The sequence below is a fragment of the Chroicocephalus ridibundus genome, chromosome 4 (assembly GCF_963924245.1).
Source record: "Chroicocephalus ridibundus chromosome 4, bChrRid1.1, whole genome shotgun sequence".
NCBI classification, from domain to species: domain Eukaryota; kingdom Metazoa; phylum Chordata; class Aves; order Charadriiformes; family Laridae; genus Chroicocephalus; species Chroicocephalus ridibundus.
In genome coordinates, this window is record NC_086287.1 from 27717364 (window position 1) to 27856103 (window position 138740).

The 138740-nt window shown below is 46.0% G+C and overlaps 2 protein-coding genes across 4 annotated transcripts; one reads left to right on the forward strand and one right to left on the reverse strand.

Moving 5' to 3' along the window:
* Nucleotides 1-26368: 26368 nt before the first annotated feature.
* Nucleotides 26369-112934, reverse strand: ADCK1 (aarF domain containing kinase 1). Of its 3 annotated transcripts, XM_063333658.1 has the most exons (13): nt 112824-112934; nt 111722-111844; nt 108044-108246; nt 103719-103856; nt 99189-99272; nt 75269-75472; nt 51698-51856; nt 47816-47974; nt 44428-44544; nt 33143-33292; nt 32697-32894; nt 28819-29012; nt 26369-27354 (listed from the first exon to the last, which is right to left on the reverse strand). In XM_063333658.1, the coding sequence occupies exons 4-13, from the start codon at nt 103842-103844 to the stop codon at nt 27183-27185; spliced, it is 1563 nt and encodes a 520-aa protein (XP_063189728.1). In that variant the 5' UTR covers nt 103845-103856; nt 108044-108246; nt 111722-111844; nt 112824-112934; the 3' UTR covers nt 26369-27182. The 3 variants fall into 3 exon arrangements, with proteins under 3 accessions (XP_063189728.1, XP_063189729.1, XP_063189730.1); XM_063333659.1 differs by lacking the exons at nt 108044-108246; nt 111722-111844; nt 112824-112934 and adding an exon at nt 106781-106881; XM_063333660.1 differs by lacking the exons at nt 108044-108246; nt 111722-111844; nt 112824-112934 and adding an exon at nt 105786-106508.
* A 4370-nt stretch (nt 112935-117304) lies between these two features.
* SNW1 (SNW domain containing 1) lies at nt 117305-135089 on the forward strand. The gene is made up of 14 exons (XM_063331331.1): nt 117305-117409; nt 118384-118537; nt 121009-121170; nt 126260-126355; nt 126481-126587; nt 127425-127529; nt 127622-127691; nt 128371-128436; nt 129722-129838; nt 130190-130331; nt 132024-132120; nt 132940-133057; nt 134084-134247; nt 134329-135089. Exons 1-14 carry the CDS (start codon nt 117396-117398, stop codon nt 134531-134533), a joined length of 1617 nt encoding a protein of 538 aa, XP_063187401.1. The 5' UTR covers nt 117305-117395; the 3' UTR covers nt 134534-135089.
* Nucleotides 135090-138740: the final 3651 nt, after the last annotated feature.

The following is a 138740-nucleotide window of genomic DNA, read 5'->3' on the forward strand; positions in this document are numbered from 1 at the left end:
AGGCTCAATTGCTCACACCCACACCCAGCTCACACTTCCCTAGCATGCTGGGGAAGCCTGTTCTTCTGAAAGCACTTCTAGAAGTTCCTTCTACGTTCAGGTAGCTCCAAAAAGGGCAACACTTCACACTTTTCAAATACCATTTCCCAGCCTTGCCTTAAGGGCTCTGGCTAAAGCAAACAATGTGCCAACAACAGAAACATCTGGGGGAAAAAAAGTATAAATCGTAAGGGAGCAGTTCTGTGGTATCCATGGCCAGATGCTCTCCTCTTTATAACAGAGCACCTGTTTTCTACTTTGCAAGTACTCTCCATTTCTAATAGTATAAGCCACAAGAAAACTAAATCCATTTTAGCACCTGATCTATTGTAGCAGCAAACAGGCATCCCAATTCTGCTGGCACTATTATATGCTCCAGTAGCACCCATGACTTACAGGATATTTACTGGACTTAAAGTCAATTTAAGAAGCAGCAGGATAACATTTTTGCATGTAATTTGATGACATTTTGATGACTCACACCATTTTGTCACAAATTTGCATCAGCCGTTATTTTTCTAATTATTTCTAAAAGTGTGCTATGAGTTTTTCAAGCATCTAATTAGGGAATCGTTGCCCTGAAAAGCTCCAGTTTGAGCCCCTTGATCATAGACACATACATGAAGGCTTGACTTCAGCATCAAGGCTTCAGATATAAAAACAGACAAGGGACAGGCACGAAGGGGACAAACCCCAGGATGACTAAGGGAGCGTTCCACGTGTTGGTTGTTATGATTTATTATTTTTCTTCCCTTGCTCCTGAACTTTCCATCCAGCTCTCACCCACTCACAACATGGTGCAGCGACAGGTGAGTCTTTCCTGAGAAAGAGCTGAGAAACTGAAAACCTTAACTTTAAAATGAACGAGTCCCTTCAGTCACACTAACACTGCCCAGTGTGATGTTGGAATACAGCTGGGAATTAATGGGTCAGAACAAAAGATTTTCCCCAAACCGGAAAAAATTATGGATTGCTGTTGAATTGCTTCATTTCTTTCCTAAGTACATGAAGCAGAGTTATCATCAATAAAATTTCAAGGAAAAAAAAAAAGGCAAAAAAAAAAAAAAAGCTGAGACTTTCTATATTTAGTAGCTTCTGCATTTTGGCACATTTGCTTGCTAAAAATACCTAAATGCACTTATTGGTGGGGGGGGGAATCAGCATTTCTGCTTTTTGCCATCCAATTATCCCAGCAACAAGAGAGGCAGACAGTTGCAATTTGAGATTCCCTGACAGTTGTCTGCTGAATGTACAGCATTGAAACGCCTGTGTTCACGGAAGAAGGCGAGAAACCCAATCCAGCAGGCTGGCCCTGGGGCTAACAGGTAGCCGAGGTGCTCGGCAGCAAACCCAGGTGTGCCAATGCTCAGCCCGGAGAGCCCGTGGCTGAGAGGTGGTGCCCACATCTCCCTCGGGCACGGCAGAGGGGGCAGGGCCACAGGCCACCAAAGCCAGCAGCAGGGCATGCACAGGGAGGGAGGGCATGCCTGGAGCAAGGTGCCTGCCCGGACTCTCAGACCAGGACAGTTCTGAGCAACCGGGATGCACAACCTGATCCCCATTCCTGGATTAGGATGTAATTTATTTCTGCAGGGAATATGGGATTATGCCTACTGTTTCTTCTAAGCACTGACCCTACATGGTGTCTGTTAGATGGCCCAGTGGCCAGCACAGGTGGGGTTGGTTGCCACAACCAGTCCCTTTTCTGGCTGCACCTCTGAAGAAAGCTGCTGGTGCTGCTGCAGGATTGTGCTACCCACGTGCGTTATTAGGGAGTGCATCCTGGCTCATCCACATTACATTTTTGGACCAGGACCTACAGACAAGTTCCCTTGAATCAGTTCTTAGGTTCAACCTTCTTTGCATGCAACTGGTCACGTCAACAGGGCTTCCTGGAACTCAGCCTTCCCTTCAGTATAAATAATATAATTAGTAACTACCTCCAAACATGAAGTGGATTTTATGAGTATACTGAAGCTGCTGAGAGCTGTTGGTTTAAAGTGCCGAGCATATCCTTTCAACACGACAGGCCCCTGAACCTAAAGTAGAAGTTATTCTTAAAAGAAGCGTAACAGCCGGTATGGATTTGCAAGAGCAGCTCTAGTCACAGTGATCTAGTTTCCTTTTCCAACGGAGTAACAGGGCTTGGGAGGCAGCGAGTGCTATGTCTCGACTCTAGCGAAGCTTTTGACATTTTGACATGTGACTCACGATATTCAAGAAAAGTTTGTCTAGGTGAACCTGCTGTGGGGTAATAACATTTGGTTAGAAAAACATTTATTGAAAACAGTTATCATTATTTCATTGCCAGATGAAAGATGTATTGAGTGGATCCTACAGGTGTTCGTTGGAGGGTCCAGCACTAGTCAGTGTTTCCATTAATGACTTGGATAATGGAATAAAGAGTATACTTATTAAATCTGCAGATGACATCAAGCTGGGAGGGACTGAATACGCCAGAGGACAGAAATAGAATACAAGACAATCACAGCAAATTGGACAAATGATCTGAGAACACAAGATGAAATTCAACCAGGACATATTCATATAATTAGACTTAAGCAGGAATAATCAACTTCATAAATACAGAAAAAGGAACAGCAGGCAAGGGGGCAATTCTGCAGAAAGGGGTCTGGAAGTTAATGTACATCACAAGCTGAAAAGCAGTAAAAAACATGTCTCACCACCACAAGACAATCAAGTATCATATTGCAACACTAAGGTTAGTCTGATAGACCTGTGATGTAGGTTTTTCCCTGGAGGATTATGTCCAGTGTTGGGTGTCCTGCTCTGAGAGGCCAATCGGAGAGAGCCCAGGAGAGGAAGAGGGGAATGGTCGAACATTTAGAATCTGTGTCCGACAAGAGCATAGAGGACAGAGGCTGTCTAGATAAAGAAAGGATGACTGGGGGAGGACACTGCAACGGTTTTCAAATACCTGAACAGCTGCTACAAGGAAAAGAATAATCTGTTTTCTATGCCCATGATGAATAAGAGGCAATAAGTTTAACTTCAGCATGGAAGATTTGGGTTAATCTGTTAAGAATAGGGAAACACTGGAATAGATTGCCCAGAGCTCAGTCAAAATATCATCAAGGGCAAAGAAGGTGCAGCTGAACATGCCTGGGGCAAGGAGATGGAATAGATGATCTCTCAAAGTCCCTTCCAATCCTATTTCTTATAGCTTTTTTGATCAGTAGTAGCAAGTTTAAAGAGGGAACTCTCCATTCCCCCTCCCTTGTATCAGATATTTTTCACAATGAAAAGGGAGAGTTTTGAAGTTTTTACAGGGCAGCAAAACACAGGCGCACACCAGTCCTTACCCAGCTTCAGCAAATCTATTTTCTAAATACGCCAGACACACGTTTAGGTAGTCTCAACCCTATATGGAACAGAGCTTGAGACATTAATCTTTCATCAAAAAACCCACAGTCCTCTTCTAACAAGCCTGCATAACCGTTCCTCGGGGTGACTGCAGAGCCACAGAGCCCTGCGGCTCGCTGCACTTGCCTTCCTCGCTCAGTAACCCCGGCTAAGAAAAGCATTTACATCCCAGGCTCACTGGTCTGTGCAGTCCCAAAAATAAAGAGGTTTTGGGAGTTTGATGTTTTTGTTTTAATGTTTCCCAGTGGAAACTTCTCATACGTTAAATCTTACGCACTCACGCAATAAACTAAGGTCATGTCTAAAAAGATTATAAAACCCTAAAACCAGTATCAGTCTCAAACTCTGAGCATAGGACCAACAGCAACTAATGTTTGCAAAACCTGTGTTTGAAATAAACCCCTATCTCTTTATGAGAAGAGGAGAAGCACTTCTGACCAGAGCCAGAGCTGTTGCAGAACCCGTTGCATGGGCAGACTCCAGGTGTCCTGCTGGAGGGCAGAGGACACCCTTGGAAATGAGGAGGGACTACATGCTGGGAACACAGTGCCCTGCAGCTCTCCTAAGGTGAACAGGACATGGGTTATGGATGTCTATACTACCAAGAGAAGAAAAAGTGACCACAGGACTATGATTAGCAGAAGCAGGGCAGACAAAGACATATTCCTTACTTCTTAAGCGATCATAAAACTTTCCTGGTGTTAAGATGATCAGGAGTGCATGAAACACCCCCTACCATGCCATAGATGTGTGTCCATATGGACACATGGCAACTCTCTCCAAATTGAGAAGGTCATGCTTCTTATTCGGTCTGCCAGTGATGAGGATAATTAATACCATTTCTTAGATCGACCATAAAGTCCCAGACCAGCACCTAGCAAAGTCAATGAGTAACGTATTTTGATGCTAAAGAGATTTTGAGAGAAACTGTCAGCTGGCCCCAGTTGTCCCAGCTCGTCCTGCGAGGCCTCAGCTGCTGCCAGGTTTTCTTCCCAGCACTCGGGCTCTGTCTGCCTGCCAAGAGGCTGGTCCTGCCAACGCTGAGCACCCCTTGCTTTTGGGGATCAATGGGAAACGAGGGCTTAGGGCGACCCCTTAGGTCAGAGCAATTTTGGTACGAGACAGAAGGATCTCCCACTGCACCTTGTCCGTGGAGATGTGGGTCCCTGCAGCCTGTCGGAGCAGCTCCGCTGCAGGGGCAGGGCACAATTACACTTTTCTTATCAAGGCGCTCAGCGGGGACCCGTGGGGCGGAGGACGGTCTCTGCGGCTGGCCATCCTTCCTCTCCCATCTCTCGCCCACGGCATCTCTGAGCGATGCTCCCATCGCTGGCTGTGCCCCTGCTGCTTGAGTTAATTACAGTAATTATACCTGCGCTCCTCAGCTCCAGCTCCCTTTTGTTGTCACTTCCCTGCCCGTTCATTTGCAAATCTAATCGCTCAGTGGATTTTTCAAAAAGGAAAAGGGTAGGGAGGGCAAAGATACAAGTGAAGAAAGAAAGTATGATTCCTGTAACAACAACACAACGGGAACTGAGAAGCCATTGAGCAGCACCAGGTGTTTTATTTAGTGCCCCTGCGAGGACCGCGTGCTGCTCCGGGCTCTGACAGACAGGCCTTTGCTGAGCTAGCGTGAGGGGGAAAAAAGAAAGAATCGCATCAGCCTGCCCCAGTGCCTGCCAAATTGCCTCGATCAAGGTTCCCAGCAGAGCTCAAGATACTGTCCAGTGCTTCAGAGCAGACTTGCAGAGGGGCAGGAGAGCTTCCCCGGGCACCCAGTGCTCCCAGCACGTCTGGCATGGCAGGATGCCCACATGGGCACGGGCACCTCCAGCAACTGCTCTTCTCAGTGCTGGGTCCCACACGTTTCTCGGGTAGGTTTCACATGGGCAAGGGGTGCTGTGATATCAGCTGTGGAAACACAAGCCTCTTTTCATGCCTGGGAGCGGAGGCTTTCCAGCGGGGACCATGGGAGAGCCACTGCTAGTGGTGAGCATGCAGATCAGGTCACCTGTCTGATAAGGACAGATTTGAGGTCGATCCTTTGAATAAAGTGGGAAAAAAAAGTGTAACCAGAAAAAAAATAGCTTCCTAGCTCTTTTCAGGTGCTCTGAAGAAAAGGAAGCAAGAAGGGGAAGCCTCTGATGTTTCCTGCCAGCTGACACTGGAACCAGTGTCATATCACTGTCACAGGGCAGCAAGGTGGAGCAGTGGGGTTTGTTCACCCAATACTGTGTATACCGTTTCAAGAAGAAAAGTACAAAACAGTGTGATTTTGTCTTTTAGGGCCAATAGATACAGTCAGTGAAACAGTGCAAGGGGTAAAGAGACACCCTGGTTGCTTTGCACTAAGCACAGCAATTATATGACACTGACCTGAAGCACCTCCACACCAGCCCTCACACCGGTTTGCCAGTGTAGCCACACATGTCTGAGCTCATTCACGTTATCATCCTGGATGCCAGAATTTCCCACTGTGCAATGTTTTGCCACTCAGCACTAGAGCTGGTTTCTCTCATTGGCCATGCTGGAAGGGCAGCCCAGGTGGCTGCCCGCAAAAGTCCAGGAGTCTGAGAAGGTGAAGATTAAACTAACTCCTCTGATAAAGTATTAGAAGAATAGACTTTTTCTTTCTTTTTTTTTTTTTTTTAAGGCTGAAAATAGGTGATGTTTTTCATGATCGGAGCAGATGTTTCTTATCATAGTATGTTCGTACACAAAACATTTATTGCTTTGCACATCTGCATGGGCAAGAAAGCATTCTAGAGAATGGGGAAGAGCAAGAGGTAGAGAGACCTTCTGAACATCATGGGCAGGCAGAGAAGTAGTTAAGGAAACAGGTCAGAACTGTAAAGCGTTCCTATTTTGAGGTAATATCCAACTGGAATTTTTTTGTGAAGTTAGAGCGACAAATTCATTTTAATATAACTGAAAAAAAAATGCAAACCACCAAAAGTAATGTCTTATTTCCAGGCAAGAAATACGAAACAAGAGTATCGCACAGATCTGAGCAACATGCAACTGCAGTGTGGCAAACTAGAGAGTCTCTAAGTCCTTTAGATGACGTGCTCAAAAGGATTTTCCATCTCCCAGGAGGCTGATTGCTGGGGGAGGAGAGAAAGGACCTGCAATTAGGTTGATTAAAATAGTGGTCCCAGTGTGGTCTGTTCTTCACTGTTGCCAGGAGACTAGAAGGCTGGGATGAACTGTTCAACCTTTTTGTAACAAAAATAGGTGTTTACTTCCACACTGTATGATCTTGGCTCTCTCCAAGGCTGCGCATTCTCTGATAGTCCTCCAGAAAAAAAGTCCCAATCCAACTTAACTTTCTTAGACCTGTGTTAAGATGGATTTACCGTGTCCAAAACTACATCAGTTCTTCCCTGCCTCCGTCTTCCCAACCCAGTGCCCAACTCCAGGCTCTATGCTAAACATTCAGTGGCTTTTCTTTCACATATTATAATATTAATCCTGTCTTTCCCTCCTGATCCGGACCCTAGTACCAGATAAGCAGGGGTTAACCAGTTCCAGGTTACTCGCCCCCACCACGGACATGCATCTGAAGCAAAGGCCAGCTAAGTGGCTCAGCTGGTGGGTGAGGACATTGAGACGGGCCTCCACTCGCAGGTTATTAAGTGGACATGCACCGCCTGCAGTCAGTGACTTACGCTGGAAAAATGTAAAAAGGAAACAGGAAACAGAGGATCTTGGTGCAGAAGCCAAGCCGGGCTGTCTTACCAACTTACTCCATTTTACCCTCCCTTTTCCCAGCTGATACAAAAGTGAAAGGAAACACTGAGTATACTGGTGGACAATGGCTATAGTCCAAAGTGAAGCCCTAGTTTCTCAAAGTCCCTTTTGGGGACCATCCTAAAGCATACTGACTGAAAAGAAAAAAAACCACACCACTCAAAGGAAAAAAAAAAAAGTCTGCAGTAGTAGCTGATCCGGAGTTAAAAGCCTGAAGATCTCCATGCATTTGAAGCATCTCTGTAGCCTGATTTAGACTATTTGCTTCAAGAGAAGTCTCATCTTTCCTAAAGCCAAGTGCATTAATGAAACTGAGCCAACGTGCCTTTTCTATGGCTTTCCCTTGTTCTGTCTGCTGCTACAGAAACCGTGCGTGCCAAGCAATGCACTTGCCTTTTAATGCCCCAATGCCAACATCCTGAGCAGGGGCCAAGGGGCTGCAATAGATGGGTGGATAGCAGGCACGACAGTTTTGGAAAGGAAGGATAGAGATGACAGTGAAGGTAGAAAACTGCAAAAATAGCTGCAAAATTAGCTCAAAGCTTAAGTCTCTGCTACAAATGCTGTAGCGTGCATGTGGGGGAAGGGAGTTTGAATGCCAAGAGAGAGGATCCTCGCTCCTGTTAACACAGCGGCAACCAGGCAATAGCTGGAAAGAGCCATTTAAACCTCCCTGTGTAGCTGTGTTGTAACACAGCACATAATCACTCATCATGCTCCTTTCCCCAGCCTGCGCAGGCTGCCTGCTGCAGGAGCTCTGCCGCGCAGCCCTCTCAGCACGGCTTGGCTGCGTCACTCCTTGGGTACCCTCCAGATCAGGCAAAAGGGATTGCACACAGTCACCAAAATGTTTTCCTGGCTAAATCCTGTCACGCACACAAGGTTTGCCTCGTCGCCACACCAAGCTCTCTGCCTCCTTGCACTTGGGTGGAGAAAGGGAAACGTAGCCCGAGAATAAGGGCAAGCAGCAGGAGCACTACCAAGAAGTCTGCTTCGGTTTCTAGTCTTCAGGCCCTTCACCAGACTCAGACGGGACACCAAGCTGTTTAGCGCTTCTCCTCCACATCTGCTCCATCACACGCACCCAGCATTGCAAACCAGGACCTCCAAAGAGGGCATGCACATCCAGGGCTCAGGTGGGAGCACCAAGGCACATTGGTGAAGGATACAAACCCACTATTATTAGCACTAGAAAGGGAGCCCCAGGTTTCCCACCAGCATTCTAATAGAAGCATTTCTGCTGCAAAACCACCTTGGCTGGATGTCAAGGACACATTATAAAGGCAGGTCAATCCAGGTGTGAAGCAACGTAGCACAGAGATAGCAGCTGGAAGATTGCCAGAAGCCCAAAAACTACGATCACACCCAAGAACCTCAAAACCAGCAAGCTCACTCCGGCATTAGTAAATGAATTGCTTCCTAAAACCTCAGATGCTAATTACTTTTGTGTGTTTTAATTTTTGTACTTAGCATTCTTCTGTCCAAATTAAAGTAAATCTCATTTAATGCCCCAACAGAGACAGACTCCAAGTGTCTTTTTCCTTGAAAGCTTCTCCTGCTAGTCACTACCTAGATACCGAATCAGAAGAGCGTTATTTTAACTCCGAAGTGGCTCTTGTCTTACATGTTGTGAACTGGGAAGACAGACGAAAAAATAGTGCCAGAGGTAGAGGATGTGCCTTCAATCCTGTCTGTCTGCAGCTATAACTATCCAGCTTCAACAAAGGCTACTGGGAGGGTTATACAGCCCAGAGAGATGCACCACTACACGTTAACAGTATCCAGCAGATGCTTCTCAGGTTCCTTTCCTGACTCTGCAGGAAGGGAGAGCTACCCATAGAGCCCGAGGGTGCTTTTCTAGCTTATCTTCAACAGTTCCTTTCTATTTACAAACCCTTCTTGGATAGCAGCCTCCTAGCCTTGCTTATACTCCTTCCGTCTTGGATATTACCCCTCTGACATTGTTTGTTTCTCAAGTTTCTAGGGGGTCCTCACAGCTAAGAGAGACATCCGCCCATCGTGGCATCTCCAGCCTGGTGGCCACACAGAATGAGGCATGGAGGAGGCCAGGGAAGGAAGGAAGGACGGATGCAGCATGGGTTTTCTACAGAACCTGAAAAAGGCAGGACTTCTTTGAAGGGTCTGCACAAGCAAAAGCTGTTATTTAGCTTCTTGACAGCAAAGCAGGTGGTGAAGTTACAGAACTACTTCTCCCTCCCAAAACAGTTTTGCCACAAATTTCTGTCACTTCACAAAAGCTCTTTGCTTCCACCTTGATGACAACCTTTGCCCCTGATGGGAGGAAAGGCGGATGTCTGTCTCAGCAGATAGATGGCTTTGCAGATCCAGAGGAATCGGTGAGGTTATTGAGTAGCTGACAGGGGCGGGGGATCAACAAGACCATGGGTTATCTCTGTAATAAATACAGCCTGCCACAAATCTCCATATTTAAGAGCAGCCTCTCAGGGTCAATAGGCTCAGTAGCTTTGGTCAGTCAATAAGACCCAGTATTAGCCTCAGCAGAAGCGTCAATTCCTGCATAATAAAACACGGTTTATGTTTTGAGTCTCCCAGAGACTTTTCTACTGCAAGCTTCTCCTCACAGGGCTAAATCCCTTCAAAGTCCAGGGAGAAAATAGAGGTGCTGGTGAGCCAACAGGCAGCAATGTTTTGAGCCTGTGTGAGCAATGTATTCGTGCACAAGGTCAAAACTCCCTCGCTGACATAGGGTGAGGAGGAAAACAGGAGGTAGAGACCTCCACAGAACACAGCACCCTTCAAAAGCCTCGGCACCGCTTTGCTTTTCCCACACCTTCTCCCACCTGCCCTCACACACCATCCCAGGCCCACAACCTACACACAAAACAGGGTGAAGGTCCCCTCCTTTACTCATTGTCAGAGTCAGCTTGCAAAGTCGTCCAAGGAGAGATACATCATCATGCATTCAAAAGCCACCACCATCTCCAGAAGCAGGACCTTCCCTAGCCACCCTTCCCTTGGCATTTTCCCAAACAGAAAAACAGGGAAATACTCGCCTTTCTCCAGGTAACCAGGCAAAACACCCCCTCCCTCCTTGGGGCAACCTCCCTGCTCCTGGCTCTGCCCCTTTCTCCCCTTCCTTCTCCACACCACCCATGTGTCACACCAAACGAGCTACCAAAACCTTCCGCAGATGCACTCGTTACCTCCAGCAAGAGAAAAAGCAGCCATGACACAGAGCTACAACCTCGTTACAGCTTCTAATGAGCTGACGGGAAAATATTTCTGCCTGATTAGAATTCTTAACGAGCTCCTGATTATTATGAGTGGAAGCTGGCTGGCCTCCCATTTTGTCCCATCTGTAATGGCAGGACAGCTTCTAGCATCCCCCATGTGTCTCTTCCCCCCAGCCCAGCAGGAAGAGGTATAGTCGCTCTTCACCAATCCGTACCGCACCCTGGCAACAGCAAAAGAGAAATAGGCCGGTATTTATGTATCAGCTCTTGCTGTAAATCAAGGGTTAAGCTTTCTGCTACTTGGGAAGAACCTTTCTTTAGTCACCGGCGATGTCACCAAAGACGCCAGCCAAAGGCACTGAGTCACGTTGCGCCCCAGAGACTGCTGCGGTTGGGGTTTTGAAGACCCTTTAACAAGTGCTTGAAACCAGGCTGTTCTTTTTCCATTGTATTTTACCTATTAAAAGATTGTCCCCCTCAAGCGATGCATACTGTCAGGTGATCTCACTAGCAGAGGAAATCTACAAAATATGTGTTTACAGAAGAGCACGCAGTCAAAACTGCACAGTGAGCACAGGGCTGGTGTCTCCCAAGGCATAAAGGCAGTTCAGGTGCTGCCACGCTTCCCCCAGGTGTCCTCCTTGCTGGCAGCTGCAGGGGCAGGGCAGAGAGGCCGGGAGAGGGAATATCTTGTCATCCCAAGGGGGATCCCTTCAGGGCGGGCTTGTGGTGTACCTGCAGACTGCTCTCTGAATCACATCAAGAGTTTTCTTGTCTTCTTTCAGCTTGGGACCACAGAGGTCCCCACGAGACCCTGACGCTTGCCAGCCTCCACGTTCCCCCAGCACTGCAGGCCCACCAGGCAGTGGTGATCAATAGAAGGATCCAGCCCCTCTCCACCCCGCATATAAAGTCTGAGACTTTATACCATGGAATAGTCCTCCACGTTCAACTCCTGTCCAATTGTCTCCACTTCTGCCTCCTCCAAATTCTTCAGCCAAAACCCTTGCAGCCCTCGTTCTTGACTCCTTCTCCAAAAGCCATGACAGCCACAAGTTCCTCTCATCAAGCTATTCCTTCTTCCATAGTAACAAGCAACGTCTTTTCTCTGGCTTCCCAACAGTCCTTTACACAGACCAACACCCAGGCCAATGTGTGGGAGTGGACAGGAGAGGTTCTCCAAGCACAGCTTACCTTATAACACAACTGATGCCATGGTCACAGGCAGCATCAGTTTGAGTGGAAGAAAACAAACCCAAACAATAATTGCTCTGATTGATTAGATACTGAAGATGGAGCATACCTTTGCTGTATTTTTAAAGGCCGTCTTTGGAGTTTACCTGCAGTTTACTGGAGCAACTGAACTGATCTTGGGAACTGAGATGCCTCATGTGGTCTTGGTGATTCAACTCCAGCCCACATAACTCAAGTGCCCAAGATGATGTGGTGATGTGACGGAGCCAGGTGACTCATATGACCAGGAGTGCTTGGACAGGACACCCCGGTAACCACTGTGACTCAGTCTTTGCCACTGTTGTGTCACGAGGAATGGCTGGGCCCGGATAGACACAGTCAATTGGTTACTCACTGTGCCCTGCACTGCTTATAAAGATAAAGGTTTCAAGGTACTCAGGAATTACTGAAAACAGGCACAGTTGCATTACGTGTAAATACACACATATATATATTTGTATATGTTAACAGAAGAGAGAGAAACTTCCTTCTTAAAAGTTTAGACCTGTTATAAACAGCAGTATGGAGTAGGAAGAAACTTAGCCAGCTGGCAAGTCTTAAATATTGTCCATTTGTGTGGCTTTTCCACCTCTCTCTGGACCAGCCAGGATGAACTACTTTTGGAGGGTGCAGTCGGGACTAGATGGAGCATTGGTCTGATCTGGCCATTAAGATTCCAGTTTAATGTTAGAAATGGTGGCTTTTAACTATGACTAGTGTTAATATTTTAATGACTTTTTCCATTCAGACATCACCATTGCATTTCAGTCTCTGTAACGCCAGATGTTCAGGGCAGGTGGTTTGTCCTTCCAGCAAAGGAGAACTAGGAGATTTGTGCCTGGAAATATTCTACGCGTTGTCTCTATACGTGCAGCCCTGGAGCAGAGGTGGTGAAAAGCCTGCAAGGGCTCTGTTGGGGACTCAGCCCAGGACTGGTGTGGATTTCCCCTTGAACAGACATTAATAGAAGACCAAGCAGCGGTGCTTACAAGGCTCTCTCTTTAGGGCTTCTGGCTCTGCCCCAAAACTTGCAAAAACCACCGTGCCACATCACGTCCTTCCATGGCCAAACATGAGAAAAATAACTTGAAAGACTATTTGTAGTGGGATCACCTGTTGCCACATGCCTTAACAATACAAACAAATCCTGTCCCTTGCCACTAGTTATACATTTTTTAACTGAGGCATTAATACTCAGCACTTACAACACTTTTAATCCATATATATCAAAGCACTTCTGTGGAAAGAGAGACACTGTGTAGGCTGGTAGGAGCCTAGAGAGAACCTGTTAAGATTTGGTAATAGTGGCTAATACTGACCCAGTTGCAGATGTACAGAAAAGTGACAAAACCCCCTGCCTAACATGTAGTTGGTTTAGTGTGAACCCCAGAATGGCTTCCCTGGAGTAATCTAGCGTGGAGTTCAAAAACATCTTTCTGTGAGTACCATAGTATCACAGAGCTGCCTTTGTACGTTAAATTCTCCTGCTTCTAAGTGTAGTGTCCAGCAGAACCTGTTGTTTGAATCTGTGAGGCATAAAATACCTGCCTGAGCGCTTCTCATTGCCATCCCAATAGAGGCAATGGGGACAGAGATTAAACAGCACTCTCTGCTCTCCGCTTCTCCCATTTGTAACCATGCGGCACATATTTCTGGGCAGAGGCTGCACAGTCCCACTGTGGAGAGATCCTGGGCAGCTGTTTTCCATTGAACACGTGAGAAATCAATGACAAAATGAGGGTGTTGGTGGAGGCTGAGTCCCATCCTGCTGTAAAACACTCAGACCCCTTCTGTCCCTAGCCAAGCAAGAGCCCTTGATGTTTTGCTCTATGCTTTTATTTCCCCTTTTGCTTTTCTTCCCCTCCAAACCACTCCGCTCTCTCTTAGAATTGCCCACCATCTCCTTCTCCGTCCACTGTCCATGCTCAAAGCGATTAACTCTGCCACTTTCCCTGGGTCTGTTCCTCTGAAGATTACTGTCTCGGGTTCGGAGCAGATAATCCATCAACCAAATGGCCAGCTGCCACCCAGGGGTCTGACGCAGTCCTCTGGCACTCCTGCTGGAAGGTCTCTCTGGCTGCACGGCCGGCGGAGCGTGGACAATGCAGCGCACCGGGAGCAAAACCGGCACGGGATGGAGCTTAGCGTTCCAGCCAGCACGGGCACACATCGACATGAGCACACACGTGCAGGCTCAGGCGAGCAGCTCCACAGCCTCAAATCTCAGGAGATGGCCAGAAGAAGAGCCCAGGAATAAACTAGCCATCAGGAGACATCTTGCCCGCTCTTACACTGCAGAGACCTCCCTTTAAATCGCAAGGGGGAACTCTCCTGACCAAGAGCTGGGTAGGGTTTTCAGATGACTTATGGATCCCGCACAGTGTTATTATCTGAAGCAAATGAGAAAGTGAACTGAAGCTGAACACGGTGCCCCTGCTGAGCCCACATGCCGTGGGCACACAGGGTGCCTTGAGCCCTGTTCTTGCGGTGCTGCCCGACCTCCCTGCCAGGGCTGCTGCTCCCGCAGGCCGCCTGATGGGCTGCAGCCTGCCGTGGTTAGACAGCGTCTCCTTTGCCCTGCTAACGGCCCTTCTGCACACAGCACCCAGGCCACCCTCTCATGAAGCGCGAGATGGCACCTCCTGGCCCAGTTATGCCACTGCAGTCCTGGCTTTCAACCTAGCCCTGCCAAAACGCCTCCGGCCCAACCACCGTGTCTGTCACAGCCACCTGCCCAGGCTGAGCTGAGGTCTGAGTTACGCCACTATTTAAGACCAAACTATTGTTCTTCAGAGTGATCTAAAACGCATTCAACATCCCTCTGCAGTAGGAACCATCAACAAGCAACATTGGCATCTTTACAATATGGCCCAAACCCCAGCCAGACCTCCTTCAGCCTGTCAAGACGTCTTGGAGAGGCAAACCAGGAGTGACAGAAACATCACTGCAGAGTGGGTTTCAAAGGCAGGGTCCAGCAAAAAAAGCAAGAGGGAAATGTCTCGGCACGTGGATGCGCCATGTGGTCTGCTCTGGGCGGCTGGGCACGGCCCTACCAGCTTCATGCAGCTGGGATGGGGCAACATCTGCCTCCTGGCTAAAGCAGAGAGTGAAGGGAAGCTGCCTGCCCCATGCCAGCTGGCAGTCCCTCCCCCTGCCCCCTTTGCCAGCTGTGCCACAAGGTGAGAGCACCTGGGCTGTCAGCGCAGCAGAAACTGGGGAAAAATCAGGCTGAGAAAACCAGCTGCAGGTGGGAAAAATATGGAAGAGGAGAGGCCAAACAGCGAGATGCAGGCTCCTTGCTGGGAGTGGGGCTAAGATGGCCGGGCTGCTGGCGGAGTGAATGGAGGTCTGGCTGATATAACAAGCTATTTAAGAAGTCCAGTTTCCTCTGCTTTTCAGTATCCGTTCTTTCCCTTCTTTCCTTTATGTTTCCCTTGTTAGTCAGTTTTTAAGGGCAGACAGCTTACCCCATCGAGCTGCCCCGAGACGAGAGACTGGGCTGCCTGACTCCCTACCAGGTCCCTACTGACAGGCATTTATTCAAATCCTTCTCCAGTTTCAACTAAGAGAGAGGCAAAGAGATCCCAGAGATAATGAAAGTCCTTTAGATTTAATGAAAATAGGTAGGAGGACTCTCTGAGCGTCCCCACTGTGGGAGAGATTGCAGCGTGAGCTAAAATATCAAGCACCAGAAAGAAAACCTTTATGGGAGAACCCATGTAAATACCCCAGGCCAGAGGAAACACATTTAATCCTCCCCTGCACTCAGAAGGGCACTTGCAGCTGGACACGGAGCAGGGATTCAGCAGGCGATGGAAGCAGGCACAGCCCGTCACGGCTGGACCAGTGGCAGGTCTCTGCTCCCGTGGCCTCCGCGCAGAGGGAGGGCACGGCTCTCTGGGAGCGGATGCATCCGTTGCACCCCATCTGCTGTCGGGTGGATTCCCTTCCTGGCATCATTGGCGCTGAACCGTGCATTAATGTCTGGGACTGCCAAAAGTGTTTAAAAGGCCTCTCCGTCTCTCACGAAGGAAAGAGCATCCTCATCCTTCTTTACACCTGTCCAAGGAGACTGTATCCTCTAGGCTAACGATGCTGGGCCAGCTCCCTAACGAAGCCGCCCTGTGCCGCTAATGCTGCTGCATCCTCTAGGCAGAGCGAGGCCAATGAGCCTGCTCTCTCTGCAAGTCTTCCCACACCCTCTCCGCAAATAAGCTCACGCCAGGTCACAGCCCGACTCCACCGCTGACTTTGCTGGCACGTGAGTGCCCGCCGGTTCCTTCAGAAGCTGCCGAACAATCTGAACCGGGCTTAATGATGGATGCGACTCTTGCCTGCTCCCTGCGGATTTTTCTGTACTCCGCTCGGGAGATCCCATTTCCCCCTCTGAAGGAAGAAGGCAGCAAATGGAAGGGCATTATCCCTCCTATTTGCACTGAAACATTGGCGGTGCCAGCGCATAAAAAATAGAAGGAGCCACATACCTTCCTCTTTTAAAAGCAGAAGGGTTAGGATGCTCTCCAAGCTTAGAAACGAACTTAAGGCCAAGGCTGACATTTCAGGGATTGTTGCCAATTAACTTAATGAATAAAATTTTCCTCTTCAGCCGTGCCTCTGCGCATGCAGGAGAGGAGCCCGATAGTTTTCCCGCCCCAGTTCTGGATAATAATTTTTGCTGCATTCACTCGGAGACATCTGTCTGTTTTCATGCCTGCAGTAGAAGCTGGTGTTGGAAGTTGCATCTGCTGAGGAGCCGCTCCGCTCCCTATCCTGGGGGCTATTTCAGGGAAAAAAATACCCATTAACTGCTTACACTGGAGCACACACTTAACGAAAGCATGAGCAAAGAACATAATGATGCATCAAGCTCCGCACATAACTCATCAACTGCTGCCATGCCCGGAGAGATGGAGGGAGCGGTGGCCCACAGCAGGGTGGCTGGTTGTGCCGCGGTGGCCCGGCCGCACGGGCTGCCCAGCCCCACACCTGCGCCATGGCCTGGGCGCCACAGCTCGCTCCCGGGGCATCGCAATGCAACCGAGACCTCCAGCGTGCGCCATGGCCCCACACAGCCCCTCTTCCCGAGGGCGGCTGGGCTTTCCAGGCGGCTCTCCTTGCCTGTCCCCCGAGGGGACACGCGCTGCCGCGAACCCCCAAGGTCCTGCTCCTTCCCTGCGCACCCAAATCCACATCACGTTCACCCTCCTCCCGCTGCTGCCGAGGCCCGAGCGGCGCTTCCCAGCCTCGCAAGCGGCTGTTTCACCGACCACAACTTGGAGGTGCTGAATAAAATAGCAGCGAGTTCCCAAAGCCACGACAAAAAGAGAAAGGGAGCAAGAAAGGCCTGGATGCGCCGCGTGTTTCAGGGCGTGCGGATGACTGGAAACAAACCCCAAATCCCTGAAAACTCACAGAAAACAGGAACAAAGGGTGGGAGAAAACCACAGAAGCAAGGGGGAGGCGATGAGGAGAGGGGCTATTGATGTTTGAAACGGGCTCTTTAAAATGGAAGATAATGACACTGAAAATTATTCTGAGCTTTTCAAAGGCATAAATGACCAAACTGCCTCCTGACTCCTGAATTACATTATCCAGAAAGAACTTAATAGCATGTTATTATCGCTTCTCCTCGCTGACAGGATTTCGGCACTGAAAAGACAAACAAGAAGTGCATTCATAATCGCAACCGCGTTCACCTCTGCAACACGCTGGCCGCAGCTAATTTCAGGTAAGTGTCTCGGCGGCCATCCGGGGGAGCTTGGCAGTGAGGTAATTGCCTTTGTCACTGCCTGGGGGGGACCGGCTGGATGTCCCTGGGGGGCGGCTGGTGCTGAAAACCTACTGCATGGGGGTATGGGGGAGAAAGGCATGGCCTGAGCTGGCCGGTGGCAGCTGATGGGGACCTACCCCATGGGGCTGGATCCAGCGGGTCACGGGGCTCCCCATCCCCGCAGGTACCTGCAAGGGGCCCAGGGCTGTGCAGACAGCAGCAGGGTCCCCATGTTTGCTGTAGCCATGGCTCCGCTGGCCCCCTGGGACCATATAAGCACGGGAGCACAACAAGAAAAGGGGATGCAGGGACGTGCGAGGGCTGGGGAGTGAGCAAACAAGCTGGCCTGAGCCATCCAGGGACAGCCCCAACCTTTGGCATTTGTCACGTATGGTTACTTTACGTGACGAGCAGCCCTGAAAGTAGAGGTGCTGGTAATTTCCAGAGACGGGCAGCCTGGCAAGCCCCTCTCCCCCCCAACCCTGTCACCTCATCCCATGCCCCGGTTCAGAGGTCGGAAGGCAGCTCGGTCGTGTTGTGCTCCTGACCGGCCCTCATGGCCTGGCCATGCGCGGGGACAGGCATCGTCCTGGTGTAAGCCGGGGATGACCCTGGCATCACACGGCGCCATTGTGCCACCATCTGAGGGGCACCCCAACACAGCAGTTCACTTTGGGCCATTCCCGAAGCCTTCCTTTTCATTTCCTTTGTGTTTTATCAGCGTGTGCCACTGCAGTCCAAAACCCCTCTCTCCCGGGAGGTGCCCCATCTCCTCCCAAAACCTCCCCCAACGGCCAGAGACAGGCCCAGCCGCAGCTACGGCAGGTCAGCGCGCAAGCCCAGCCTGGAGGGAAAGAGGCAGGGAAGGGAACGAGGCAGGGAAGGGAAAGAGGCAGAGAGCCATTCCGTGGGCTCTGCTCAGCTGCCACTGCCACAGGACACATTTGCATGGGGCCACCTGGGACACAGAGCGTGAGCCAGCCCAGCGGGGTCCCTGGGCAGAAGACTGTCCCTGCTACAGTGCCAGTGTGACAAGCTGCACAGCATTCTGTGGCCCCTGCCTGTGATTTATGTCCCAAGTTTAACAGCATTTCATTTCAGCAGCCGTGCTCCGATGTCCATAGGCCCCTGAGCAAGCGAAGGGGGTAACGGCCAGCGCTGTGCTCTGGCGCCTGCTCACTACGCGTACAGTCGTGATTTTTTTTCTTCTTGTAGCACAATACGGCAAATAAATAATCCTTCCCCACTCCCAGCTGTGGACAGAGCTCACACAGCACACCCAGAGCTACCCGTGTCACCGGGGTGGGGGTCCCCAGCCCAGCCTCGTGGGTAGGCTCCGGGAGAGGGGCTGCAGGAACACCCATTCCCATAGCAAAATTCAGGTGCTGCCAGGGACAGGACATGTGGCACAGGAGCTCCCGAGCAGCTTTGCAGCCCCATACATTCCCACAGAGGCTCCTCCAGGGTCCATCTCTTGCCTGACCACTGCTTGGCGGGGAGCGTGAACGCTGCGAACAAAGAAAACCATGAGGAGAAGAACTGGGATTGAGCATGGAGCAGTCACCAAAATAAAGGAGTTGCCTGAACCACACAACCTGGGCAGGATACGGGCTGAAGAGCAAACTGCAGGGAACAGCCCTTTGCCAGCGAGGGCTGTGAAGGCAACCTTCACAGCCTGCACAGCTCTCCCTCCCATTCCCGGGCGTCAGTAGCTCCCATTCTCTGGCCACACAACTGAACAGTCAAGTATAATTTCTCCAGGGCGAGACTCTTCCCCCATAGAACTGACTGTTCAGCCTGCCCTGCAAAGTTAGCAGTGGCACCACACTGTTAGCTGACTTCCCAAACCACATCAATCTCCTTTCTTCCCTCCGTCTTCCTCTGGGGCTCTGTCTGGCTCACACCAATGCATTTGAGGTGCGTTGATACCTCAAAGTAATTCCCCAGCCCACATCACCTCATTGCTCCACGCTGGCTGTTGCAGAACAGCTATTTCCATGCTGACCACCTGCTCCTGGTGGCTACACTGACAGGCTCACCCTGCTCCGATTTACCCGATGGTCCCACGCTGCAGAGGAGCAACAGCAGTCCCAGCGCAGACTGGTGCAGCAGCGGCGTCCGTGGGACTGGCTGCCCTGTGATATATGCATCTTATATTGCCGAGTTTTCCTTTCAGCCTTATCGGCATGATGGATAGTTTAGCCATGGTGAAGTACAAGATAGTAATAACAATGGCCATGATTACTATTTTTCATATTTTCTTTAAGAGCAATATGATATTACCAGGCTTCGTGCGTGTCACTTTGTTTATTAGCTACCATTTAGTAATCTCTTCTATCTTGGCTTTATTAAAGCCAAGGAGAGCAGGGGCTCGCGGGACAGCCACCCTGGGGAGACGCTCGCTTGCATCCATGCTGAGCCCAGAGCTGCAGGCCCACAAACCGCCGGCAGCTAAAGGTGCATTTCACATGCAGACACGTCCTGCTAGGTCAGACCCAAGTCTTGTCCCCTTCTTTGCAGTGCTCCAGCTACAGGAAGAGGCTTTGTGAGAGTTATTTATGCTCATATGTGTAAGTAAGTAAGTAGGGAAAAGTAGGCTCAGAAAAAAAAAAAAAAGAATCTGAATCAAATGAAAATAAAGTAAAATAAAATAGTAAAATACCAAAGCTCCTCCCTACTCCACACTACTCGTGCAGTCTGGTTGAACCGTTTTTACCAGACCACAAGAAACTGAAGTACCGGGGTTACAGCAAGCAGCTCAAGAGGGAAGCTCTGCAAAGAGCAGCCAGCAATGTGACACGGTGGCTGATCTGGAGCCCCATGGAAGATGGCAAGCAGAGTGATGCTCTCTGGGTCGCACAAGCTGACCTGGAATGGCCGTTACCCTGTGACAAGGTCACCTTGAGCTGCACAGGGTCGGTGGGAGGCGCAGGGGTCACGTCCTGCCCAGGGCTCCCTCAGGCATAGCAGCAAGCGAATGCAGGGCAATGATTCCTGCAGGGAACAAAGATGCAGATAACACAGATACCCTGCAGAGAAGCGGTGACAGCTTCCCGAATTGGCATGGGGAAGATCTCTTGGGCTGCCTGCCCTCCCGTTCCGAGGGAGACTCTCGCCAACAGGCGACTAGCTGAGCTACGCTTTGGCTGGCCAGGTCCTCAAAGCCTTCCAGGATGGAGGCCCTCTCTGCATGACACATCCTAGCTCTGCACCACACTCCTGGTGACGAAGTTCATCCTGTGCCCAATCTAACTATCCAAGCTGTAACTTGCGGCCATGGGCCCTTGCTAAGTCATCTGGCACTGCCAGAAGGAGTTTGGCTCTATTGCCTCTCTAACTCCCTTTCAAAGAGGCGACGGCCACTATCAGCTCATCCCTTTGCTTCTTCCTTGCCAGACTAAACAAGCCCATCTCTCTTGCAGGCTATGGGCAGTAGGTCCTGGCCATGTCATGTGCCCTCCACCCGACCCAATCTAGCTTTTCAACATCCCGGTTCAACTAAGAGAAGCAAAAGAGGACGCCGTTTCAGGTGTGGACTCAGCAGCACCAACAGAAGAGGAGAACAAGTAGCCTCACCAGCCACGCTCCTCCTGATGCAGCCCCAGACATGGTTTCCACTGCGAGCTCATGTTTACCTGGGGTCCCCCACAACCCCTTCCTGCTTCTTTTCAGCAGGGCTGCTACTCCACTAGAAGGTTTTCTTTTCAGCTGAAAGGTCCTAGTGATACCTCATGGAGTAAGATGTTAGGGGACACCACTATCACCTGTATGATGCTTGGAAAGGTTAATTTTTCTCTGAAGGGTACCTAATTAATTACAAATGTCAATCTCTCACTGGCCAGCTCTTCTACAGTCCTGGGCAGCACTTGAGCAACTGCTGGAGGAATGACGATGCCAACCTGCAGGCAACTCAGTGGGGCTGACACCCCCAGTGCCCTGGTGGAGTGGTGACCCAGGCTGTCTCTGGACCAGGAGCTTTGCATCCACTAACCCATCATCCCTGGCAGAGTGACAGCTGCTGGCTCACCGGCTGGAACTACAACCTAGAACAGGCCCTGAGTCCCGCCTGGGACAGGAAGAGGAACCACCACAGGAGAGCTCCACGGAGATAGAGCCAAAAAAAAGGCTCTGAAACGCTTTGCAGAGACCTCTGTGCCTCAGCAAGTGTCACACCACACTGCACTGGTGTGTGGGGCAGCAGGAGGAAGGGGGAACCCTTCATTGTGCCAGAGACGGCAACTCGCTGGCCACAGCATCTGCGTGACCTGTAAAACAAAAAGCAGAGAGTGCCATCCAGAAGCATTTAGAGATCCCAAGTTCACTTAGAGCCATGCTGGGTTTTGGTACTTACTCCCAAAAGGCGGGGAACACCCCTTCCCTTGCCCTCCCTTTCCCCTTCCCCTTTCCACTTCCTTCCCTTTTCTCCCTTTTCCTCCCCTTCCTTTTACTTTGAGGGTGGCAGAGCACTGGAACAGGCTGCCCAGAGAGGCTGTGGAGTCTCCTTCTCTGGAGATACTCAAAACCCGCCTGGATGCCTTCCTGTCCAGCCTGCTCTAGGTGAACCTGCTCTGGCAGGGGGGTTGGACTAGATGATCTCCAAAGGTCCTTTCCAACCCCTACAATTCTGTGATTCCCTTTCCTTTCCTCCCCTTTCCCCTTTCCTTAACCCTCCTCCCTTCCCATCCCCAAACCCCCAGCCCTCACTAGCAAAAATCAATGGCTGCAAAGACAGAACCACTCACATCCTCCTGCTGCCTGGCTGGAGCACCAACACTGCTGCTCAGTGCTGGCCATCGCCACACTGCAGCAAAGCCGCTGAGGCCGAGTCCTCTCACAAACACCAGGGGTAGGATGGCAATCGCCCCCCTGGCCAGGAACACACGAGGACTGGCGATGGGAAGGAGCAGAAAGCCTTTGGGCCTTGCAGACTCGCTCCACACAGCACGGCGCGAGGCAGCGAGCATGGACTGGTGGCAGCAGCTTGCCCCCAGAGACATCAGCTGCTGGCACCTCGTTGCCAGGGGCGCTCCCCCCTGGGGGGCTTTGGAAGTCCCAGCCCCCGGCACTGCTGCAGCCTTGCCCAAGGTACAAAGCTGCAGAGGTGTGTGGCCCAGGAGCCTGAAGCGGGGGCAGGAGGGGGACAGCAGGATCCCCTGGGGGCTGCTGCGCTCCTACAGCAATCGAGACCTTCAGCTAAGCCTGCAGGTGGGAGATGGCTCTTTGGTGCGGAGCAGAGAGCAGCCCTGCTGGTGCTTTGCTGCCGACATTAACAGGGAGGCGATGAACAAACTCACAGGCTCCAGTCGCTCCTTCCCTACTCCCCCTGCTCCACCTTATGGCACCTCTGTTCAAATTATCAGAGGATCGGCAGCCCCAAGCAGACCTGGATCTACCCCGAAGGCTGGGAGCCTCTGAAGTATCCCTTCCACCTCCCAGCTCAGACAGCAAATTCCCTCTCCCAGTACAGAGCACGGCCCCAGCCTGCACGCTCCTTAGCTCAGTGCTGGTTGTTTGCTCTCTGCCATTTGAAAGATGCAATACAGGCTTCTCGCCATCACCCAGGACAAGCACATCCCCTGGGTGAGATGGGGATGGCCACAGCTCAGGCTCCAGGGGCAGGAGAAAGCCCCAGCGTCTTGCTTCTAGAGACGAGCCAAAGAGGAAGAAATGTCTGTCACCCCCTTTCTAGCCATCCAGTTGTCAGGGTATGAAGGGGGAAGGCACTGGCTGCCCTGAGGATTGCACCCCTCCAGATATCCCTCTCTCTGCTCCTGCCTGAATGCCGGGTGTCCTGGCACAGCCTGGATGGCTCCCTGGATGCACCAGGAGGCAGCAGCCTGCCCGCACCCCTCTGCGCTCAGGGTACAGTGGGGGAGAACGGTGCTGGGGGGATACGGAGATACACAGTGGTGGTGGGGGAAGAGCCCTGCCAAGTGGTGCATTGGAAGGTAGCCCCGGTGACCAGGGGGGAGTTGTCTGTGAGGGGAATGACTTTGTCGCTGGCCAGGCTGCGTGCCGGCCACAGTTCATTTGCTATGGGAAGCAGGGAGTGATTCATTTGGAAAGCTTCTATGCTGTGACTGCATGAGGTTCATACGCCCCTGAGATGGCAGAGGGCACCATGCAGCCTTGATGTGCAAATCTACATCCCACCCACTTGTCATCATTAAAGTTAACTGGATGTGCTAGGTAAAGGCTATGGTGTTTAGCCTGGACTAACGCTCTCTCTGGCTTTTTCTTCAAGCTGAATATGAAAAAGCGTCTTCACTTCATACCCTAAATTCTTGCAGTTTTGCATGGCAAACTCATTTACTATGACTGCCCCATTTTCCACCTCCAGCCAACCTAATGATGGCACATTTAAATGCTGGATGCTGGCTCCCCAACACTTCTGAGAGCGCCGAGACCCTTTAGGATGGGAGATGTTACGAGGCTACAATGTAGTGTTTCATATTACAGGAGCTGAAAGTTGCCCGTCTGTTTTGCACCTCTGTCCCCAGCTCTTACCCTCTACTTGTCGGTCTTGAGACGGAGTCGGTGGGCTCAGGAGTCTGCTGCAAGGCCAACGTGCAGTGCCTGCCCCAAACTTCAGTTGGCTGGCAGCTGGAGCCGGGCAGACAGCAGCCCCTGTGCTGCCTGCAAGCAGAGCAGCGGAGGCTGTGTTTGCTGGTGGTGAAAACACCAATAAATGCAGGTTGGAAGGAGAGGCCAAGTGCACGGGGCTAATCCAGGTTACCCATGTTTGTCAACCACAAATTGGGATGAGAAAGTGTCTTTTCAAAACCCTTTTAACACATTCACCTTTGAGAGATTTCAGCAAAAAGACAAGGCAGGAATGTTAAAGGGTCAAACTCCGGGTGTTTGCTTGTGCTTCCCTCAGGCAAACCCTCATTGATTGACTGTGGGAAGCGTGAGAGCTGAGCACAACTGAGGGAGGAGTCCCAGCGCTAACACGAAGCTGAAGCACGCAGCCTCCCGGCACAGACTAATGCCAATAGGCAAAGCTCTCCCAAATACACCCTGTGCTCTGACTGCTGCACGCTGCCAAAAACAACAGTCTGAGGGGCTGCCGGTTCCCTACTGCTTTTAGAGCCAGGACCTCCCTCAGGCAGCGAGACTAGCAGTTGTGTGGTGGGATTTTTTGAGGGGGTCAAAGAACAGGTGTGGCCAAGAGTGGGCTTGGGGCTTGGCAGTCAATGTAAATGCCAGCTGCAGGGAGCCTCTCCACAACACGGGATCCTCTGGAAATGAGGGATATGACCAGGGTCTCACTGTGGGGTGAGCTTTCATGCACAGATGTTAGTGAGACCCAGGCTCTGGTCGGTATATCCAGACATGGATAGGCAAAGGCATTTGCAGGGGCAGCTGCACGATGAGGATGTGCAGTCGGTGACCATTGCTAGAGGGTCTCCTGGGCTTCACTGGTTGCACCAGGGCAATTTTCTGAGCGAAGCTCTGCTTGTGAGTCCGACGCGACAGGCCCACCCACACTGGCCAGCTGACAAGCGTTAAGTGCCTAAGCAAGGCACTGATTCAGCCAGACTGCTCACATGAGCAAAGATTACTCATGTACAGGCTGCAGGACCAATACTCCAGGGCCCCTATGACTCCGTGTCGACTCAGCAGTCTCGTCACTGCAATTACCACCACTCCATTCCCTGATGCCATCACACAACTCAGAAATCAGGGGAATCTCTGACCTGTCATTGCATAGGTTGGGGACAAGCTTTGTGACGACATTTGGTCTTACTGGGGTTTCTTTTTTTGCTTTTAGCAAAGATGCGAGAGCACATCGCCCCTGCTGCTTCCCCCAGAGTAGGAAGGGCTCACAGAGCTAACACCAGGGTCAGGCGATTGACCACGCAGGAGACCAAAAACCCACAGTCAGTAATTCCTCATCCACAACTCTGCCAATCACACACCACTTCTTGACAGTCCTGAACCAGCCAGCTGTGCCTACACTCTTGCGCATGCACACAATCGCTGTCATAAGCCACACCTCTGTAGTCACTAACTTATCATGCTTAAGCACACCTGCAGTCACGTACCTTTTCTGGACTATGTGCCTTCCCCCTCCCACACAGAGAGCAAAAGAATCGGTTCCTTGGGGACTGACACACGCACTCACCCACACTCTGCCCCCTGATTCCCTTCCCATGGAAACGGACTCACTGCAAGGTGGGGTCTTGCACCTGTATAAGCTGGGAAACTGCTTGCAAACTGGGAGACTGCGCGGTGTTCTTGCGGCTTGGTCTCAGGCACAGCCTGCTGCCTGAGTAACGACCCTCAGCTTAGCAAGCTTGCTGGCAGTTGAGGGACGTTCCCCTCCTGTCCTTCTGTCCCCTTTCACCAAAACAGTTTATGAGAAAGCTGAAATGATCTGAGCAGTCATCTCCATCCACCCTTCCTGGCTACAGGAATCCTCACAAGCAGAAGGGATGTCTCCCAGGATCCCAAATATGTCTCACATAAAAGAGGCCTCTGGGTGAGACTTCACGGAAGCGGTCCCGTAGCTGCAGAGTCAGAGCCACCAGACCTGTCACTTGCACCACCAAGCAAGTGGCAGGTTTTCGTCTGAGGCAGGAGCAGTGAAACGTCACAGGCAGTGACAAGGCGAAATGCCCAGTGCGTGGCGCAGGGATGGTGATGTCTCACAGATGTGCTGCAGCGCAATCCCACAGGCAGGGAGGAGGCAGGCTCAGCGCGGATCTGGGTGGCAAGGAGTGGTGCGTCCTCCCAGCAGAATGACGCCCGGTCATCCATCCCATCCCAACACACATCTGATGCAGCACCAGAGGACCCTGATGTGGAAGAAACCTCTTGGGAAGAGGAAAGACCAAGAAGCCATTGCATTTGGCTCGCAATGACCTAACAGCGCTGTCTGGCATCACTCACTCAGTGGAGAAATGGAAACAGGACTGAGGTTAGAGGCAAAATCGTCACCCTGAGTACACAGCCAGGCATCCCTCCCCCAAAGGTCTTTGATACAACACATTTATTTTGCTGTGTGGCAGTACTGTACAGTACACATACATTACCAGCAGTTTCAGAGCCCTGAGTTGTCATTCCTCCTGCCTTCCCTGAATTTCAGAAAAGAGGCAAGACCATTGTCTCCTTCCCCCATTTCACCTGCAAGGAAACAGGCCAGGAAAAGTCCAAAAACAAAGAGGCACTTGCTGACAGGACTGGAGATGAACCTCAAAAAGCCCGACTCCCAGTCCACCGCTCTCACCATTAGGGCCCCTTTCCCTGGTGCTGGGAGAGGAAGTCCTAGTGCCAGCTCTCCACAAGGTCTCACTCCTCTGAGAAACTCTCTGAACACCTGAACAGAAATCAGACTAAGGAGATTTCAAAAACTAATATAAACCCTATTGGATTTTAAAGGGACTTACCACCTCTCTCTGGGGGTCTGAGAAATGCTTTGGGACATTCTAGGCAGGGTTGGGATTCTCTTAAATTCTGTAAGATTAAGAAAAAGCCAAAGAGAGGCTTTTGCTTCCAGTGTTATCCCACTGGAATCTGAGTGGAATCTCCACTGCTCAGATGGGGAAAGTACCCTGTCCTTCCTGACACATGGTATCCCACACCTCCTTTTCCTAAACCATGAAACGGCAGAGCTCCGGTACTGACTCCACCTCTCAGCGCCACATAGAAAGCTAATGCTGTAACAGGCAAGGACAGTGCAGCATGTAACATGGAACAAGACCCAAAAATAGCCCACAGAAGTCAGAATGTGCCGTGGAGAGCAGAAGGAAGGGAGGGAGCTCCTGGGCCTCTCCCACCAGTTCGTGTCAGTACGTGGAATGGTGCATCCGGCTCAGGAGAGCAATGACCCAGCTCCCCATCCGGGACCCCTTCAGCCACAGGAAGAGTTCATACAAGTTGATCTGCCACAGGCTCAGGGCTTCTGCGAGTGAGATCTGGGCCTTCCTGTAAAGCGAGTGACTCTTGCTCCTCTGGTACCTAGAATGAGAGAAACAGGCACGTTAAGATCCGGCAGGATGCAGCCTGGCGGGAAGGAGGCCTGTCTTCAGTACAACTGACCCTCCCCCAGAGGAGGGGAACGTCCCACATCTGGAGAATTACCAGCAGTGGGGACCCCTGGCAGTAGGGATTTTCTCCAAGTAACATTCCTGTGGAGCTGGGGACTGCTTTCCTAGCACGAATCTGGGAGAAGAGACAGCCTGCTCCCTTGTGAGCCCAGTTCTCTCCCCACTGTGCATAGTGACCCTGGCTATGGCATCCTCTGCTTCTATGCCCAGCTTCACTTCAGCTGATAGGGACAGGTGTGCACCCCGATAGCCTTTCTTGGTAGCACACTCATCAGAGTCCAGCAATCCTGACACGCTGATTCCAGGAAAAGTAATTCACCTTTCTTTTGTAGCAGAGGTTAACTGGGTTTCATGGGTCCCTCATCAGCCAGAGATATAACTGTTATTTCTTCTGCAAGGAGGAGGAATCTGAGGCAGAAGTGCATTGACTCATAAGACTTATAGATGGAAATCACTTGCATGACTCCTGTTCCTGGCTTTTAAACATCAGCCTGATCTTCACAGTCAGCCCTAGCCCCTCAATCAGGCTGCAGAAACTGGCAGCAGTGAACTTACAGATCTTTCCTACCCACAAGTACTTCCCAGTGGTGATGCCTGTAATGGTCAGAAAGCCCCTTCTCCTCCTCTGGAGGGGCCAAACCCTAAACTCTTACCCTATGGGCCTCCAACTCCATCCCCATCTCCAGCCTCAGAGTGGCAGACCTGTCCTCTGAAGAGGCTGATGGGCATAAGAACAGCACAGACAGAGGCTGAGACGTGTAACCGAGCAAGGGTAGGACCAGCAGATGTGCTAATGTGGGGGAGAGGTCCACAGCTAAGAGTAAGAAGTCAAGAGGTCAAGTTAGGCCTTGCCAGTGCCCTGCGTGGGGGCTCTAATAAGCCTTAATGGCACTGACTAGCCTGGGACCTCCCCCAGACTTCTGCTCTTAGGCCCAGGAGGTACAGTTAATCTCAGGCCTGCACCATCAGTCCCTGCATGAGCTAGACTGGAGGGGTAAAGGTCCCCCGCTCAAGCCCTGCTATGAAGCCCCTTGACCTGGACCTCAACTGACATACTGACCTCTTGGCTTGACCTCAGCCTTGTCTTGTCACCATGGACCTACCTGACAAACACTGGACCTGATCTACAGATTGACTTTCTGGTTTGACCTTGGACCCTCCCTGTCACCATGATGTTGCACTATGATATGGACTTTTGATTGGACCTGACCACCATCTCAGGGTCTTCCCTGCTTGCCTTGCTCAGATACTGTGGAACTGGGACCTGGCTAGCCTCCTGGCCCCAGGTTACCCCCTACCCCGGGTCCTGGCCCCCAGGGACAGATAGCCCCTGCTGCTCCATGTCTGGCCTCTGGTGCTTGGAGAAGACACTCACGTGGAAACAGCTCTGATGCAGCAGCGAGACATGTTGAGGAAGGAGCTGGCACTGGCCCGTGTGTGCAGGGCTGACTCAATCCCCCTTAACAAGTCATTGGTCTTCAGCAGCAGCAGCATCTGGCGGGGGACGTTGTTGAGGAGCTGGGTGATCTGGGGTAGGTAAGCAGCGGCGTTGGAACGGATTTCCACGTCCTGTGGGCAGCGGGTCATGTCAGGGAGAAAGGAAAGAGAAGCTGAGAGTGCATGGGAAACCCAGGTCCAGATGCAGCTGAGATTTGGCAGGAGGAGATGGTGTTTTCCGGATCATGACTCTAGGCCAGAAGTTAAAGAGCTCTTTGTCCTGCTTTCCTGCAGACACCTGGCTGTCCCAAGCATTCACAGCACAGTCAAAGATCACTCTTGCCATATCCCACCTGGCCCTCAGTGAGATAAGGCCCTGTTCCCTCGCTGGCAGGATTAATGGCCTCTCAGGAGAACAGGGCACTTGCTACTATCTCAGTTCTTGGTCGCAGGCAGCCCACAGCAGCCATGTCTCATTACTGCCCTTGCAGCCTTCCGAGTCTCACCTCTCCAGCCCCAAAGCTGGAGGCATCCTACATGGTGGAAGGATCCTACAAGGACAACCAGGCTGCTCCTTGGCTTGCTGTCCCATGCAGCTGATGGCTTTATGCTATACTGATGAAGCTGTTTCCAAGGCCCATTTTAGTCCTCTGTCCTCAACACAACTCAGCAGAGGTGACAAAGCATTATGCAGTTAAGCGTCACACTAACCCAAAAGATCAAAAACTGTCATCTGTCGGATTAAGGGTCTATCTATACGCACATCCTGCCTGGCAGCAGCCAGTAGCAGACACTTAAGGAAAGAGTGTAAGACCAAGGAAGACACAGGGTGATCCTTCATGTTCCTTGGTTCCCGAGCTTCCAATAAATACACTGCCCGCAGTAAGATACCAGTGATAACTGATGGGCTATAGCCTGGGCCACTTAAGATGGGCTTCCCTCCAAACATGAGCTACCATAGCCTGCAAGACAGACAGCCTCCGCTCTTCTGTCTCTTTTAAGACCTGAGAGATCCCCCACCATCCCAGTAAATGTAGCACAGTGTGGTGTGGAGCTGATCCCATATGCATACCATGTCCCTACCCCTTCCTACAGAGGCCATGACATGAATCAGCAAATCCAAACAGAAGTCCCTGGAACATCTGAAATCTCCAGAATCCAGCAGGACACATGCAGAGGGCAGTAAATGACTTCTTACAGGAGGGAGGCTCCTTTGTGGGGAAGGGAAAGGATAGCTATAAAACCTTCTCTCCTCTGGAATGAGGGACAGATGGCCTATATTTCACAAAATGGGATCTCACACTCACTCTGTGAACTTCGGACTTATTATGAAGGAACAGACCTGCACAAATCAAGTGTGCAGGCTGTGGTGGTCAGAGATATATACAGCTCACACACCACCATGGTTGCTTTGCTGCTGACAAATAAATCTGTGTGTCCTCCTGCCTCCATCACTGCCCAAATGCACAAAGCTTCAGCAAGAAGACACTAAGCTCTCCTAGATGTTAAATGTTTTGTTTCATTATTTGTTGGCAGAAAATTCTTCCATTATTATCTCTTATCCCTTATCCTAGCCAGCATCACTGCACAGCCTACTTTATTTTCCACACATAGGTTTTCTTTTCCATTTCTTTTCTTTTTATTTTTAGCTCCAGCTGCTTGTCCACATCACAAAACAACCACATGATCTGTCATCAGAACTGTCATTTTCTGTCAAGGGCGAAGCCTGTGCACAGAGAAAGAAATGAGCTATGCCAAAAGACCTGAGAAAAACCCCTTGGCTGCAGTCGCTGAGGCTGCTGCAGGATGCAGCAAAACACAATCAAAAAATCAGATGCGATGTGGCTACCAGCCACCCTGAGCGGTCAGCTGCCTGGCCTTGGCTTAAGGCAGGAACTACTACACCTATGGCGATCCTCACACGTTTGCCTAGCTTGCTCCTAAAACTCTCCAGAGATGTGACTCAAAGCCTCCCCAGACCATCTGCAACAGCATTTCACTGGCCCTGCTGTTAGATCTGGCTTTTCTCACGTTTAACCCCAAACTCCTTAGCTGAATTTAAACCCATTACTTCTTGACCTGTTTGCAGCAGTCTTTAACAGATTTGAAAACCACTACTACAATGCTTCCCAACCCGCGCTTTTCTGGACTTTTTCTGCCCTAACTTGCTCAGACTTACCTCATGGGTTACATCTACTTGACCAGTAGTCCTTGTAGCTTCCTTACTGGACTCGCCCCAGTTTCATCAAACCTTTCCTGAGATGCAGCGCCCCAGACTGGACACAGCACTACAGGTAAGATTTTGTTTCAGGAGGGATGCTTCCTTGTCTCACAGGCTCCTCTCCTGTCCATACAGCCTCTCTGGCGCTCTGTGCTGGTGGAACCTGCCTACCCAGGGCTTGGCTCCTGCTGCTGATACAATCTTTCAAATTCACCTCTAAACTAAGGGCAAGCAGCAGCTCATTTCCTAATGCCACAGCAAATCTGCTCAGCTCCCCATTATGTGCTGCAGGATTATCCAGTTCCAGCATCAGTTGTGTCATGTAGGCAAAGACAACAGAGCTGGCTCTGTACACGCAATTCAACTCAATGACAAAGTTCATTAGCCCACACAAGGCACTGCGTGGCTGCAGTTACACCTCTGGCATAACCTTCACAAGCCATTTTAGGATAAACGTTGCTTATTAGCTCAGATTCAACACTGGCCTTGTAGTATTGGAGCCAGCTCTGTGTTGATTCGCTTTGGTGCCTCTGAATTTTTTTCTGGAGCTACCAGCTTCAAAACTCACCAGATCAAGCCCAGATCTGCTAGATAGTCACTATATAATTTCTGATATGCAGAAAATTAACTCAGGTAGGAAGCAATTGAATTATGGGGCGGGGGGGTCCATTACCCAAGGTATCTGACTCATTGCTATGGACAATGGCAAGCCAGTGCAGCAAACTCTGCCACATCCATGAAAATGAAACACCAACCTGAAGGAATTTCCATAAGAGAATTTTGCAGGACAATATTATAACGCTACTCAAGTGAATTTCATCCTCTCTACTGCAAATGTGTGCAGATAAAAACAAACCATAGGATACAACATGTTTCTACCTACAGAGACTAGTCCATTGGCTGAATATATCACTGTATGCTCATTTCCAACAACAGCGTAGTAGGCAGGGGCTGCCGCTATTCTTAAGGCAGTGTGTGCGTGTCAGGAGTGCAAGGAGGCGTGAGAAGGATCCCAGCATGTGTGGATAGGAAAGGGTGGAGAACATAAGTGGCAATTTCCTAGATTTGTAGTGATTGAGTTGACAGGATCCACAGTTAAGCAACCTTGACTCCAACTTAATAGGGTTTCTGATTGGGAGGTAATTTCCAAGGGTTTTTAGGAGTTTGTATCAGTGCTGATAGTCATTTACATGAATAGTGATAATGCATTATCCTTCTCATGTCTTCCCACTATGCCTTTATGTCTCTTCTACCTTAACCTATCCTCCTTGATGGTTTCCTGCACAGCTGCATTCAACACTTTTTTAGGAAAAGGCTGATCTACAAATGTTTCCCCTGCCAGAACTGGTGAACACTTAGCCATTAAAATATTATACAAAATTTAAGCAGCCCGTGACAAGTGAAACTGGGAAATTAAGTTCAGCCACTATAGAACACATTGCAGAAGGAGTCCTGGCTTTTTCTAGCTCAGCTATCAGTGCAGAATTTGCTACAGAGCTGCCAGGGGTTGCCCAGCATTGCTGTGGTATCAGTTGGTGCAAGTGGTTACAACAAAGAAAGGTACTCGAGGAGAAGGAAGGGCACATAGGACCTACCTCACTGGCTGAGACTGGTGACCTGTCAATGCCCCTGTTGACGGACTCCCAGGATCTGGCGGTCAGCATGCAGGCAAAGAGAGGGTACAAATCTCCTGCCCCAAGCCGCCGGCTGTACTTCTGCACTCTCTTCATATCTGCCTTGATGAGGGCCTGCCAAAGGCGGCAGTAGTCCATGCGGAATGACTCACTCAGCACCTGGGGAAGGAGACATGGCCCACAGAAGTCCATGGAGGACAGGGAACTGAGGGAGCAAGCCTTGCCCCACTAGCTGTGCCCTATCCCCCATTTCAGAGACAGGAAATATCCTTGGAGGGTTATGGGAGTAATAGGAAAGATGTATTCATATGGGCTATGGGACGCAAGGCTGCAGCTGGGTGTGGTTTTTCAGCCTGATGCCCACAGGCAGCTTCACAAGGCCCTGTAAGCCCCCCACAGCTACATACCTGGTAGAGCCCATGGTCCAGGAGGATAATGTGGGCCTTGCCAGAGGCTGGGCATTTCTTCACTAGCACGTTGCCTGGGTGCGGGTCACAGTGCACAAAGCCGTTCACAAAGATCATTTCGCTGTAGAGCTTCCCCAGGTTGCGAGAGATCTGTGAGGAGAGAGAAAATGGCCACACACTGCCACCCACAGCAGTGTGCCTGCTGGGGAGGGGAGGCAGCGCCCCTGTGCCAACACTGCAGGGAGCAAGGGTCTGGTATGTGCCGATGTCCCTGTGCAGAGCTCTTGCAGCTCCTCACACTGACAAATGCACAGGGTGGCTGCTGGCATCTACCATGGGGTGACCCATGGCATTCAGGGAAGGATCCATGCAGGGGGCACCATGAAGGTGCTCGTGGGGTCAGGGGTTATTTAAGGACACCTGCATGGCATAAAAAAAGAGAAAATACCTGTGGGCAGGAATAGAGTTTCTGGTAATAAGGAGGAAAGCAGACAGGGGTAGACAGGCATTCACAGGGAAGGCATGGAAAGAGCTGTTGGGGTGGGTGAGAGATCTCTTGGAGGAAGACTCAGGTGTTTCCGTCCATGAATGGCAGCAGGACCCAGCGAAGAAGGGGTGGGAGGAGACTCAGCCTGTCCATCTGCTTACCAGAACGAACATGGGTTCCCTCTCCCATCCCTCCATCACACTGTCCCCCGCTTTTCCCCTTCCTTTCCTCAGACCCATGCTAATCTGATTTGCAATTTCTGTGAAGATGAAGCAGCACAGAAAGGCTGTTTAAATCATCCTGTCGCTGCTGTGTCCCTCCATGCCAGTGCTCCTTATCACCAAGAGATGTTATTAAAGTTAAAAATCTCCTAGGAGCAAGCAAACATCCCCAGGGCCCAGAATCAATCCCTTGCCATGCACTAACACAGCAGCCTCACCCTGACATCCCACTGCTGGCTCTCCCTGCCATCAGAGAGAAGCATGGTGCTCCACAGCGGAGTGCTGAACAAGCAATTAAAAGAAAATCATTATAAATGATTCCAAGCATGTTCCCAGACACACAGTATAAGCAGCAAAGAGGCAGCCGTCCCCATAAGCAGAGGTGGTAGAAGGGGTAACGGAGACACTAACAACAGCTTGTCCTGCAGAAAACCAGACAGCCAGGGAAGGGCTTGCTATACCCATCTCTGAAATGCAGATATCTCTGAGAAGAACACTGTTAGGAATAGAGCCCAAGTAACTACAAATGGGGGCAAAGAACGGGAATCCTTCCTGCAGCACACCCAACAGGGACAGCTGTAGGACCAGGTGGAACAACCCTGTGTCCCTCAAGTGGGATCTGGAGCCACTGCTGAATCATGGATAATGCTGCCCTCATGCAGAGTCATCCACACAGGTGGTACAGCACAGCCCTGCGGTCTCCTGTAGTGCAGCTCCCCTAATGCCACACTGGTGTTATTGTAAGTACCGACTGAGGGAAATATTGTTTCCCTTCTGGATCACCAGCAGAGATCAATGAAGTCCTAGGTCTCCTAGGACCTTACAGGTCTCCTAGATCAACAAGCTTTAAAATTGGATAGGACCAAAGTACCAGGTGCTGTGACCTCCGAGAAGAGCTGAGTAGTACTTGCTGACAGTCCAAGGACAGGCCAGATAGTCTGTTTTAAGCCAGTCACTCATTCACGCAGCCTCCCAGGGACCTGCACACCAAGACAAATGGAGTTGGAGATCATAACTGATCATAGCATCAACCATGACACCTGTGCACACACTGAGTGAACCGCATTTTGGCCTCTCTGCCTCAGCTCTTTGCCCTCCAGCAACCTGGAAGAGCACAGAATTACTGAAGATGAGGATTTAGGGACAATCTGGGGCACAACATGATGCCTTGTACCCATTAAACACAAGCCCAGACAAGGGCTGGCAGTTCTGAAAACCTGTTGGTTGGTCAGGGCTAAAGCCTAGAAAGCTATTAATTTGGGGCACTGGAGTATGGGCTGCTCCAAAGACAGCAGATTCTCCTTCTGTGCTGTGGTAATGGCATAGGTTGGGAAAGTCAAGCAGTTAAGAAAGTTGCCCAGAGAGGTTGTGCAAACTCCATCCTTGGAGGTTTTAAAGACCTGACTGGATAACACTCTGAGTAAGCTGGTCTGACCTCATAGCTGACCCTGCCCCAGCATGAGGTTTCACAGGTGACCTCCCAAGGTCTCTTCCAACCTCAAATATCCTAGGATCCTACAAAAACACCTCTCGCCTAGTTATCCACACCACCCTCATAGCAGCACCTTATGGTATGGCTGTGGGCTCCAGGTGCAGGGAAGGTCTCCCCTCCTGAGTCAGCGTCAGCAGACATGTTACTAAACAGATTTGTGGTCACAGCCTTTTGAAGCCCGTGATGCAACATAAAAGAAGCTCAGGATGCATCTTCCCTCGAAAACAGGCATCAAAGCCCTGTTCAGACCCACAGGCTGGGTCATAGGTACAAGACAATCTTCACTGCAAGATCCTCATCCTCTCTCCCCTCCCCACTGTACTTATATTTACCTCTTCCCCAGCGTGCAACCTTCAGTACCTGCAGTAGTTAATTCATTGAAACTAGACTTTATGGCTTCTCTAAGAAAGAGGAATGCATTCTGTATAATTTAGTTAGCATATGGAAGATATGTTACAGGGATTTATGATATAAGCGTATAAATAGTCTTTACTTTTGGAAAAAAAAATACCCAGTGTAAGAGAGGGAGCTGTGCTACACACTAAAGTATTTCACATATGTTTGTCTGTTGACATACCTCTAAAATAGGATAAAAATTACATTAAGATAGAAAGCACCAATACTGTTGAATTCTAAACAAAAAAGGAAGGTGATATTTCTAGGGCTTACAGGGTAATATGTGAATGGCGACCTATCATTATAATTCAGACAAAAGGAGTTCATGTTTCTAGAGAAAAAATTTAGGAAAAAAACATGAAGCCTTTATACATATTAATTCTGCAGTACTGTGCCCCATCGCTATGGGCCTTTATTCCACCCTTATTGAGAAGGCCATTGGATAAGTAACATATACAGAATTCACTTCGGAAGAATGCAGTTAGGTGAAATGAGAAAACAAACGCTTGAAAACCTCTACTCAGGAGAAGGGAGGAATTCAGCATGCATTTAGGCTGTTTAAGACCTTGGGGTGAAGGTGCATTGCAAATTAGACAAAAGGTTGCAGTGATTTACGGAAGCAAAGACCAAAGTAAACACACAGGCATTTTGTTATGACATGGAGAGGTCATCATTCCTCTCCCTGTTTATCATCCAACAAAACAGGGTCCTTATCATTACCAGGGTCCCCCAGCACTGTTCTGCTGCACACCGTAAAAAAATAATCATCACCCTTGGAATCTTGCATTCACTTCCAGAGACCTCATTAACAGAGAGATGCAGACAACACAGAGTGAGTTCAGAGAAAGCAAATAAATGAGCAGGATGCAGGAGGAATTTACTTGGGAAAAAGATTAAAATAGCTGAAGATTCCAAAGTTGGTTAAGGAATGGCAGAGGAGGGGCAGTCTACCAACGTTAGAAAGTTTGAATATCAAGGAAGCAGAAGCACTTGTAGCACTGGACGTGCTACAAGAAATACGACGAGGCAGAAGGCGGTGTAATCAAGAATGGCATAATTTAGGCGTAACACATAAGAAAAAAAACCTATGTGAGCCAGCAGAGCTGAGCTTTGTACGTCACGATGGCACCAGCCTCTGGCTTTGGCCAGAGGCATGTCCTTTCTTATTGCCAGAAGGTGTGTTATTGCCCAAAACAAGTTCAATTTGTCTGTCTGTGCTGCAGCAGAACATGAAGACTGCAGCCACCAAGTGAGCCTGTGGCCTCACCAGTCAATGCAAATAGCTATTGCCACATTATGTGACATGACCATGACACTGTGTCAGGCAAACCGCACATTTTCAGCCCAATGCTTTCAGTTTGAAAAAAACCGTAGCTGAGGAATAATCAGATTGCAGACAACAAAATGGAGAGTCAGCAGCCTGGGCAAAAACAACGGAGTGACACATACGCGTGTAACAGCCAGACTTGGAGTAACTCTTCACCAAACTAAGCACATGAAGTTCATTTTATGTACCCAATATGGCAAAGATGCCATGTGTCACAAACTATCCTACGTGTTACAAGCCAATACAGAAGAAAATAAGAATGCAGTGCTGACATTAAGGATTGTTGTTGTACAGTATCACATAGTCTCTCTATAAACTGGTTAAGTTCACTGGAAATAAGTAGAAAGCATGACTTTGGAGGCTGTTCCAAAAATTCACTCTTTAGACGGTCAGAACCTTTCCTCTAAATCCCCGACTAACTTTAATGACGTCCAGTTTAAACCATTTTCTTAGTTAACATAATCCTAGAGTTTAACTAGTTTCTTCCTTCTCCAGTATTAGTACTCCCACGTGTTCACCAGTAAGCTCATTATCAGTACAATTTTTACAGGATGCTCCTTTATCTGATGCGCCCTAGGAGTCAACCCGCCTTTTACACAGTTGCACTGCACTGGAGAGACACACTTACCCTGCGACCGACTAAAAACCCAAAGTTCATTCTAATATGTCACTTCCCTCTGATAAACTCCCAGCATATTTAAGAAACTCCTCTTATTAGTTTTTAAGCACATGGCTTTTCACTTGGTATTGCTCATTTTTATCCCGTTCTATCACTTCAGTCCTCAAGGCCACCAAGTGCTATTGCTACTCTGGTCCTTCTCTACGATGACAGAACCTCCCAACTCGGTGTCATCAACAACCTCCTTCACACAGTTCTGTTTCTGTCGAGGTCGTCGCTGAATTTATTGAGTAATATCAGTTTGTAAAGCAAGCCTCACAAAACTCTGCTATGGTAATTCCTCTCCACCATTGCCTCTACCAGTTTCTTACCTCCTTTGTGATTTCCTGACTAATCCCCACCTTTTTTAGTTTACCAAGTACACCTACTGCATTTCTGCCCTCTAATTCAGAGGATCCCAAGCTGCAGTATAGGTAGCAGCAGTGATATATTTCTTCTTGTACACGTACACAGCTGCAAACTGTTGCTGCCATCAGTTTTGAAAGCCTAGACAACCTGTTACCCTCACGTGATCCGCGAGGAGCTACTTTTGATGAACTCATATTATATTCCCTTACCTACAGACCCATAGCAGCAAACTCCTGGGCACACACCAGCCCCTGTATGCAACTCTCCTCTCAACAAATCAGCACACCCACCTGACAAAGCAACCTGATGATAACAAAACACTGGAAAGTCCATTACAAATTAGTATCTTCACAAACACCAACACTCAATAGTTAGCGAGAAAACTCTCAGAAAGGAAAGAACGCGTGCAAATTTAAGCCTATGAGTACTCCTACAGCAAAAAGATGGCACATATATGATGTTCATGGGTAGCTGCAATGTAATAAACCAGCCTGGGTTATTCAGGGCAAGTCACTGATACTTTCCTGGCCTTGTGCGCAAGCTGGAGCGGTCCTGGCTCCGTGCCTCCAACTGACATGAAGAAGAAACTCAAAGAAAAAAAATCCTGTGACATGGTCCTGCAGAGCTGATCTCACCACCTGCCCCTGATAAGTCCCAGATGAAACTGCCTGATAGGGCATCATCCATTCCTGCCCCACCTCCATCTGTGACTGTCTCTTTAGATCAGGAGCAGATACTAGTCTCTTGCCTTAATTTGGCTGTAATATTTGCCAATTATTTTAAGAGATGGCGACACTAACTTCTATTGATCTCATTAAAAGTAAAGGTCGTTGTGCAGCTCATTTCTCAGGGCTCAATATTACCTCCTCAGGCCAAAATAATAGCATTGATTTTGGAACCTTAATCGAAGGTTAATTGGATTGAAGAGTGTATTGGGTTTTTGCTTTCTTTTGCTGTTGTTATTACAGACATCATCTAAGGGTTTGCTTAATCCTGCTAGGGCAATCCTGCCCAATTAAACTGGTGTCAAATTAGCAAAAGGTACGGATGGAGAATAGCCACAATTTGGAGCCTGCTCTGTGTCCCTGCTCTGAAATGGCTATGGTCCATAGCGGATTAGGATGGTCACACACAAGAGATCCGATTTCACACTCTGCCCTCTGTGATCCCATTGTGAGGATCAAAACACAGTGCTCTGTAATGCAGTGCTATCACTATGCGCTGATCAGGCACCAGAGGCACCAGGCACCACAGCAAGGTGATGCCTGGACACACACGATGTTATTAAGATAGAGGACCAGTTTTTAGGACTCCTGAAGCATGCTCCTAGCATGGCCCATACTCTCTACTGGGGACTGAAGAAATTATTTTACTGCTCAGTGTCCCATCTTCCATGGCATTTAAGTGGGGAGAAATATTCTGACTCATCTGCCCAGGGAACCGAGGGACTAACTTGATAAATTTCTACAGATTATCAAAATGACATAGGTAGAGAAGACCAGTCGCTGTTTATTTAATTGTTTCTTGCATCTCTGTCAGACCCAAAATGGCTACGGGGATCATTTTCCCTTGGCTTTAAATGGAGTCATATTTCCTTGGATTTAATGTAAAGCATCTTGCTGAGACTTAAGCAATTGATTGATGCTGATGCTTGAGACTGACTTTCCCTAAGAAACAGGTTCATGTGTAATGTCACTCTTTTACCTGGTGTCTTTGCACAGTTCAGAAGCTGGAAATGCTGGAGGCCACTGTTCTTGCTTACCAGCACCTTGCGAATTTTCATTAAGCTTCAGACAAGAAGTGTAGGAGAATCTGCAAGGAAACCTCTCCCCAGACTAAATTAGCAGGTGCAAAGAGCAAGAATAGCCATTTTCCCCACAAACAGTGTTCTTCTCCATGCTCCATTTCATCTAACACTTGAGTGTTATAAGCACAAATACCTGAGACATGAGAAGTTTCTACACTTGCACTGACAAAGGGATCCCACCCTGGGAAATCCCACTTAAAATTTAGCAGCTACAAGGCAGCAGCTCCTGACTTTTGGCAGAAGGGTAAATCCCACACTGAAAGCATATTTCAACTTGCAAAGCTGTCAGCCATGAGAAGGTAGCTGGGCTCTTTATCGAGCTAAGAGATACTGTTCCAGTGCAGAACCCATTTAGTAACAGAAGGAAGCAAAAAGCCACAGTAGGATGGGGTGACAGATGGCAATAATTGCGCACAGTAGCTCATCTTAAATACCTTAGCTGTTTGCTTTCACTTCTCAGCTGGACAAAACACTTCCCTGACTTCTGAATCATCCACGGCTCATGACCAGGCTCTTAGTGAGCTGAAGTACATGGCAGCATTTCGTTTCCCTGACTCAAGTCCAAGCCAGGGCAATCATGGGGGACTCTCCACTTGGCTACCTGAGCTGGCTGGTTAGTTGGAGGCAATATAGCACATGCCACGAGCTTCACAGCTCCCACAGCCTGCTGATCCAGCAGCCTCTGTTGGAGACAAGGCAGAGCATTGACAAGGAGGGACAGGGAGGACCCATATAGCAGGTCAGACATAATGTTAAGATTTGTATACAGACAAGGTCTCTCTACATGAATCGGGTAAAATCAGAATGGGTGCAAAAGGAGCAATTGTGGCATTTGGGATCTTCTTTAAAAGTCCATGCTCTAAGTAGCCTTGCTACCTTTCCTTCTCTGCTGCATACAGTATGCTAAATCATCTTGAGAGCCCCTCAGTCTATTTTCCCTCCCTCCCCTGCTCTACCCACTTCTTCCAAATGTATCTTCCCAACCAAAACTGTAAACGCCCTTGTGTCTTGAAACAGGAACAGCCCAGTTTCCAGGGAGCCCCCTTGTTAACGCTGACATGGCCTGGTCTTCCCTCAAAATTCATGCCAGCTCATTTCTTGATAACTCTCCTCTCCCGGCTTCCCTCCCACTGTCAGTATCCTAGCTGCATGCTCATCCACCGCTACACTTGCACATGAATAAGTAACTGTTCCACAGGCAGATATTTCAGTGTTTGCACTTGTCTTTAGAAATCAAAGCCTTCTCTGATTAAATGCCATTACAATCCAGCGCTTGGACGGATCCAGAGAGATTAATGTGCTTTTGGGCAGCTTTAATGATAATCCTGCTACAGATGGTATTAAGTAAATGTCAGTAACCTGGTTTGAAGGGAGCTTTCACCTCAGGGATCCTTTCCATTTAGAGGAGAGAGGCTCAGCTTGCTTTTCAAGGCTGCATTGTCACACAAGAGAAATCCTGCTTAGTGAAGACTCCTCTTCCTCCGCCCAGTAAAACAAAATGGAGTAAGATGATAGAGGGGTTGATAGATAAATAGATTGAGGTGATTTATAGGGAGCTAATGCATCTCTTGAAAGCCAGAACTGCTGTATATTATAAGCCACGTCATAGTTTTGAAACCTGGGTTGCCACCCGCTCCTCATGCTCCTTCCAGGGTCTGCTGCCTTTTGCTCACTTCACCACCATGCTATGCAGTTCTTTACCCAGGGCATCAACAGCAGCAGCTGATATTGGACCTTGGTCATATCTGTCCCCATCTGCTGCACCTTGCCAGAGGAGAAGTCTGGGGTGTGCACTGCTCCTACCTCATCTTACTGTGGCCATAATAACAGATCTTTCTACTGTTGCTTTAATGGCAATCAGTAAAAGTTAATCATTAATTTTGGGGGGTGGGGAGAGAAAAGGAAGAAAGAACAGCTCAGCACAGACACCGAGAGAGTTTGCAGAAACTCAGTCCTACCACTGAGCTGAGTAACATCCCACACCTGACAGATTGCCAGAAACCTTTGAGGCTTATACTTTGCAGTAGTAGAAGTCTGTTGGCAACTTTTTAAAAATTGCATCTTAGCTATCGTTTCAGACAGCTCAGAACCAACAAAATATGTGGTTTCATTGCTGCATGGAACCTATTGTGCCAAGATGTCACAAAACAACCTTCCCAACGGCACAGATGAACAAAAAAAATGAGCTGAGTTTTCACACTAAATTTCTCATATCATGAGCAAAAGCCTCTGCAAGTTAGAAAAACTGAAATTAGCTGCTTCTCTACTTTATTTTGGCACACAGAGGCAGCAAAATATCCTACTGAAAGGCTTAAGTCATTGAATTTTCCACCCTGACTGGCTGGAGGAAGCTATGAAAGATTGCAAAGAGTGGTTTTCCCTGGGCTTCTCCAGACAACTTTGCAATATCTCCGGCAGTTTGAGAAAATTCAAAGAAGCAACTAAAGTCCCAGGGAGCTACACTATGCTAGCTACTTCGATCTCAGAATGGATCTGCTGTCCAAGAACTGTGAGGAAGCCCAGCTCAAAATCCGAATGTACACATTGCTCAAGAGTCCTCCCGCTAATGCATCAAAACCAGCCTTTCTGATGGACTGTTTCCAGAGTTGAGGAATATTCTCGGTTGTATCTGAGCACTGTGGGCTAGGTTTGACTTCTGCTTTTATAGCAGAAGAAAAGGATAGGATAAACTCACTCAAAGAAACTAATCTCTTGCTTTGACCAGTTGACTTGTCCAGGTGAATGGAGATGACTACATGTTCTGCCATGGACAAGGCTTTTAAAAATCTCTCTTGATAGCAAAGTCCACGAACTACCATGTTCTCAAGAGTCACACTATGGTGCTCTTTGCAGACCAGGTGCATCGAGGCACTTACCTTGGTAAATACAAAGAAAGATCATCAGCACAAAATAAACACAGAGAAGGAATTGTGTCTACCTCTGATCAGCTGACAATGACCTCTGTGATGCCCTGATGAGAGGGAGGAGGAAAACCAGTGACCCAAATGATCCAAATTCTTCCTGATGGAGACATGAAAGGAGAGAGACTGCACTATCTACGGATGAGGTTGTATTCATTTAAGAAGTCTCTTGAATGAAAAAGGACCAGATAACTTGCAGGGAAGAGAGCACTGTTCACTATTACCCATTGACCTTGGCTTGTTCGTCACAATTACAATGGACAGTCTCAAAATCTACTTTAAGCTTAGACCTTCCTTTCACAGTTCAGTAGAGAAACACATGAAAAGGTGCCTGCCCTTCTGCCTGCAGAGGTTACTAGAAAATATCTCATTGACTTCTGCAGAGTGCAAGAGCAGAGGAAGAGGCGAAGAGAAACAGGCAGGTTACTCAGTCCTCCACCTGTAATTTGGCTGAGCTCTTCAGGCAGAGAAAGAGCTGCATGCTCATAGGGAGGCAGCTGAGAAGATACACTTCATGTTCTCTCCTTGTGGGGCGTATTTTTCCTCCCACTCACATTTCCTCTCCCTTGAGAGGTCTTTGGCATGTCTCTAACTGATGCCACATGAACTTTGCCACAGATAGAAAGGGAGCAGAGAGAGAGGAAGCGTTCAGATTTTGGGGGTAAGTGGATGGACAGATTAAGTACCACTGATTTTATGCTGTATCTCTTTGATAGCCAGTCAACCAAGTGCAGCTTTGAGGCTCATCGACAGGGCACAAGGGGAAGGGCAAGCAGCAGTGCCTCAATCAGCACTCACTGACTGGGTGGGGTGGCTTGACACACTGTCCAATGGCTCAAAACCCTTGCCCCTGGCATCTTCTCAAGCCTTCTGGGAAGTAATACCTTCTTTCCCTCAGGAATCTCTCAGCCACAGAGAATCCAGAGTGCTCTCCCGACTTCATGCCACACATACAAACTGTTTCACTCGTTGGGAAATGTAGCCTCTCTGCAGGGACAAAATCTGACAGCTGCTCAAAGAAGGACTGCGAAACTACACAGTAATGTAGGACCAGGAAGCAAAGAAGAAAACTGTTGCATCCGGAAGAAAAAGGGAGATTTTGGAAAGCAGAAGAATACAACCCAGATCAGAATATCATGCAAAGCAAAATGGCTGAGGCTCCAGCACTCTAATAACTGTGATCATATAAGACCTATGATTTATATCTGCTACATAAGGTGATAGCTGTTGGGATATAAAAGCTACATCCCATGCATTTGTCCAGGAGAAAGTTAACACAGAAGAAAGAGAGGGAAAGAAGAGAGACAAAAAGAATCAGAAAATGAAATTGTTCCTTTAGGATAACAGGAACTGCCATCTTGGAACAAACCATGGGTGTATGTAATATAATAGCATAGTCATCTTTCACTGTCTGTCTCCTTGAAGATCTCTCTAGCTGTGTCGCCTACAGGAGAGTGTTCCCCAAACGGGGTTATATACTTTTCCCAGAAGCACAAGAACTGAGCTCTCCTGTCCTGTCAGCCTTCGTTTTGCATCAACGTCAGTTGATGTCAACATCAGTTTTGCATTGCCCACCATGCCCAATTCAGAGATGGCTGAGAAACTACCTCATTCACATTGATGCCATTCCTCTCCATGTAGGCCCTGTCGTTCACCTGTCCCCCTTCCATAAACTCCATGAGAAGGACACGCCTTGTTGAGAGCTCCCAGTAGATCCTGGGGACCTGAAACAGGAACAGATGGGTTAAGTCAAACAACAGGATGGGAAAGCAAGGTGAATATATCACATGCAACCCGGAAAAGGAGTAAAATTGGAAGGGGCTGAAGTGAGGACTTGCTTTTTTTTCCTGAGTACAAGGGAGGTAAATCCATCTACCAGCCTCTTCCCCAGGACAGCAGCAACGTGTGCAAGGACAACACACCAAGTCAGTGGCAGCAGGATCTGTCCTCATGCAACATTTCTGGCCACGCTCTACAAGATTTTGACCACCTCCCACTCCCACTGATGTCTGAGAGCTTTCTTATCTATCTGCTCTGCAGCTCCTCTAGCTGGGCTGTTTAACTAGTACCTAATGCAACTTTCTGAATCATCCACTCAGCTCCTTTAGACAGGAACTACATCTCGTTTGCTACGCACAGGGCCCACTTATGCAGCTCTAAAAATCATAAGCCATCGTCATAAATTGTATCTCCGCAGTGCCCCTTGGAACACAAACGCCTTTGAGCTGACAAACCCTGCATACTTAGGCCATCTGCAATTGAACTGGGAGAAAAATCAAGTGTCACAAATAAGGGGCTTGTCACAGAAACCCTGGGAGACCCTTAACTATCTTATTGCCAACTTGACACAGTAACAAGTGTAAAATGTCAAAGCACTTTTCATTCAATCTGCAGTAAATCAAGCTGAGTGAGGTACCAGTAAGAGGCCTGGTGTCACCCAGGGAGGCAGTGACGCAGGCGTCACTCAGGCTGGCTCCCCCTTTTCCAGCCTCTCTCTCCAGCCAAATTGTTGCCATGATGAAGTCCCTACTGTCAAGAGTCCTTTTGCTGAAGTTCCCTTTGTATATTCCTCACTTCACTGTACTGATGAATCTCCCAAGCTGTCCAGATTTGCCTCTGCATGGGTGAAGCCACACAGGTACATTTTACCAAAGATATAAGGGAGCTCCACCCATTGCCATCACTGTGCCCCAGGGCAGAGATACACATTTTGGATCCTGTAAAGGCAGACCCAGCTGTGCACTCCCTCTCCTCACCCGCCTGACTTGACTGTGGACTCAGGACTCGCACACTGCAAGGGTCCAGCACCTTGGGGCAGGACAGGAAGAGGTAAGAGGCGTTGTCCATCTAGTGTGACTAAAGCCAGGGGAACCAGACAGGCCACTGGAGCTCTTCATAACTCCTGAACAAGCCACATTTGTTTTATACTCTGCTTGTAACTACTGACAGTGTCTCAGTCCTTCATAAACTATCTGCCTCCCCCACTGTTCCTGTCCTCGAGACACCATTTTCCCAATGTCGCCCACTTCTACCTTACCACTTTAGATCAAAGACTCTTTTGCTGAGCAATTCCAATGTCCCTCAGTCCCACCGTTCAATACTCCTGGCATACTTTGCATGCTAACCTTGTGTAGACTTTGATGCCAGAGATCTACTATGAGCAAGGGGGATTCGGTTACTTGCAGTCTTCCCAGCTTCTCTGGATGTCCATTCTTTGCAGTTAGATTGGTGAGAAAGCAAACCAACTCCAAAACTAACAGTTCCCCAGCTCATCTAGCTCACTGATCCTTGCTGCCATAGATCATTTCAGATGACAGTCATTCTTCTCTCAAGATTTACAGGGGCAAGTCAGTGGGCTTGTAAAGCACTGTCGATGCTCTTGGAGATGCCTCTCTCACTCACAGCCAAATTCTTCAGTGATTTTTTTAATTACTCACAGATGTTTGGCTGTAATGCTAGTGCATGGAAACAATTTATCTCTGGCTTTAAAAGCTCAAACAGGTTCACAGCACAAAATCTACTTCTCAGCTTTCTAGCGTGTTTAGGAAAATTAATGACACAGGAGCCCAATTCTTCCGTTGCCTTTGGGTGATGAACACGTCTCTGAATTGGCAGGTCAGACGGGAGGATCCATTATTTAGCCATCTCAAGCCATTTGTTATTGTTACACATATTGATATCATGATAGCTCCTTAACCCAGTGAGAAGGTGATTGGCCGTCTCCATGGGGATTTACTTCACAGTATCCTAGTTACAGCTGCAATGGATACAGCTCTCCAAGGTGCATCACTTCTGATAAGCACCCACTCAGGAAAATCATTGGCCTTTGGCCTTCCGTAGCCCAGTGGCTTTTAGTTATGTGTGTCTATGGGAAGGCCACTGCTGCCACTGGGCTCCAAAAGGACTGCCCCAAACCTGTCCTAAAGTCGGGTGACAAAGAATTACAGCCCTTGCATAGAGGAAGCAAGGAAAAAATGGATACATCAACCTGTAAAGTCTAACAAAAAACTCACCTCATTTCAGACATGTGTCTTCCATCTTGGGACTTCTGCATAAACAGGAGGTGAAAACCTCATTTTGATGTGTGTATGCAGGAGGGTCCAAAGGAGGGCGCACTTTTTGCTGATTTTGTGTATATGCAAATGCAGTTACATCACTGACTGTGCCCACAGCACTATGTGTGCTTGACCATACTTGTGTATACCCAGAAGGCACACAGTGGAGGCTTGTGCCTCTTGTATGTCAGCAAAAGAATTGTGCACGTGTGAGTTCAAAGATGTGAGCTTATGTCTTTCCAAGAATAAGATGTGTACATCTCTGGTTGTACCTGAGACATTTGTCAGTGACCTTAGTCAGTGTGCAGCAGGGGAGGTGGGGTAAGAGTGTCAGTGGGGAAAAGCACAATATGGGTGCAGTTGAGTTTGTGTACGAAGGTAACATGAATGCATTAGCCATAGATATGCATGAAGGATGTACGCTCAATTCCAGAGGGAGAATATGCTTTTTTGCAGGAAGAAAGATTCGTGTGAACATGTTTCCTCCTGAGATACACAGAGTCCCTAATCCTACTTGACATCATCAGCTTCAGTCTAGCTTTTCTGATTTATGTCTGTTTCTCGCCCTTAGTTGAGATAAAGGCCAGGAAGAGGTACCATCACATGGCTCAGCAAAGAATGGCAAATTCACAGGTCTCTGGACAAGTTCAGAAACAGTGTTTGGGAAAATGAGTAGCAGGCTCCAGAGACTGCTGGCCCCAAGCCACCACTCCTCATCCAATATACGGTCCCTACAGTAGGAAACAGACAAGGAGGAAGCATGTCTCAGAGCAGTTTCTGGTCAATATCAGCAAAGCAGTCTAGGATGAACAACACAGAGGGTCTGAACTCCACTCTCCCTCTGTATGGTTCCCCCAGGTGGTGAATGAGGTGCACAAGACGCGTGAAGTGAAACTATTAATGCACATACATACATACACAGAAATATGTGTTCCCTCACCTTCAGGAAGTCAAAGTTCTTGAGCATATGAGCAACCTTCTCAGCGTTTCTGCCTTCATTGAGGAAATCCAGCTCCAAGGGCAGATTCTTCTTAGCTTCTTCCACCAGCCACATGAACTCAAAATCTGGAAAGATCTGCTTCACAACCAAGAGGAGAACCTGAGAACAGGGACAGAGACAATTAGCTGCATTCTGGCTCCAAAGTCACACAGCCACACACAGTGCTGTTTTGATAGGATCATTCCATGTAACTTGCAGACACAAAAAAACCAACCTGCACCCCAGGTGCTTGTAGGGTTCCTGCAGTATCATAACACAACACGTGGTGTCATGCCTTGGTCGTGCAATAGAAATTTTGGCTTGCCCTTCCACACAGGCACATCTAGGAGCTAAATGATGGCACAGACACCACAGGAAGCCCAGCTGCCTGCTGCCTAGAGGTAAGAGAACAAAGCCCTAGAGAAGGGACCACATGGCCAGATCTTGCCAAGGGCATTGCCCAGGAGCGACTCTCTTCTGAGTCCTATAATTCTACAAGTCATCCTTTGGCTTCATTCAAACAGCCTTCAGATAATGCAGAAGAGGAACATCTAAAGTAAGACTTGTCACCTCTATGTTACCTCTTCCACTTTTGAGCAAGAATTTTGCTGGCACAGAAAATCCATTGAGCAGTTCAGAGAAGGCAGTGGAGTTGGATCCAGGTAGTAGGCTACAGATCTTTAAAGGACACTTCTGGGGGGGGTCAGAGGGCGAGTTGCTCCTCAGTGTCAGTCACAGCCATCCTCAGCAATGCTGGGGTGGTGTTTTCTTAGTATCATATATCCACCACCTGGCATCCTCTCATTCTTAAAGGGATTAGGTACTCAGCTGCATAAGGCCTTGAAAAGCCCAGCCGAAAAGTTCCTGGAAATGTTTGCTTAATACAGTATTTAAGGGGCAAGTGACAGGCAGTTCTTCCTGAAGAAAATCAAGATTATGCGATTGGATGGCATAAGCAAAACTGCACAGCAGCCACACATGCTTTCTGTTTAAATGAAGGGCCAGTTTCTCAACCAGTGTCACAAATTTACACGAGCTGACAATTCAGACCACATCTTAAGGAAAACAATTGTTTGGCTTTTTTTAACTACTTGATTCATAAAACAAGAATAAAACATAACAATGCAAGCCACTTTGCTGTCCTTATCTTACTCTTTCTGTACATCCATCTGAAAGTGAAACCAGGCTTGTCAGTGTGTGTTCCTGGACAGTTTCCCTTTCTAGATCTCCACCGTTGAGGTGGGAATTCCTGCACTGCAGGAGGAACATATAAAGCACGCACAGAAAGCTGCTATCATTGAAATGTATGACAAAAAATAAATTTATGAACCGGCACTGCTCCTGTTCAGCTGTGTGAAAACATTTGTTCCCCACCCCTCTCTCTACTTCTCTTATCTAAATGTCAGTTCCAAACTCAATGTTCCTTTAAAAATGTAATCACCAGGCTCCAGACACTATTGAATGATTTTTCTACTGTTATATCTAGAGGCGTAAATCCTTTCGAATTTATGTCACCCAAATGAAATGTAACCGGCGATCTTCATAAACGTATACATAAACTTTATAGAGGCTGCAGGATTATTTCATTGGTGCCTGATGTGAGAAAATTCATGCATTGTTTTTTGCTTTCTTTAAATGGTCTTTTGAATCAATTTGCCAACTTGACCATCAGCAGGGACATACTTAACAAGTATTTGGCCTGTCCCTTTCCCGACGTCTGTCTAGCATATTGTCTTGAAATAAGTATTGATATAAGAAGAGCAGTGAGGTATCTCTCTCTGGACTTATCAAATGCTGTACTGATTTTTAAAGAGTCGGCACTAATGCTATGAAACCTCAAGTGAATTTAGGAATTTTCCATCTAGCTTTTCCCATTCAGATTCCTTCCCGTCAGTCTCTAAATAAGACCATCTCCATCAATATTTAAATCAACCTCCTACCTGGCTGCAATGTCTGTCTGATTCTTAAAGGACCAGAACCTCAGTGCAGCCGACACAAAAACAGTCCCACACAAGGATATGATGACGCATGTAAGCCAACACTCCACAAGAGACCCTTTAAGAACAAGACTGCATGTGTCTTGTTGAGAGGTACTTTCCCATAGCTGTGTGTACACGATAGATCTCGAGGATGACAAACTAGACTGTCTGGAGAGGAAGGACAATACTAAATTGCCAAGAGGCAATACACTGTTCCAAGTTTCCCAGGAGGATTAGTCTAAAAACAGAAGAGACAGGAATCATTCTAAAATTATTTGTTTATATTTCTCTTACCAGTATAACCAGCAATCACAGCAACATAGTGTGAGAGGGGTGTTTTTCTGTGATACCCACCGTTAAAAGTGCAAATGTCCCAAGGTGGATCTAGGTCTTGGCTCATTCATACACAACCCTCTTATTGCCCTGGTCTCACAGTCTCTCATTACCTACTCATCCTTCTTCCTTGACTGCTTAGTTTCTGCCATCCTGTCCTGGGCAGGAGTGAAGGATGCCATAAGTCCCCTGAAAACTGCTGTCCATGTGATAACTCACAAAAGCAAACTCACCGGGCAGACCACTGCAGTCAGTCCTGAAAAGGACCTGAATCAAATTCAAATCTACAGCTGGACCCAAACCCAGTTTAAACAGTTCTCTGTTCTGAAACCAGTACTGAAACAGACATATCCCATCTTACTGGGATATCTTTACTGAACCCCAAAATTTCTTTCACTATGAGTTCAGAATAAATATTCAACTGTAAACTGATGTGCTTCAGCTGGAATCAGCTGTGCTTCTTCGCAGACTAGCCAGGATTGCTCAAAGCAGGGTGATTTAGCGGCTTAAGAAGCGTTAGTTATGTGCTCCTCTGAGAGGCTGCTGGCAGGATCTTTGATTCTTGATCTCCTGTGATGGAAAATGTGTGTCATTGCATCAGCAGTACCCTCTAAAAACTTATCAGACCGTCTCAGCTTAATCTTCCCTTCTTTAGTCCCGTGGACATACCTGTATGCCAATGGATGTGCACGTTACTATACTATACGTACAGATATATGCTTATTAGGAGAGCTAAAAACTTTACTGTTACCATTTACAGACCTAATCCTTCCCCTCTCCTTGACCTCAGCCCCACCTCCATTTTCTTTTCCCTACCATTCCGCTGGCACCTTTGACTATTGCAATGCAGTGCAGTGCCACAGCTTTTCTCCAGTTCCTCCCTTCAATGGGCTAGACTTCGAACACTGGGAGAAGCTACGGCATTGCACTGGGAACATGAGTGACGCCTACCACTCAGAAGAGGAACAGGAGACAGACATTGAAACTCTTTTCCTAGCTGAATCCCTCATTTGTGTGTTTGCCCCTGTTAGGCGACCCTCTCCACATTTCAGTGGGTTTGTTTCCAGCATGAATCAGCTCAGCATTAAGGAGCTGACCAAGAAACAAAACTGGATCACAGCAACCTCAGACACTGTTGAATCCACACTGGAATTTTACTGAAAAAAACATGCTAATCATGGAGAATGACTTTTCCTTGGCCACACAGCCTTAAGTGCAAGAGGAACTGAGACCAGTTTAATCAACCAGTTAATGGGCACACATTAATCTGATGCCATCCACATTTACCTGTCTTCTCCTTCTGCCCTCCTTCACTCTTACCCTCTTGTTCAGTCTCTCCGTCCTCACAACCACCTGCACTGCAATCTTCACCAACTTTCTGTATTATTCCCGTAAGACAGCATTTATCTCTGTGGAGGTTTCAAAGCCACAGGATGGTGTTGTTATCCCTGCTTACGCCGTGGGTGAATGTGGCCCCCTCACATTTCAATGGCAATTGCTCAGTTAAGTCAAAGTCAACAGGTAGTTTTACCTCCATGAGCAAAATATCCTTGGAGCTCTGTGCTTGGACCTTTGGGTGCTGGATTTTCACTGCTACCGTTCTCCCATCCTGCAGCACTGCCTTGTGCACCTGGGCTAGTGATGCTGCTCCCAACGGAGTGTCCTCAAAACTCACGAAGAGCTCTTTTATCTGTTGGGGAGAAGAGAAAGAGGCATCAGCTTGCGTTGCCAGAGACTATCCTGAGGAAAGCCCTGTCCACAGGCCAGAGACAGCGTGTGCCAAAGTTGGTCAGGCTCAGCCCTTTCACCATTCCTCTGTCCCCTGCCTGAGCCTTGTCACTGCTTGGCCTCCCAGTGAAGCCTGCCAAGCACGGAAGCCCCCTGGACATACTCTGCTTGTGGAAACCTGTGGCAGACCGCCAGCAGCACATTTCATCTAGGACACGAAGTGGCCAGACAGCATGTGGGGGGCAGCTCCAGGCTGTCCTGAGAATGGGTTGGAGCGATTATGGTCAGCATCCTTCGTTGTTACTAGGTGCAGAAGCCAACAGCTGCCCCTTTGCATGTATTTCTTTTGCAGATTTTTAATACCACTGACCATCATGCCCTGAAACCTGACAGCACATATTCCCACGCATTACAGCAGCATCAGGTAGCTTACTGGTGAAAGTCAGCACATGACAGGGAGCAGTGGTAAGGGCTAGGTTCAGGGCAGGGGGACAAAAATTGCACTTTGCACTCCTGAGGACTTGACCTGAAAACATGTTTTATGTGATGGACTTTCTCACACCTCCAATAAAAGCAACCAGTGCTCTCAGCTCAGAAAAAGCACCAGGTGGGGACAGCAAAGCACTTTGTGGGCAGCAGAGGAAATTACCAGCAGATCTGGCTGTGACACTCAGGACTAGATTATACGGAAAGTTGCAGATGAAGAAGTAGATTTACCAGAGGGATGTCCAGGAAGCAAAAACCTAGACAGACATGGGTGAGGCAATGGGAGATGGGCAAAGGCCCGTCTGCCCTGCATAGTACAGCACCCTGCTAGAGACTCTCAGTGCAGCACGAGGCAGCTCGGGCCCTGGAAACACCATCACCATGGTAGTGTGATTATCAGCCTGGCTGATTAGCCAGGCCCCTCCGCACAGTTAATTAGCTCAGAGGGAGTGCCAACATGGTTATGTGGCTTCAGGCACAGAGCTAGTTCACCTAATGCTAGTTGAGGGTTTCTGTCCTGCTCTGTAGAGCAAGGTGCAGACAAGCTCCAAGGTATCCAGAAGTCAGCAAAGGCAACCTGTCCCACCCTTCCCGCGGGCTGGACTGATTTCGGGGGAGCAGTTGAGAAGCCTGTAATTTATGCAGTAACAAAAAAGAAATAATGTCAGTGCATTTTTATAACCTGCTTTTTAAAAGGTAATTAAAGATGGGAGCTGCAGTGAGCTAGTAATTAAATATGAATAAAGACCTTCTAAGCAAAGTCTTCATGCAAAGCGTTAAGCGAGTATTCCTTTTGCTGACAAGGAAGAAAAATACTATACAAGGAGCAGCCTGTTCCCTCCTGCAGCTGCCAGGGAATGAGCCCCCTCCTACATCACCCTACCCCTTCTCTCCCAGCCCCTTCCACAGAAAACTATTGCCAGCAAAAAACTGGAGCATTTGCAGCAATTAGATTCCAACGGAGACTCAGCTGCCTCCAGTAATTCACTAGGAAGGTGCATTTTATTTATTTATTAAATTCCCTGTGGTCCTGGCGGCAAAATCAATTAAGTAAAACAACTGCATTTAAAAACAACTAGTTATGTGTTTTTTAATTACAGCAGGTCCATAATTCAAACCTATTGACGTTTGTGTCTCAAGACAAAAAAGGGTTTTCTCTCTTTCCCTCCTGCCCTTTCTTTTTTCTCCGACTTCTGGATTGAGATTCTCATTTCAGGCTACTATTAAAAAAGAAGCACCTACAGGATGACAGAAAGCTCAGGGGATGTGTTCAAGACACAGGGACTTTTACCTTTATGCGAAGTTTGTCAATCAGCTGAAGAGAGGACCCATTAATAGCAAGAGACCTAAGGTGGCCCAGGAGCATGTTGGGCTACGAGATCTTGTAAGGAAGGAAAAAATGCAGAGAACTTGCCACATGAGGTTGAGCTGGGGCTTTCTTCAACTCACCCCCCTACATGCTCATATTAAAGGGATGTACGCTTTACAGAGTAGCAGCCAATATTACTAGTCTAACTGTCATAAGGGTGGTAACATCCTCCAAAGGTTAAAGCACAGAATTGGGAGTTCACTGGCCTGAATCCAGTAAGGTACATTTATAGTAAGACTACACATAAATTGGATAAAATTCCATCTGCTCTGGATTTCAAAAGCTTTTAATTGCCTACACTGTCAATCCAACCATTTTCACCAGTACTGAATACATGCAGAAGAAAAAAAAAAAGCTGCACATACTCCCTCTGGTAGGAATAATATATACCATATTCTTGCGTGACTAAGTTTTGTAAGGAAACCTCATTTGAAGAAAGCTGCCTCTAGGAGTTCTTTGGGGCAGAAGGATTTCATTTAAAAACTTGCTATTTAAGACATGAGAGCCAGGTTAGCCGTTGTGTCCGTTAGAGCCAGCCCAGCGGCCCCACTGCAATTCCAGGGGGAGTTTGTGTGCACCCACAGGCTGCAGGCGAGGGCAGCGAGGCGAGGGACTGCAACAAGGCCAGAGAATTGATGGCTCCTCCAGGAGCAGAAGGGTAGAGCGTGCACAGGGGGGAGGGAGCGGATCACAGCCGGGCCATTACATGAGCAGGTGTGAGGCTGAGATAAAGCAGCAGCACAATTATTGCTGGGCTCCAGGACCCCCCACTTAGCAAATCACCCTCATTCATTATGAAATTGTCCTTTCACAGCTCGCTGGAGGCAGCTAGTGGCTCTGATGCAGGCTGTGTGTCCCAGACAGGCAAAAGCGAGCGAGAGGCTGTATGACACAGAGGCACAGAAGCAGCGAGCCGGGCTCCCACACCAGGAAAAGGGAGCAGGGTCCTTCCCAAGGGAAAGCGGCTGCACCCATTTCATCAGGCAGGGAGCTCTTGGAGCAGGCTGCAGGCTCTTACTGCTCACAAGCACCCAGCTAATAAGCAGCCTTAACAAAAACTCTACCCCCCATTTTCAGGATGGATAATTAGCATGCAAAGGTCTGGGATAGTCTCAGAGCTCACCTGACATGGTATTTAAGGAACTCACAAGCTCCTTTCAGGCCACAGCTGGTCTCAAAGCACCTTATCAAACTGGCTGTTACCATCTGTAACCCTGGCAGGAGATGATACAAGCATAGTTTCCAGCCAGGTTTAATAAAGGATTAGAAGTGAGAAAAGGAACTTTAGGGTTGCTCTTTCAAAGGAGCAGGACAGCCAGCTGCAGGTTGCCAGCTGTACAGGTAAGCGGTGTCCCTGCTCGCAGTGGTTCCCCTCACTCGCCTTCCGCACAGCCAGCTCCCCATCAGGCACGTGCTCAACCAGCAAACGAACGTGTCGCTGTACTTCACTGGCTGGAAAGACAGCCCTGACTGTTTTATTCTAAGGAATTAAGTTAATTTAATTTTAAATATGCAAAATCTTTTCATGATTGTTGGTATTAGTATTCACACCTCAGGGAGCTGATAAAAAAAAGCTCTTACAGGATCTATGTACTTAGACACTTATTAGTATGTATTTGTGCTGAGGTTGCACCTAGAGACCATCATTAAGCCCAGAGTGCCATTGTAGGAGGTGCACAGTGACCGCGGGCCCTGCACAAATTCACGCTTTCCAGGAGTCCCCAGTTGTCACCTACAGGCCTCCTCACACGCTGAAGTGCCTTTCCAAAGCACACACTGCTCTGCCCGAGGTCTGTGGCGTACATCAGCTGATGCCGCAATGCTGAGCATCAGAATGCCTCAGGTGTTTTTGTGAATCCTGTCCTTCAACACTTAGGAAGTTACTGGAAGTCAATTGGATTTAAACTCCCAAATCCTGAGTCCTTTCTGAAAGTATTACCTTACACGACCTGCCCAGCATGTTCTGAGAAGTCTTTGACAGAGCTGGGATTTAACCCAGATAGCCCAAGTTCCGGCCTGATGTCTTAATCTCCAAACCATAAACATTAAATGTGTGTGTCTTGCTAGCTAATTTATTTTGAAATATACTGCCTCTTAATCCCAACCTTTTTATATTCATGTGCTGCAGCAAATGATCAAAAATTACCACCTGGTTTCAACCTGCCCACTCCACAGAGGTCTGTTTCCCCTTCCCTCTCCAGAAAAGCTTCTAACAAGGTACCGTGGAGCAGGAGCCTGTCATGGAGACCCTTCCTGGCCCAGCACTATGTAACATCATCCCAAGAGGGATGTGGTGGTTCTGCTCTGCCACAGTGAACGCAGCATATGAACAGTGGCCATGTGTCAGCAGTCTGTTCAGGACCAATTTAGGGTGCAGTGGGATGCAGGATCACTAATAGAAGGTGTCTCAACAGCCCAGCCCTGTTTAGCTGACAGACTGAACCCCTTCCAGCACGATGTGTACCTCTGTACGTGGTGCAGCCAGAATGAGGCCACCATGGGGTCTAAGTAAGAATATTTTGCATTAAAAGTCCTATCCAGGAGCTTTCCAGGAGAGTCTGGGACAGTTTTAACAATTCTGCTTTTCCACGACCACTTACAAAGAACCTTTCCTTCAACTCTGCCAGAGCTGAACCAGTTCAGTACAGGTGGTGTCAGTGAGGAGACTCAAATGCTCAACATTTCCCAGGGCAAGAGAGTCCTTCACCAAAGCATTTCAAAACTGCCTTCAAATATTTCCCAGGACTTCAAAGGACTCTTCAGCCTGGAAAGAGAGACAACGGGGAGGGAATGTCACAGAGCTCTATAAAAATAATTTCTGTCACGGAGAATGGGATTGGGAATGCTTGTTCACTACACAGAAGAACTCATGAGCAGCAAATTGCCAATCAACACACAAGATTACCAGATGGCAGAATTAAAACAAGCAAAAAGAAGTCTTTCCCCCACCACCACCGAGCTGTGGAACTCATTGATACAGGATGTTATGAATACCAGAAGTCCAGGTGGGTAGATAAGTCAATAAAGAAAATCCATCACAAGTTATTAAGAACCAAGATACAACCTCTGGCCCAGGAAACCTCTAACCTTCAGTTTACTGGAAGAGGGAAGATCATACCAGGTAAAGCTTAACTGTATGCCTGTCATGCTTTTATATTCGTCTCTTAGCCAACACTAGCTACAGTTGGAGGCAGAGTGGTTCTCAGGTGGGCTTCAGGTTTGAGTCTGATCTGTACCGTCACCCTTACGTTCTTCAGAAGCTTTTCCCAGCAGACTGACCAGTCTTGATGACAGCAGGATGGACAATGTAGGAATTGTTTCACCTGCTGCTAGCCGGGGCCTCGGTTGCTGTTTGGCAGCCCAGAAAGTTACTTACAGAACCTGTAAATTTCTGAGAGTGCAAAGGGTATAGGAGAACCACAGCTGGAAGCTGCCCAGTCTCCAGGGTAAACCCTGAGCTCTGGTAACAGTGCATCTTCCTGAAATGTCTGTCATATAACTTACAGGCTGTGTAAGTATGCCCATGTCATCTGGCACACCTGGGGAACATGCACGAGGAGGTGAGACCTTCTCAGACAGAGGCCATCTCCAGACACCTCACGCTGCTGCACAGCTTCACCAATCACAGATGCTCAAAATAATTCACAAAAAGGGGCCCAACGGGGATCATGCTACCCTCTTATCACCAAAAAGCAGTGCAAACTGAAACATTCAAAACCTCAACCAAAATTTCACAGCAGATCTCCTCTTCTGATCACAGCATACTGTAATTGCTCCTGAGTCTTGCATTTTGTATTTGGAGATAGGAATCTATGAGATGTCCTTCTATTTCAGAAGGGGCTGACTAGGCAACACAGGATTAACTTGAACTTCTTGCCTCCAGGATACTCATCACAGGCCATGATACAAACGGAGCTCCATTAACAATAGTATTTTTTTGTGATGGCCCAGAGCAGCTCAGAGTCTCCTAGCATTTTGATGCCATGCAGCAGCAGAGGAAGATGCACATGGGGAAGTTGGTATAAATCCATTCAAGACAAAGGGACTCATACAGCTGGGAGAGAGGTCCATGGCAAAAGCTGACAGCAAGAAAGTAATTAGAGTAGGTAAATTTTGCACATCTCTGTGCTGTGATGCTCCAAGCTGAAATTCCCTTGATGAGGTGACCTGATTCATCTGTTTTTTCCACTCCTGACAGAGGCAGCACTGAACAGTCCCCTCTTAATCATGGCTCCACGGACGGCAATTTGATAAGGTGAGCTCAGTGTGCCGGAGCTTACCGAGATATACACAGGGATCGTGCTGCCTCCCAGCCAAGGCAGCGCGGGGCACTGTGATAACGGGATTTGTGAGCTTGCTGGAAAACAGACCAACACAATACCACTCTGGGAAGAGAGCAAGTTTCCCAGGGAAATTTTAGGGGCTGCAGCTGCCACCTTAACACTGCCTAGTACAATGTCCCCTCTACTTCACCTGGCGGAATAGCTGAAGAGTTCTACGTCTGATACAGCATTTCTAAGGCTTGTGGCTCCCAGAACTTTTGGAATTCACTTTATTGACCCTAGGACCCTATTGCTCTCAAAAGTCTGAATGCCTTTGCTGGACTAGGTTTAAGGGATATGAACCTCATCCTAGGCTGCTCATCTTTTCAGGAACATACACCTAACTGTCCATGGCACCAATGACTCACTGATCCCTGCAAGTCTGCAAGACCAGAGTTCTAGGTGGGAGAAAAATGTTACCTTGGAGTAGTGTGATCTACTTCCCAGACAGCAAATGAGGTTTTTTTCCATTGTCCCAGCCTTTCTATCCCCTCTACGAAAACAAAATGTCACAGTGTTGCTCTGAGAATTATTAAGACAGCAAAAACTGAAAGATTAGATTTATCACAGTAGACAGTGGATTATGAAGAATAATTCATCAAACGTCAGAACAAACAGGCCACAATTTATAGGCGGCTTTGTTGAGTCAGTGAAATCTGATTGGACTTCTCCCCACCTAATGAATGCCAAGCCTAATTGATGGTTTCTAAATGCATCTGTCAAGAACATGTATTTATTAACTCAGTATTTTTAATAATATTGTAGATATATACAGAATAGTGGTTTTCTTCTGAATCGACTCCCTGGTGTTCATACTAAATATACATGTTAAGTGTACATGTATATAGAGGTATACACTGCATCCAAATGAATACAGGTAAAAGGTATGTGTGTATTCTGATGCACTTAAACAATTACATATGGCTTATTACACAAAATCCCTGCATCCTTCTGTGCACAGGATGGCAAAGCAATGTGGTCCATTTCAAGGAGAGATGTGCATTAAGATGCCTGCCTAGAATTTGGAAGAGCTGAGCTCTAATATTGGCTCTCCCTGATATCCCATATGACGCTGGGCCACACCATGTCACAGAGCTCATGCATGGATGAGCAGAATTAGGACTGTACAGTCAGCTATAAATATGCCCATATCTAATTTCTCAGGACCAAATTGATAACTTTAGTATATTTTTTTAAAACTATCTGTATAATACATATACAGCAGTTATTACACACCCAGACACAGACATGAAACTTCTTCTGCCAATGGTTTGCATTTACTCCTGGTGTGCTGATCACTGCTAACTTGGTTAATCACTGCTAACTTGGTTAATCACTGCTAACATTGCACTGCAATAGCACAAAACCAGGACTGTCCATCAACCATCAGCCTGCTTCTAGGAAAGGGCTATGAGACAGCTGGGGTATGAAGTTCATCTTTTCCTGTTATTTCTACCTGGTACCACTTTGGTACTCTCCAGCCAACTACCAACTATACCACTGAGAATCTCCACTGGGATCCTACCAACAGCACTTCCCAGTGACAAAGCCATGAATGTTACACAAAATGAACTCTGCTAAAGGAAGAATCCTTGATCCCATCATCCGAACACCAAAGTTGGCTCAGTCATTCACTGCCTGATACCTAGGGTCCTGGCTATTCCCTGCTCTGCTCACCTACCATCCTCTTTCTGTAGTCTCTTCTGGCTAGAAAAGCAGTGGGAAAGCCTATATGAAGCCACTCTTGCTTTCACCTCAACCATCCACTGAGCTATACAGGAACAGTATCAGGCTACTTGCTATAGTAACTTTAACTGTTACAGAACCATACTTTGAGGAAAAGCACGTTTTATTCCGTCCCTGATGACTCCTGCTTAATAGTCTGTGCTCAGACACCCACATGATAGCTTCATTTATTTTCCTGAGTAAAGTCAAATCCTTAAGACAAAGCATAACTGTCTGAGAATATCACTCATCCTGGATCAAAACCAATCTCAGTGGTGACAGCTACAACAGGCAGTAACAGCAAGGAGCAGACAGAGCTGATGTACGTCTTCTGAGACCCTACCTATGAGGTGGAGCTCATCTCCCATCTGTCTGAAAGGTGAGACACTTACCCAGGGCTCCCACAAACAAACAATATTCAGCCCAAGAAAAGCAAGGATTGTCATGGCCACACTGGTACCTAACTGGCTCAGAAACATCCTCCTGACTGGCACAAGGAAATAAATGTTTTTCATCAATTAAGGTATTGGGTGTCCTACTACCTTCCAGAGACACAGGATGCTAAGATTAACAGACTAGCTCAGCACCCTAAGAGTCAATGCTTTCTACAGTTGGAGTTCTACAGGTTTTCCATTAGCACCACCACAGCCTCTTCCATGCTTAGCTTCATTCAGCTGTTCTTTGTCCAGGTGCTGGTTTCACAAAGCACTCTGAAAGCAGAGAGACTGCACATTAGACTTCTGACATAAGGCAGATATCACGCTGCATAATAGGAAAGCAGAGTCCAGACATTACCTGCAGGACTAGCACAACATCTTCTATAGCACAAGCACATGGCAAACCAGAGAGAAGAAACAGCAAAGCTGGGATGTCTCAGAACAAGTCTTTAACCCACCCAGCAGTGTGACATTACGCCTGGTCAAAGTACTCCATTTCAGACAATGGAGATAGCTTTCCCCCATGCCTGTAATCCCATGCTCAGAATTAAATTCCAAGAAGCTCTTTCTTTCCAAAATGTCCATTACCAAAGGAAAGATTTTGCTGCTGGAAGTTGCATCATAATTTTAAGCTGCAAGTCCAGTTCACTTCCCTGTAGAGAAGCTGGAAGAACCACTGAAAGCACCACTGGAATCAATGATTTCCTCAGGATTCCTCTGGGTGATAACAAAGTACCAGTCCCTCTAACCCTGATGTGGCTGTTGAGAAAAATGTTCATTTCCTGTTTCCAGATGCAGCTGATCAGCACAATGACCTGGCTTGTTCAGCATCCCACTTCTTTCCACCTCAGAATAAACATCTTGTGCAGCTAAACCCTAAACCACTTCCACAATCCAGTCTGTACGTGACTGACCTCCAACAGCAGCCAGTGTTTTCTGATCCAGAGAGTCAAACCAGAGTCCACCAGCAACTACCCTTGTGTTGACAGAGACGGTGGAAAATGATAATCTCTCAAAGTCACAGTAAATAGGGTCACCACAAGCATCTTATAGTCTATGCACAGACCAAAGCAAAGCTGAGGCATGTATACACATATATTCCTGTTAACTTCCTTCCATTCCATCATGCTGAAAAAGAAAGTAGTGATTTGTGAGCTACTTATTCCCTGCAATAGTGCAGGCTATGGGGCAGATGCTCCAACCTGTTGCGTGTTCCCCGCCCTCCCCTTACACATACAAATGCTTCCCTTTATCTTAATTTGCTCTTTCATCTTGAGTGTCTGCCACTTGAACAATGCTCATTAAATTCACTCTTTTCTCTCTGTCGTTTTGGAGAAATATTACTTCACCTACGTCTCCTGTTTGTGAGGAGGGAACCACACTTGTCAATCGTTCAGACAGATTGAAATCACAGTCTTTCAAGAGCACACAACTTCTCCACTCCCAGACATATTTTGTGTTTTAATTTAAAACACACTGTCTCTTTCTTTCTCTTTCTGCCCCTGCTAACAAAGGAGGCTCTCACTTATTATACCAGTATGCAGTGAGAGCAGGACAGAAGACAACTCTCTGCTGCCAATAAACTTCCTTCTGCATCCCATCTGCCCAAAAGGACTCTAATTCCATGGCTCAGGAGGAGCAGTAGTGGCCCCTTTCTACTGATACCTTTGAGGCTTACTGTGTTCTCTGCAGCTCTTCAGTTCCCAAGCAATAGAGCTGAAAGCACTAACATCCCTGTAGTTCCTAAGGAAGGGAGCAGTTTCCTCAGTCTTCTGCTCTGTTAGTGTGTCTGAGCAGCTTCCTTATCCCTTTCCCAGCTTTCTGGAGATGTTCCACAAAGCTCTGCTCACAGACCCTACCCCCACTACTGGATCTGAATATTAGCTCACATAAAATTCCCATCTCCTTTCTGGTGACTCGTAGTTCTACATCTGCCTGCTTCTACAGCCAAACTACAATTTCAGTCTGTCTCTCAGACATCTTTCAGGTAGTCATCTCTCTGTTCACATTCAACAAAGCTAAAGCACGGTTCCTAATCTTCTCATTCAAACCATCCCTCCTGTCTCCTTTCTCATCACAACGGACAATGTCACCAACTTTCTGTCAAGCATGGCTGCAGCTCAACATTGACCTCCCTCCAGATCTCATTTCCAGGCCAGGTCTGAATCTAGTACTAGACATCGAGTACTAATGCTCACAAGTGACAGGTGACAACAATCCAACTGTTCTCCCCCTGTCCGCCGCAAAAGTTCCCATTTCTCTTGAGCCACACACATAGTAAGACACATGGGGGTCCGCAACATATCCAGAACCCCTTGATCGAATTCCTGTAGACATATTCCCAAGTGACATATCACCCCTATAGAAGCCAGCAGCCTGCTGGAAAGACAGCACATTTGGAAAGAATCATCAAATCATAGAACAGCTCAGGTTAGAAGGGACCTCAAAAGAGTCCATCTGGTCTAACTTTTCATGGGAGAGGGAGCCTAGATGTGATTATCACATCTTGAAAACCCCCAGCAATGGGGACTCTACCACATCCCTGGGGAGGTGGTTCCCATGATTGATAGTTCTCAGTGTTAAAAAAAAAAAAAAAAAAAAAAAAAAAAAAGTCTTTCTTATCTCAAGATGAAACCTCTCCCAAAATGCCACAGAGAAGAAGAAATGCCACAGAGGTGTGGCCAGTTGGCACATTAAGCAAGAAGGTAAGATTTAAGAAAGTACCCAGAGGCAAATGAATTTCCAAGACCATTTTGACATCACACATAAACACACCCCTGCCATGTACTGGCTGAAACCTGAGTAGGAAAGGGTCAACGGACCCACAACAAATAGGCTCTACGTTAGTCACAGCCAGGCGGAGGGAGGCTCTGCCGAGGACTGCAGAGATGCCCCAAGGGCCCTGTCAGCTCTAAGCATGCACAACAGCAGCGGTCCTGTGAGAAATAACCAGCTGCCAGAGCCTGAGGATATATAGGGACCTTCGGGAACACATATCACCTGTGCCTCATCTCAAATGTCTCTGATTCAGCTTTGAAAGCCTGTGGGCTTTGAGAAGTGCATGAGAGAAGGAGTGGTGCGGGAGAAATATCTATGGGCAGGTTTATGTGGCTATGTAGAGAGCAGTTAGGGGATGTCTGGGGGCAGATGTTTGGCAGAGGTGGGCTACAAGTACCCGATCAGCAAGCAAAGCTGTGCCAGGGTTTGTGCACAGAGTCAAGGAGGAGACGTGGGGCAGTGCATTTGTGTGAACAGCTTGTGTGGGGAATGGTAGGCAAAATCCTCCATCCACTGAAAGGTAAGTGAAGAACAGGGGCAGGAGAAAAATTTGTGTGTGTGAGCAGAGGGCTGCATTGCAGGGTACTTATCTGGCAGGACAGCACTGCATATATGTGAGTATATGCTACACTGACAGACCCTTCTACTCCAGCTCCTAAAACAGAGAGAGAGAGGCATACTCTTCTGAGTACTGTGTGGAATGCCTTTATGTCTCTCCTTAGAAAGGGATGAGGGAAAATTGTTTCTAGGCCTGGGACAAAGAGCAGGAACGACAGAAGGAGCATTGCACAATCCAGCAGCATGTCACCAGGGTGTACAGAGACACTGTACAATGAAAACACACAAAGGACAAAGGCCCGTCCCAGGCAGATTCTGCCCAGCTATGTCCCTTCCTCAGACTTTGGTCATAATTACATCAATACAAGCATGACAAAGTTTTATTGAAGCACAGCATTGCCTCCGAGTAATAGGACAGGGAAGTAGGAATGAGGATCTGAGGTGGACATGGAAGTACAAGTAGTATGGCAGATGTGGGCATCCCTGCCTGAATTCCCTTTCTTGAATTCGTATCAAGGAAGGGATATAATGAGGTCACTACATTAGAAGAAAGATGCTAAAAAGGTAGTAAAGCCCTGCTGAAGATGTAAAGCTCATAAGCCAGTTGCGTGCCTTGATGGGATACCAAAATACCAGCGCACCTGGCAGGCCAGTCAATGCAAAAGGCACAGCTGTACAGCAGTCCACACCACAGAGAACAAGGTACAGGGACTGAGGAGAAGTAGAGGTAGAATAACTTACAAAGAGATCTGGATGGAACCCTGCAGTTTGTATCCTATGCAGCCCTACTCTCAGAAAAAATGTACAGAGATCCAGAAAAGCCATTTGAGAGAGACAACTCCACAGCAAATTAAATCCACAGCTGACACTGCCAAGAGCATCACTGGCACCATGCTGGGAAGGGGTTCTATGCATCCCCTAAATGACCAGTCATACAAACCCCGGATCCCAGAGGTCTCTCTCCTCTCCAAAGAGGAAAGTCCTATGCTAAGCCAGCCACATAATTTCCTGCTTTCTTTTTGTCAATCTCTCCTCTGAACATCAACCTCTCCTTTCTTCTCCTGCCCATATTTCCCCTACTTTTCATGTATCTGCTCTGATCCATCTGCTCCTTCTACAGTTTATTTGTTATCTGTCTCTTCCTCCTCTTCCTCCCATGTTTTTTCCCTTGCCCCCAGATCTTTTTGTTGGGCTGCCAGGTCCCTGGTTTGGTGGTGTAACTCAGCTGATTTACTCTCCTTAAAGCAGTGTCTGCTCTCATGTAAATCACCCTCCAAACCCAGCCTGTGAAATGGGCTTGTTCACTAAACTCTATGAATAGGAAAGTAGGCACAGCTGGCCTATTCATAATCAACATAAAAAATAGATTAGCACTTTACAGATTAAACATTATCGTTTCAACAGTTAACATAAATCAACTACACTTACAGGCCTAGCATTGCTGCTGCCACTGCAGGGTGACAAGCGTTACAAAGGGAAGGGCTGCCAGTCTGGGGAGCAGTGGGGAAAAAGCTCGTTTGTTTTCCACCTTGAACATAAGTTCTCCTCTGGCACCCCCAGGGTGTACTACTAGAGGTTGTTACAAGGAGAAAAGTGGGACAAGGAAACAAAGGTAGGGGGTTAATTTTTATTAATTCATATACATTTCCAAGCAATCCAGCAACTCACTATTCTACAGCCAGAATCCAACTGCCCTGCTTCCCTACCTAGGGCTGATGCAGCTCAAAAACAGATGCAGCAACAGAGTCAGCCTCTGGAATAGGAACAGGACAGGGAGCCTCTAAACACTAACCGGTATCTAGCTCTGTTTCCTATAGTTCAAAATCATTGGGCTCCTGTGGATGAGGTAAAGCAGTTTGGTGGATTCTAATATAAGCAGGGGCACCCATCTCACAAAACACCTCATCATAACCCGGGGAGCCACCTCACCAAAGAAGGGATGAGGACTGAGATCCACTCCAGACATGCCCCATGGACAGCAAAGCCAGGAGAGAGTAGCCCAGATCCTGCTACTGGTCAGGCTTCACCTCCTCCTTCATTGGGTACAGGACACTAAGTCACTGGAGATGCTCAACCCAACACACCGTCATCAGCGTGCTATGGCTGTGTAGTCAACAGAGAGATAAGGCCCACAGAACCAGTGCAGTCCATACACTTCCTTTCTTCCCTGCTCACTCACTGAGAACCACAGTGTCCCAAATGTTTAGCTTGGAGCAGTCAACCTGCAGTTCCTGAGCTGGTCCTGAGGATTGCAAGGGATTGGCAAAGGCCTTTGACAGGACATCCCATTAAGAACCAGCCTCACAACTCTTTCAAACAAAAAGAAAAAAAAATAAAAGAAGAGAAAGAGATCAGTTTATGGTCCAAAGGGCAAAAGACAACCTGGGACAGGAGGTGTGGGCTTAGAGGCTTTCTTGGCAGTCAGGGCAAAGACACTAGCAGTTCACAAAGGACAAGGCACCAAAAGTTACACGGAGAGAGTTCCTTAATATAACCCCTCTTAACATGCCCTGCTAATTTTAATTGCTATAGCCTCTTTCTAGCCTTTCTTGATAAATGGGAATAACAGTTAATAGACCTGAACCAATCAGTTACATCCAATACGCTGTTTGTCAAAATTAGCTTTGTTCTCCATTCACAACTGATACCACCTCAGTTTCATTCATTATCTGAAATGAGCCAACTAATGTATATTTTCTACTAATCATCTGAAATTTGGAAAGGTTGGTGCTGAATGGCCTCTTCCAAGAACTTGCCAATTTGAGATGGAGTGGTTATGTGTGCTTTGTAAGGGAGAAGCTCATGGGTTTGCTTCAGCTGAGCTCTCCTGGCATAAGCAGTAGGTCATGTGAGTTTATTGCTTCAGTTCTCACAGACAGCTTCACAGGTTCGGCTCTAAACCATGCATCCTGTAAAACCAAAGCACTGCAAATCTTACAGAAAATACATGCAAAATGTGCTTAACGTTCACAAACATAACTTGATTTCCAAAGGGAACATGACAAAAACCTCCTCTCTCTCAGGCTGGCCAGCCTAGTAGGAACTGATACACTTTGCTAACTAATAGTGGTAAGACCTTTGAGATCCCTTAGATCCCAATTTTTGCTTCATTTCTCAGAACACAAAAGCATGTTGAGTGTGAGGCTTCCCATGAGAATTTCCAGTGTTCTCACTCAAAGCAACTTTTTCATGGGGAGGAAAACCTGCAGGCACGGTTGAAGTGCTTTCTATAGCTCAGCATCCTTCCATGGAATCAGGAGCTGTCTCTCAGACAGATCCCAGAAGTGCCATAAAACAAAGCTTATTAGATCACTGTACATCTTAAAAATTCATAAAAATGCTGTGTCTATTCTGTGTGCTAGGAAAATGCAGATATGTCGAGGTCAGGCCCTCTAACTCCTTATTTCATCTTATGTCATTTGTTTCATCTACAAATAACCTATTGCCAAAAGTCGCCAGGCTCACTGCATCATGTTTTCATGTTCTCAATGGGTCAAGAGCCAAGTAATCAGGCAGATGTAAAATTCTGAAAGAAAATGGGAGATACCAACCAGGCAGAATCAAGTAGGATATTAAAAGATCAGTGGGCAGGCAGAGGACAGGATTCTCTGCTCCCTCAGAGAAAAATCAGGCATACTAAACCCAGCGTGCATCTAGATCAGAACATCAAGTAAGAATATTCTTGAGTGTATCAGCAGCAGGCTTTAAAACAGAAGCCAGTCTGTCCACACGGCAGCTCACTGTTTCTGCCCCTGCCCAGATCCTGTTGTGTCACAAATGCATAGAGATTGCTGAGCAAATGTGAGCAAACACACCATGTTCGAAAAAAGAAAATCTCCATACGCAAGAAGGCCACATAAGGACTATTAATCCCAGATTTCCAGTGATTGTCTGGAACTGGAAGGGTTACCCATGTGCTGAGAGGCAGTTTCTGCTGATGGCTAGAGCGCTGCTGTGCAGCATGTCCACCACCTCCGCAGGACGTGGACACTGACCACAGCCTGACACAGCTGTGGTGTGCATTGCCAGCCAAGATTTATTTGCATCAGAGCAACACTTCAGGTGTCATCAAAACTGATAAAACTGTACTAAGTAGACCTTACCATCTACACACAAGACACTGTGAGCCAACAAATTCCGTGCAGGTATATCATACATTAACCCCCGGGTAACTAAAGAATTTGTAAATTAAAGAAAAAAAATGTCACTAAGCATGCAGATCAGAACTCCTTACCAGGCCATTCCCCATTGCATTCTCTGATCTCAAATCTTTCACTTCTCTACAGAAGGCCCTCCAAAAACTCCTTCAGAAAATCCACCGTCCAACCTCCTGTATTGTAAATCTTATTAACTTGAAGGAAGCCAGAAGAGATTATCCTCTAATCTATCCACAAAACCTTCCCTCTCTTAGGCAATGGGGCTTAGAGCACCCATGAGCAGGACTCAGCCAGGAGCTGTGAGCGGAGAGAAAACCCACAGAAGGAGGGAGTACACCCTGTCCCAAAGCTCCCCTGGCAAGAAGGACACCAGGTTGTCCTTGGTGTGACACTAAGGGTCAGTAACACTGGGGCTTGCAAATGGGGTGAGCGGGGACGCAAGGGACAGAGCAAGGTGGACCACCTGAGCCACACAAGGGTCCCTGTTTGCTTTCCCCATCTGCCCTTGGCAGAGGAGCAGAGGTTCTGGGCAAACACCGGCCGCATGAGGGCTCAGTGTGGAGGCAGCCACACTGAGATCCACCAGCGACTGGGACCTCTTACCAGAGACAGGGCAGGGCGACCACGGCAGAGGCTGCAGCAGCAGCGGGACCTGCGCAGGCAGCTGCTCCTGCCTTTCAGTTGAGTAATGCGGGCCCATTTGTTCTGGGTGACATTAATGCTATTTGCCATCCATCTCAGACTCTTTAAATTACCTTTTTATGGCCAAAATCCTTTTCATAATTGATAAAAATCTCTCTTTTATATCCCAAGTTATTGAAAAAATGTGAAGTTTTTTTATTCCTCATTATAGTTTTAATACAAATATGTTTTTTATTGACGGCTGCTTGGAAGTCCTGACGGGCCAACTGAGAGAGGCTGAGAGGGGTGGGAGAAAAGCCAAATCCTCCTGTCCCACTTCCCAGCCCCTCACACCATCAGAGTAACAGGAGTGACACCACAGCCCAGCCTCCACTCTGGGGGAAATGGAGGGTGGGTAACGTCATTCAGGAGAAGGAGATTTCCTGTGATGGACACAACATCCATAGCAGGCACAAGAGGCCCTCGCTGACCTAAATCTAGTTTCCCTGTGTCTGGTAGTGATGTACGTGAGGGCCAACTTCACAAGCACCCCAGCACAGCACTGCTCAAGCAGGGTCCTTAGGGACAGAACCAGGGTCACAAAAGCTACAGGAGATCTGGGTGTTCAGCAGAACCATTCAGCATCAGTCCCACAGCCCCCATGAGAGCAACGATGCACTGCTTGTGCCACACATCAGTGCTTGTGGGCAGAACACTTGACCACAAGGCTGTGCAACACCGGAGGAAGCAGGCACGTGTCCTGGCATCCTGGGTGGGTTAGACAACACTGCCAGCCTGGGAAGAGCCTTTCTGGGGCCATAACAGGATCTGCAGCATCGCGACCTGAAGACCTTGTGATCTATCAGGGTAAACGAACCTTCTCTAGGGCAACATATGGTGCCAGCTACCAAAAGAAGTTGCTCATATTCCCTTGGGAACAACTTGGATGCTGTAGGACATGCAGTGTAATACCCAACAGCCTATTGAAGGCCTAGCTGCTCTCCCACAGGGCTGGGCACTGTTTTAATAGTTCTGCAAATCAGAAGCAAGCATATGTCTTGCCAGAGTTTAAAATACTAATCAAGAGTTCCAGAAGGAAGGGAACCAGTTTGTCTCTCCCTTTTGCTGGCACAGCAAAGACTGCCATGCTGTATCAAGAGTGTGTACAGAAATGGGAGTAAAAAGAGGAATCTCATCTATTCCCTCTGTGTCTTCTCAGACTCCAACAGTTCGAGGGCAGGGAAGTCTCTGGCTGTGGGGATTAGCACCTTGCTGCAGTCTCATTCTAAACCTTTTCCATGGCAGGTTCACATGGGCATACAATTTTTGTTCCTCCCTGTCAAATGGTCATGTGGCATTCCTGTGCATCATTGCAGTGACCATGCTCCCAGATGTGCATGGGTACATTTCAACAGTGGATGAATAAAGCTCACGTACCCAATCTAGAAAACACTTTGGGAACCTTCGGAGCAATTTAAGGTAGAGGGACAAAGGGCAGCATTCTATTTAGCCACAATTTTGCTGCAGGGACAATGACTTCTCAGATGAGGAGTATCTGTTTCTTAGAGCACACCATTGGTGTCATGCCAGGTAAAAAGGTAGGAATCCAAGGAGAAAAAACAGAAAGCTGGGTCCCCCAAGCATCACTATCTGTAAAAATGCATCCTGCTTCACAAACCACAGCACAGGAGGTTCCTCTACCACACGTGTTTTGCTTACAAATCACAGTCAACTCACTGATGTATCCTGCCCTGCTCAATCAATGAGTTCCACTATAGTATGGCTGCAGGAAGCTTCTTGCAAATGGCAAAATAGTCCTTGAACAACAGGTAAAAGCCGCAATTAACTGTGGATGAAAAGGATGGTCTCCTTGGAGGTGCTGGCTAATCAAGCAATTAGAAACTACTTCCCATTACCTGCACTCCCACAAAGCAGAGCTGGACTGACATCCTTCCAAATGACTATCTTTCCATCAATTTAAGCCCTTCATAAAATTTGGTTTCAGCAGAGACAAGTCTTGACCTCTGGGCTCTCCCCAGACCTTTCTCGCAGCTTCGAACAAGGCAAGCACTGGAAGCAACACATTCAATCACTAGTGTGTTCGCCCTATGGAGCCTGTCTTTCCTCTCAGCCTTCCTGGAGCACAGCAAACTCACCAGCAATGGTGTAAGCATGTGTGCAGATGTGGATACCTGGGGTCCAGGCAGAGAGTTCATCAGGATTTCTTGGGATTCCTCAATTAATAGCATCTGAGACTGCTCAGCTTCAGCAGTTTCCACACATCTCTGAGACAGCTTCAACAATTGTTAGCAAGAGGCCAGAGACATGAGGGTAAGTCAAGGGGCAAGGAGGAAGGAGAGACCCTCACTCCCACCACAGGCAAGGCCAGCCCTGTGCCCTACACCAGGCCCTCGCCCCCCAGGCAAAGAGGCAACTTGGATGGACAAAGAGCATCTGTAGGAAAGACCCTGACTCAGACCATGCTGGCCTCAAGGAGATGCTAACTTTATCCTTGCCCTAACTCGCAAGCACACAACCTCAGACCAGACGTACGAGTGGGGACTGACGGGAACCTGCCAGAAAGGAGAACAGGTGGAGGAACTGGGATATTTCTAAAGGGAGAGTAGCGAGACATGCGTGGGGAGAGAATGTCTCCCACCAAGAAAAATTACCTCCAACATAAGAAAAAGCCTGGGTAGAGTATTGAGTACACAAACACACTGAGGGGGAGAATAAGGAATTCTGGGGAAAAGGTCAGAAAGTTGATTGCAAAATGCCAGTGAGTGAGGATGAGGTGGAAGCTGATGAGCAATGGGCTCTGGAAAGTGACATCTTGCTGTACACAGAAGAGGGATTACAGTGGTGCTGAGCAGGTAGAGCTATGCTGTGGCCTACTGGGATGTGCAGGTCAGATGAGTGACTGCAAACCAGGAGGTATTTTAAGACTAGAAAGAGGTAAAAGAGTGTGTTGGCATAGATAGGAGTACACAGCAAAGTCCAGAGATGTCACAGGATCTAAACTCATTATCACTGCACAGTGGCAGAGCAGTGAGATTCACAGAGCCGTATAAGGACAGTACTGGAGCCAGACAACAGAAAGACACCAAGGGTTTGGAAGAGCTGCCAAGTCATTCTGCAGCCACTCAGTCCTGTGAGGAGGGATGCTCTGGAATGGCCTTGGTCAAAGCAGAGAGAAGCAGATGTACTTTCGAAGGGGGAAAAGTTTCACAAAAGCCCTATCAGTATTAGCAATGAGCGATAAACTCCTCTGAGCACCCTGTCCACAGAAATCACACACAGGAAGACCTACAGGAAGCCTTTCTAACAGACACCAAAGGACTGTCAGGTGGAATCACCTTGCCCAAAATCAGAGATGTCCTGGGTTCTGCACCTCTGCTCTGGGACCAAACTGGCATCACCTTCGCAGTATCCCCCTATCCCACGCCACAAGTCCATCTTCCAACGCACCTGCCAGAGTGAGGAAACACCCCTAATCCCAGTGCTGGCAAAACATTTCTTCCATCATTTCTAGTTTCTAAGCACAATGCTTTTGCACTTTTAAGGTGCAGACACTCCAAAAGATTCATCTTTCAGAGCCTCTCATCACTCTCTCTCCCTAAATTTCTGGTGTCCAAACTTCAACAGAAGTTGCCTGGCTCTGCATGCACCCTGTTGAGTTAGAGAGCTCAGTTGAACGAGCTATCTTTCCCTGTGTCATTAATAGCCCCGCAGAGAAAATTACAATTGTGGGGTAGGAAACACACTCATTTTGCATTCCTTTTCCACGCCCGACACCTTTTCACTTGCAGAACCTTGCTCAAGCAGGGAAAATGTGAATAAAGGTAGGAGACTCTTTCATTCATATCTCATCACCCATTCTTATGCACACAGCTTTTCCCAACTGATCCAAGGAATCCACCCAGAACAAGCCCTTCCTGTGGTATCTCCGCTGCCTCCCCAAAAGACTTCTACTCTATGATCTTCCTGGTGAGCATTTCCAGGAGTCATTGTAAAGATTTCTTTGTGCAGCCTCTCCCACTGCTACTACTCGTGTTGTCCTGAGAATCCCACCCCCACCTCAACCTCTTGCATACAACACTCAAGAGAGCGATCACCTCCCACCATCACTTAGCCAAACCACTATGGCTGGGATTAGAAAGCCAGCATCTGCTCACTACTTATTATTTTTATCCCGATAATCCCTGATAGATACACAAATTCACCCTAGACTTAAAACAGGGTAACCCACTAGTCAGCATATATGATGACTCTCCTTCTGTGTCAGATCAGCACACATGCCATTAGCTCATGCGGCAGAGCTACATGCTCCAGCCATGATGCTGACCCAGAGTGAGAGTTCCCCCATCAGCAGGGTGTCGCGCAAGTCTGCATGGTGACAACCGAGTTGTGTTGAGCTGCTGTAAGCCCACCTCACGAGCCTCTGCCTTTGCTCAAAGATCAGTCCCATTCGCATGCTCTCCATTTACGCCAGTTTTACCACAAAACCACTCCATTTGTCAAACACCCAAGCCTCTGATAAGATTTACAGGAGTAGGTCACATCAGAAGACAGACTATTTCTAATTGACTAAAGATACAATGCTTCTATAAGCGAAATTGGCTTTTTTTGATCATCATGCCCTTTTGCAAGCTCTTGCCTAATTTGTCAGCTTGTCACATTTCTCCCTAGGTATCTCTGTTTTTCCAGTTGCTGTTTCCCCTATTTGTTCTACACTGTTCCAAACTGTATGTAATTACCTTTTGCCTGCACTTGAGATTCATCTGAGAAGCCTGCTCTTGCACCTGACAGGGGAACTGGAAGTCTTACCACTGAATTTGAGAGCAGCAGGGTCAGGCGTAGGCCTCCTGGGAAGGTTCCTTCACTGTCATTTTCTCTTTGAATTCATTTGCAAGTTCCCAGGTGTGATGCTGGCCCCAAGGGGGAAAGTTTCAGGATCCCGCTTTGCACTACCCGCTGCTCTGATGCTCCACCTTCCCATTCTGCCATCTATACTTCAGCTAAGTATATTGTATTTAGAATGTACTGAAGATGTAACTACACTGGAATTAAATTTGTTCCTGAAGTAACCCTATTAAATCCTCTGGCCGTCAGGCAAAACCAACTTCAGTGCATTAGGTTCCCCAAATCCCTTTTGCTTTTAAATACCTTGATTGGGTACTTTGTAACTAATGGAAATGGGCGTTTACCTCGGCTTGTAATACTGCCTGGATTCACCAGCTGCTTTATTTTTATACACGTCCTTCTCTTCATTTCTCTTTTACCATCGCTTTCTTTTTCTCATAAACGTTTTCCCTCTATCCCTTTCTTCCCATTTCTACCTTTTTTTCCCTCCCTCTCTCTGTCTCTTTAAATATTGCCCAGCATTGCCCATGTGGGTGAAGTGAATGCTAAGAGGGAAGGCTGCGGTGGAGACTGGATTCAAGCTGCCTCACTGGAAATCAATGAGGCATGGAGGACTCGTCTAGGTCCCAAAAAGCTGAAATAAACCAGGGCGTATCCCTGGCAGCTTAACACCTACTTGAGAAAAAGGGAAAAAGGACCCACCTTCGAGCACCTGCATCAGCCTCTGAGAGATGCCACGCAAACTGAGCCTCAGGCGGCTGCTGTGGTAATTTAACCGGGGCTAACCTCGGGGTGGCTTTCCACGGCTCCTGCAGAGGGGAGATTGCAGGATAGAGGCCCGTGGAGCAGCCGGGGTCTGCAGGGAGCAGCCAGCCTGCCCTGCTCCATCTGTCCACTGAGCTATGAAACACAGCTGGTACCAACCATGCTACAAGGACGCAGTGCTGAGAGAGGGAGCATCTTGCAGGTCAGGGGCTGACATTAACCCTGCCATTAAATTGCAGGGAAATATTAATTGTCATTCCTGACTAGACAATACCTGGACCCTTAAACTACACATAGGCAGACCCACCTCATCCAAATCTGCCCATAATATCCTCACTAGGTACAAATACTTACACCCTGATGTTCCCCCCATACCTCCTTACCACACAGTCAGACAGCCCAGAACAACCTAAAACAGCCCCACAAACCTCTATGTACAAGCAACAAGAGATGTAGACACTACTTCCCTTCTTCAGCCTCCTGTCTTCCTCCCCCTCACATGCACGCTCTCTACCACTGCCTTTGCACACTGTTGCCTCCTGCCTCCTTCACACCATGTCAGTTGTGATCCTTGAAATGCCTCTCCTCAACCTGACCTGGAGTGTGAGGGGACCTTTTCTTCTAAGGGGCAAAGGTGCAAAATAGCAGAACACCCTCTACTGCTGTTAATTCCCTTACACCTAATGAACACAGGCACCTACCTCTGATCTCAGTGCTGTGGGCTGCTGAGGGTTAATGGCGACTCCTGGGCTATTGCGTTAACTGACTGCAAGCACCAAAAGTGATTTATGTTATTATTTTCTTTGGGGGTTAATTAGGGGCTCAAGAAAGTAAAGGGCTGTCAGCGCTATCTGGAATTGGTCTAGTGCACCAAGGGGAGAGCAGTCGTCCCTCACAGAGCTCTGCTAATAGATCTTTGTCCTGAACATCAATTCCTCCAGCTCCCACTCCTCAGTGTGGCAGACGGTACTCCATCCTGACCTTCAGCAACCCTGTTAGTCTTAGCATAACCACTGGGGTACGCTGCTCTGCCGAGTCCTGCCATTTCCACCTAGCAGCTTTCACACCCTTAATCCTGTTAACATTCTCCTTTCCTAAACCTGCTAATAACGCCCATCAATGGACAAGAAAAATTGGCGTGGCAGTCTCCCAGGGGCAAGGAAGAGATATCTCCCCTTGGTATCTCTTGCAACTGAGAACCACCAGGGCCCTCCTTGCTCCTGTTTTCTTTCCTCTAGCTGCCCAGGGCTTGCTGAGGCCTGAGAAGCCAACACAGGCTCTGGCTGCCCCTACCTCTTTGCCCAGATCCTCACGGATAACTTGCTCGATCTCCTGCCTAGTGCTCTGCGGGGCCTGGCTGTGCAGCACTTTGAGGGTGCGGGTGTACTCCTCAGGCAGCAGGTAGTCAAGCGCTCCCAGGTGCTGTCCCACCTTGATGAAGGTGCCTCTGTTTGCGCAGCACAGCTCCCGGAGGCGCTCAGCAGAGCGCAGGTGCACCTGCGGAGAGACCAGAACACCAGTCAAGCCCTTTTGCTGTCTGTTACATGCACATGCCCACATATGTACCTTTTATTTGTCCAGTATTTAAACAGACCAGGGATTTCCCTTCTTGATTTTGGGCATCATCATCTGTGTCAGCTAAGTATTAGGACTCTGACTTGATTTAGAGGGGCTGAACCAGATCAGGACAAGATGCTCCAGAGTATAAGGGGCTTCAGCATTTGTTTCCACAAGCACCATGATCAAGGACACCACATTAGGTTTTGGCTTTCTCCAGGGCTATATCCTTGCACAGAATAAGATGTCTAGCCATAGGGCAGCATTGGTTTGTTACTGTGATCCACCGTTACAATGCAGTGTTTGGGAACCCCTTGTCAAAAGACAAAAGTCAGGACCACAACCATGTATGTTAGGCTTGTAGTATGAGTGTGATGAATTAAAGTGAGAAGAAAGTCACAGATACCACCCCAGAAACTTCCAGGAACTTGGAAGAAGAATCTGTTAAAAATAAAAATTACAGATGTCTAACTGGCAGTGAGGAGGACAGCATGTATGCAGTCCTTCATCCTCCTCAGCTCACTCTGACACGCTACAAGGGGAAATTACATCCCTGCAGTCCAGCCAGCTCTTGGTCTTACTGCTTACATTGCCAACAAAGTCTGCAGTGACAGTGGTTTCAGAAACTAAGCATTAGAAGACTTGCCAGTTTTGCTCACATTGACCAAAATGCAGCCATGAAAGGACGAAACCCATCACGAACCACTTGCCTGCTTTGGATTTCAGCTCCTGAGGTTCATTCCACCTATCAAGAACAGACCAGCCACCACATCCTTCAGTGACAATGATTTATTCTGCCTTTATTACTCTCACTACAAAAGCCTCCTGCCAAGGACACAGCTATACTCAATATTTTTTAATAAGCTTCAGATAAGTTTACCCTGATACATTAACAAAATCTAAGCAAATCGATGACAAAAAATAACTCCACACCCATCTCCTGTTGATGCCTGACACCTATCTGCATGGAGGCTCCCAATTCCTCTGGCTTCAGTGTCAGAAGTCATTGAAGGTGAAATCCTGTGTCCACAGACCTCATCTGCCCAAGATCCTGTGGTGAGGGACTCCACCTAAAGCCTCAAAGTACGTGGCAGAAAGGAACAGCACCACAAACGTGCATGAACACCACCCACACCCCCATTTAGTGGCTATCTTTGCCCACTGTGCAAAGCAGTGCCATGTCACATCACGGGACAGGGCGAGTGTCTCACATTTAGGAATGCGTCAGGGGACAGACCGGGTGCAGAGGGAGCTGCAAGTGCACAAAACACAGGCCTGCGGGAGTGTGAGGAGAAAGCCTGATGTGCAAACGTGGATGCACACATGCACGCACACACTTTCCACACACTTTCCTGGGTGGGCGCGCACAGGCAAGCATAACTCGCGCTGGGATGGTGAGCTTCCCCCAGCAAATTGCCTGCTCAGAAGCACTCACAAATACCTAGGCAGAAAATAACATCCACAAGCATGCCTGAATTCTCCCATGTTACTGCACTGCATTTTGCACCCCAGCTGTAAAGCTCCTGCTGTAAGAAGCAAGCCTCTGCCCTGGCTGTTTCCCTGCTCTCCTCCCCTTTGTGCGGTGGGGGCAAATGCAAGCCAAAAGGGGACAAGGAAAGGAAGCTGTGAAAGAGGACAAGAAAGCAAGAAAAGCAGGGAAGGAGTAATGGGATGAAAGAGAAAGGCAGTGGGAGGGAAGGAGCCAGAGAAGTTGGGTAGTTTGTCACAGCACTGGGAGTGCAGCCCATTACAGGGAAACAGCTTTTATGCAGCTCCGATAATCGCCCGCTGCCTCCAGCCCTGGAGGAAGCCCCCCGCCAACAGCAACAGGGAAGGGGAGCGGTGGCCAGCCACCCCCCGAGGTGTCGGGCAGCCACAGCCCAGGGCACTGGCGGGAAAACAGTGGCAAAGCTCCTTGCAGATGTGCTCCAAAAATCCCCAGCACTGAGCATGGGCCAGCACAGGGCCCTGCAACCTCCCGCAGGCACAGCAGGAGCCCATCAAATGACTCCAGGCTGCAGCATGGCTCAGGGCAGAGCGGCAGCAAACCCTGAGGCTGTAGCACGGTGCTGGACATGAGGCCTGGCAGCCAGCCTGGGGGAGAGGTGCTGGCTGCAGTGGACCTACCCGGTCCACACACACAGCCAAGGGAGACGGAAAAAACGGGATGGAAAACTCATATAGCTGAAAATACAACTGGTTGTAGCCACACTTGGATGCAGGGTGTACCTTCATGTCAGTCATTGCAGAGGAGGCAGCGGAAATAGACTCTCTCTCCTCTAGCACAAGGACAGAGGAAATTTTGGCCCTCCCAAACTTACCCACCCTGTAGAGAACCCAGATGGCCTCAGAGACACAGCAGTCCTGGCCAAGAGAGACAAAAACATCCTTACTGAGGGCTCCTAGAACAAAACAGAACAAAACCCCCAGGCACAGCATCCTCCACCATGCTCTCACAACTGGCTTGGCTAAAACTCCTAAGAGGCAGCTGCCTTGGCTGGCTGTCCAGATCAGGGAATGCCAGCTCCTGCCCCTGATAAAGAGACAGAAGACGACGATGTAACTTGTCCCAGAAGAAGGAAATTTTACAAAACTTCAGTGGGCATTAGAGGCAGAAGTAAAGAATGACGCAGGACTGTGAATGCAGCTTCCAAGTTCTCTTTTCTTATCAGCCACATTCCTACTACTGTGTCCGATACTGCTCACCCAGGTTTCTGTCCTACCTTGAAGAAACTGCAGGGCAAATGGAAACCCCCAGAATGGCTCAGAGCTTTTCTCCAAGAAATCTCACGAGATATTGCTCTTTGTTGCACAAGCAATACCTTGAAGACTCTTCTTATCAGGGAAAAGAGCTTGGAACAACAGCCACTTAGATACGGACCCGCTTGTACACATCATGCCTGGGAGCATACTGCAGAGAAAGAAGTGTTTCGTGTACCAAGGATTACCAAGAATAAGCCTCCCTCGGGAAGCGCTTCAGATCACAAATGCTGTCTGAGTGTGTATATGGTTCTTTCCTCAGTCTACATGAGCATCTCTTTCTGTCTCAAACCCCTTCCCCAAATTTCAGCAGGACTAATTCTCCATTAGCCCACAGCATGGCTATCAGACTCATGCGGTTTACTCAAACCCTGGGTAGATTGGGATTAACACTGATTATTGAAATTGTTCCATGTGGGCCATAGTGAAAGTAACAGCTCTCAGGTATGGAGAGGAGGCACCTCTGGGATGAAGCACATACTCAGCAAGCAGAGCTGCAAAGGGACATTTTTTAATTTAGCCTTGATGTACAAGAAGACCTGGCTTCTCAAGTGATTTTGATGCTTTTGAGGGAGCCTTTACTCACAGAGACCTTGGCAAAGAACTGCTCTTCAGAGCATCGGACATGCAGGTGCCACAAATTGGCAGATGCTAATCTGGTCTTAAAAATAAAGAAATTAATTTTGAAGAAAATAAATACCAAAGTTAAAATATACTTGTGAAAACTTGAGTATCTGGTGACAGACTTGGTGACAAAAGGGCTCAGAAAGGCCTCTAAAGACAGTAAGGTAAGTGGTGGAAGCCACTCCTCATATAAAAAATCCTTCAGAAAAGTCATTCCCACCCTGAAGGGCATACTCATAGCTGGCAAAACGTGAAATGAGGATTAGGAATGCAGAGAGAAAATTTGAAATGCAATTAGTCAAAGACATAACAAACAAGTCACAAGAAATTCCTGATGATGAATGCTGCCTCCAGGAACACTGCGAACACAGACATTTCACAAAGGACTCCAGGCTGGATTTCTCCCAGAGGACAGGGCTAGAAGGGCTGCTCCTCCTCTCGCCTCCCTACCAGAGAGCACTCCTGTACAGGTGAGCAGGAACAGCTCCACCCCACGTGGTGGCCTCTCACATCCCACCTACTCCCAACCTGCGCAAGTGAAAGGAGGCACCTTCTCCTGCTGCAGGCAATTCCCTGCATGGGGCAGGATGCTGAGGAGAAGCCTACCCATCACTGCTTACAAGAGAGATACACTCTCCAAGACAGTATTTCAAGAAAGATGTCTCCAGAAAATACCTTGAAAACTTCAAACACATAAAAATTACAGATTAATTCAAATTAATCAAAAAATTAGATTAATTCAAATTAATTAAAAATACAGATTAATTCAAAAAGTATCTGAGATGCTAATAATCAAAAAGGGGATCGCACATTAAAACCATTAGCTTCCAGAGGACTGAAGGGGAACAAACGTTGCCCTGTTTTTAAGAAAAATCCAGAGTAATCCGGGAAATTATAGTCCTGCAAGCTTTTATTCTGTGTCAGCTAAATTAGTTGAGATAATAATTATAGAGAGTACTAAAAATCATCTAGCTAAATGTGATATGACTGAAAAAAGCCAACAGGGATTTTGAGAGGAAAAAAAATCATTCCTCACCAGTCCGCTAAAATACTCTGAGCACATTAATACAATGGTCAATAGAAGAGAAAAGGGAGAGATTTATTGGGATTTTTGAGTGGCTTTCAACAAATTCCCTCACAAGGAGTGAAAAGAAAACTGAGTAATTATTGGAGAAGATGCAAGAACATCACTTGCTCGTTTTGTCCCACTCTCAGCTCTGAATTCCCTCTCTGCAACATCAAGCCCAGCACTACAGACAGCAGCAGTGGGGGACTCTCTAGTTAGGACAAGGGTGCAACATTTAGTGATGTTTCTACCACAGATTCATTTCAACCTGCTCTGAGCTCTTTTAGATGAGGTGATACTGCAGAAGCCCTGTCTACGTCAGCACCTGCAATGTTGTTACTTCCAGCGAGGCTGAACTAGCACTGGCATTGCTGAGAAACGTGATGAAAAGGGAAACAGGTCCATGTAGCGCCCACAAGGCAGAAGGGGCTCTCTACTCTAAATGGGTTGACCGGCATCACTGTCAAAAACAAACAGCAGCATGTCCCGTTACACCCATTCTTACATCAAGGTTTAATTTCCCTGCTAGTGATCTGGCAAAGGAGAGGATGGTGCCGTGATAAAAATTCCCCGAGATGCAACAGAAATTATTCATCACCATGGAAAAATAAGCCCTGCCAAGACCTTACCAAAGACAGGTGGACAATCAATAGACTGGCAGATCACCCTCAGCATAGATGACTGCAAGGTTACACGTATTGGAAGGTGCAATTTATCCTGCCCGCACACACCGATGGGCTCTAAATTAACTGTAACCACCCAACACTTGCATCGCATTGTTGTGGATGGCTCAGTGAAGGCAGCTGCTCAATGTACAGTGGGGGTCAGGAAAACCCAAACAAGTTGTTTGGCTGTGTTAAGAAAGGAAAAGAGAAAAACATTAAAAATATCAAAATGCCATTGTATAAATTGAAAGCACAACCTCACCTTGGATTCTGGACATCCCATCACAACAAGAGGTACAGAATAAAAAGAAGTGGACAGAGAAGGACAGGGGAAAAATGATCATGGACTTGAAAAAGTCTGTAAGAAGATATCTGAAATGTTAGGGGACTCTTTAGATCAGAGAGAGTTGATGCATATGAGAGAAGAGTTATATGAAATCATAAAAAGAAAATCTCCCATTCCTATTTCCAGCTCTCACAAAACAGCAAGTAATAGGGCATTCCACAAAGCAACAACCTTTTTACAGTTTTTTCTACATGCCATTTTGCACAGTACAGCATTAACCAGTGGCACTCACTGTCAGAGCATAGAGAAGCCAGGAGCTTAATGGAATTCAGAAAGGCTTTAGACATTTATGATAAAACAACCATACCTGATTTTATATGGAGCTTTTCATCTCTAAAAGTGCTTTTACAAAGCTCTTTACAAAACTCAGGATGGCTATCCCCCATTTTACAGACTCATAAGAACATTACGTGTAATAAAATGTCTAAAGGGCTTTAAACACTCTTGCTCGAGGCATCAAGACAAAAATTACCCTATTGATTGGCCACAGAGAGAGACAGAATGCAAACTCAGTGCACTGATGTTCCCAGCATCATTAAAATCTTTAAAGAACCTATTTGGTGTATGCAATTCCCACATTCCAGTTAAATCGGTCACGCCTTCTGCTGGGGTTCAACCTGCTTCCAAGCATCTTCTATATTTACTAAATTACCTGCCATTTAAAGGAACTGGAACACTGGTGACAGACTCTTGCTTTCTTCTCATGGCACAGCATATTAAATATTAAGCCTGTGGGATGCTGGGAAGTATCTTGTGGCACACAGTGAGTGAGTGGGAGCATTCCAGGCACACATGCTGTCAGTCATCCTGGATGACGCAGCTCTTCCAGGAATGCCTGCAGTAGCAGGATACTGGAATGGAAGAGCCAGGTTGTCCCTTGGACTCCATACAGAGGGAAGAGGGGTTGTCATCACACCTCTGTAGTGGGTATCCACAAAACATGGTAAGTCAGGGAGGGGAAAAAAGACATGTCAGAGAAGAAAGGAAAGGAATCTGGCCACAGTCCTTTTCTGTTCCACCCTGATAATGACAGGGCCATACGCACACAATTGGTAAAACTACGGAAGAGCTTTAGATGACCCAGGACAGCACAAACCAGAAAGGAATGAAAGGACGTCCACCTCGATTTAACACAGTGAGCGACTGAAATCAAGTGCCAAGCCAAAAGATCTGTGAAGATGTTTAGGGAGGATACAGTTACTGGTGAAGCAAACAGGGTACTTTGCAGCTTTAAAAACAGCAATAGAAAACCTAGAACCCATTGCAATGACAACATAGTTGCGTCTAAGGGGCCATTATCTCTTCTTTCAACAAATCTAAACAAGCATACAGTTAATATAAGCTACTATAGCCTTCACTAACAGCATCAGCCTGGTAATCAAACTGAATGACAGCAGGGATGCTGCAGGGAGACACACAACTCTAAAAGGAATTGTTATATATTTCCCCCTACTTTTTACAAAAGCTTGTTCCTAGACACACCAGATATTTCGCACTCAAATGCTTCCTTATACCAATACTAACTGGCCATACTGCTGATCACAGACAGATCCACATCTTTGAAATTGGAATAACTCCTGCTGCAATGTACCCCACTACCTAATAATTCATTATTTGTGTAAGTTATGTATAACATTCCTAAAGATTTACCTATGGGTCTCTGCCTGCCCATATGAGAGCAGGACATTCCATATGTTCCCATTAGGCAGGTATCGTTACTTTCTCAGACCTATACTTTTTAGTTAGTTGCCCTTGGTGCAAACCCTGGTTAAAAAGGCATCCCCCTAATTCTCAGTTTTGACTTCCATAGCTCAAAATAGTCCTAGCAGAGACCAAGATCCTTCAGAAGATCTGGCACAACAGTTGGTTGCCAGTGGGATAGCCAGGAAGTGAGAAAGAGAGCTTTATAGCTTGCAAAGGATAAAGGACAGAGATGATCCCCTACACTAAAGCAACAGTTTCTTAGCTTCTCAGTTTTACAAACACAGGAACGCGGAGTCAGACAACTAGCCAGATGGTCAGTGAACTCTGTACAAATGGAAGGATATACACAGTGAGACAGCTGAAATCTGGTGTTGGTGCTGGAGCCTGGTATCACCAATGCTAAAGGCAGCTGAAATTAAAGCAAACACATTTCACGATTTGTGTAAGACTTCCCTGGAGACCGTGAGGGACTTTTCCAAACCTAGGCCAGCCCATTTCATGCTGAAGAGATGTGCAAGTTCCCACTGTCTGAGCTGTGAGGACTCTGAATTTCCCCACACACAAGCACACACATTGACCTCCCACCTGCGCTACACACACTCCCACGCTCTTCCCGCTACTACCCCGATTCACGACATGGTTCCTAACAATCCTACAGGTGACTAAGGGGTGGCCTAGCAACAGACTGCTAGTTTGAGTTGCAGCTTGGTTCAGGAAACTTTTACGCCAGGCTGAGGTTCGTCTCTTCAGCCGGTGAACTTCCCAAGCTGCTCCGGAGAGGAGGAAGCCGTGTGGCTCGATCGCAGCGCAGAGCTCCAGCAGTCACCTTGCTGAACCCTGCCCTTGCTGGCTGGTGCGTGCACAACCAGCACCGATCGCCTGCTTGTGTTCCATCTTCATTTTGCTCCAAGCTCGGTCATTTGTGCTCTGATTATCTCTCATTACTGACGACCTTGCTGTAATGAGTTTTAATCTGCCTCGTATTAATTAGAAACATTTTCATTAGCCAGCTCAATTTTAGGTAAATAGCTAATAGAAGCAACTGAGCTGCAATTAGTTATCTGTGGGGCAGTTCAGGAGGAAAATCAGAAGGGAGCAGCTGTTTCCCCTCTAGACACCTCTGTGATACAATGCACTATTCTGTCTAAGTCTCCTGAGCAGGGAGAACATGGAGCACAGGGAAGGGATGGTCAGAAACAGGCGGAAAATAACATGCTAAAATAACTGGTATGTAGCACTTCTATGGCTATAGCAGTACCTGTCTATTCTCTCCCACTAACAGTTCCAGATCAAACTGTTGAATACAGGAATCTGAGAGGCAAACTGAGTCCTTTACACCTACAGACGTCACCTCCAGCAAACAAGGTTCTGATTGTGAAGCTGTTTTACACTGTGACTATACAACAGGTCCTTCCCACAGGCTCTCTTTTGGGGCATGTACACTTACATGAATGGTACTTACACATGAGGATAACACCAGATCAGATTTGCATGAGAAGGAAGGACCAGACCCATGTATACACAGACGTATAATACCTGCAAAGTCAGCAGATTCCCAAAAGTGCCCCCAGTGCCTTGTTGTCCTGATAGGGCTGGTATACAAAGAGATCTGCCCTGGGCTTCATTGCAGAGCACCCATGGAAGATAGAAAGTAATTCAATAGCACGGCTGCAGAAGGCACAGAGACATTTACAGAAGCCGCAGTGAAATTAGGCACGTGTCTCAATCCATTGATCACAGTGCCTGCAGCTCCTGTTACGGAGGCAGGTGAAATGATAATAAATTTGACACAGCATCCCCCAAAATCTTGCTAACAAAATTAATTCAGCTCAGCTGGATCAGACCATGTGGGATGGCAGCGAAAACAAGCTGAGGGCTGTAAAGACACCATCTTATATGGCCTTCTGTTTAGCTGTAGGAGGGGGCTCCCAGCCATCAGTCCTATTAAGCTCTGTTTTATTTGCTATTTTCAGTTGCTATAAGGAACATGATAAACGGAGATGTGTGTTACATTCAGGAGTGTTCCCTAAACAGCAGCTGCCACGCACCCTACAGAAGCCGTAAATTACTGACTGAAGAGCAAAAGATGATGTGGTGCAGCAAAAATGACCTGAAGGGAGAACGCTCCCCAGACAGCCATGTTCACATGTAAGGAGACCCTGGGAAGGCAGCAGCATGGGAAGTGAGGGCTGGTCCTGGGCCATGGGGCAGGGTGGGGGGAAGAGGTCAAACAAGGCCACAGTAAGAATTAGCTCTCACTGAAGCTCATACAGTCATGGCTATGCACAGGGAGGCTTTGCATCAGGGAGAGGGGTGTAGAGACAGTCTCTTCACTTAAAAAAAGGTCTGAAGTCCCAGAGAGAGAAAAGAGAGCAAAATAAACAAGGAAGAGTACATCAGAAGCCACCGCAAGACAGCTGAACCGGTATTGTATATAAGAGAAAGAGCTTCACGATTTGTCTTCAATAATAAAATGAGACGGTGCCAAGAAGGCTGACCTGGTAACATTTTCCAACTACTCAAGAGGTCAGACACTATAAACAGGAAGGGAAACACACAGGCTGTTACCAGGGTTAGTAAAGAGGTGGAAGATGAGATGAAATGAGTATCAAGGGAAGGCATTCAATGCTGAATATTCCCAGCCTTCAAAGCCAAGTGAAGGATCCTGCAGCAGGGATGAGGATGAACGTCTGACAGCCTCTTCCCTTAGTCCCCACATCCCATCCTGCAATAAAATGGAGCTGGAAAAGCCATGGACTCCACAGGAAGCACCAACAGACAGAAGATACACTGAAAGACACAATGAAAGGTGAAGTTTATCAGGACGGATGGCTCAAGCACCGAAGGAAAGATGGAGAAAGCTCAGCTAAGTCTCATCTCGTTCAGCAGCTGGGGGTCAAGACAGGGTAGCTTCACACAGTCTGCTCTCCTAGTGTGGGTGTGCAGCGAAGAAGGAAGCACAGAGGCAGCCATTGCAGCTGGAGGGGAGAAATCGTCACATCCACTTTGTCAATGCCGAAGAATCTGAGCTGACATTTTTCTCTACCCAACAGTCGAATCCCACCCTACCAGCTGCACGTCACAGCTGACCTCCAGTCAGGACCTATCTGAGTCAATGTCAGGCGATTAAACCGTGCAACAGCAGCTTCTCCCCCTTGTGCATATGCAACTTCTCTCCCAGCAGGTCACTCCAATGGCCAGGGGAGCAGAGCAAGCAGGCTCCCGCTCTTACAGCCACACAGATGGGCAGCAGCATTCAGCATGGTCACAGAACACAGAAAGAAGGGTTTCCATTGCAGTCTCTATAGACATCTCAATACAGCCCCTTACCAAACTGACAGAGGCAGACTCCTTTCCCCTTCTTTAATCTGAGAAGCTCTGACCTTTAAAGTACAGACCCTCTTCCAGGATGCCTGAAGAGGAGAGAGACAGTAACACATGAAATACCTAGAAGTGATTAAATTGGATTGACAAGGAAGTCAGGAAAGATAACAACCATGGGATTACGCTGCCCAATTCCAAAAAACTGCAGTGACTCTCATAACACCACATCCAACAGACAGAGAGTGGCTGTGGTGCCAGTAAGGCACCATCAATGGCAAAGCGCCGTTCTACTTTTAAAAGTGCCTGTGTTGGAAAAAAAACCCCAAAACCAAGAAATGTCCCCGTGTTACTCAGCAGGTCTGTTCCCCTCTGGGTATCAGGCAGAGTTGCTGACTTCAGTGAAAAAAAAAATATATATAAATTATTATTCCAGCTTTTTCATCCAGTTAACAACACACAGCTCCACACCAAGAAAGGCAGTCAGTGTCTGTTGGCATCCCAGCTATGTCACCACAACGGGAGACTGAGCTGGTGTCTCTTTTGATTCGTGCACAATCAATAGACTTGTTAAACTGCAATTAGAAGGTCAGATCCTTCCTTGCAGCCACTCCTGTGCTTTCTCACTGAAAACAATAGGCTCCTGGAGGTGCCAGTAGAAGCAGAATTTGGAAAAAAATGGGCTTATGAGGGTGCCAGTGAAGGTGGCATTTGGTCTACTGAATCCTTACAGCTGCTAGGAACACAGGCAACAGAGAGAACCTATATTGTCTCTGAAAGTGCCACTTTAAAATAGCGTGAGATAGCAGTTTAATAAAGTAAAACATATGAATATTTGACATGGCACCACACTGAGATGAACAAAAGGAGAGCCCAGGTGAGGCCGCATGTTTGTTATTCATTATCCAGAGTAGATTACTTCTGCTCCCACAATAGGCAGAAGGAATTACCCCCAGCAGTACCAGAGGCAATTGCCTTTATTGCAGCTGGTATCACAATGAACAATATTGTACATGTCTGCCCTGCACTTGGCTGTGGCTCACCAAGGTTGTAAAGGGAATAAAACTGAGATCATCTTTATATACGATTACATATTCAACATTTTGCCCTTTCCATTGCCAGTTGTTGAGTTTTCTCTCTCATCTAAGAGATGAATGAGCCTCCACGAGGCAGGGATGCTGCATTTGTAAATGTCAAACATATTATAAGAACCTAGACTAAAATAGTCAGTAAAGCTGTTGGATGTCTTGTCTCATTCTAATTTTAAGAAAACAGAGTGTCCCTCCACCTGCAGACTCACTGTCAGCCATTGTTTTATTTACAAGGAATTGGGTGCAACAGGAAACATTATCAGTGTACAGGGAGCTGGGCACACAGTCAGGAAGAAAAGGTGCAGAAAGCCTCTACCTCCAGGTTACCTATCCCACCCACGATCAAAGTGACTGCTCAATATTTAAGAGTGGTTCAGCCTAGCACATTATAAAATACTTTTCTGCACAGTTGCCTGTGAAGGAATATCCCTACCCTTATCCCTCACCTTTCCAGTGAAGCAACTAGAAATAGCAGGAAATGGGCTTTATCAAGTGGAAATCTCAGTTGGATTTTTTCTTGATTTAAAAGATGCTCTTTACCACAGATCACCTGTGCAAATACCCCAAGGGGCGGGGTAAGGGAAGCCTGGCCCATCACTATCCAGTTGTACCCAGTTACAACTTCTCTGTAGAGAAAACTGCAAATCGGGCAGCACGTGCCACTATTTAAAAAAGAAAGCACCATCTAGGAACCCAGAGGATCCTGTCTGAATCTCACATAAGCAAAAGTTAAGGTTCCTTTGTCAAAAGGGGAAGAATCTGGTATAAGAGGCTAACACTGGACAAGAAGAAACAAAGATGACACTGCAGTGGAAATGACAGTCAAGAGGCAATCTCCATTAACAGGCTAGTCAAAGATAGCTGATTTCTAACCTTGGCTAGAAGGTAAATAGTAACCTCAAGACAAAAGGCTTATCACAAAGGTAATCAGTGCATAACCTGTCAGAAAAACAATACTGTCAAAGATCCTCCAAAGAATCAGATGTTGCTGGCATAATACAATCAACTGTGGATAGTCCCAAAACAAAATTTGCATGCCAAAAAGAAACACAGAGAATTAGCACTACACAAGATGGACATGAAGCAAAGCAATGAAATCAGATACCAGTAATCCAAAAGTAATGCTCTCTATGACTTCTAGCCTCAAATATTTAATATTAAAGCATTTACATACTCCACACAGAGATACAGAGATCCCATGAAGAAGGATGAAGTCACAGTGAAATTGGGAGTTGACATCAGCAAGCAGGAGAAGATGGAAAACGGGATAAACATGGCCTTGATTCAGTCTCTGTAAAAAAGAGGAGCCTCGCTGTTCTCTCATTAAGGAGATCATGGCACAAAGAGGGCCTGTACGTTGATTACCACTGAAGTTTTGTTCCTTTCCTTGGCAGGGACAGAGTGCTGCATGTACAAGCACTTGGCTGGAGGTGGTAAAAGGGGACTCCAGTCCCAACTAGACAGATCCTTTGCTGAGTCACTACTTTCTGACAACTTGAGTGAGACATCAAAGAAGGCAAAGCTGAGAAGGTGAACAGGCCTCCTCCAAGAGCCTCTTTAAATCTACATTATGCCTATTCTGAAGCCTAAAATAGGCTCCTTTTTAATCATGTGCTCATCAGCACCTGGGATTCACTAGCATCTCATAGTAGCCAGTCAACTATGAAATACATATCTACTGCCTCTTTGAAAGCACAATTACCAAGCCTACATGAATTGCTGTCCTGACTATCCATAAACTGGGTGAGCTTCTAAACACAGCCACGAGCAATCCAGACATTTCAAACTCCTCCTCCCTTGGGCTTTGACAGAACGGTTCAGGCACAGGGAGGCAGGGTGCCTCAATCACCTCCACTACAGGAAGGCAGCCATCTATGGGCCACATCACAACAGTCCCCAGAGACCACCCCACAAGAATAATTTGTGGCTGGTAGTCTGCAACTTCCAGGGGGACACAGGCAGAGAGAACATCATTGGCCACTTGGAACTCAACTAGCACACCAGATCTGACCTCCCTGACACAGGAAACCCTTACTGGCAATAAAGCAGTCCAGATAATGACTTCATGTCTTGTTCTAAAATCCATCAAATCCACAAGTCCAGCATTCCTCACTTCCAAGCCTTCATGATGCTGCTCAACCATGACCCAGACAGAAGACATTGGTCCAATACTAATCATGAAGACCTCCCCTCCATATGGCAATGCCCAGACTCAAGCTCATTTTGGCACATGGTATTAGGAAACCAAAAGATCAATAAAAGCAAGCTTGGAAACGCACTCTACACTGTAGTCCTAGTTTTGCAAATCCTCCATCTCCAACAAAATACATGTTGGCTTACAGAAAAGCACGTGTTTCTAGCAATTATACGGGAGCTGTTAGGTTTTACTATTCAGTTGCCTGAAAGAAGAAAAAGAAGTCTCCTCTGTTGGCCTATTAATCTGTCATAACGAGATTCTTCATAATTAATTTGTCCCTAACAGTTGCTTTGTAATGGTAGCGAGAGAATATTTCAGGAATGGCAATTACCTCTGGTGTCAAAATGATGAGGAAAACAAATGTTCAACCATCAACAAAATGCAGTGCCTTTTCCACTCCCACCCGATGGTGGGTGACAGCACTGCACATCAGAATTACAGTGCGGTTAATTACTAGGCATGTTGCAATTGAGAATTCATTTCCCCTCTTGAGATGAAATTTGTCGAGCAATGCAGGTGGAAGGAGGGGCATCTGCCACTGGGATGGGGATTGTGTGGGGAAGTGGTGTTATCTATACATTGCTGCTTCCTTAATTTACTACACATACAAGCAGTTATAAGCAGTGAACGCTATTTAAAGGAACTTTCCTTCATTAGCTACACATACATCCCACCATTTCAAAGGTTTTGCAAAAGGACAGAGCTTGACTTCTTTGTTGTTGCTTTATTTAAATTTCGTATCTTTCAAATAAAAATCACATGCCTGCATTAGTCTTTCAATACTAATATGAAATACACTGGGTTTCTAGGCTGTTTCTAAATGGAAGAGTTCCTTGGGCTGTGAGCTTATTGGATTTCAGTATGTTACAGCACCTGACATCTGACTGTTTCTAGAGTGAGACTTCCAGCAATGAAGCTAAGACACACCTAGTGTGGAGCTCACCTCTCTGGGTGAGGACCAAGCTCTGCCAGAGCTGGGAATTCTACTCCAGAAAGGGACTGGGAAGTGGAAACTTGCTGGCTCGGCTGCCATTGACAAAGGCGTGCAAAGCCACAGCCTGGGAGAGCTGTCCTGCCTGGGGCTGGCAATGAATCCACCCAGCATCTGGGTCTCGGTTTTCTCTGAAAATTAAGATTGTGGCAAATCTTCACCACGTGAGTTACTAATGAATACGAGGCCAGGTGGGGTAACTCTGCACCCGATCTGCTGACAGCACGGCGGGGGCCAGGAAGGTGGCAGCCAGGGCTGGGGCATCAGTGGGGAGAGGTAAGGGCAGAGCAGGGGCAGGCTGCAGGAGATTCAGGGGAGCAGAAAGCTGATCCAGGCCTGGTACAGGATGGTAGCGCCAGTGAACAGAGAGGTCAGCTGTGCAGGGCTAGCCTGGGAAGCCGCATGCATTCAGATTTCAGTTGGGGGCATACCAGGAGAGGCATATGCGTGAAGCTGCTTCAGCCTGCATTTTGCTCAGTCCTCAGCCACATTACCAAGCACTTGCTACCCTAAAATCAAAACATAGGTTTAAAAGAATCGAACGTCGCCCTCACTCCTGGTACAGATTCAGTCCCTAGCCTGTGGCTTTTGGGGCCAGTGGAAGTCGAGGGAAGCTGCAGTGGAGCTAACCCTGCCAGTCAGGGAGGCAGGAGCTGGTATAGCTCTTGGGAGCCCTTCACATGCATCAGGTTGCAGACACCTCTCGTCTTCAAGCTCACAGCCCAGTACAAACACCAGCTCAGAGCGAGGAAAGCACAGTTCCAGCTAACAGCCCTGCTGTTTCCCACTCGCCATTGCTCAGGAGCCATCATTTCATTATATCAACGTTCCCCAGTCAAGGATCACCACTCCATATATTGGCAGCGACTAACTCCCATTTCAGAGTGCTATAGCAAAACCCCCGCTTGCTGCAAGAAATAGAAGCAGGGAAGCTGTCCTGGAGAGGAAGAGGAGAGACAGAACAGGCAATACCAGGGCACTGCAGAGATGAAACAGCTCCTGCTGGGCTCTGGAAATGCCCAGCTGTGCTGCCTGACTGTGAACGCACAGGAAAGGGCCTGAGGGAGGAAAGTGTATCTTCCCTACTTCACACAATAGTTCTACGATAAACAAATGGGAGTGCAAAGCCTGCTGCCCTTCAGCAATCCTGCAAAAAACTTGTGTTCAGAGCAACCCTACAATAACAAACAGGCTGCACAGTTACAGAGTTCACAGGGAACTCAAGTACATTTTCAAACAGAGACTGCAGGGGCAGTAAAGACATTTCAGGAGTTGGGTTTTTTTGAAAAGCAATTCTGCTAGTGACCTTTTCAGTGAATTTAACTCTAAATTCAGCAAAGCTGGCAAGACAGTAAATGGATCCAGGCTTGGCAGGAGGCATTTCATAAAACGCTGTGCATGTGTGTATGTGTGCAGGCTCACGTGCAGATTCATTGCTAACGTGGAGCTAGGAACAGAGTGGAGGCTGTATAAAGATGACCCCTGTCACTATGTTTATCTGCTCCCTGTGGGCCCCTTCCAAGTCACATCAGCTCAGAACACTGACAAAAACAAGTTGTTACTGGTGTCAGACCTGCCAAGATGATGCTGCTGCTGCTGCAGAGGAAGGAGCAGCAAGCTGCTCTGAATGGTGCACCATCAGCAGAATTTGCAGCCACTGAGACTGGACTCTCAAGTCAAAAAAGAGGAAAAAAAACCAAAACAAACCCAAAAAAAAACAACAAACAAAAAAAACCTAAACCAATTCTATGGATTCACTACTCCAAAGACATCTTTGAACCTTTGACTGTGTCTCAGAAGTGGCTACATCAACAGAAGCACCCCCACCTGAACACACAGACACATGTCTACAGGCAGACAGTTGTGCCTGTCTGGAAGTACAAAAATACAGACACGTGCTCACATCAGCAGATTTCTAGGCAGGGCACCTGAACACCTTAGTAAATAAAGTAAGGGGTAGCTTCCAAACCTGGCACTGAACTTGACATTTTGTTTTGTTCCTAGACTAAATCAGGAACTGTTCAACTCAAGAGAAACATAGCTTCCTTTTCTCTTAGTCCTCAGGGCTTCCTCAGCCTGACAGAGTCCTGCCTGGTCCTGGGGCACCAGATGAAGGAAGACAGCAGAGTTCCTTTCAGAGACACCCTTCCCTCAAGTATGCAAACAAGATGGCCCCCACATAGGTAAAAGGGTTTGCCTGGAACCCACTAAGACACCTTCAATGCTGCCAAGAAGTCCAGAGAAGTGTTTGCAAGGCACTACCCACTACAGCAATTCCCTCAACGCTGACGTAACAGACCAAATGAAGACACTGGCTTGACAGGTAAGATAATTGTGTGCTACCCTCCAGCACATTCTTTTATCACATACACTTTGGGGAAAATGTGATAAGGTCACTGGTTTAGCAGAGCAAGTCTACAGTATTCAGTCCTGCTCTCAAATTCCAACCTGGGCTGATACATGAAACATCCTCTACACACCACGCTAGTCTTTTCACTCCTGTGAAAAGAATACTTCCTGTATTCCTAATTTGGTGTCCTTCAAGTTGGTGTTTCATTGCAAGCTGCTACAGTAACCTTAGAAAGGGGAACCAAACCCACAATAGGGTCTTGTTAAGGACTCAAAGGACAAATAAAACAACATTTGAGAAGCCCAGTTTGCCATTGCAAGTACTGATGTATCTTTATCCTCAAATTAATCCTTTAGGTATCTATTTTTCCTAGTCTCAGATAAGATTATTCAAATTCTTAAGCCAGCTGTCTTCCTATTCTATAAACAGGTAAAACACTGGCTACCTGTCAGCTCTACTGATTTTACAGGTGGCCTCCAACAACCAAGTCATATATACTGGCCGGTAGTTCAAGGCTACACAGTCCTTCATTAAGAACACATGCCTAATTAGAGCCTGATCCAAAGTCAACGGGACCAGCCTTAAATTACACTCACATCCTAAGCAATTCCAGATTTTTGTTTCCTTCCCTCTTTATGCAGTCCTTCAACCCTCTGAGAAATCCTATGTGCATAGCTATTTGCACCACTCACATCTAGGGTGAAAATCTAGGCAAATAAATAAATCTCAACCATGAGCTCTTCAGAGAAGTTACCATCTCTTGACATATCTCGACTTTGCACTGCTGAGTGTTCATTCGCATTGGGACTCAAGACATAGCCCAAACACTAAATAAAACAAGATTATTTCTTCAGTTTCCATTTGCTCTTTTTATAGCGCTCCTCATGGTGCAGGCTTCTTATGGCCTACATCCTTCAATGGCTTCCTAATGGTTTCCTCACTTTACCAGTTGAGATGTTCTTCAGATATTCCTCTGGTATTATGTACCTCTTCAGCAGCTATAAGAAAGCAAAGTAATGACGTCTTCAGGGATTCAAATGAAAAGGGATAGCCCCACCTGCAGGAGAGAAGCTAAATGCTCCCAAGGCACTCAGTTTCACTCTGCTGGGGAGGAGCAAGAAAGATGCAGGACCACTCAGGTGAGTGGAGTGCCTGACACCTCACACTCACGCTTCTAGAGCGAAGCACTTCAGGAACGAGGGTGCACAGCTAGGAAAAAGTGTACAATAAATAAGGCACCGCCTCTTTCCCCACACTTCTCTCCTCCTTCCTCCTCCAAAAATGTCACAGTGAGATGGCGCATTTCTCTGAATAAATCACCGCAGAGGACTGAAGAACATCTTGTTTCATAGGCACACATCCCAGAAAAAATGGACCTTCTTAATGCTACAAAATTAAAACCTAGAGAGGCTGTGGCCATAACATTCAGCTGACACCACTCTAGAAAGCAAAAGGACGAAAAGGAAGTGTCTTATAATTATAAGATTTATTTTACAGCTTGTTATGTGTTTTCAGTGCAAAGCTTTCATGCTTTATGTGTTGGCGGGAAGTTTGCTAGACAGCAGTGCTCAAATGTAGAGTCATCAAGCCACCAGCTGGCCCTGATAGTAGCTTTTTTAGACTGCATTAGCGTCGACCATGCCTTTTAGATGAAGAGATATCCTGGGGAGTACATAATAGGGCAACCAAACACGATCAGTTCAGGGACTGTGGATGGGCTGTGAAGCTCTTCACCTCTCTATTACTGGTTCCCATTTACCTTGGTGACAGAAAGTCACTGCCACCTAATGGCTATTCCGTGCCTCATAGGGAAGTTCATTTGCTGCTTCTCATCCCAGTTCACCACAGGTTGAAGCACAAGCAAAGAGAGCCACCACCGCACACACTGGCTATGGGGTAGAACAGCCCACAGACCCCATTCACAGTTGCCTTTTTGAAGGAATGCCATGGAGAGCTCCTGGGGATTTCTCTCTGCAGATGCAGTCCACCTCCATCATGAAGAAACTCTTTTAGGACATCACTTTCTATTACTTAAAGCACACAGTGTTTTTTGGACTTTGAACTAAGTCCAAAGACAGGTTATTTTGTTGGTCTGAAATATCCAGAAACTATAGATTATTTTCGAAAAACACATGCATATGTACACCCACTCATTTTCTTTCCAGGATTCTTCAGTCCAGCAACTTCACTGAGCAACTTCATAGCTCATTTTGAAAACACTCACCCCACCATGAGAAGCAAACACAACAAATGCCAGGAATAGCCTCCAAGAAGCAAGAAATCGTACTCTGTATAACGATGGCACAAGGTTACAACTTCCAAATATTTGCCCAGATACTGACAGCCCAATAACCAGGAGTTTGAATGAGGAGAACATCCTCATTCTGCTCTCAAATGGAGGAAAGTTAATTAACCTCCCCAAATGGCTTTTCCATGACAAAGCAATTCAGTAGCCAACAAAGTTAATTCAAGAATGGATTCCCACTGTCTCCTGAGACACCTTGACCACAGATCCTTTCTCTCCTTCCTACCTCCTCTCCATTAAAAAAATACCCATATCCACATTCACAGCAGTAATCTTTTGTCTTACATCATAGGAAAACAACAAAAAAATGCTCTGCTCAAGATTTTCAACTGTGGCGACTAGTGCCAAAATCTGCAAGATGATCGACCCATTGCAATCCTCTTACTACACTGACAACTTGGACGTCCATTGATGCCAGCCCTTAAACAAACTGCATGTTGTGAGATACCTCCTGACTGACAGCAGGATCAACAGAAATTGATGCCAGCAATATAAGAAGTGTCAACCAAGACATCCAGGTGCTACAACGAGAGGCACACTGGAAATATCTCAGGGTAGGCTGACTTGAGACTGAGGAGACAAACACTCAAGGAGGCAAACACCCAAGGAGGCAGAGGAATGTCAGGGAAATGCAGCCCTCTACAGAATAAAATGGTTTGTTGAGAAAGCAATAGATAAGGAAACCGCACTGAGACGGCTGTCCTCCTTCCTCCTCTGACCCAGTAGGAGCTGGGGCAGAAATAGGAAGAAATGCCCAAGATTACGCGTGCAAAGATGGCTAGAGTCATTTAATGAAATAGACATGAAGTGAAGGAAGTTCATATCTCCCCTAATGCTCCTGACACTAGACCTACAGACATCCGATGTCTTGGGGGTAACCATGGCTACCACTGGCCTTGACATCAGTACACTGGCATTATCATCATATGCAGAAAAAGGGCAGACACCCCATGAAAGAATTCTTAACTCAGATGAGATGAAGCAACCACTGGGATGGACATAAAGCCTGACCACTTAAGCAAGTTTATCCCTGCTGCAGGCAAGGGCAGGAATGGAAAAGATAAAGACATTTTTTTCTCTTGACTGTTGCTGAGGAAGGCTGTGAGTGCCACCAGGAAGGTGGATTCTTGTATCTCCTGGCTGATAGAAGACCCAGAGAGACGCGATGCAACCCCAGGGACACACAGTGAATTTCCAGCTACTGCTTCCCACCTCATGGAGAGTGGTAAATACACCCCCCCAATATGGTGGCCACAAAAAGGTGCTGAGAACTGAGTGGCTGAGAGCATTGGCATCAAAAGCAGCCCATGAGGGACAGAAAAACAGCCAAGATTGAAGAGAATTCCTTGGAGCTAAGAGGAAACCTGGCTAAAAGCCCCGGGGGAGCCCATTTCCTTCTTAATCTGCTTTGCATTTAATTGTTTCCTAATGACTATGTCCCTGTTTGGCCACAACAGGCTCAGGGACTGGTGCTGCCACTGAGGCTTCCCATCTCTCATCTGAGGCCGTGGGTAATTTAGAGGCTCCAGTTTAATGGTTGACTGGGAATCCATGGAGAACAAGTTAAGCATTATCATTTGCACTGGAGTAGCACCCACCAGTATGCTGAGTACCAAGAGGAGATGCACAGAAAAAGTGGTTTTCTACTCCCAGCTGCAAGCCCGTCCCAGACATACATGCAGCTGCACCCCCCTACCGGAGACAGAGGCACAGCAGCTGCACCCAGACCTGCTGGCACTATCCACAGTCCCAGGGTCACCAAATCCCTGCCTCGCAGAATCTCTGTTCCAAGCAAGCACCAATGTGAGGCTGGAAACCCGTAACTAAGTCATATGCATGCTTAAAAGAAAACTCCAGACTCTTAGCATATGAGGAGGAGGTTAAGCTGGCCTCACTCAAAGGACAGAAAGCCAAGAGAATACAATGAATAGCTGGGAGTACCAGAGATCTATCCAGGACGCAGGCAAGTAGAAGCAACATCTGGATAAATATCCTTCACACACAACACTTACTTGGGAGGGCCATTCACATCCTCTTGACCCAGTCCAGTGACTAACCTTTAGTACCAATTCCAATGGGGGAACTTCTTAAAAGTCATTCTGACCTAGTCTGAGACCAACAAAATCAGCTCCCACGCTGTTAAAAGAGCTGCAAGATGGTAAAGTCTCGGTTGCCACCCACTTAGAGCTGCACTGAGATAAAGGGTTTGGTGTGCAATTGCCCAGGCCCAAAATATTCTCCCCTGCCAACCTGATGCTTTGCTAGCACAAGCACTACAGGGATGTCGCTGAGGAAGCCACAAGGGCTGTCACTGTCAGGCTTAGTGGTGGCTCTCCATAATACCTGCCAACAGCAGGACAGACCTCCAGAGGCCAATGAGTTTTGCCAACTCATTCTATGCCTGCACCTACTTTCTCCTCTCTATCTTTCAGCTCATTCCTCTTCATGCAGCCAACAGCTAATGCTGGCCATGCCACAGAGTCCTCTTGTGTCATGCTGACATGCTGTGCTTGCCACGGGCTCTGGCACGTGCAGAGGCTGACTCAGCTAGTCTTGGCTGCAAAGCAGGGAGAGCACAGCTCTGCACAGCGCCAGCAAACAGCGCCCTTTCTGGCTGCCTGGGGCATGAATTGACAAACCATCAAAACCTGCATGACAGAGGTTAATGAAGCCATGGAGAGACATGGCAAAAGGTCAGGAATTTGCAAGGGCCGCTGCAAATTCCTGCCAAATGACAAGCTGTCCACAGCACTGATAACTCCGTAACTTGGGTGTCGCTCAAGAAAGCTACAAGCAGCCCTTCCGCAAACCAGGTTTCAAAGGCATGTGGCAGAGACATAGGCAGATGGAAAGTGAACTCCAGACTCCAACACATCTATCTCCAGTTTATGCCAGGGCATCAGTGCCACTCACCTTGGATGAGGAGCTACAGCAGAACAGCTTAGCATCTTTAGACAGGAGAGGATGAGAACAAGCCCATGGAAACTCTGCAAACTCTCTCAAATACTCTAAGACCATACTGATGATGATGTGTATTTTCTGCCAGAAGAATACTAAAGCATTCTTGAGTCCAATGGCACTTATTTCTACCTGGCCCACCACTGTTTCCAGCTTTAGAGTCCCTCCAGTCTGAGAGCCCCTGAGGAGCACCACCCCATGCATTACAACCACACCTGTGGCCTAAATCCTGCATGCACTAAGAAGAAAAAATTAGGTTAAAGACCTTACTTCATACTATGCAGACTGGCCTAATTTGGCACAAGTTATATTTCCCACTCCAAAGAGGCCCTGAGCTGGAATAGCAAAGAGACCCTGGCTACATATACCATGCGCACTCAAGTAAAACTTAGTGTCACTCACAGCTCAAGGTATTATGGAATCACGGAATTTTCAAAGTTGGAAGGGACCTTTAGAGATCATCTAGTCCAACTCCACTGCTAAAGCGGGATTGCCTAGAGCACATCACTCAGGACTGCATCCAGGCGGGTCTTGAAAGTCTCCAGAGAAGGGGACTCCACAACCTCCCTGGGCAGCCTGTTCCAGTGCTCTGTCACCCTCACCGTAAAGAAGTTTTTTCTCATATTTGAGTATTGTAGGGCTGTAGGCTGAAATGAAAGGTGCAGCACAGGAGGAGGTGCAATAGGGGTGCTTATCTTACTTCTCACTAGAAATGCTTTTTCTATTCACGTTAATTAGCGATATCAAAACACAATGATATGTTTTGCAACGAGATGTGCCTTTCTTTGACCAATTCTGATTTCTTCAGAAATCTGCAAGCCTGATTGATCCCTATTGTTTCACCAACACACTCCTTTTACTTAAATCTCTCAGCCTTCCTGTTATGGTCATTACCAACCAATAAGCAGATTAAGAAACCACTGCCAGTCCCCTCCCAGAAGCTGAACTCCACGCAACCAGTCTGGGCAGCAGAAAACCAGTGACAGAGCCCAAACACATCTCATCCCATACACTGAGAACCTGAATCTTTAGTGGACATAAGTGAGCACCAGTTGCATGAGGCTACCCTTGATGAGGGATCTTCTCTGCTGGGTGCTGCAGGTCCTGCAAGAATCTCAGGTAATATGCAGCACAGTTTGTCTCTGCTGTTACCAATTTGGTAGAAGGCATATTGAATTATTAAGCTGACAGCTTGATGGTTTGCTTTACAGCAATGGCTTTGGCAACACAGCCGTGCCTTGCAATTTCCAAGGAACGCAGTCCAGTGCTTTCACCCACCTGTGATTTGAGGAAGTCATACTCCTCTGATCCGTATGGGACGCTCCGAAGGGAAGTGAGATAGTCATAGGTGATAACTGCCGTCTGCAAATGAAACCAGAAACATTGAGCAAGCTCTGCAGTTATCTTGGATCACAACAACAAACATTCTGTTAGGGAGAATGTATGCAGCTTAGGTTCCAAAGTTTTGGCTCCACAGTGGAGTTTACGGTAACAGACTCATAAGAAATTAAATGAAGAGATTTAAATTTCAATGAACATTTATAGAAAGCAGTGCAGGGACCTCATTGACGTATAGCTACTAAAAATAACCAACACTTGGCACTCTCATACTATCTTCCATTTGAGAAGCTCAAAGCATTTTCATAACCTCTGCACAGCACCTTGCACAGCACACTCCCATTCTCCATCAGCTTCCACAATGAGGTCTGTTGCTAGTAACAGAGGCCATGAAGACTCTGTTTGTGCCCCACCAGTTATCCCATGCTTCATCTTCACACCTCCAACCTGCCTAACCATACTGGTGCACGGTGAGCTCAGTCTGGGTAGACGGTTCAGCAGGGAGCAGAGCGGCTGAAGACAAGCTCACCGGTTAGCACCGCTGCTTGTGCTTTGGGGGATATTCAACTGCACAAAGGACTAGAGGGATGAAGGGTCAGACGCCCAATTACAAAACAACAACACAGGGATCCAGTTAAAGCTTATTAGCTAGACATAGCCACAGACAATGGAATTAGACTCCTAAGAGCCTTAATGATTTCTGAAAATGGATCTAGAGCCTTTCACGATTTTATCCTACAACTAAAGTTCCTCTCTTTCCACAGTTAGCAAACAGAATAGAAACATACGGGTCACATTCATAAAGTTTACATGGAGGGAGAGAAGGGAATGCATACCTAGATGAACCTGTCCGCTAACCCGTCATCTGAACTTCAAGATCCTTGCCATAAAGAACCATTTGCATAACTCAGATCTCAAGTCAGATTTCCTCAAACCTCCCTACTGAAGGGGTAGCATCCCATTCTGGGACAGGATACTACCCCCCCCTTTCACCACAAACACGCCTAGTAAGGGCATAAAGCACAGTCAATGTAACGTGAAAGCCAGGAAGGCAAGCGGATCACATCTGGTTTGAGACGAAGTTGCTGGAACTGACAATAGGGAAACAGTCAAAAGCTCAGAGATGCATCAGAGAGGGGATCGACCTGGGAATCAGTTACAGGCAGACACACTCCTTCCTTGTGGAGGTTAGGTTATTCACATTTCCTGTTTTCCAGATTGGAAATTGAGCTTTTCAGACTCTCTTGCCCCTAGTGAACTCAGGAGCTGCACAGCTACACAAAATGACATTCAGAAGAAAAATTTTCAAAGCATCTTCCCAACCTCAAAGAACAACTTTGAAGTGGAGGGAGGTTCAAATCAGCCTTGCATGAAGGCTTGAGTTGGTTCTTATTTTATCTCTGGGCCACAAGGGTAATTATTACCTCCAACTTGAAAAGAAGCAGCTAACAGATTGGCCTGTATTACAGAGGAAGAGGGAATTAATTAAGCGGTTGCTAATTACATCGTAATCTTAAACACTAAATTAGTATTATGATGATCCTGATAGGCAACTCTGACATTGCCAAATCCCTGCTAGTGTCTAAGATGTATTCCGTCTACTGCACAAAACATTTCTTACACATACCCAAAACAACTGGGATACCCTCAAAGAAATACAGCAAATGCACAACTGCTTTGCCACGTTTCTAATTTTACCGGAACACAGAAACTGTCTGAAATATGATGCATCCAGGCCACTGACTTCGTTCTCATCCAAGGCCTGTGCTGTTATTCATGTTACAGTGTGAGACTGAATCTCGGAGACATAAAAAGACCTACAAGATCAACCAGTGCCTCCCCTTACAAGTGTCAGATTCCTTTTTTTAATTGGTCTTGTATCCAGACCAGCGTTAAATGTCCCAAAGACTTGGGCTTACGCTTTGTATCAATGAATTCTCAATACCTCACACTCTTCCACCACACCTAAACTATCCTCAGATCTCACCAGGTCATGGCACAATGTTCCCTCTGAACAGTTGTCTTCCCACACATAAGCAAGAGCCAGTTGCCTAAACTGAGGCTCAAGAAGAAATTTTCTGCTAGTGCACTTCATCAAGCTTCTTAGGAAAGTCTGCAAAGGACTACTGAACCAGTATGCTTAAAATACAAGCAGACTCAAATCTTTTTAATCAAACTCCGATGAAATCTGTCCAGAGTCCTGTAGTTCTACGTTAGGTTTCTTGACCTCCATGGGTTTTTTCCTCCAGGCTTTTGTTTTGTTCGCCACACCATAACTTGTCTTAAATTTTTGTCTGCTGCTGCTGAACTTAGCTCTTAAGGACTACAGCCTCTTAATTACAGCCTGCTTTTGCCTGGCTATGGTCCAATGATTAAATCAAGCATCCAGATAAGAAGCCTGGGCAGGGCTAGACTGAAGGACAGATGCTTTAGATCCATGTACATGCCACCAATATCCAGAGTCGCTTGTTTGCTACAGAGTCTCAGCCTTCATTTACAAAAAGAGCAAGCCCAAGAAGCTGAGCTGCTTAGAAATGAACGTGTCTACTTGCCCTACCGGCTTCACCCAGTCTATGGCTAAGGAATGAGGGCAGCCTGGGCTCCCAGTGCTCAGATGAGGTCTGACCGCCTTTCCAACAAGGAACGACCCCAAGCTGGGAAGGCAGAGGTCACTGATGCAGCATGACTAAAGCAGCAACCTAACCATATGTAGTCCTACATAGGAGAGGGAAGAGAGAATTCAGAGACAGAAAAATTGTGTTTGAAAAGTATACAGACACAGAGATATAACCACATGCTGCCATCGCCTACAGAACACAGAACATTGGCAGCATGTTTTTGGGGGTCACTGCTTGCAACTATGGATGCGGAACCTTCTAATGCATTTGAGAGCAGGGCCAGTGAAGTGCTTTACAGTCCATGACTTGTCGCTTCCCTGAGGCAGAGGACATGAAAGTCAAGCATGTCTTTAGATTTGCCAGCATCTAAACCAAAGAAAATCTCCTTTCCCCTACTTTCTATTAATCAGGAAAGTAATCTCTCACTGTCATTCAAAATGCAGACTAACTGCATAGCTTCATCACTGCCCAGTTCTCACTTATTTTTATCTTAAACAGATGATAGCCACAAAAAACACTGGCTTCAAGTGAGATTGAGAAACACTGGTCAAGCAGGCAGAACTCAAGGGCAGACTGGAGAGCCCAAACAGCCTGGAAAGCAGATTCCCCTCCAGCCACAATAACCTGTGTTCCTTCTCCACGCCTCAGTTTCCTGTGCAGTAGGAGGCAGAGAGCTGCTCCCTGCCACCAGGCAGCACTGCCTCATGGTCAGGGACAGAGCACAAAGCTTAGCACTTATTTAGCACTTATTAGCTAAGAAGGGAAGATAACATTTTGTATTTCTGCCCTCACCCTTTCAAAATAAACATTCATTTTTCACAATAGTTTGTGGTGCAGCTTTCACATATAAATGGCACAGCACCTAAGCCAACCCACAGAGCTTGTTTCTTCTTGCATTTGCCCCCAGGAACTGACTCCCTGTAAAACTCATTAATGAAGTGCTTAAAAGTCATAGAATATGCAGACAGACAGCTGCTTACCACTGGGAGTCTGTAAATGATGGAGATTGTGGCCTGAAGTGACACATGTATAATGCAAGTGAGGTACAGGGAGACTGATACCCCCTCCAGAGTCTCTGCTCTCCTTGTTCCTGGATGCTCATGGATTCATCAGTGAATATCCTCAAGGAGAAGGCAGCAACCCGTTTGGCTGTCAGTCTCCATTCTCACGTTTTCTGGAGCGATGACCAACGCAAGGGTCGAACAGCAGGGATGCTAGGCAGATGTAGCATTTATTTTACAAATCTGGAAACCAATCCAATCTCAGAAGTACATCATCTCCTACCCTCACTTTAACCTTGCTTTGAGAACAACCCTCAAAACACCTGCCCTCCTCTCCCCAAATCTCTCAGACTAAGGGTCACAGGGCAACGGCTATCATAACATATCAATACAACCACCACGATCCTTAAAACAAAAAGTTACAATATAAAAAATGGCATATGCAGACAAGATGGTCTGAACTAAGTCATTATTAAAGGTAGCAGGATACCGTACCTGGGTGACTGACCCTGAAGGGTCAGATGTGGGAGTCAGATGAAGATGTGGGTCCAAAGCGAGCCCTTGCTCTGAAGGTCCCACCCTGTCCAGGGAAGCAGAGACAGTTCTCTGCAGCCCAGTATCTTTGTTTCTTTCAAAACGTGCAATCAACAGCTCTGTTCTTTCTCTGCTTTTGCCTCTTTTCTCCCCACTGTGTCAACAAGTTGAAGAGCTCCCTATTGACCTTCTGACTGCCGGAGCCAGCTGCCAACTGGAAATGCAGAGAGGAAATGCAGGAAATCCCTAGTTCCTGTGAACTCCAATTACCTTACCCACCTAGGAATCTTCCTGCATATTACTAGGATAAAACTTACTGTGGCAATGGCTCGTCCCACACGAACAACTCCAAAGTCATTGGGATCCAGGAACTTGTTGCCATACAGGTAGATGCCAGAAGTGGCTGCCGCCAACGAGGCAAGTTTCAAGGCCCTTCGTGCCATGACTGATGAACCCTGCCGAGACACAAAAAAGCAACTGTAACACCTGAGTAAGACGTAGTGATCTGATGCCTGCAGCCCCAAGGACCTGACAAGCCAAGTTTTAATTACTCCTTTGCTAATGATGCATTGCTAGCACTGGCCCCAGCCAAGAGCTCAAGCGATCACGCAGCAACCAAACACAAGCTCTGACTCCATCTCTAACTCAACAGTGTCTACAGGCCACAAAGCTCACTGTGCTAGACCTTGGGCACCCACAACAAAACATTTGTTCGTGGTCCCAAAGGCTTTACAAGGAGAAACAACAGGTAGACAGAGGCAAGGGAGCACGTGCTCACCAAAAGTCAATTCTGATCACAGCAATTGGCCACTTCTTCACTGCAAATGTTGTGAAGATATCACAGCATAGGCAGATTGCAAGGGAACAACAGAAGATATAAACCACCAGGGTTTAATAAGAGCTCTTGCAATGTCAAGAGCACCCAAAACCTGTTAAAAACTCTGATAGACTAGTTGTGAAAGTGCTTTACTGCTGATGAGCGGTGGGAGAAGAGGTGATGCATGCCTGGAGACTGCGTGCCACTCCCGTGGCCGGTGGCAGACAGCCACATACAACACAGGGGATGGGGGACCTTGGTCAGAGTGACTTGTTTTCTCATCGTTACTGTCCCCTTCAAGTGCCAGGCAGGGGCTGCAGTGGTAGAACAGACATCTGCAAGAATCAACAGCCTAATCCTGGCTCTGTCACAGGCACAGCACAGGCCCGTGGCAAGACACTCCTCTCCTCGCTTATTTTTTCTCTGGAAGACAAGGGTGGGGAGTGAATGCATTTCCCACACTAAGCATTTTGCAGCACTGCATTCGTTGCTTACAGTACATAAAGTAGTGTAAACATGTAATTCATTACATGTGATATACATATGATTCTTTATGTCATTTTAGAGGATTCAGACCAGAAAAAAAACTAAATTACAAATCAGGTATATTTTCCTTTCCCTTTGGCTGGTATTAGATAGAAAATATGATTGGCCATTCTTTCTGCTTGCCCCACTAATCAAGATGCGTGGTTCACCTACTCTGCAAGTGCTCAAGAGCACCCTTGACAGAGCACTGGCTTTTACCCCATCAAGACGGAGTCCACTAATCCTCCAACTCTTAGACTTGATTGAGAAACTTTCCTACTTCTCTTTGTGAACTTTTAGCAGGGTCAGTCTGCCTCGCGCCTTTGCTCTTAGAAGCCTTGTAACCAAAAAACACATGCAGTGACATGGGTCAAGCCTTTCAAAAACAGTTCACAAGAACACAATCAGCAAAACAGGCTAATATAACACAAGAGACCTCTGTACATGAACCTTAGCTAAACTTCGTTATTTCCTTTTATTTCCTTACAAGACCTAGGTAACTTTGAGGCAGAAAAGCCAAGATATATTCTGTCAGTGCCAGTCAGAGCTGCCTGCAGCACCCCCACTCCTTCTCCTGTCAGAAGGGGCAGCTGGCTGATCAGGACACCTCCAAACCTACAATCAAACTCAGGAGAAAATAAACCTGGCCCCTTGACCGCAGCCAAATGAACATGCACTTCAAAAAAAAAAACAAACCAAAAACAAAAACCCTGCCCTCCTCCCCTTCCTCACTGAAATTCTAGAATTTTTGGGGCTTCTTTCAGGAGGATTGATCTCTTTTGTACAGAAATCTCTTGTATCCTTTGCCACCTTCAAAAAAACATTTTCTGCAAACTGTTTCAATTAAACCATTTCTGTTCCTTGTATGTTTTTGTAAAATTTCATTTATTGGAAAGTGAAAGGTGCAAACAGTGACTTTTTTTTAATACAGAAAATACGCCTCTCTCTCTCATTATTTTTTTCCTTCACCTTCTTTATTACTAAAAGAACATTTGCTTGAAAGCAGGATGCAAGTCCATCTGTTCTTGCATCTTATTCCTACCTGAAGCTATAATCTGCAGTTCACGACACCACATCTATTGCCGTACCCGCCAGCTGTACGTCACGAACAGAAGATGGGAACTTTAGGTGGCAAATAAACAGCCACAGCAGCTGAGCTCTTCAGCAACAAAGTTCCCGCTTTCATGCTTAATGTGTTGTACCCAATAAAAAAGGGAAGAATTTAAACCCCTCCAATATAAGGTACAGAAATGGAATTGTCAGAAATCCATTTCAAAGCTTTGCATCAGGTGTGGAGCAGCCTTTTCCATGTAAATGAGCCATCACCACACCCCTAGGGGCACCTCAGGGACCCTGTCAGCTGAGATACGCCTCACGATGTCACAGCCTCGCCTCGTTAAGGCCGGCGCTGATGAACCACCTCCCGCCCTTCCTTCACCCAGGCGACCCGGCTTCCTTGACTGTCGCACGACTTCCCACGCGTAAGGTGCCCTTTCCCGGCAGCCGGGCCTCTCCTCCCGCCGCCCGGGGGAGCCGGCGCGGGCGGGAGGTGACCGGATTTCTCCCGGAGCCCAGGAGGTAACACCCTGGAGGCCCAGCACCGGCCACCTGCCCCGAGGCCCAGGGAGCGCTGACCACCCCCGAGGGCCGCCGCAAAGCCCCCCGCGGCGGCCGGTACGCCCCCCGACCCCGCCGCCGCCGGAACGCGGCCCAAGGGCTCCCCCGTGAAGGACGCGAGGGGCCGGTTCCGACTGCTTTCGGTTCTCCTTCAGCCGTGCCGTGCCGTGCCTCCCGGAGCAGCCCCCGCCACCCCCGCCCCGCTCCGGCCTTCAGAAACAACCCCGGACCCGAAAAGCCCTGCGCCCCCGGGGCCTGCGCCCACGGCGGGCAACCGCCGCCTGGGCCCGGACACCCCTCGCGTGGCAGAGGGGCCGAACCGGCCCGAGGCGGCAGCAGGGAGGTGGGAGGACACCGAGGTTGCGGGTCGCTCCCCGCCGGACCCTCCGCAGCCTCCGGCGCACGGAAGCCGGCACTTACCGCCTCGCCGGCACCGCGGCACTTCAACTCCCGCGCTCCCAGCCGCCTGCTCCCCCTCCGCCTCGCGCATGGTACGGCCCTGCCCCCGCGAGGCACGCTGGGACTTGTAGTTTCCGGCCGCCGTCGCTCGCAGCGGCGGGGTCGCGGCGGGACTGCGAGGGGCGGTCCCCGGGCGAGCCCACCGGGGGAGAGGCGGGGGGAGGGGGCAGCCGGGCGGGCGCTGCGCACCGGCTGCGGGCTGCTCCCCCTCCTAGGCACAAAAGAGGAGGGGGACGGGCAGCCCCCTGCAGTTCAGTGTACAACAGGGTAACACAATCTCCCATTCGTCAGCGGGGCTCCCAACCTGGCACAGGTGCCCCAAAAAACCTGTCCCAGCATGTCCCAGATAGATACAGAGAGATATAGATATACACCTCAGAAATCATGACAGAGGGTAGAAATACCAAACTCAGATCCCAGGACGTTCCCTTTCCGTACCCATGAGAGGTGCTGGAGGGGCACTGATGCTTTTTCATCAGCTAGAAATGAGAACTGAGCTTCCCGGAAGGGCGTGGGTTTGGCCAGGGCGGTACGAACATGGTACCTCATGAGCCTGGCTATTGCAACACACGGCGTTAGGTGTGAGCACAGTCACCTGCGCAGCTGTAGCTCATGGACTGGCAACACCGCATCCCTTCCTAGTGTGAAGGGAGTGCTCTCACCAGAGGGCTTCTGGAAACAGTGTTGAACGCTTTTCATGGAATCATAGAATCACAGAATGGTTTGGGTTGGAAGGGACCTTAAAGATCATCTAGTTCCAACCCCACTGCCATGGGCAGGGACACCTCCCACTAGACCAGGCTGCTCAAAGCCCCATCCAGCCTGGCCTTGAACACCTCCAGGGATGGGGCATCCACATCTTCCCTGGGCAACCTGTTCCAGTGCATCACCGCTTTCATAGTGAAAAACTTCTTCCTGATAATCTAACTTAAATCTACCCTCTTCCAGTTTGAAGCCATTACCCCTCATCCTATCACTACACACCCTTGTAAAACGTCCCTCTCCAGCTTTCTTGTAGGCCCCCTATAAGGCTGCTATAAGATCTCCCCGGAGCCTTTTCTTCTCCAGGCTGAACAACCCCAGCTCTCTCAGCCTGACTTCATAGGAGAGGTGCTCCAGCCCTCTGATCATCTTTGTGGCCCTTCTCTGGACTTGCTCAACACAGGTCCATGTCCTTCATATGTTGGGGGCCCCAGAGCTGAACGCAGTACTCCAGGTACTCACCAGAGCAGAGCAGAGGGGCAGAATCACTCCCTCGACCTGCTGGCCATGCTTCTTTTGATGCAGCCCAGGATGCAGTTGGCTTTCTGGGTTGCGAGAGCAAGTTGCTGGCTCATGTCGAGCTTCTCATCCACCAACACTCCCAAGTCCTTCTCCTCAGGGCTGCTCTCAAGCCATTCTCCGCCCAACCTGTATTTGTGCTGCTCCTGTTGAACATGAAACAATGTTGTCCATCATGTGGTCAGATCCTCAAGCAGCATAAAATTGATAGCATACACTATGCAGCTATACTTAGCTTTTATCATTTGGTGAAATGCATACATGGCTACCTCATATCAGCTTACATTTAAGGGTATAATCCAAAGGCCAAAGAGATGTGTATCATAAACATCTCAGAAACTGTGGTTCTCTGTCCAAAAGAATGATGCAGTACAAAAACTGTATTAATCAAGAATAAAAAAGCTGTTGGCAACAAGGAAAAAAATTGCAGAATAAAAAAAAGCTTTCTCTGCAGCTAACCTTTAGCTCCTTTGTATAAGAAATGAAAATGATAATAAACTTTACCATATTCAAGGTTCAATGCAAAACCAATCTCTTCACCAAAGTCTTCTTGCAATAAAGATTATGATAAAAGAGAAAAAGAACAAAGCAGAGAATGAACAAATGTTGCTGAATCATCATATATATTGTAAGAGAATCGTGTTCCCTGGAGCAAATACCTAGTTTGATAGTCATCCACTTGAAACTTAACATTTCTGGTTGAACTTTTCTGCTAGCGTGGAAAGAAGGAAACTCAATGTTGGTTTTGAGTCAGCATCTTTCTGATAAAGAGAAACTGCACTTCAACAACACCGGGGAACCCATAGTGGAAAAGTCTAAGTATTTGGGACAGAGTTAAGGACACAGATAACACAACTAATCCTTAATTAAAGGATGCCAGAGACCAAAACCAGAATATGACCAAAAAGATATTAATAATTCTTTGAGAGTTAAAGTTTCTGCCAGGATTCAGGAAACATTGAAAAAAACCCAGGAAAGCATCACCGCACTGTGTTTCCATTCATATTTTCAGGGATACAGTTGCAGCCAAAAAGGTATAGACAGGGCAAAAGGGGATCTAGAAACGCTCAGATTACAAAGCAAAAGGTCTCAGCTTCTAGAAGAAGGAGTAATAAACCAGGACATTGTGCTCAAGGAAAGATCCCGACAGCCAGCCTCTCCTCCAGGATGGCCAGATCTTTTATCCAAGCCCCTGCGGAAAGTGCTGTAAAGGTGACTTCTCCACCTTCTCCCTGGCTGTGGGAGTGGTATATTAAAGGTTTTCCTAAAAGATGAAAAAATATTGGAATTATTTGCTGGGTACCCCTTTTGTTTCCATCTGGCTCCATTTCAGTTTTGTTTTCCTTATTTGTCCCCTGCGTCAGACATGCCTGCACAAGGTGGGCTTCCTGACAAAGCAGCTACAAGTTATGAAGGGCAGAGTTAAGGGTGACCACACTGAGGATACAGGGCCCACATGGCCAGTTGCATCAGCCATATGATGGCAAAACTGGCTACAATCCCATAAATTTCTTTTCCTTCTTGGACAGATGGGAGCTTTTGAACTGATGGGGTGCACTGAAGCATCTCAGATTAGTCTTGGACCATTAATAATTGTATAGGAAAGACTATTTGTTGGAAGGAAGCTTTACAGTTTAGAGGGTGAGGTTAAAGAGGAAGAAAATAAAAAGTGAGGGAGATGTGCATGTGATGTACTGCTGAGAAAATGAGAAAGAAATGAGCACAGGCTGAACACGAAGTAACCACTCTGATTCACAGAATACAATAAGCTTAGAAATATGGGCAAAAGATCTACTCCTGTATCTACTACAGCCTGTGGAAGCTTTGCTATAGATTTTTGTGTTTGCAAATTCATGACCTCCATGGGCCTAGGCTGATACTGGGTGTAATAGCAGGGTATCCATTTAAAGCCGCTGTGCTACTGCATATAAAAATCCAAAATAGAGACTGTAACCTCAGCACAACCACTGATTCCTGATCACAGCTTGCTGCTTCCACCCGGGATGCTTAAGACCGCAGGCTATCAATCCCCTGCTTTAAACGCTAGATCACACGTGTTGGCAAAGCTCCTGGCAAAGGGAGTGGGTCAGTATCTGATCTTTGCTGGCCTCTCCTGGAAAAGCTATGGGAGGTTGCTTCAGATTAATTCTGTTCCTTGCAGCTCTCAGTTAAACAGGCTGACGCAGGGTCTGCTGTGGAGAGGGGAGGAAAAAAAAGAGGCTTTTGTAGTATAACAATGCCGTGTGCCGATGTGCAGTGGGCAATTATGTAACCAACGCTAAATCTTTCCATAATTAGAACAAGCACCTAGTTAGAGTGATCAGAGCTCTTTTGTGTGAGCCTGCACTGGGGTACGCAAGAAAGAGCTTGGCTCAAAAGAAAGATGCTGGCTTGATTTCCCTTTCCCTTTCAACTGGTGAATAAATTAAATCTCAGATTACCCCAAATTGCTGTGAAAGATGAAAAGCGAAAAGTGTTTCCTTTTCATTCTTGTTGAAGACGTTTGCGTCCCAGGTGTGAATCTCATGAAATGCAGAAACAAACCCAAAGACTCAGGCCTCTCTGTCCCAAGAACCAGAGCAGGAAGAGCAGTCAGACCACCTGAATAGAGGACAGAAGGTCAGTACCAGCTCTTCCTACTGGGAATCGACCTCTTTTTTTAGATTCCCTTTGATGAAAACCATGGAAAGATATCTGGAAAGTCTCACCGATACTAGACATTCCTCAGGTACAGAAGGCGTCATGGGAAAAGACATCAAAACAGTCCCAGAAAGCAGGTGATCCTATGATTTTGTGGACCTAGAGAATTAGCTTAACAAAGAGACGTGAAAAGGTATGGGGAGAATTTGCTACCAGTGCAGTGGGAAGAACAGCTTGACCCAGCAGATCCTTCTTCACTCTTCTGATCTGTCCTGCCACTCTGTGGATGGTCAGCAACAGAAATACTGAGGCAGATCCATCTTCTGCTGCTATGAAGAAGTTCAGCTCTAAAAGCCACTGTAGTGATGCTGATTTATACAAGTTCAAGATCCGGGTAGTGGTATCTCTGCTGCTAGAGATCTGTATTTATGAAATATTTTCTGATTCTTTTCTGGTTAGTTCAGGTGACCAGAAGAAATATGACAAACACCTCTGTATAAGGGTTGACAGATGTGCAAATCAACATGGAAGACGGGAAGCAAAACAACCTACCTGGAGCTAATTCCAGAAGACAGCTTAACATACTCCACAGGTCTCCTGCTAGGCCAAACCCACCCACATTCTTGGTCCAACTTAAAATGGAGATTGGCAGATTTTGTCTTTCTATCAGCAATGGAAAGCTCAGAGCTGACTCCGGGAGCCATCCAATTTTAGAATAGGATCTTCTTACCAATCATATTGTACAGATCCAGTACTTGGATAAGACAGCTCTTGAAAGAAACGTGTCCATTGCCCCAGGCCAGTCAGTGCCCTTGAGTCAGTAGTGACCAGGGGCTGAACGTGACAACAGAAAGTGATGTGCTGCTTGGACAGCTGGGCTTTAGGTGAGCTGCAAAATCCAATTCTACCAGTATTTTGTTCCTTCAAGGCCTTTGCTCAACCTTGTTGCCCAACTTAGACGATCACACGCCACCTCCATACCTCTCTCTTGTAATTTCCGATGGGAAAAAAATTCCTCTTCACTATGTCTGCTAAAGCTGGTGATGGCTAAAGGATACTCCACTTCTTGCAGGTTGTTGGTAAGTGTCTGTAGGCCACCATGTCCTGTGTTAAAAGAAAAGATTTTTACCAGCCAGGAGTGGAATGCTTCCAGAACAATATTTGCAAAACATTCTGGAGTCTGGAAGGTGTTACAGAAGTACATGAGACCATTTTTGCCTATTGGAGAAAATGTACTTTTCTACAAAATATAACAAATAATAGAAATTAAACCAGCCTCCCTTTCAGTCATTCCAGGTAATACAGACATGGCTTGAAGAATTTGAAGATTTTTACAAAAGTACTAGTAGACCTTCTGATCTTTTCCCCCCAGCTATAATTATTCCTTCTGAATGCTGCCTGTAACCCCTAAGGGAATGTGAAATGCAGGGGTTGCTGATGTGGCTGAACCTTTCCATCTAGGTAAATCTCTTCTTTTTCGCTGTTTAGCATCTTACCTGTGGCATAATTTATCCCTTGAGTTAAGAAGTGTCATTTATTTTGATCATTTTTATCCCACAATGTGCAGTGACTGTTAGGCATACAGATATCTGATATTAACAATAGCTTATTCCATTACTTTGTATTGTCATCTTCATTTGTTACAAGATATTTCACGAACCATTTAATTCTGCATTTGCAAATGTGTAAAGTGCTAAAGTAGATAAAAAAAAAAAAAGTGCAGAGGATTTAACAGCTTAAATCTACCCCAAAAGACTCCTTGGAATACATCAGAAATATGTTCTCAAAACCAGTTGCAGTATTCGCAGTGAACTAAAGACATCCCTGCTGGCAGCCATGCCAAGGATTAACTCCTCTGCAGAGCCTGAACTCTTTTCTCACCAAACAGAGGATCATTTGGGTGTACTTGTGAAAAGTGATATATATGGAGACCTGACAGTGTTACTGTCCAGAAATATTAAGCAAAAAAGATCATGGCAGAAATAAAAAGGAACTCATCCTTCCTTCTTAGGGACAGGTTTGTATCTGGGGATGATGTGTTTAAGGATCTCTGAACCATTCTTTGCCTAATGTTTCTTCTTACCAAAGCTCTGCCACAGCTGTCATCTTTGAACCATTACCGGGTCTGGTTCAGAAAAAGCACAGATCTAGGAGACAGATGAAGATGCACAAAGATCATCAATTCACAGAGCCAGAAAAGAATATTAATGTTTCTTTTCTGATGCTATATATATTGTGGGACATTGAGTTTCACCCAGTTATTCCTGTAAGGACCCTGGTTGCTCAGGCTTGTAATAATGAAAGCATCTCTTCCCAAGATACTTCAGCTTTGATTAGAAGATAACAAGGGATGGAAAAGTGAGCACTCCCCACAGCTTTCCAAAGGTTAATCGCTCTCATTGTAAAATATTTCTGTCTAATTTCTCATTTGAATTTCTTTAATTTCCACTTCCAGTCACTGATTCTTGTTTTGCCTTCCCCCATGAGATCAAAGAGCACTTTCAGATCTTGTATTTCTAACTTGTACAGGTACACATACCCGATGATCACACCTTTTCTCAATCTTTTTATAATGAGAAAAACATGCCAAAGGTTTTAATTTGCTCACTCAGATCACTTGTCCTTGTAATGTAATTGACAATAAGTACAGATAAATGGAGTTTACCTCATTTTAACTTGTCAATATAACATTTACCTCTTAAAAGTTCACCACAAAACAAGTTTACTTATTTTATTTCCCCTACACTCCCAATTAACATTAGCTTTATGTTATCTTTGTAGTACTCCAACCCTCTTCAATCTGCCAGCATTGAACAGAGTTGTCAATAACTCTGTCCCTCACAGTTCACCCGACTTGTACATCCACAGGCTGCACGAGGCTTTTTGTTACTTCACAGCACAAGAAATTCGTGCTAAACTGCTTCTCTCTCATAACCTTCCTGGACCTCCACCCATGTAGCATATGTCTTCAGGTGTTGCCCAGTGCTAATTCTTTAATTAAAACGTCATAAGAAGCAGAAAACAGAAGTAATGGGAGGTGAACCAGGTCAGGGTCGAGGACAACTACGTCAATAATGTATTTCTTTGGTCTGCTGGCTAACCTAACACAAAAACTAAACTGTTTTCTCACTTCAAAAAGAAAACTGGGGGGGGGACCAAACCAAAATACCATTCTACATGGAAAAACAACAAAGTATTAGATTAGAAATTAAACACATTCTGGTTTAAAGAATTTTCCCACTTTCAAAAAAGTAAGCAGATTCAGCCTGTACTTGGCCAACAAACATTGCTTTACACCAAAGTTCAAATGGTCCATTTTGAAAATGTTAAAGTTTCAAATTTTCGAAACTTCCCCCAGTTTTTGAGTTCAGAACTTCTAAACAACTTTTTTTTTTTTAATCCCAGTAAACATTTTTGACCAATTAAACCATGTATGTAAGCATTTTTTAGGTTTGATACATGATAGATAATGCAGACAGGGACAAGAAGTTATTCACAGGTGGATTATCAGCACGTGCATAGAAGACTTTGATAAGTTTACAGTGCCATATGGTTTTGAATAAGCTTGTACAGCCCCTTCGTACCATATGGTCCCCTCTATCCAGTGCTAAGAGCCTTACATATTCACAAAATTAGCCAACTCAGACGTCAAAATCGAACCGAAATGAAATTAAAAAGACAGAGGTTCAAGAGGATGAAAATTAAGTATTAAAGCAAGTACAAATAGCTCACTGTCTGCAAAGAGAAAGCGAGGGAGCGTGCAGTTCTAAGAACAAGCCACAAAACTGAGGAAACCAAGGAGCATCTCCCTAGTGCAGGAGATGAAGCATATTGCTCACCTACAATTTTACCTTCTAAACAATTTTGTATTGTGGCTGTCATGTAAACTGTGTTGCAAAATAGCTCACTAAATGATATATTTACCATACAGTATTAAATAATGCATCACAGCAAACAAAGAAGGAGAAACATAAAAGTAGGAGGGATAAAGGATAGTTTTTCAGCTGAGGCTAGTATAACAGCTGCAGACAGAGACCACGGCAACTTCTGACGGCAAGAGGAGGCCCCTGAATCAGGAGGCAATATTGCCAGATGTGACAACAGCAATTCTGTTGCTAAATGACTGACAGAAATGGGTAGGAGAGATGACAGATGAGTTTTGAAATTATTGATAAAGGATATATGTCAAAGTCTTGTATCTTTAGCTTTGTCTAAAGTGCTCAACAGAGGCCAGCTGTCTTGGAGAGGAGGGGAAGTTATCTGTCATTCAAAGAAGTGATGACAGAGCTGCTGTCGCCACGATGCAAAGCCAAAGTCTGATTCCCACTGGAGATGACGAGAGCTTTTGCATAGAAGGACTGCAACAGGACTGTCCTTGCCCCCTCCAAATCCACCCCATCCTAGAAATTGTAGCAGATGAATTTAGTCTGCAGAACTAGGCTGTCCTGCAGATTAAAATATGATAAGATAGACAAAATGACTAGAAGACTGCAAGACAGACATTTAGTCTGCCTTTTAGTCTTCCTGCCTCATACGGTATGATTTTTTACTTCTCATAAAAACTGTGTTTGTTTCTTATACTTTCTACTCCTTCCTTCTCTAGCCAGCTTCTGTTTCTCGTCTAGATGAACCATGCCTAGCACAATGGGACTCTTCTCCCTTTGATTCACTAGCAGTTACTATTTAATAACCAAATTTCTTTTTTTATATATAGCGCCATATACCACCACATCAAAACGAATAGCAACTTAGCTATGTAAAGCTCCACCTAGCTCCCACCACAATTCTCTGGGAAGTATTTTTCCCTAATCCACATTTTAACTATACCCTAAAGAGTGCATCTCTTGGCTTGATTTAAAAAAACTTCTATGTAACAGGGAGGTGGTGGAGTCTCCAACTCTGGAGACATTCAAAACCCACCTGGATGCGTTCCTATGTAACCTGCTCTAGGTGACCCTGCTCTGGCAGGGGGGTTGGACTAGATGATCTCCAGAGGTCCCTTCCAACTCTATGATTCTACGATTCTATTATTCTATGATACAGATACCCATTACACCTATACAGCACAATTCTTAGCATTTAATACAAAAGGGTTCATTTTCAATCAATATATTTTTACAGCATTTTTGATCTCTCTTCTTCCTTTCTCTCTCATGTCCCAATTCAGTGATATCTAAGTAGCAGATACCAGAATAAGAAATTTTATTCCAATCCATTTGCTGTACATTTTCTGCTTTTTACTTGGACACCTTCATCAGGATGAACCATAAAGTTCATACTGAACTTGTTGGAAACCATCTGAATAGAGAGGTTATTCTACCGAGCTCCCTTCTTTTTCTTTTTTCTTTTCTTCCAGTTGTGCCTCAGAGATCTGTATTGGTCTTGCATTTCTGGTGCAGCCTTGTTGGGACTGCGCCATTTCTGTTGGGTCCGTCTCCTCTGTCCAAGTTTGCCAAGGCCAGCAATGCCCAAGGAGGCATCCAAGTGGGACAGACATGCAATATGGGAGCGTTATGGTTTGAAAAACTCAGAACAATTTATTGTCATTTAGACAATTATTCTGTCACCCAACAACCCCTCCCCATCTGGGAAGGGGAATTGGAAAAAACAAGGAAACCCAGGGTTGCAATGTAAACAAATTTAACAGAATAACACTAAAAAATTAACACTAATAATACTAAAGAACCAATATTGATCCCGATACCAATATAAAATATGTGAAGATTATACTCAGACAATTCCATCAGCAGGAAGCTGTGCACTGCCTGCAATGGACAGCAAATGTGGGACACTGCTTCGGTAGGAAGGGAAGAGCTCAGGGGTTCAGCACCAAGGCAAGGAGTTCTCAGGATCACAGCCATCAAGGAAGAGAAGAAACTCCTCAGCAAACTTTCTAATTTACATTGAATGTGATGTTCATGGTATGAAATAATCCCGTCGGCCAGCTTGCGGTCAAGCGCCCGGGTCTCGCTCCTCCTTGTCCCTCCGCCTGGCAAGGCTAGAAAACACTGAGACCTTGAAAACCACATAGCCTAGCTGGCTATAAAGGAAATATTTTCACAGATTCAGACACTAGAGTCTTCTAAAAGAGCAGTTTCCCCAAGCATGAGAAGAGACCTCACTGAAAAGTAAAACTGCTGAAAGAGAAATTAACCCCGTGTCGCTCAAACCGGGACAGGGAGGTGCCGCGCACGGTTGGTTGTTTGGTTGGGGCGTTCACACGACTGTGTCCCTCAGGCGGCAGATCCGGGCCCGGGGGTAGCTGCTGGGCCCGGGGGTGGCAGCAGGCCTTGAGGCCGGCCCCAACGGACGGACGGCGCCGCCGGTAGCAGCAGGCCTCGAGGCTAGCCCGGGCGGAGGGAGCTGCCCTCCACAGCCCCGGGCGCCGGGAGGCGACCCCAGAGAAGGCAGAGCCCTTGGGGCGGGGCCGCTCCCTCCGCCCCTCACGGCCGCGTGACAGGCGCCACTGGAGTAGAAAAACGACGTCTCCCATGACGCGTTGCGCTCTGCGCGCGCGTGGTCACGGGAACCGCGACCTCATCCAGACTACAACTCCCAGAGAGTCGCTGCGCCGCCCGGCGCATGCGCAGCTGCTGCCACCGCCCTTCCCCCGCCCCCGCGGCCTGGCTCCCCAGAAGACGACGGAGGCGGCAAGATGGCGCTCACCAGGTGGGTCTGGTCTGCTCCGTCTGGCTCCGTTCGGGTATCTGCTCTCCCCTTCCCCTGCCCGCGGCTTCCCAGCGGCTGTGCGAGGCTCCGGCCGACCAGAAAGGCCGCGCTCGGGGAGTGCACCGCGGGGCCGCGGCCTCTCCTGGGTGGTGGGCCTACTGGGCCGTGAGGAGGCTGGGCCGCGGCCTGGACCGGGGCGGGTCGGGGCTGGGGGAGCCGCCCTGCCCTGGCGGGACGGGGTGTTTGGCATTGCCGCGGGTTCGGGGCTTTGCCTGCCTCGCCTGTTTTCCGTGGGGAGAAGGAGCGCCTCGGCTGGAGGTGGTCGGGTCTGTGGGGTTTTGTCGGGGTTTGCTTACTGGGAGCCGGGGCGAGAGTTCTTTGTTACGAGGTGGTGCGTCTCTGGCAAGGCTCGGGGATGCAGCTTCAGTGGCCGCCCCGGAATGCCCACTCTCTCGGAGGTGGAGGCTTCCTTAAAAAATGCGTAACAGGGCCCCGTAATCTAGACCAGCTGAAAAATGGGAAGTCAAGAAATTGTGTTTCAACTAATTGGCTTTGGGCGGGAGGTACCTGGAATTACGGGGGAGCTTGCTGACAGATCTTGTTGTGGGCGTTTGCTTTGAGAGAAAGGAAGGGGGAGTCGTTGGGACGAAGGGCATGTTTTGTTTTCCTGCTCTGTAGTGGTGGAAGGAACGCACAGTGGTGTGTGACATTTCTCTTGGAGAATGAGCATTGTCACACATTCCCGTTCAAACAAGGATGCGGTGCTTTTGCATCTGTAATCTCAGGAGTTACTGCACTTAGGTTGATGATCACAATATTCAAATTTCATAAACTGATTCTTAATCTGCATAGAGTGATTGTAGAGACTAATAATTTAGTAGTAGACTTGAGCATAATTGAGTGTTACTGAATGAAAGTATCAGAATTAACTTTTTATGTCTCTCTTTTTTTGGTGGCTGTCTGTGGATGTGCAGTTTTTTACCAGCTCCAACCCAGCTGTCTCAAGACCAGCTAGAACTAGAAGAAAGAGCTAGAGCTCAAAGATCTAGGCAGACTGCTCTAGTCTCATCGCGACGGGAACCTCCCCCATACGGTTACCGGAAAGGATGGATACCACGAGTGCTAGAGGTAGATATTTAAATTCACACTGTAGTAGCGTGTCTGTTAATGGCAGGAAAAAAAGTGTGTTTTCTGGAGTAGAAATAAACTCTGAGCATCTTGAGTGTAGCACAGAGTTGTGCAAAGCGTTACCACATGCAGAATTTCCATCCAGACTGATGGGTGTATTCTTGGGTGGGGGAAATTGTTCTATTCACCAGATTACTTAAAATGTTTACTGGTAAATAGGGTATTATAAGGGTTCAGAGATTGTTACGTTGTAGTATGGAAATAGGTCTATGGTCCTTTCAGTTTACAGTCTGTGAAGGCAGGGAAAGATATCTGTATTGTTCCTCTGTCGTTATTTATTAAATACATGTTCCAGATTGTAGCTGGAGTAAGTGAACATGTGTATATCAGAGAACAGAATGGTCGTGTGTGTTGTGTTTGTAGCGTAACAAAAGATAGCTGCTGGTGTTGGAGAAAAATGCTAGAGTTGGAAGGAAGCTTAAAAAATTGTCAGGTATTCATTGTCTATGTGTGTTGCTGGCAAAAGGGTTTTGGACAATGTTGTGTATATTGGCCTTGCCAGCTTAACATAATTTCAACTGGAAATGTTGAAAGGCAGAAGGGTGTATAGAGGTGTATAGCTCTGATTACAAAACTGTTTTAACACGATTTCTCACTGTGACCCGCAAAACCTTGCAGATTTTGAAATTATGTTTGACATAACATATGAGACCTGCTGCTACGAGTCAGAAGCCGGTGCTCTTGGGAGAAGGCATGCTGTTGAGGTTTTGAGAGATGATTTCATGTGTGATCCTGCATTGTCCCCAAGTGCCGTCCTTTCCTGAGCTAGTAACAGCCTTACTCATTTATGTTTGTGTCCCATTTTTGTAAAGATGGATCCAGCACTGTACCATGGGGATCCATTAGTGCTAGATAAGGTGACTTTAAATAGTAGTTCCAGTGGTTCCCTAAAATAAAACATCTTTATATGGGTTTAGCGTTTAATAAAGCATATGATGTTAAAAATAAAACCTTTATTACACCCGGTGTAGGGTTCCCTCCCTACACTGTTGATTATTAAAGTTAGTATTTTAGTGCTTATTCTTTCTAAATGTTATCAATATAACTTCTTTTAAGAAGTCAGGTGATGAAGGTTCTCTATGAGTTTCCAGTATCACCGTGCCACAAAATGATGCACGTCTCAGACTGTTAAGGATTCCTTTCTGCCTTGTAAAAAATGGAAATTCTTCAAGAGCGATAAATGTTTCTAAAGCATAATGTTTGTCCAGTGGTCCTGGAATGCTGTCATTGGAAGAAACAAAATCTGTTCTTAATAGATCAAGAGTTACGCAAAAAAATTTGAGGAATGACTTACTTTTGTTTGGGCTAATACTTTAATATTGATTCTGTAACTAATTGTTGAATGTGGGACATCCAGTGGAATACTTTAAATAACTGAAGCTGTATTTCAGTGAGCTCTTTAAAATGGCATAAGCATGTCTTTCTTTGGAAGGAAGTGTTCTGCTTGTTTATTCCAGCCTCAGTCCAGGTTGCAGTGGTGTTAACCATTCGCTCACATGGTGAACATGGTGGGAGATTAGTCTACCTAATGAAACAAATCAAAGAGGAAGAAGAATGAATTTCTTAATCAGACTCCACATAAGTAGTGCCATTGCAACAGAGGGAGGGGGAGATGCTTGTGCTGCTTTAAGCAAATGCTTCCTCTGAAGAATTGCATTCGAAACCGTAGCCTGAAGCTGTTTTATGAATAGTACCAATTCTGTGTGCATCCGTCTTGATACTGAATCAGGGTGGTCATCTTTGAGAGGTCTTTTGGTTATCTGTACATTAAATGCTTTTACAGCAACACGTTGAAGCAGAGAGGAAATAAACTTTAAGAATATTAGGCTGTTGGGCGCTGGACCAATTTTCAATGTATTCGCACATCAAAGAAAGGAAATGGGATAGCTTGGTATTCATACCGTTGTAAAGCTAGGACCTACAGGCTTTGAAAGGAGTGGAAAGCTTTTAACTTCTTCCCTTCATTATAATGTGGAAAGCAACAAATAACGAGTAGAGATTTTAATTTAAAAGTTGCTGCTCATGTAACTTTAGTATTTCCACAGTTGCTTTATTGCAGAAAGTAAATTTTTGAAGTTCTAATTAATAACTCGCATGTGAATTAAATACTTAATCATATATTGTCTGTAGCATAGTAGGGCCTGCACATTCTAGTCAGTGATATGGGCTCTTGCTCTGTGCGGAGAATAATTATTGCAAGATGTCTCTGCATTTCAGTGTCTTTCATTTTAATAAGTGTAAGTTCTGTAGTCCATTGTTCTCTTACCAGCTAAAATAATCAGTTACTAGAACATTCTGGCAGTGATTCATTTTGTTAAACTCAATCCACTCTTTCATTCCATTTCCCACCCATGCAAATGCTATACCATGTTTTTGTCTTTCAGTCATTCACTACTTCTTATTTTGTGTAGGATTTTGGAGATGGGGGTGCTTTCCCAGAAATTCACGTGGCCCAATATCCATTGGATATGGGTCGAAAGAAGAAAATGTCCAATGCTTTGGCTGTTCAAGTGGATGCAGAAGGAAAAATAAAATACGATGCAATTGCTCGACAAGGACAATCAAAGGACAAGGTAATATTTCTTCAAATATGTAGACTGGCATGTATACCTGGAAAAGTTGCGTGTATACACTGCATATACTTCAACTCATTGGTCTGCCATGAGCATTTTGACAGGGATCACTGTGATCTTCTCTGTTATGTAATTAAAAGGTAAAGCAAAAATGGTGAGAGTCTCTACACAAAGCTGACTTGATAGCTTAGCAGCTTTCGTTAGAGAGCTATCCAGTGAAGGCAGGAAACTGAAATCAGGGCTGAGCACAGGCAGCCTCATTTCAGCGTGTAGCGAGAGTGGGGGGAGACAGAAAACACAGTTCAGCTTTCACAATACCGCACCTTGTGTCTTGCTAATTTAACATTTGAAGCTTCTGTCTGCTTTCGATATTGTTGGGTGCTTTTTCTTTTTTCTTTTTTTTTCATGATTTTAATTGCAGCAGGAAGTATTGTTGGTGGCTATACTCCTAAATTTTTGTGCTAAGTTCATTGATGGCAAGATTCTCATCAAGTTTAATGGTAATCAGCTTCAGTTTTCTGTGTACAGTGGCCTTTCTAAAAACAAAGAGATGACACTTTATCCTGATGTCCTAACTGGTATCAAGGAGACTGGGTACTTGGGTCTCCTAAGTCCACTTTGAGGAGTATCTACATCTGCCTTTTCAAATGTAGCAAAGTGGACTACATTAAAACTTTAATTCTCTTAAGCAGATGTTGAAGGGTGGAAAGCTGCTGAGGCATGACAAAGTGTATGACGAGCTGCTTGTTATAGCAAGCATCTCCTCTAAAGAATAGGGTAATCCAAAGAAAATCTAAGAAGGGAGTTAACTACAAAGGGTGTTTCAGTTAATAGATATGAATAGTTATTTTCAAAATAATTTGACTTCTGCTTTAATTTAGGATGTCTTGAAAAGCTTATGGGTATGTAATATGCCCCATGTCTTACTGCAAAGGAGGAAGGGGAAAAACCTATCTAAACAGAAAAACAAAAGCTGAACTTTATGTCTCAAACGGAAAAAATAGAGTGAGCATTCTAAGAATATTAGGGAAATATTTTTTTTTAACAGGTACATTTTTTTTGTTGTTTTAAATTGATCCTACATTTGCCAAAGTTGCAGAAGGATAGTGCCAATATGATTTTATATTTAACTAATACTCATTTGAGCGTCAAAGAAGTGTCACATGTTATATATCCTCATCCTGTGTGTCATAAATTACTGCAGTACCTTTGGAAAAAAGCAGGTTCAAATTGGGCTCCATGCTGTCATGTGGTAGAAAGTAGCCAGGCTAACCAGAAACAACAGCAGTGGCAATGTTTTTATCAAGGGAACTTTCATTGGGGTTCCGTCAGGCTTTATGTAGCGTCTTGAATTATTTGTCAAGGGGAAGATGCTAAAATATTAATTACACTTAAAGAATGTTGTGAGTAAATATTTGATACTAAATAGAAATTTGACTTAGCCCAAAGCATAAAAAATAATTTGGAGCAGAAAAGTAGACAAGAAGTAATAATCCTACTGGTTTGGAGGAAGGTGTAGAGCAAATAATAAGAAAAAAAAATTAGTGTAGTTAAACCCTCATTTTACAACTTGTCAAATGCATCTTTACCTACTTGTAGGATCAGATTTAACTTGCATATAACAGAACTGTTCTGATGGGGATTGAAGTGTATTTGAAAAAGAACTGGAAACGATCATTGACGTTAGGCAAAAATGACTAATCTTTCACTGTGCGTTATTTGGTTCAGAGTTAGGGTAATACTTAGAACAGGTAAAGTTAAATTTAAGCTGTTAACATTTGTCATATTTGATTCATGAAGATCTGTACCAGCATTCATTGACTTTCCATATGGCATCTCTAACGAAGCAGCAATGTTCACGTTTTGTAGCCATACTTACCAGGATGGAAGAGATGCGTGGCTTTTCCAAAACTGGGCTGTGTAGAACTGGAATTAGGGTTTCCTAACCCTAAAACTCTGCCTTCTGAGTCAGCTTGATTCAGATTGTATCCAGCTGGATGTAAATGCTGGGACTAAAGATAGAGTATTGTGATTCAAGGGGGAGTAAAACTGGGTGAACGGAACAACTTCACTGGATATAGCAGAACTACTATTGCTATTGCTTGATTTTTTTTTTTTTTTTTTTTTTCTTCCCCCAGGGGTGAGAAAGTATTGGCAAAGATGTCCTAGGGAGCAGTTCTTCACTAATCTATGTTGAGTTGAATAATGTGTAATATTTTTTTGTAAGAGAGAACTTCTATTAGTACACTGTCAGTGAGATTACATACAGAAGTTTCATTATCCTGAGAGCTGCGGTCATAATTCAAATTTTTCTTCAATCTTAATACTTAGAGCTAAGTGAAAGAGATACTTAGCAGCCTGCCAGAAATGAGATGGAGTTTCTGATCCTATTCTATGAGCTACTTGTTTGGTCTGAGTTAAGGTGCAAATTTTGCTTTTGCTACAGCTTATGGATTTTTTGAAGTTGAATTTAGTATACTGCCTTCTTGTAGAGGCGGCAGTTCCATTACTCGGACCCCATCGCTAGATGGTTTGTCAGCGGTTTCTGCTTTTGCAGTGGTTCATCTCTCTTGCAGCTGTTGCTTCGGAGAATTTTCCTTGAAAAATGCTGACATAAATGAGATACTCTGACAAGCCTCCTGTTTGGGGCTGGCAGAAAGTCTGCTAGACGTGAAATGCTGGATATCGTTGAAGAACCTGGATGCATGACCTTATGGATCCCAGGATGGAGTTCGTCTGGTTGTCCAGATGAAGGATTTCCAGCATTAACCGTGTGGTTAGGTCTTGTGCTGCTGTTGATTATTCCAGTAATTTCTCTACTCACATGACTGAAAGCCAGGCTAAAATAATGTATCAATAATTGATATACTTTGGTGAGACTGATGCTCTGTCCCCTTAGTAGGAAAATAAGGATGTATAATTGCTTCCTGTGTTGTTAGTAATGCAGAAGAGAGAGTGAAATCAAGGAATGGAACTATTAGGTCCATTACTTTTTTTCTGGCAAGGATGATTTTTCTGTGCAGGAGTTGGATTTCTTCTTAGTGGCCCAAGGAGGAAAAAAAAAAGAACCACAAATCTTACCTACAGTTTTTTCTCAAGCTTGTGAGTTGAATTGAAACACCTGCAGGAGAGAGTAGTTCCATTGTTGAAGGAACTCCTGTTATAGCAATGGAACAGATCAAGAGAATGTGAATATAATTAAAATAATCAAAAGTATTCTTTACTCATAAATATATTTACCTTTCTGGTAGAGATCGGTTTGAGAGCTTGTCGCCAACTTTTTCTCTAGTGTGTGTGCCAGGCTTACAGCCAGGTAATTGTAATGACTTCTAAAATGTGATGTGCTTCATATGGAGAAACTATTGATGAGCACTGTACAGGGCTGCTCTGGATATATAGAATAAAATATGTTGAAGGGAGAGATTTGTGCGTTACAAATGAAGACGTTTCTGTCAGGACACTTGGGTCTATCAGATGTCTTGTGAAACTCTGAATGTGATTGATGACTAAATCCTACCATGAGCTACAGTATCTTACACAACTAGTTAGGTAAGATTTCTCTTTCTGGCAGCAATGGCGTGCAGATTTCTATTTGCTGCCCGTTAAGGCTGCCCCAGCCAGAGAGGGTGTCAGGTAGCTGTACGAAAAATTGAGCATTTCATTTCTGCCTAAAGGAGATTCTTTCTGCTTTTCAGCAGCAATCAAAACAAAATATCTGAAACACAGGTCGATGCTTCCTTTTAAATTTCATAGATAAAAAATGGTAGTGAATGTGAATACTACAATATCAAACAATTGCAGTCTCCTCTTTGTCTTAGATTAATAAAACATCTTAACATTACTGTTAAAATAAGGTAAATATCTAAAAAAACAACACAGTGCAACATCTTTGTCTGCCTGTCTGTATCACCTCAAAAAAGGACTTCAATTAGAACATGCAACTATAGAAGTTTTTGATGGAGACAAAATTTTTTTGTATTTTCAGGCTAGTTTAATCTATATTAGGGATTTCTTCCATGTTAATGTAGCTTGCCATTTGCGTGCAGTACTGAAGGGTTTAAACAGTTCATGTAGCTCATTTGTACCTCAGTGTCCTGTAGTTTTTAGAGCATCTCTTAGACTTTTCTGCTTTCTTTTTTGTCTTCTGAGATACTCTGAGCTCTTGCAGCATACTTTGCTCTTCGTGCAGCAAGGCACTTGGACTTAGAGTTAATTACCTTACAGGAACACTGCTCTTCAGATGTCCTTCATTCAGCATTTGAGGAGCTAGGATATTATTTATACTAATTCTGAGGATGAAAATTTTAGGAGTGAAGGCTGAGAAGCAGTAAATGGCTCTTGTGTGACAAATTAATGCTGAGACTAAAGGTCAGTTTCATAGCTAGACGTGCATTTTATAATAAACTTGAAATAATAGTTGTAATGACTTTTAACCCTTTGAACTAAGACTTTTTAATGTTGTTTTGTTGGACAAATGTGAAGCATTAATGCAATGTAATAATTTTTTTCCCTATAGCCATCTAATAGTATTCTTTCCCTATATTTAAAATCGGGGCTTAAAGCTACTGACAGCTAGCTGCATGTTGTATGAAGACTGAAGTCCCTATATAAGGGAAAGTGTCAAGAACAGATTGCTTAAGCTTTTTTTTTTTTTTTCAAGAAAATAGGAAACATAATGAAATTTTAAAAATCTAGATGCTGAAGAACACTTGTATCAAATTCTTAAGTAATCCTTGAAAAAAGAAGTACAAATGTGGATTATTCTTTTTCCTGCCTTGGGGACCCTGAAAAAGGAAAAGAGTAGGAAAGAGAAGCAGGAAACTGGTGTCTAATCCCACATCTGAGAGTGATTTACAGAATTATATTTAATCAGATTGCTTCTTTTCTTCAATTATTCCATCTATAAAACAGTTCAGAGTATACTCTTGTTCTATGGGAGTCATTGAAGAATATGTAATTGTAATGCCTTTAGAGTTGTATACCAATTTTCTTTAGTACCTAAAGTATAATCTAGGCCTGAAACATTTCCTTTGATATATGTACATTTATTCCTGTTCACCAGCATTGATTAAAATATAATGTCTTCCAGGTTATTTACAGCAAATACACAGATCTTGTGCCAAAAGAGGTCATGAATGTGGATGATCCTGAACTGCAAAGACCAGATGAGGAGGCAATTAGAGAGGTATTATATGTTATGTTATATATATATATATAAAATAAATTATTATGTTATATGATAGTTATTAGTGGTATATTGTATGTCTTGCATATGTGATGAGGTGCATCCTGTGGTATTTTTGTCTTCAGATAACAGAGAAGACAAGAGCAGCCTTGGAGAAATCAGTCTCTCAAAAAGTTGCAGCAGCCATGCCAGTTCGAGCAGCTGACAAACTAGCTCCTGCACAGTACATTCGGTATGTAGTGCTGGTGTATGTGTAAGGTATTGTTATATATAAAATTGATTAAAATTAGGATATTGCTTGAATTTCTGAGAACGGAAATTCCTCTTGAATTCTGTTCTTCTGGAAGTAATATGAAACTGGCTTGCGTATTTTGAATTAACCCACTGATGATAACTTGGTTTGAAGTGCATTGAAATATGTAATAACATGTCATGACTTGTGGCGCTTTGTGGAGGGGTTATTGTTTTAGCAGCAAAATATAGATTTGTCGGGGAGCACTATTAATGGTGTTGCCCTGAAAACAGACTCTTTACTGGGAGTTTCAAGTCAAGACAAGGCATGTAATAAAGTTCTTCCCTCGTATAAAATGAGCAATTGGAAAGAATTGGAATTACTAGAAGGATGATACTTATTTATGGGGATTTTCCGCTGCAAACACAGAAAAATTCCATGTAGGGTTAGACTTGGCCTGAGGTTAATTCTGAAAAAAGTATGTGAAGAGGTTTTTAATAACCAGTAAGTAGTCACCAGGGATTCACAGACATGGGTAGAAAGTATTGTGACATGCTCCATGTACTCTGTTAGTTTCTTTCTTCTACTTCAGAATCTAGGTTGAAAGAGGAGAATATAGCTCTGGGAAGATACATTCTGTCTGGTGTAATTGATTGTCTGCATTCAGTCCAGTATCCTCTGTGCAGTTACCTGCTCCTGGTGTTCACAGTGGAAAAGTCTTAAATTGGTGTGGAGGAAATGAAAACGCAGTTAGAGCAGTGAACTGAGTAAAAATGGGGTGGGTAAGGAGTATCTAGCTGTGCGCAGAGAACTGAGCGCTTTGATTGTTTTACTCAGGTACACACCATCTCAGCAAGGTGTTGCCTTCAACTCTGGAGCAAAACAGAGAGTTATTCGGATGGTGGAAATGCAGAAGGACCCTATGGAGCCTCCGAGATTCAAGTAACTATTAAAACTTGTTCATGGCAAATAGAAGATTCTGAAGTGTATTTCCATACAACATGCTGATTGTAATTGTTTTCTCAATTGTTCAGAATTAACAAGAAGATTCCGCGTGGACCACCTTCTCCTCCAGCACCTGTAATGCACTCTCCTAGTAGAAAGGTATGAAATGCCATAGCTGTTCTCAGTTTTGAATTCTAGACGAGTTCACAAATTCTAATTTGATCTAGTTCATGTCTGTGTACATTCACTTTCTTTTGATGTGATGTTAAGTGATAAACTTGGTGCCTGGTGCAGTCTTTTTGGTTTTTTTCTGGGCAGTTCTGATAGTAGCTCTCTTCTTATGTACCTTGTCAAAGGTTGAGTAGATTTCCCATGTATTTTATGCACGGCTGCATTGATGGAGTTGTTTATAGCATGGATTTGTTGACTGAGGCTTTAGCCTTAGTACACTGATACTGCTTTTAGATAACACTATTAAGCTAAGCCTTAATAACACTAACTTGTGTTATTGTGTTATTAAGGATTAGCTCTCTTCTGAGAGATGGGTGTGGTGGTGGTTCATCAGTTTCTTACAACTTGAGCTGTTGGCTGGGAGTTCCGGCCTGTGTGACAAAAGTTTAAGACGATGGCTGAAAAGCTGGTCATGACTTTACTCAATGTTGGCAAAGGTACTGTGCAGAAATGAACATCTTCTTGCTGCAAAGAGTTGGGTTTTTTGTGGCAGTGTCCTGAACTCTTTACTCTTATTTCAGTAGTTTCACAGCTGTCTTTGAGAAAGAAAACAGTATTTCCTTTTGCTGTAAATCTAAAGATGACTCTGCTTTTTCTCTTAAATCAGATGACTGTGAAAGAGCAGCAAGAGTGGAAAATTCCTCCATGCATTTCAAACTGGAAAAATGCAAAGGTAATTAAATTGTCATAAATTCACCTTTCCAATGTTGCACCATGCTGGGAGACTTCTGTGAATGATTTAAGCTTGAATAATACTGGTTTTAAACCCTTAGAGTTAGGTAAAGGGGCTGCTTCCAGCATGGAGAACAAATGATTGCACAACTCAGTTTTTTCTCTCTTTGGCATATAAGAGTTGTCAAATTGACAGCAGTATAGAACTGAGAGAGAGTATATTACTTCATAACAGACATTATGCATTTTGAGAGGAAAACTGGCATTAGTTAAAATCCCCATAATAGTGCAGTATATGGAATCGGAAACCAAAGTCTCCAGAGCTCACAAAGTAAAGCCATCTAAACTGAAAAGGGAAGGGTAATTTATAGAGAACCAAGCATGTTTCTTTTTAATACTGCAGTCCAAATTTCTGGAAAGTTCTCCGTGTTGCATTCTTTTACTAATGAGTGTTCATCACAGGTTAGCTTAGCTATTTTTATTCCTTGTTTGGGTAGGTATGTCCTGTCCCTTTCGATCTTTATCAGCCAGTGAGTTCATGTTCAGAGAGAAGGGAGAATTTATAATTTGCTGCAGTAACTGGTCTAATCATTCTCAAACTTACCAAGCTGTTGTCATGAGGCAGCCTCTTCAAATGGAGGAAGGAAAAGCTGCATGTTTGGATGTTGTTTTTTTTTTTTTATTCTACACCAACACAGCTGTATAACTGGGACTGATGCTAATTAGTAGATCAAATTTTAGGTTACAGATGCTAAAACCGAAGCAAAAATTTTGTAGAGCTCGCTAAAGAATCTTAAAATACCATCTATAAATAATTTTAAATTTCAGCTTTTGAAAGCAAAATTGGCATTTAGCGTCTCTTACTTTTGCTGGCAGCCTTGCCCCTTACTTTCTCATTTTGAATCAGCTAACCTCTTAACAGGTATGAAAACAGTTTAGGGAAAACAGTTTTTAAGCACAAATGGTAAAACAGCTCAGAGACTGGGAAAGCTGTTATCTGTCGTTCTTAACACAAAGCACAGAGTGGACCTTACCAATAAAAGATCGTTATTTGTACTGAGATGTAACTTGAAGGGAAATTGTGATTCCAGTTTGGGATTGGAGTGAAGCTCAGTGTTACCTGGAATGAATATGAAGTATGTATAAAGGAGGTCCATCGAGGCGTATTAATGTTGGGTTGTGAGTTTTGTGCATATTTTTGTTTTCTTACACAATAAATGCAATAAAGTTTGTTATTACAAATAAGTTAGTTTCTGTGATTAACTGCCTCTCTGTTTCCATTGTAGGGTTACACCATTCCGTTAGATAAGCGTCTGGCTGCAGACGGCAGAGGACTCCAGACTGTTCATATTAATGAAAACTTTGCCAAGCTTGCTGAGGCTCTCTATATAGCTGACAGAAAGGTCAGGTCGTTGTTTATACTGTTTTGTTCCATGTGGTTTTACATTCTTTTTATGCTTAATTTCCTTGAGAAAATCAACCGTGAATAGGCTATAGCTTTTTGTTTTGTCCTGCTTCTTGGCTAACATAAGACGTAAGGTCTTATCCCCGATGTCTTTGAATCAGTGGCTCGGTGTGGGTTAGATTATTGGAGGTTGTGGGTCACGTTTCTCAGCTCTAACTGCTGAGACTGTCTGGCTTTGAACTTCATGACTTGATTCCTGCCCTTTTGACTGGATAACTCCATGACAGAAGATCTGCTTGCATCCCAGGTGCTAACTTTCTGTCTTTTTAACTGCGTTTTATGTGTGCAGGCTCGTGAGGCAGTAGAGATGCGTGCCCAGGTGGAGAGAAAGATGGCTCAGAAAGAAAAGGAGAAACATGAGGAAAAGCTACGAGAAATGGCTCAGAAAGCCAGGGAGAGAAGAGCAGGGATCAAAACCCATGTTGAAAAAGGTACATTTCTTTGTTATTAAGATGCTATGGTTTTTCTTAGCAGTCTCTGAAGTGTGGGTTTGGAGAAATAACCTGAGAAATTATAATACCTAAATATCAACTGTAATTTCTCAGCGTGACATCTGTTCTTCATTTCTTCACTTGATTAGCAAGTGAATTTGGTTAATCCACTGGCTGGTTTGATGGGATCTGGATTTGAACCTCACAGCAGTATGACAGCATATACAGGTTTAGGACGTTGTTGAGTTTCAGAGTTGTTAATGGATCAGTGAAAGTAATGGCTTTCATGGACTGTTCTAAACTAATCATTTTTTTTAGAAAAGGCTTGTTGCAGATGGAGAACAACTTTGTTTACAAGAACTAAACCATCTTTAAGGTTTCAAAGATGGTAAATGCAATATTCTGTCTCTTGCACTAACCAGTCCTGCAGGACTGTAGTTCTTTTGGCCATTAGGCCCAAAACCTGCTAACCTAACTAAATCATAACCATTGTGGTGAGACTTATGTTTTGATTGAAATGATGCTTCAACGATCAAAATGCTGAGCTTACAAAGCAGTTACGATCTCTCTAGAAGGTTGAGGATATGGTCATATAATGCCAAATCCAGCAGGCCGGGGACTGGCTGGCTGGAGAGCCACTCTGTTGAAAAGGACCTGAGAGTCCCAGTGGATAATATGCTAAACGTAAGCCAGCGGTGTGCCCTGGCAGCGGCAACGCGAAGGGCATACTAAGCTGCATCTACAGGAGTGTAACCTGTAGGTCAAGGGAAGTAATCATTTCCTTTTACTGGTGACCTGTTAGACTGCATCTGGAATACTGTGTGCAGTTATGGGCCTCCAGGTACAAGACAGACATTGATAAACTGGAGTGAGTTCAGTGGAGGGCCATCAAAATGGTCAAGGGGCTAGAGTATCTGCCTAGTCAGGAAATGCTGAGAAGAAGGAAGCTTGTTGTGCCAGAAGATGTGGCTTTGGAGGGACCTAATGGGAGCTTTCCCATATCTACAAGGAGATTCTCAGAGCTCTTAGCTAAGCTGCACCTTGGAAGAATGAGAAAGTGGTCAAAAGTTGAAGCAGGAAACTCCAACTACATGTGAGGAGAAAAATTTTCACCTTGAGGACAAGCAGCAGTGGAACAAGTTGCCCAGGGGAGGCTGGCAGTCTCTACTGTGGAGGTTCTTCCCACCTGAGTGGGCAGAGCCCTGGGCAACCTGGTTTGAATTCAGCATTGATCCTGCTTTCAGCAGGAGGTTGAACTAGAGACTCCCTTCCAGCCTGAGTGATTTTCTGATACTGAGTCACAGAATGTTCTTCAAAGCACTTAGATGCCTGCGTGTTTGAATGATCTTTTTAAACTTAAGAGATAAACGTATGATATGGTGATCTGTAGGTGTTTTAGGATATCCATTCCTAGATGGACAAGTATTCTAAGTTTGTGAAAGTTTAGAAAACATAGTTGTTGGACGTGTCGGCTTTAACCCTCTTGTCAAGGACAGTTAATTGGTTGTGGCATAAGGAAGCTATGGTTTCCCATGTGTTCAGTTTGTTTAAGGTGTAACATTTTAAATAGTGCTAGGGGTCACTTCTCTTCTATAAAAGAATACTGAATCGAATCACTGTGCCAATGTCTGTGGCATAGTTAATTCAGACTTCAAATATGTGTCTATAATGAGCAATCTTGCGTTTGTTCAGAGGATGGAGAAGCTAGAGAAAGAGATGAAATCAGACATGACCGGCGCAAAGAGAGACAGCATGACAGAAACCTTTCTAGGGCAGCTCCTGACAAAAGGTGAGTCACAAAAGAAAGCGGCTTTATTCCTGTACTGGCATGGGCTTCTCCACTAGGGAAACTATTGCACTGGGCTTCCTTTTGCTTGATGTGGGTACCTGAATTTTGCCTTGTGGAGATATTCGCTGGTATGAAGCGCTGTTCATTCATTGTGTGAAATGGTATTACTGTGTTAGTGTACGGCAGTCCCCTCTTCTAAATTTAGAATTTTCCAGGTGAATGGAGATGGGGGGGTGTTGGTTTTGTGTGCGATTTTCTTTAGTAGCACTTCAGTATATTCAGATTTAATTAACATGTTGACAGCAAAGGTTGAAAGCTAGATCCTATAACTTCAGTGAGACCAGAGTATCAGTAGTGGCTTTGTTTCTTGAAGCTGTCCGTTTGAAGTAAGCTTAGATTCATGAGTGTAGGCTGAAGTATCTTCCTTGCCCAAGCCAGTGAGATTTCTGAGCGCAAACGGTTTCTGGAGGCTTAGAATCTCTAATATCTTAAAATTAGATTGCTTGGCCTTCCGAGTATATAATTACACTAGTTCTTGCAAAAAATAAATACGACATTTTTAGACCAAGTCAGCTTGATGTAAGTTGCAGATAGTGGAAAGCAAATTTAAATGTAATGCCCAGCTGAACATAACTTTCCCAAATGTTTCCTTTGCCAGGAGACAAATTTTAAATGTTAGCAAGTGGGGAAGGGCAACAGTCAAAATCTGGCTGGTGAGGCGTTTTGTTAGCAACTGCTACAGGATCAGGTTGCAGTTGAGCACATCAAGAAATGCGGTTTATGACCTAGTAAAACTTTTTTTTTTTTTTTTAAATTCAGGTCAAAGCTGCAGAGAAATGAGAACAGAGATATCAGTGAAGTTATTGCCCTAGGAGTACCCAACCCCAGGCCATCCAATGAACTCCAGTATGACCAGAGGCTGTTCAACCAGAGCAAGGTAAAAATACCTTTTCACAGCTATGCAGCTTTCTGTGAGGACGTGCTCGTCCTTCCGTAGTGGCTGTGGCTAGAATACTAAAGGGACACTGTTCTCACGGTTGTTGTGGATACTCTGAAACAAGGCTCTACATAACTGGTTAGGAGATCTCCTTTATCCATACCTGATGCAACAAAAAGTGGAATATTCTGAATGTATAACTGAATTAAAATGGTTTTGTTGTGGTTTTTCTCACTGGGGAATCAGGAGAAAGAAGCTGTTTTGCCTTCAAGCTGCAGTGACCCCATTTTCTTCTTTTGTATAAACGTACTGTTTGAATAAGGGAAATTTGCTCGGAGACAGAAGCAAGTAAATACTTTCTATTCCCGTTATTGCTTATGTTAAAAATCCTTCTGAAGATATAAATAGTTAACAACAACATTTATTTTCGCTGAACTTTATACTATTCAGAGATGAAAAAGTAGATTAGGCTACAGAAAGTCCCTGAATAGACCTGCAGTTTGTCAATCATTCTTTTTCATGTCCCCAGTGAAAGACCTGCGGGCAGACAGGAAAGCTGATGAATCAAAAGTGAAGAACAGGCAGGCACTTCTGCTTTCACAGTTTACATGAGGCTCTGTGTGGTTTCGATCAGTCAGCTTGTATCATGTTTTCCAGAAATTCTGAATAATATCCATTCTGTATGGTTGTACTTGGCTGTTATAGACAGCTGTACTTGCAGGACAAACTGAAATGATCCATTACTCTGAAATATGAACGGTCCGTAATTCTTCCTTTTGCTTTCTGGAAGAGCAGAATTGGCCCTGACTGAAGCTTGTAATAACAATTGTGTCGTGTTGTCTGGCCTTAATCCCAGACCCAAAACCACTCATATCCTAATGGATGTGCTTGAACTCATTTGAAATCAATAGTAAATCACATGGTACCATCTTTGTGTATCTGTGTGACACCATCTGAGGTTAAAATAAATTAGCTGAAGTTTTGCAGACTCGTTTGTGTTATGCTGCTGTTCTTCCTTCTTCACAGGGTATGGACAGTGGCTTTGCTGGAGGAGAAGATGAAATTTATAATGTTTATGACCAGCCTTGGAGAAGTGGCAAGGATATGGCCCAAAACATCTACAGGCCAAGTAAAAATGTGGATAAGGACATGTATGGTGATGATCTAGAGGCTCGAATAAAGACCAATAGGTAAGAAAATAAAATTAAGAAATACTCTTAATTAACTACTCTGGAGTTACAATCAACTGAGTATCGCCTCTTCTCCTGCAGGTTTGTTCCTGACAAAGAGTTTTCTAACTCTGATCGTAACACCAGAGGGAGGGGCAGAGACGGACCTGTTCAATTTGAGGAGGATCCCTTTGGTTTGGACAAGTTTCTGGAAGAAGCTAAGCAACATGGTGGCTCTAAACGGCCATCGGATAGCAGCCGCCCAAAAGAACACGAGCATGAGAGCAAAAAGAGGAGGAAGGACTGAATGCCTCTGCTCTTGGAGAGGTAGAGAAATGGACTCCGAGCTTGGACTTCATGCAAAAAGCATTTTTAATATCAGAGGGGGAATGGTGTTTTAATGCAGCAGTTCACAACTCTTGTTGTGTGGGTATATGTACACCCATTAATTCTACGTAGGACAGCTACCCCTGGAGCGTGGAGGAATGGAGACCACTTTGAAACATTTCACAAGGGAATTTAGCACTTTAGCAAGTGCTCCCACTTTGCTGATTCCCTGTTGCCCAGCATCTCAGGGTAAGAATGTAGCCCCTTCCTACAGCTTTAGTTTTTGTAGGTAGCTAAAGCTTTTACTTCATCTGTTGACAGTTTCCTGCTGTATGTAATTATTGTCTTATGCTGTAATGGATGCTAGGGAGTTTATGATTCAGTGTTTCTTTAGTAGTGTGGCTATACAGTTTATTTGAACAAGGAGGGGAAACAGCTGGATTCTGTTTTAAAACAAATACTCATTCATAGTTTCTCAGTAATCTTTATTTTAGTTTCTTTACATTTAGTGAAATAAAGCCTCCTTCCACCGCTCACTGACTTTGATTCTTCCTTTGACTGCGTCTTCTACGGGTCTGCTGTTTGAGAGTGAGCTGAAAACAATGGAAATTATTCAAATTAGTTAGATAGGCAAGAAGGTTTGATATTTTTCATTTCTGATCTTCCAGAATATTGATATGGAAAGTGGAAGATGGGTTTATAACTGATTCAGTTTCACGAGCCATAACCACAAATGCTAAGCTCCTGACAGGAAAGCTGACTATAATTTGCGCAGCAGTTCCTAGTCCTGTGAGGCAAAATGCAGCTTAAAAGCTTGTGCTTTCAAGTGGAACTAATAGAAGGTAACTGTCTAAACTGAGCCTAGAACAAAGTAGGAGGGGTGCTCATATATTTTGCTTCTAGAGAAGCCTGCATTTTTGAAGAAATGAAGAATGTTAACTACTGCCTGCCTTCTGCGTTTTATTTCACTATAAAGAAGCCTCTTAGCTCCAGCACCTCTTGGGAGAGTATCGTCCTTGAAGCCTAGGCAGTTAAGTGAACGTGGCTATCTTCCAGCTTCAAGAATAAAAAGCAGCAAAATAACTTCCAAGAAATTGACACTAAATACTCATCTATGCTGTTTCTAGTACTTGTTTTGATAATTGCGTACTGATAACATCTTAGTTATTTTCAGCCTCATTTATGAGGCATAAGCCTCTGGCATGGCTTGTCACAGTTTAGGACTGAACTCAGCAAGCTGCTCCTTATTTTCCAATCCCATTTTCGCAGCACAGTTGTAACTCACAGGTCAAGCTTCTCTTAGGGATAGGTACTGAAGTAACCACAACCAATGAAGACTTCTGCAGTGGTATCAACTATGCCAAGCAAAATACTTCATCACAGTCAACATACTGTATCCCTGAAGTCTCTTGCCAATTCATTTTACATTGAAAGTATCAAAAGAAGAAACTAGTTGTCAGAAGGATATTGAAGAATTCTTATTAGTTATTCAAAGACAGGAACTGATCATCTCCATTTTACCAGCCTACTTGTTGCTTTTGGTTCTACTAGGTCTGAGTAAGGTCTTGTAAGTCTACAAGAAAATCCCCTTAATAAAATCTGCCTCTATTTAGTGAACGTACTAGATGCAAGTTTCTAATGACTTTGACATGAGACTTGTTAATTTATGAATGGCTTTGGGCAGCCATTGACTCACTGTCCCTTTTATCCATATTGGATGTTTCGAAAGCTGTGGGATGGCCATTTCTCTGCTGCAGTGAAGCTAGAAGACGATACAGTTGTCTGGCACTGACCTGTCGGTGAGATGGGTACTAGACCACAGGTTTTTAACCAATGGTGAACACTGCCTCTTGATACCATACACTAATGCACTGAGATTGCTAAGTATTTTTTCCTTTACTAACATTTAAAGTGTTAGAGACCTTAAGTAAAAAAAACAAACTAAACAGCTGCACTAAAACTAATTTAAAGTTATCTTGAGCACACAAAAGCAGGCAGCTGACTTTTCCTGTATAAAACAATATCTGAAGAAAAATTAAGTTTTCACTAAAGTTCAAAGCTTAGCTTTACATTCTTTGTCGTCTTCCCCCTGCCACCCAGCATCCAAATTAGCTGTTGGAACCCACCTGCAGAAACCTCTATTACAAATAATGACTAGTTGCATGGCAGTTTCTGAACAGTTTTGCTGCATTCATATTCCTTTAGCTTAGCATCGCAGGAGGTTTTGATCCCTGGTCTGTGATCTCTGTGGTATCTACATGATCTCGGACTCTACTAGGCGAGTTGGGGGGGGGGGGAATAAACAAAAGCATTAATGATTTAAAAAACATTAAAAGCACACTAAGTGGCAAAATGCTTAATTGCACTTGGAACAAGTGCGATGTTACTGTGTCCAACAAAAGGCAAAATTAAAGAGCTCATCTCATTACATTACTTCATTAAAGGAAATAGCACATTACCTTGGCACCTTCAAGTATGTGGAAGTCCTTCTGAAACACATTCTGAACATCTTGTGGAGTTGAGAATTTAATCCAGCAATAACGTCTGTGAAAGCCTGTATCTTTGTCCTAGTTAGCAGTTTAAAAAAATAAAAATCCAATTACTGTAGCAAATATTCACAGAGGCTGTTAAAGACTTTCTACAGGTATTCAATTTAAGGATTCAGAAGTTATCAGAGAAATCAGCACACTTGCTGTTTCAGAAGCCTTTTTCACGCTTCACGACATTTACTGTCATTGACAGCATGCGGGGGCCTAGCAGAGGCTGTTCTCTATCCCTTTCTCTCAATTTGAGTCCTGCAATCATTAAAAAATTCAAGATTTTAAGTTATAGTTGAAGACTGGAATAATGCATTAGCCAGTTGTTTCAAACTGCAGTAGTTATCTACTATTAAGCCAGTCACAACAGAACTGACATTTAAATGGCTGCCTGATTTGAAAATAAGCCTGCCACAGTACTTGAAAAGCATTCAGCAAGATAAAGCAGCTGGTTAAGACACTAAAAAAGCAGGTTCCAATTTGAGATTGGAGCCTGCATGGAAAAGAAAAAAAAAGTTACTTTTAAGAATAATTTACCACTCAGAAAAGACAGTTGTCAATAAATAGGAGAAAATGCAGAAAAGCCAGGATCCCAACTCTGATGCCCATCAGGGTTGACAACAGGTCTGCCACTGAATTCTCTGATCATCAGGCATGACTGCCAACACTTCCAAACACCAGTGAAGTTTTCACCCACAAGGTACTGTATGTAGTCACACTGTCTGGTTTTAGTATCCTAGTGATGTCTTAATTAGGGTGTCTTAATGCTGCTGGCAGATTTTTGTACCTCTAGTGGTTTTAAGCATTAATGAATGCTCCTAAAGTAATCACTGAATCGAAACATACACACATGCATCAGTTCAGCTTTAATCAGTGATGGAGGCAGGTTTACAGTAAGCTGCCAGCTTTTGCAGTGAAGCAAGGCATTCTGTCCTGGGCCTGAGGAACAGAGCATGGCAGGCAGACACCTAAGCTTCGGTGTTCAGAAATAAGCAGACTCTTTCAAACCATCTTTCTCCATTTCCAAACTAGTCCTCAACTGATAGTGAACCCATCAGCTCACTAACTGCAGTTCACCACACGCTGAGCCTAATTTAACAGACCATTACTTGACATGGAGAAACACCAGCAGGCAGGAGAAGCTCTACTCCTTCAGCAATGATCTGCAACTTACCTAATTAGAGTGGGAAATGAAGACTTTTTTTGACTGTTCATCTCTAAGAAACTACACTAGATCCTATTATCCCTGACGTATATGCTCAGTAGATAAATAACCTAAACGGCAGAGGTGTGAAACCTGAAGAGGTTGCGGTTTGTGTTAGCTCTGCGCACTCTGGATGGGGTACGAACGCATAGATGGAAGAGACGGTAGGCTCATACCCACACTTTTAGATTTTTTAGGCCAGTGAGACCAGGCGCATAAACACTTTATTCTTTGTCAGAAGAAAGATAATGCCATGACGGAGAAGCTCAAAGCATTTTTAGGTTAATTATTCAGAAATGGCAGCATCACCAGGATCTGAGGGATGTGCTCTCTGAACGTCTTCCAAAGCCTGTGGAAACCACTAAACTTCAAAGAGGCCTACAGCTTGCAGACACGTGGTGGCACCTACTGGGAGAAGGGACTAAGGGTGGAGAACACCAAAAATC

Excerpts from the sequence above, each read along its gene's own strand:
- ADCK1 (XM_063333658.1), bottom strand. The coding sequence starts at position 103,844 with ATGGCACGAAGGGCCTTGAAACTTGCCTCGTTGGCGGCAGCCACTTCT. Across the intron at positions 99,273-103,718 it reads TGGGACGAGCCATTGCCACA|ACGGCAGTTATCACCTATGA; the intron begins GTAAGTTTTATC and ends TTTCATTTGCAG. Across the intron at positions 44,545-47,815 it reads AGAACTTTGACTTCCTGAAG|GTCCCCAGGATCTACTGGGA; the intron begins GTGAGGGAACAC and ends TTCCTGTTTCAG.
- SNW1 (XM_063331331.1), top strand. Across the intron at positions 126,588-127,424 it reads GCTCCTGCACAGTACATTCG|GTACACACCATCTCAGCAAG; the intron begins GTATGTAGTGCT and ends TGTTTTACTCAG. Across the intron at positions 133,058-134,083 it reads GGCTGTTCAACCAGAGCAAG|GGTATGGACAGTGGCTTTGC; the intron begins GTAAAAATACCT and ends CCTTCTTCACAG.